The sequence below is a fragment of the Cyprinodon tularosa genome, unplaced genomic scaffold (genome assembly GCF_016077235.1).
Source record: "Cyprinodon tularosa strain WSP-4 unplaced genomic scaffold, ASM1607723v1 ctg66, whole genome shotgun sequence".
Taxonomy (NCBI): Eukaryota; Metazoa; Chordata; class Actinopteri; order Cyprinodontiformes; family Cyprinodontidae; genus Cyprinodon; species Cyprinodon tularosa.
In genome coordinates this window covers 5,545,584-5,685,777 of record NW_024039407.1, presented here as the reverse complement: position 1 = coordinate 5,685,777, position 140,194 = coordinate 5,545,584, and the positions used below count along the sequence as shown (strand labels likewise).

General features: G+C 39.5%; 3 protein-coding genes across 4 annotated transcripts in view; 1 reads left to right on the top strand and 2 right to left on the bottom strand.

Moving 5' to 3' along the window:
• Positions 1-48,403: 48,403 nt before the first annotated feature.
• Positions 48,404-111,807, bottom strand: c1qtnf12 (C1q and TNF related 12). Its single transcript, XM_038309412.1, has 8 exons — positions 110,723-111,807; positions 70,423-70,527; positions 70,206-70,317; positions 64,423-64,607; positions 61,743-61,851; positions 55,672-55,765; positions 49,824-49,902; positions 48,404-49,729 (listed from the first exon to the last, which is right to left on the bottom strand). Exons 1-8 carry the CDS (start codon positions 110,900-110,902, stop codon positions 49,631-49,633), a joined length of 963 nt encoding a protein of 320 aa, XP_038165340.1. The 5' UTR covers positions 110,903-111,807; the 3' UTR covers positions 48,404-49,630.
• Positions 111,808-114,508: 2,701 nt separating this feature from the next.
• sdf4 (stromal cell derived factor 4) lies at positions 114,509-135,204 on the top strand. Of its 2 annotated transcripts, XM_038309386.1 has the most exons (7): positions 114,509-114,726; positions 118,849-119,164; positions 125,792-125,928; positions 126,001-126,114; positions 126,196-126,354; positions 130,914-131,089; positions 134,088-134,264. In XM_038309386.1, the coding sequence occupies exons 2-7, from the start codon at positions 118,857-118,859 to the stop codon at positions 134,262-134,264; spliced, it is 1,071 nt and encodes a 356-aa protein (XP_038165314.1). In that variant the 5' UTR covers positions 114,509-114,726; positions 118,849-118,856. The 2 variants fall into 2 exon arrangements, with proteins under 2 accessions (XP_038165314.1, XP_038165315.1); XM_038309387.1 differs by lacking the exon at positions 114,509-114,726 and having other exon boundaries at positions 118,857-119,164; positions 134,088-135,204.
• Positions 135,205-138,309: 3,105 nt separating this feature from the next.
• Positions 138,310-140,194, bottom strand: part of hipk1a (homeodomain interacting protein kinase 1a) — a 23,918-nt gene continuing 22,033 nt past the window's right edge. Inside the window, exon 16 of the mRNA XM_038309314.1 lies at positions 138,310-139,463. Coding sequence (XP_038165242.1) covers positions 139,095-139,463 — 369 coding nt within the window. The 3' untranslated portion in view covers positions 138,310-139,094. The remainder of the gene's footprint in view (positions 139,464-140,194) is intronic.

The following is a 140,194-nucleotide window of genomic DNA, read 5'->3' as shown; positions in this document are numbered from 1 at the left end:
TCCCTGATTCTGTTGTTTCTGTGCAGGAGTCTGCTACAAGTGGGGAGGGAGACCAGGTGGGTTTGCAAGTAAAAACCGAGCAGAGGAATAAGGCCAAAATAAAAGCACAGATGCTGTATTTAATTTCCATAATTTCCAGGAGGATTTAATCCAATAAAAACACCAAAGTCATACTTCTTTAAAGTCGATGCAACAGAGAAAGTAGCTTTAATATGCACCATCTTAGCCTAAACCTCTCATGCCTTTTGATTTCTGGCAGTTAAAGATGGAAAAGATGTAAATTAGCCGTGGTGGTTCTAGACCAAATTTTCTAGGGTGGGTCCATCATCATTCATGGGGGGCAAAGAAAAAGTTTGAAGCAAAAAATTGGGCAATAGTTTAGAATTCAAAATATATTTAAAGAGCTGCAGAACAAAAGAGCTACAGCACTGAGAGACGTGAAATTTCCATGTCATTTAGTGTAATTAAAAGGAAATGTTTTTCCAATTGCAGAGTAATATCACTGGCTTAAAAAAATTATTTTCTTTACCTAAAATAAAAACAAAAATCCATTTCTATGAAAAAAGCTGATGAAATAATTTAATTAATAAATATCTGCTTAAGGTATAAAGGTTATAAACTTGCATGAGCACATGATGTCACCCCCATTTGTTAGTAAATGGGACTTTATAGGCTGATCATTTCATGATGGGTGTGGCCAATGATGTAACACCATGATGAAAATTAATGTTACAAAACATAATGTTTTCTACTTATTGTTAAACAGTCAAATGACTGCAAAACGTCTGAGCAACCTAATGAAAGCAAAACGTGAAAACCATAAAGCCTCATAGAAAAGTCCTGTCTCTATAGTCAAAAAATAAAGTCAGAAAGAAACATTGGAAATTCAAAATTACCTCTAAAAACTTACAAAACCTTTGATTATACTGTACTTTTTGGCTGGAGCATTTTTTCAATGAGAAATGGTTCAGTGTTTCTCCACAGCTCCATGTCTTCACATACTGGTACTGTTTTTGCGTCGGTGGGATGAGGCTAAACAGAAGTTCTCCTTAAGTGATTTAGCTCCTTAGCTAACAGGAGCTCCCGTCCACGTGAGTCAGTTTTGTATACGTTATGAGCATGCTGAAGCATGGCAACATACGTTAAGGACAGCTGTCAATCTTGAGAATGGACAAGTCTGCTCTGATGCATGCTTGGAAAAGAGGGATCGGTGAGGACAACTCAAACATTTTGTCCATTCTCAGTCTTGTGTTCTTGTGAATTGGAACAGTGCTGGGACTGAGGCTGATGACGTTTACATGAGAATGCACAAGTACACATATTGAGAAACGGCCAGAGATTTTTGTCCCCTCCATCCAGAAATGGTAGAATGTCGCCCGAAGGCTTCCGTCATAGGTCTCACATACTTGTTGGGGGGCACCAGTCTTTTGTAATTCATTTAGTGCACCACTAGATGGCAGTAAATCTTATATACTGCCGCTTTAATGGCTGCAGCAGTGCTTTTAAAATTATTTTCCATATGCTGTTCTTAAGTGTTTCTAAAATGTTACAAAATGAACAGCTAATGTTCTTTCATTAGGATACAAGACAACTTTTAAGGTACGCAACTGATTTATGTTTTTCTCTCAATCTGCAGGTTTACTAGTGGTTCCTAGCATTTCTAAGAGTAGAAAGGGAGGCAGATCTTTTAGTTATCAGGCTCCTCTCCTGTGGAACCAACTACCAGTTTTAGTTCGTGAGGCAGACACCTTGTCTACTTTTAAGGCTAGGCTTAAAACTTTCCTTTTTGATAAAGCTTATAGTTAGAGTGGCTCAGGTTATCCTGAGCTATCTGTATAGTTATGCTGCTATAGGCTTAGACTGCTGGAGGACATAGGGACCCCCATTTCATCATTCTGCTTCATTCTCTCTCTTTTCTCCTATTCTGCAGAATCTGTTAGTTCAATCTCTAACCTTCTGCTCTCTCTGCTTTTCCTCAGAGTAGCTTTGCCTCGTCTGTTCCTGTTTGGCTGTGACGCCATCCTGGAGAGAAATATCAGCTGTGCTGCTTCCATCAACACCTTTGTTTATAGATGCTGGAGATCGGCCTGTTTTCCAGTGTAGTCCTGTTTCTCTGACCGTGACTAACTGGATGTGCTCTCTTCGTCCTCTGGCATGGGAGCTGGCTCGGAGCTCGTCTGCCTGGCTGTGTGTTTCCTGGGAGGTGCCGCCTTTTGCAGCTGCTTTTTGTATCTCTGCTTCTGTCTCCTTGAACCCCAGTCGGCCTCAGCAGATGGCCGCTCACACTGAGCCTGGTTCTGCTGGAGGTTTCTTCTTGTTAAGAGGGAGTTTTTCCTCTCCACTTTCGCTACAATCATGCTTAGTGTGAGGGATCGTATTTGAGTCAATGAGTCAATGCAATCAACTGGTTTTCCTTAGATAGAAAACTTTGAATCAATTTGACTGGATGATCTGGTGAACTGTAAAGTGCTTTGAGATGACTTGTGTTGTGAATTTGGCGCTATAGAAATAAACTGAATTGAATTGAATTATGACTTTTTTTTGCACAATAAAAGAGGGTTTGTCAATTAGAAAAACTTAGAAAGACCTAAATGTACATGAAAATTATCGTACTTTGAAGGCTTTTAAAAATGGGCGTTTAGTTTTTTGTTTATTTTAACATCCATGACGTGAAGTCAGTCCCTTTACAGCAGAGTGCCATGTGGTAGTGCGACCATATTGCCTACACGCCCTTTCAACCTGAGCTTTTCTACATGACATTTTTCAGCATTGTTCTAGTTGTTTCTGTCTCTGCAAGTGAAAGGGAAAACTTAGCAGGAGGTGGGCTTGTGCATACCATTTTATTACAAAGTACTAATTACGGGAGTGTCTCCCAGAACCTCTACAGCAGCAGAACATGTCACCTCATGCTGCCCGACCCATTGTAAAGACCACAGCACTCAAACCCAACACTTCTTTGGCAATAAGCTTCTCTCAATCCATGACTCACTTGGGTGAAATGCCTCAAACATTACAGCTGCCAAATCTGAAGGGAACAGAAATGCATGCATGGGGTTGAGCTGCCTTTTCCTGCAATGTGGGAAGAGGGTTTGTGGTATTGCATGGAGGCACTTACACACCTGCAAGGCTGTTTTTCGTCAAGAATTGTTTTGCAACCATACATAATAACGACATGCAGTCAGTTTACTGAAAACACCAGAGGAAGGATAATGAGGAACAAAAGCAACTCTTCATGGTGAATGTAATTGGTCAGGTTAATTACATAGGCTTTGTGAAATATATTTTCACACCAATTAGTGCTTAAAATTCATTCCCAAGCAGTCATTATGCTGAAAATCCCTTCTTATGTCCTTTTTTGTTTAGTCTAGTAAAAAAAAAAAAAAAATGACACTTTTACAAAAATAAAATGCAGATTTAAAATTAACTTCACTCATACATTTTCTATCATTTGCATCAAACATATAAGCAAAAGCACTAACAACTATGGTGGAGGTTTTTAGTAATAGGTAACGGTTACAGCACAGAGTTGACTCTGGATGTTGGAATTGATTGAGTTCAGATGACAGAGAAAGAAATTCCTTTACCTTTAGGGGAAACTGTCATTTTCCCTGAAAGTAAAGGTTTGAACAGCCTCTGAGCAGGATGTGTGGGATCAGTAGAGATGTTATATGCTCTTTTTTGGTCAATGTCTTGTACAGTTTGTGGATGGAGGGAAAGTCACCCGATTATCCTTTTAGCAGACCTCATAAATCTTTGCAGTTTGGACCTGCCCTGTTTTTGGAGATAAGATTAATCACAAAGAGATAAATGAGGACCAAACAGACTGAGAGATGTACAGTAGCAGCTCCAATGAAAAGTTGTGGTTTCTGAGATGCTGCAGGATGTAGAATCATTGCTAGGTCATCTTCTGTACACTTCCTATAAATATGGACCATCTTAGGTTACTATAGAGTGTAACTGGAAGTGGTCCTGAGTCTGCAGAACATCCAAATGACCAATTGACCAGCCAGTCCACTTCATCGCTGATTGCTGGCTCACCATCATCATGGATCAGTCCAATGACAGTGGTATCATCTGCAAACTTCAGGAGGAGATGCAATCATTTGTGAGGAGAGGAGTCCAAGAACCCTTCTTCTTGGATGGAGTATGTATGGGTTGACGGTATTAAAGACCTAGCTTAAGTCTACAGACAACATCTTGGCTTATGTCCCTGAGTGGTCGAAGTGTAAGCCCTGGTTGACTACATGCTCTACTGACTTGTCTGAACAGTACACACATTGCAGTGGTCCTGTAGGGTCCCTCGATGATTTTTCAGATGCTTGAAATGCTCAAATCATTTCATGACCACAAACATCATAGCGAGAGCCCTGTAGTCATTGGTCCTGCAATGAGAATTTCTTAGGAACTAAGATGATGGTTAAATGGTAAATGGCCTGTACTTTTATAGCGCCTTTATTCAAGTCAGGAGACTTGAATAAAGCACTTTACAGTACATTCATTCACCCATTCACGCACACACTGATGGTGGCAAGCTACATTGTAGCCACAGCTGCCCTGGGGCTCACTGACAGAAGCAGGGCTGCCGTACACTGGCGCCACCGGGTCCTCTGACCACCATTATTAGACAATGCAGGTGAAGTGTCCTGCCCAAGGACACTACACTGAAAGTCGGGGCTTGAACCGTCAATCCTTCGATTTCAGGGCAAACTCCTACATCCAACGCCACTGTCACCCTGATGGTGGACCATTCAATATATAGGGAACCTCATACTGCTCCAGAGACGTGGATTATGTGGATGATGATGGGTGTTAGTTTGTCAGCACAGGTCTTCAGGCAAAGAGGAGAGACACAATCAGGTCAATGTGGTTTTTTTTTTCCTTTTAGATGCTGAATGGTCCGATTAACATCTTTCTCTTCTATCTTTTAGAAAGGAAGATGGGTGATGGTGTTTGGGAATCCTCACAGCATTGAGGTGGCTATGCTTGCTAATGGTTTTCAAATACTTCCACAGTTATGTGGTGTCCTCTTGTGAAAGGTTGTTTTTTATTCTTCTTTGCAAGTAAGTTTAAGAATGTTCCTGTTTGGATGAGCAAATGTATGTCATTTACTTTTAACTACAGTGCAGCATATGAAATAACTCCCATACCTGTACATCTAACAAGACATGCATATCATACATTTGCAGCGCCGCAATCATACTGATAAGTTGCAAAAATCTGTCAAAATGAATGGCTGCAAGACATAGAAAATTTCAGGCCTTTATGGTAATAAATTAGAATTTTTATAGACACATTTGGAATTTTGTTTACACAAAGCTTAGAGGAATTTAGTCCTGAGTATTTCTTGGAGAAGCTCTATCACAATCAGTGCTTCCCAGCAGAGCAGAGCAGGACTGTGGAAAGGTGGGCTTTTCAGCAGCTGTTTCAGGCTGTCACTTGGTGAAGAAATGCTCTGTCATTGCCTAAATAATGATAATCGTTTGGAGCGATGACGATCCAACTGTCCTGTCTGCAGGCTGATATCTCAGGGGTTAGTAGTGGGTGTGTGAATGATAGCTTGGGTATTTCTGTTGAGGAATGTCTCTTTAAGATTCTACATCTGGTGTTTGGAACATCATTGTGGTCAGAGGTTTGCTTATTATCATTTTTAGCCTAAATGTAATTTTGAAGCAACAAATGGAAACAACTTTGAAGACATCAACTGGTATCCTCATTAAATTTAACTTTATGGCTTGAAGGCAGTTATCCTTCTTGTGATAATTAATTGAAATAACTTGGGTCTTTTTTTTTTCAAAATGGTGACATATCTAAATAATTTGGACTTCAGCAGATTATTCAAGTTGGTATTTTGGAGCCTGCATCTGTTTTATAAATGGTTCTAAAAAACTTAATAAGCTTCAGTTTCTTAGACCCATCACTTTCTCCATGATCCAAAGACTCGCAAAATTTGGTAAAATTTGTTTAATCTGCATTATTATTCATGTTGTGAGTCCAGGTTATCGTTAAAGACCTATAATATGGTGCTTTGCAACCAAAAACCACAAAATTCATTGTGTTTATAAGTAACTGTGAGTTTAACAGTGTGCATTATATTGGAAATTGTTTTGCTTTTTCTTGTTAAATAAAAAGCTGAAAAGACAGCCTTGGGATAAAGTTTAAAGACGTTAAAGCCGGCTTAGGTTTAACAAAGCCCTGTTCAAACCATACACACCGATGGAACAGCTGCAAACCTACCAATCCATGGTGCTCCACCTAAATTGAGGAGCTGACAAGATCTGCAGTTCATGTAGGGGGGAATTTGCCAACATAACATTTATCTGTCAAGCTCTTCATGAGTCACCCCTAAATGGAATAGCAAGAGAAAAGCTTTTACTGAATGGAAGAAATGACAAGTTCCCATTGCATCTGGCTGTAATTTCAGCTCAGATAGCTGCTGTAATGCTAGACTTTAACAGAAAATATTTTGTCAACATGCAAAAGCAATGTCTCAAAGCAATTAGCAATCAAAAACAACACCAAAAGGGATCATGGAGGTAGCAGCATCAAGATTTGGTGACACCTACAAGGCCTCAGTGTTTGCGATTTACTCCCATATAGTGGTAAGTTAAATGAATTATAAAGGACCGAGTAGTCTTAAGAACGTAATAATGTTATAGCTTTGAAGTGTCATGCATGTGAGAATGTCAACATCTTTCAGGATTTTTAAAGTGTTCAATCAAGTGATGAGATCCAAAATGAAAATATCTTACCCGTAGATATTTTCTAGTGTTAGAAGGCTTGCCACTGAAGTGATTAAACCATGGCGAGAACTTGATGACTTTGGTCTGTTCTTTCTGAAAATAGAAGATGTCAACCCCCTTCACCCCTGACATATCAGCTAAAATAAATTATGAAACACAAAGAAAGTTTCTCAGCTGAAAGAAGCTTACGGCCGCCTGCTGGTGTGACTTCTGCAGAAAATAAGACCAACTGATAATATTTGCAACAGCACTCATCCAGTGTAGGCTAACAAACATTCTAGCCCTTTTTTTGCACAGATGAGAGTAGTGGTTGGACTACACTGCAAAAATTATCTCAAAATAAGTAAAAATGTCTTAAATTAAGGGTATTTACCCTTAATTTGAGCAGGTAAATAAGATGATTTGCCAATGGAATTAGTATTTTTACTCTTAAAATAAGGTATCTAGATAAAACACACTTGAAATAAGACAATGCAATTGTCTTTTTTTCCCCTCAAAATGTGCGGCGCGCCCTATGTGTGTTGTTACTGCGGACGTTGTTGAGACCACCATGAGAACGTTAAAGAGGGAAGTGTAGGCGTGGACTGGCTGCCACGCAAATGGACAGAAACTGCCGCCTATGGTGATTTTTAAGAGAAAGACTTTGCCTAAAGAGACTTTTCCAGCTGGAGTCGTTATTAAGGCAAATGAAAAGGGCTGGATGGATGAGGAGATGATGAAAGACTGGCTGAGAAAAAAAAACCATGTAAGGAGACCATGTTTTTTTTTTCACGCATCACCATCGCTGTTAATCTATGACTCCATGCGTGCCCATCTCACAGCCGATGTGAAAAACATGGTGAAACAAATGAACGCTGTGCTTGCTGTTATTCCGGGAGGTCTGACAAAGGAACTTCAACCGCCCGACATCGGTGTGAACTGGCCGTTCAAAGTAAGGCTGCGAGCGGCGTGGGAGTGATGGATGACCGACGGAGACCACAGTTTCACGAAAAGTGGAAGGCAGCGCCGGGCAAGTTATGCCACAGTTTGCGGATGGATTGTTGATGCTTGGGCTAACGTGTCTGCTGGCACTGTTGTTCAAGCTTTCGCAAAAGCCGGCATCATTCCCGAGGAGCCGCACGGCAGTGGTAGGTTTTTACTTTACAGTTCACAAAAAGTTTTGCAAGTTGCTGGCATAATCTGTCATGTACCCCACACGTCAATAAATGATGAGAAGAGTATCCCCATTGTGGCAGTGTTTGACGCTCAGGGAACTTGAGCAGGCGTCAATACAGACAATAGAGACTGTATTGCATTGTCAGGGTTATCCTCATTGATGATGTGTGAGTCTGTTACACCCTAAAAATACCTGCCTGTTGCGTGTCAGAACTAATGTTTTTCCAAGCAGTTTATCAAATTGGGAAGGTTCCTCTGTCCAGCTATGCAGTTATCTTCATTATACCTGTGGCAAAGATTTAGTAATAGGATGAGAGCAGTGTCCTTATCTAAGAACAAAGTGTAATATTCTGATATGGCTGGAGCCATGGATGTCTCTCATCTTCACACTTGTATGATGTAATGATCTAGATGGGAGATACTGGAGTTATATAAAATGCTTCTCTAACTGTGAATTGTGGCCACTTCATGAGATGTGAGCCCGGTTGGTAAGCGCTGCCTTCTGTAACTCTAAGCAACTTCTCTGATCTGAGTAAGAAATTACAATTTCTGTCAAAATCTGTTGTCATGTCTAATGGTTATTAAACTGATATACATTATAAAGTGTTATTTAACTTTTTTCCTGAGTGATCTATTTTCAGGAAAAAGAAACGGAAAGAGAATGTTTCAAGGTGTAAACACAGAGTAATGACTGCAAACAGAGGGACCCAGTAATTAGGAAAGACAGACAGTGGGATAACATAAAAAGTGTGTATTTAAGCAGCAAAGGGCTGCGGATCTGTGGTAGTAACAGCTAGGGCATCCAAGGCAGGGCCTTTACAGGAGAGAAACACAGGTTAGTGACCACGATAATCTGATGGAAGGCAATTATTAAAGTATGAGTCACTAACCTGGTTTGACAAGTTAGTCTGTGCCCAGAGAATGAGGATTCCAGCCGGTCAGCTGACAAGAAGCAGCAGATGCTGTAAATGAGTTCCAGACACTGAAGCCTAGAATGCTGCAGAACTGGCAGGAGATCAGATCAGCGGAGATGACGGAGGAATGCAGGATAATCCAGAGGGTGAAGTCAAGAGGCATGTCCAGGTTTAGTCCATAGTAGAATCCAATAGAATCAGAAGACAGGTCAGGCAAACTGATCAGACTGGGGCAGGCACGCTCAAAGTTTCAAATACAGAAGTGGGTCAGGATCAGGCAATCAGAACACTATTAGAAATGCTATAAATCTCTCAAACAAAAGGCAAAAGAATAATCTTGGACTGATGGCTTAGATATTCTTGGTTAAACAAAGTAAAAAATAAAATAAAAGGGTGACATAACATGGTGTTTTTCATTTATAAATATTCAAAAACATAAGTATATATAAAAAAAACAAATTCTTAACTATAGGAATGCCTTTTTTTATGGTATTGTTAGAAGTTGTCTGAAATGTATTTTTAAAGGCAATACTTGATTCTTGCTAATAAAAGCCAACAAGGAAAGTTGATATAAAATGTAGTCCTTTATGCTAGTTTTTTTTGAATCAGTTCAAACACATGGCTTCTATCTTGATCACAGAATGCAACCTGCTTTAGCTCCGACCTTATTTATAGGGGTGATTGAATTGATAGGAATGATTATATAGGGTATTTGGTGCTGGCCCTTAAGGTCTCTGAATAGGGTGTGTAACACTGGTTGGACTGAAAGTGACATATTTGCTGTTCTATGAGCCCTAATGCAAGCCTGATTAAAGCTCTAGAATGAAATGACAGGTTTTCTTCCTTTCCGCTCCGTGCCCGGGTGGCTCCCTGCACGCATCCGCCGGGATTCCCGGACCAGCCCCGGAGCTGATGGCTCGGTTCGAATGCCCGGTCAAGTCCAGTCAGCCACCTATGATCACCGTAGATAAGCTAGCATTGCTATCAAAAGCTTAGTGACAGAATAATATTTACAGCTTGCGGTTGCGATGGCCATTGTTGAACAGCCCCTCGTTTCAGTAAAAGAAGTTTAGCAGATCCTGATTTAAACTGTCCAAGATTTTGAAAGCTGTCTTCGGTATAATGCTTAGAGCAAATAAACAGCTGTGCATCAAACTTTGCAGGGATCTTCTGAAAGACAAAAATAATCCATGCCTGGGGCGTGCAGGTGGAATAGTGGTTTGTATGCACAGCCCATGTACGGAGGCCTTACAGTAGTCCTCGATGCCACCAATCCAGGTTCAAATCTGCGTGTCTCTCCCCCTCTCTCAAACCCCCTTTGCTATCAGCCTACTCTTGAAAAAACGAGCCACTAGTGCCTTAAAAACAAAACAAAAAATGATAATTATAATCCATGCCTGTCAAGTCTTTGGGTCCTTGGGAAGACTGGTTTGTATGTCAACAGTACAGACCAGAACCAAATAAGGCAACATCCCCGACTTGACGTCAACTCGGTTCCTTGTTTGATTTTGCCCGTTTTATGATGGAAGTTTAGAATTGTAAGATTTGCAGAGAAAGGAGGTGTTGATGGGGTTTGAACTTCTCTATACGTCCATTTCACCCAATGAGATATTGTTATTCATCTATGACAATGTAAACTCGGTTTTGCATTCTATGACCCCCTTAAAGCTGGCTAAGGAAGGCAGCTTCTTCTAAACACTCAATGCGGTCTATAACCAACTCAGCAGGAGAAACTACGTTTTTTTTTTTTTTGTTAACTACCAAATCAAGACAGGATTTTAAAGCAAAAAAAAAACAAAACAAAAAAAAAGACAAAAACAACTAATAAAAAAGCACCAAATTTTTTTTTCTTGTACCTACTGGGATTCTAACTCAACTAAATCTTCCAAAATCTACCATATCAAACATAAAAACTGTGTAACGAAATAGTAAGTGGTTTGAGGTTTTCAGTCGGATAAACAGAAAACATTAGTTTACTTTCACACAGTTCACAGTCTGCAAACTGTAATCTTCCAAATCCCATCAAAATCCCATGGACGTGTGTTTCACAATTAAAACACACTTGTGAAACATTCTTTTTGGTGTGATTACACCCAGAGAAGCATTGTAATGAAAAAAGAAAACAGTGTTTTGGCAGGCTGATACAGCCTTTAAAGAAAGTTAAAGAAAGTCATACTCGTGCACGTAAGTCTTCTTCCTTGAGACAAGTTTACTGTCTGGCACTGGCAGGATGAACTCCTGAAATAAACTTCCCAGGCCAGGGGAGTGAAAACAGCTCCATCTCTTTTGTGAGGAAGACGAGGCTCGGCTCGATATTCATCAGTGGGGATAACCTCTGACCCCAGAATCATATGACGCTGAGTGCTGGAGATCCTGCTGCAGCCAGACAGTCTGTCTGAGATGCCATTGCTTTCTCCTCCTGACAATTTTTCTCTCTTGACTCGACTCCCATTCTTCCTTTTTTCTATACATCTGCTGTCAGAACGTCTGTGTAATTTGGTTTAGATTTGGACTTATTGCTAAACCTGAATTTAAACTTTAAAAACTCCCTTGAGGAATTCATACTCCTGTTATATCAGAATCCACAAATCAGGTCAACAGTATCAAACTAATTCAAATGTCTCTGTCACCCCTTAAATAATTCCTTGCACTCAGGAATGTATACTTAATTCTTTGTTGTCAAAGCTTGCCTAGGAAAAGTCTTTTGCCAATTTAACTTTGACATTTTGTCATGTAATAAGAGTTCATGGAAAAAAAGGATGCTGCATAATGTGAAGTAGAACTGAAAATTAAAAAAGAACAGAGAAAAGACTTAAGACTCAGGCAGAGGTTGAGCTTTCAGCTGATAAGCATTGGTTACATTGCATAAGCAATAGTGGCTAGAGTATATTTATCCTTTTCAACAGTTACATATATTTTTGATTGATTGATCGATTGACTGACTTTATTGATCTCACAGTGGAGAAATGTACTCGTTACATCAGCTCAAATCATTAAAGGAAAAGAAGAAGGTGCCAAAGGAAGAAAAAGGTGCATGGGATATATATACAGGATATTTTTAGGACTCCTGTCTGTGTGGTTTGTGTTCTGTGTGTTTGTCTTCCTTCCTCCACCAGGCGGCGCCTGGTCCTGAGTCACCTCCTCACACACCTGCAAAGGGTTACCCCATTAACGGAGTGCTCTTAACCTGCAGACTGCCACTCGACGCCAGTGTGTTTGCCAGTTTTGGGTACTCTAGCCAAGCTGAGTTTTGCTGAGTCAACCTGAGTTTTTGTCAACCTGAGTTTTAATCTTGCTATTTTTGTCTCTGCCTCTCGGCAGGAAGTCATCCTGCAAACTGGACGATTCGGACCTTCTCTCCCTGGAAGGATCAACCGAGCCTCAAACTGAGCTGGGGATTCAAACTGGAGGTTTAGATCCACTTATCTCCAAGGGATTGTTTGAGTTTCACACTGAGCAAGGGATTTATCTGCACCACAGTCCGTTCAAGTACGGCAGGAAATCTGAGTGGCAGTGAGTTTCTCCGCTCTCCTACAAACAACCGCATTCTGGGTAAACCCTGTCCGCCCTCCACCGAATGAGACAAACACTGGAACACCCCACACCGACTGGAGTCAAAGAGTCAACCACTTTTCTGGAAACGTGAGTCTGCAAACCTTTTCTCCTCTTCAAGTTCAAGAATCAATTTTCCCACTGAACCTGAACTAACCGCAGTGTCTTCCCCTCACCTTTCAGTTCTGGTTGAGCAGTGTTCAGAGCAACACTGGAATCTCCACAAGCTTCTCAATAAACCTGTTAAACCTTTTCCCTGGTCTCTTTTTAGGTTATAAAAAAAGCTGTCACAAGTGCAATAAAATGAACTTGCATTTAACCCATCCCATTGGGGAGCAGTGGGCTGCCATTGTGTGACACCCGGGGAGCAGTGTGGGGTTAAGGGTCTTTGCTCAGGGGACCCAGAGTGTCAGTCAGTGGGAGTGGGGCTTAAACTCAGAACCTCAGGATTCCAAGCACAACGCCCCAACCACTTGGCTGCTACTACCCTGCTCCACCCTGTTAATTAAAGTGAGCAGGTACAGCTATCTCTCTTATTATCACCCTCATTACTCCAAGCTCTTTTAATCCCTATTACTCCCTGCCTCTCTGTCAATATCCACCAGACTGTCTTTTGCCTGCATCTATTTCATTCTGCTGCACCTTACATCGTGTGTTCCTGTGCTCACCCTGCCCTCACTGGATTCTCATCGGCTTTAGACTCTAGTCAATGATTTGCCTGCCTCTTCCTGTCCAATGTTTATTTATCATAAGTCTGATCAGCCATCATCCAGCTGCTCAACACTGCAAAGAATGTAAATCTAATTAAGTCACTTTTTTTCTTAAAATAAGTGCACTTTCTCTTGAATTGAGATTGATTAAGTGAGACATTTTGCCAATGAAACAAGACAATTTACACTTAAAATAAGAAAAAAAAGATCTATATTCTCTTATTTTAAGTGCATATTATCTAATTAACTTATTCTAAGAGTAAAAATACCGATTCCATCGGCAATTCCCACTCAAATTAAGAGTAAATAATTTAAGACATTTTAACTTATTGCTAGATCGTTTTTACAGTGAAAGCCAACCACCTGTCTGTTCAATCATCATCCACTTCCTCAAGCTTGCCATCAGCCTTTTTAACCTGTTATCAGTTGGTTTAGGTGTCATCTGCTTTCTCAAGCCTGCCACCAGCCAATAACCTGACTCCGCGGAAACCTTCGGTTGAAGTAATTTTGGGAAGGGGCGAAAATACTGGCTGATTGGTCTATGTTGGTGATAGACGGGCCACATAAACCAATCAGATCAACGAAGCATATGACGTACTAACAGCCAGGCTGCTCTTGCCGAAACCAGTCTGGAGAAGAGCAAAAACATCTTTTCCTCTGAGAAAAGCCTCCAGAGCAGTGTTTTGCTCTTCTTTCAGTGAAGAAATACTCTGTAATTCCGATAAAACTTGCTCGATAGCCACGCTAACGCTAGTTTCATCGGCCGAAGCCGCCATGTTCTTTAGACTGAACTGTTGCGCTTCTCGTTTCGTCACACCTCAACCCGCCTCAAAGCCAACGCTGATTGGACATTCATTTGGTGAACGGCTCCAAATTTTCTTCAACGGAGAGTCTCCAGATTGATTAGCGAGTGAAATCTTGAAAGCTCGTGAGATCAGGATGGTCTCACGAGGCTAACCAGCCAAACCCTTAATAATGTTTTGAATCCAACACCATGTATGGCTGAATATCAAGTTCTTTGAAGCCTCTTGTTATAGTTTTGAAATCTTGCTAATGATTGTCTCTTGTATATCTGTCTGGACTTAAAGCTACAGTGTGTAATTTTCAGCGACATCTAGCGGTCAGACTGCAGACTGCAGCAACATGAACGTCTCCCCCCCACCGCTTCTCCCCCCCAACAGTACGGCGAGCGTTACGGGACAAAATGTCTTCCACGACGTCCGCATCACCTACCTTCTCAAGTGATGAGGTTTGTTTACATAGATAATTTTACAGATAGTATTTCATTAGTCTGTGTAGGGTATAGATTTCATGTAGACTTAAGATAATAAATATACCCGTTATTTTTTCTACGTCGTTGTGACGTTTTGGTGAGCTGCTTTACATGGTGATATAAACAGACGAAGTAATTGTAGTCATTAGTTTAACAGCGAGATTGTGTTCGCTGGAAGAATATATATTCCCCGTTTACAGAGTCCAAGTCTTGTTTGTGGCACGGGGGTTACAAGGCAAGGAAGAGGGAAAGGAAGAGGGCAGAGAGGCCGGGGTGAGCGTGCAGCTGGGGCCAGGCGAGAGAGGGGAGCCAGCGGGGTGAGAGCGGAGGAGGAAAGGCTTGAAGATCTCCAAAGGAGCCGGAGAGAAGTAACCGAGGTATATATCCAGAAAATTATTTTACAGAAAATTACTGAATCATTACCTGTGAAACGTCAGGGACGTTGCTGAATAAGTATACTGGAGAGTAACAGCATCATCACGCAGCATGTTATTGTTTTAGACAGGTCTGAGCATCCTGTACTCCAAAAACTGCAGTGATATTAGACAATTGTGTGTATAGGATTAATTACCTGTCCAAGAGAAAACTGGCAACTTGAGCGTCACTTTGAAAACCTTTTTCCTCCATCAGTGACTTCCATCGTGTAAATGCCGTGCCAATGTTGATCCGTGTTTTTTGTCGTTTCTTGTCACTCTTGCGTTTATTCTCGTCGTGTTTCCGCTTCTTAGATGACGGGGGTTCGGTGTCCGCCGCTTTTCGTTGTGATACAGAGTAGGCATGATCCTCCATTCGTCTGATGTTTGGCCACACAGTGCCAAACAGTTTGCAAAGTCACTCACGCCTGCCGCCTTGTTTACCTTTCTTGTTACCGAGGCGCAGTATACCTGCTTCTTCTTCTTCTTTGGTTTCAGGCAGACTAAACGCTTCTCAGGCATAATACTGCCATCTACTGTTCAGTACCGTCTCAGTTCATCTCTCTCAACTTGCCGTAGTTATTTTCGAGCGTAATGGGAGATCTCGCAATCGCTAGTTTGTTGCCTCTGCGCTGCCGTAGCGCAAAGATGTCAGCCTCCATGGCTGCGAGACCCGCTCCTATGTAATTATAAATAACGAATTCTAAGGCAACGCAAATGTTATGGTTAAAAGGCTGAGCTCATAGGTGATGATAAATAACATAGTTATGTATAATATATTAAATTTCTGAATTTATATGCCTGTAATTATTACACACTGTAGCTTTAACTGGACTGTTGCAATGCATAAATATACTCTAACCTCACTCTAGCTTATGCTCTGAGAAAAATGTTTATCAGCTTAAAGACTGAGCAAACTAAGATTCAAGAATAAGTTTTATTTCTCAACTTTGCATCAGATCAAACTCAAAGACTTGTATAAAATAAGAGGTGTTTTTTGCTTTTGTATGGCATTGTTCTTGTAACAGCTCTGTAAACGCTGGAGTCATGTATGTTTAAATTTTTTTGTGAGCAAATGGAACAACCTCTGGTCAGAGAGCTAGTTACTTACAAGTTTTTGGTGAATTCCTTCTGCGAAAGATCCTGTGGTTGCAAAACTAGGCAGAATCGTCAGGCCTCCACCACAGTGCCTGATAATCGGTGGGAGGTTTGACGTACAGATGTTGTTTGGTTTCTTCTAGTTAAAGGACATTGATCAATAAATCTGCTATTTTCCTTTTAAAAATTAATTTCTTTTTTACCATTCAGCTTTCCAAATAAAGCAACTGTAACGTACAGGATATTGGACCCAGGAAACAGCTCAGACAGGTCAGTGAAATGCAACAGATTTTATTAATAATGGGAGGCGCAGGGAGCGTGCAGGTGGCTCTCAGTCAGGAAATACCCTGTGGCGGAGACAACAGGTTAGTGATCAGCAATAATAGAACTAGTGAGGGACTGAGGCTGATTCACTAACCTGTTACTGGGTCTCAGAGTTGGCGACTGGCACCGTTTGGGGTCCGGGGCAGGAGTCTGTACGATGAAGGGGCTTGTGGAAGCGGTGGCCGTTGAGCGGCGGATGGTTAGCTGAGGACTGACGCCGATGAGCTCCAGAGACAGTTCGTTTAGAGATTCAGAGATGGGGTCCAAGCGAAAGTGCAGAGGGGCAATCCAGAAGAGAGGTCCAAGTCCGTTCGAAGGTCCGTTTACTGGCAGGTTGAGAGAAGCAAAAGAGTTAGGCAGACTCGGTTACTCACTGACTTAGTGGGGTTCAGGCTCAGAGGCAGGCAATCCAAGGCAGAACTGATGCAAGGGTTCAGAGGCGGATTTGGTTTGGATTCAGGGCAGGCAGTCAGGATAAGATAAGGGGTCAGGCAGGCTCGGTGAAAAAAGGCAAAAACAGGTCAGGTAACAGGTAGGCAAGCAAAATATAGAAAAGCTGGAAGCTACTCAATAGTTGGTTTGAGACGATCTGGCACTGGGAACAGATCCAAATGAGCTATATATAGAGGTGGGACCAATTAGGGATAATCGCAGGCAGGGTGGAGTGAGCAGGTGTGAGGAGTTGGAGATTAAGCCAGCACCAGTGCCGAGATCGTCACAGCAACAGTTAAAATTGACTTTTGACTATTGAATTTTAACTTAAACTCTTTCCATCTGGAACATTCCTTTGAAAAGTTGCCCGTTTTTGGAACCCTGATACTAAAACCCACTATTTTAAACATTTAAGTATAATTACATATTTTCATACTAAATTTAAACACAAAAATCTGTTCTGATGAAGGCTTCAGGATTGTTTTATCCATTAATTGGAAACCATCATAGAGCTGCTCTCGATCAAAGTATGCACTCTCACGAATATAGATGTTTATACCTCTACATTTTAGTTGCTTTTATTTTAACAATCTAAATCTTTTTTGTCATTTTTTTTTTACCAACAGCACTGTCTTTGTAACTGAAAGAAAAGGGTTAATTACTTGTATGTCTACAATTACACACAACCAGCCTCGTCCTTCATCAGGTTGCACATCAGTCTCCAGACTCTCTTATCAGGGCTCAGATTCAACTTATCCCCTCTATCATTATCAGACTGGCCACACCCTTAGACATGAGCCACTGGTCCAGGATAAGCCCAGCAGCTCGGCTGAAGTCTTCTTCCATCAGAACGATCACACAGGGAAAAACATAATGAGGGATATTTGCCCTTATTAGTGCCAATAGGTCCAATTATGTGTTATAGAGATAGGTCTGGCATGTTTTAATGGAATCTATGTTTGTTGCTGAGGTTGCACATGAAAGTCTAAGTTTGATTTCTTATTTCTGATGGCATGATTGCAGACATTATACCCATCTGACATAATAAAAAAAATGTATTATAGAAACACAATGTGGAAAAGTAGAATGTCTCTTAAAATGCATTTAAAACTTAACTGGAACTTACTCAATATTTATTTAATCCAACTTAATCACAGATATTAATGTCATAGAGATCACGTCTTTTATTCTATTGTTCTTGGCAAATGTAGTGATATCCCTTAACGCTTTCTTTCCAAGTTACAAACATAAAGTATTATCCATCCCATCCATCCATTTTCTGACACGCTTAATCCCAAGTGGGGTCTGGAGGGGTGCTGGTGCTTATCTCTGGCTGTCTGCGGGCGAGAGGCGGGGTACACCCTGGACAGGTTGCCACTCCATCGCAGGGCAACACAGAGACAAACAGGACAAACAACCATTCACGCACACACTCACACCAAATTAGAATCTAGAGAAGCCAATTAACCTAACAGTCATGTTTTTGGACTGTGGGAGGAAGCCGGAGTAACCAGAGAGAACCCACGCATCCTCAGGGAGAACATGCAAACTCCATGCAGACAGACCATGGGAATCGAACCTGCAAGCGTCTTGCAGCAGTGCTACCCACTGCGCCACTGAGCAGCTCACATAAAGTGTTCTTTTATTTTTATTATATTTTTGTTTTTTTAACCTCTGAATAGTTTATAAAACATCACACTGGAAAAACGATCTAGAAATAAGTAAAAATGTATTAAATTAAGTGTATTTGTCCTTAATTTGAGTAAGTAAATGAGATGGTTTCGAAATGGAATGAGTATTTTTACTCTTAAAATAAGATAATTAGATAATATGGACTTTAAAAAAGACAATGAATTTGTGTTTTCTTATTTTAAGCGTAAATTGTCTTGTTCCATTGGCAAAATGTCTCTTTTACCTCCTCAATCTAAGAAACAAATGCACTTATTTAAGAAAAAAAATTACTTGTATAGATTTCGATTTTTTTACAGTGCATCACCAAGCTTTAGATAGATAGATAGATAGATAGATAGATAGATAGATAGATAGATAGATAGATAGATAGATAGATAGATAGATAGATAGATAGATAGATAGATAGATAGATAGATAGATAGATAGATAGATAGATAGATAGATAGATAGATAGATAGATAGATAGATAGATAGATAGATAGATAGATAGATAAACTGACTGAACTACTTTTAGTCACCTACTCCACCAAAAAAAGATTTTCTTGTCAGAACAGATCAAATTAAACTTTGTCTACATGTAAATAAAATGTATGCATGACAGAAAAACAAACTTGCATATCAAAGTTAGCTGTTGCAGCACCATTCTGTGGGTACTAGCACTTTCTAAAACATAAAGTTTTATGCTGATGGAAAACTATACATTTGTTGGGAAAACAAACACCTTAACATATCACCCCTACAGTAAAACATGGGGGTGGCATTGTCATACTGTGGGAAATAAACAAAGGAAAGTTCTGGAAAACAACCTGCTAAAGACTGAAAATGACTTGAGAGTCCAACTGAGCTATAGCAGGGCAAAGATCCCAGTCTATAGATATTCTAAGCTGGTAGAGACATATCCCAAAGGACTGCAGTTGGCTTTAAACTGTTTACGTGTTTGTATATTTCATACTGATCAGATTTTTGTTTAGTTTTTTTACCTAAAAGGATTCCCTTTGCACTGCAAAAAATATCTAAAAATTAGTAAAAATGTCTTAAATTAAGTGTATTTACCCTTAATTTGAGCAGGTAAATAAGATAATCTGAAAATGGAATAAACATTTTTACTTATGCACTTGAAATAAGAGACTGTAGTTGTTTTTTCTTATTTTAAATGTAAATTGCCTTATTCCATTGGCAAAGTGTATCACTTAACTGCTTGATTCAAGAAAAAATGCTCCTATTTTAAGAATAATAAACTTACTTAGATTTAAATTTTTTGCAGTGTGGTTCACAATTGTGCACCATTTTGTATTTGTCATATAATCCAAATCAAATTTGGAAGGGGTGTTAATATTTTTGGCTTCTTTAAATTATGCAGAAAATGCTTCCTAAATTCCTACAATGTCAAACCATCCCTCTGTCTCATACAAACATAAAACCAGCAGCGAACCGAAGCCTGAGAAAAGTCAGAGCACAAATCGTCCAAATGAGCACAACAGGTCCACAGTATGTCGGCTCAATTGTCCCTAATTATGACAATGATTCAAGGGAGCTCCACATTCCAGTGCCTCTTATGGTTTTGCTGCTATGTTTCTTGGAGCCTGTGGAGCCATTAATATGATACTAATCTTACCAGTGGCTCCAGTTTGGGTCTCTCCTGAACACAACCTGTCCAGCTCAGGGGAATCCAACAACCAGTCTGCTAACCCCAGTGTGCAATCACACATTTTTATGGTCATGAAGGTGGGCATCAAATCAAACAATCAATGTTAACGACAGATTCATGTCAGACAGAAGACAATTATGGGTGTCATTAGGTCCCATCATCTCCACTCCAGCTACAACAGATTCCTTTCCTGCTGCCTGTTTATGCAGTAAAACGTCTGTGTGAATATCATCCATGACCAGCATTTATAATGGGCTGTGTGTCCTCATATAACCATGTCAGTAAATTGCTCCGGAGGTTGTTGAGTATGCCTGCAGAAAAACAAAATAAAGACGAGACATTATTTCAGGGACCATGGGCTGAAGGTTGACAGTAAATGAACACGACAGCTGCAATTTAACATATAAATTGCTGAAAATACCTGTCAGACATCCAGACTGTTTTAAATGAAAAGCTGTTATTGTGGAAGGGAAATGTGACATATTCAATTGTGTCTGGTTTGCAGGTGAAATTTTCGAGCAATGATTTACAGCAGGTGGATTATGAAAACCATTCTGCACTTAAGGAGAGGGAGAAGATGTGTTTTATTTACTTTGGAAAGCTGAAAGCCACTGGCGTCCCTGGGTCCAGCAGATCCTTCACAAAGGCTCCCAGCCCAGGGATTCCATGAGATACAGCTGGATCACAGCTTTCTACAGAGTCTAGGACAGATCACCCATGTAATAGAGGTAAGATTTGGATAATGTTTATACAGTAGTTGTTTTGTACAGCTTTAATGACATTTCCATTTATGGAAATGTGCAGTAGTGATCAAATATTAACAGTGTGGGAGAAAAAAATAAAACGATGCCAAAAAAAAATGCATTGATTTGGATGTTCAGAGCATGAACTTCCATATCAATGCATGGGTGAGAGGGTGTTCTCGAACTCAGACAGGACCGGTGGGAAGTGAGAGCAAGGAGCCTGGCAGAGAGAGCAGCAGAACTCAGGAGGGCTGCAAGTTGAACACTTTTTTGGTCATTGCAATAAAAATGAAAGTATGGCTAGTAACTGTTACATTTTTCATTTTCAAAATCAGGTGCACAATTCAAATATTTTCATTAGCCTGACTTTAAGTTAAGTTTTTGCAGTGCACACATTTAGTTAACTTTATTTGTCAGGTTGTTTTTTTTTGTCAAGATGCAATTGATTAATTTCTTTCTTCTTTGAGTTGCCAGTTTCCTTGGGATCTGCTGGTGGAGGGCTGCAATGAGCTCCAGCTTTCCTCAATTTGTTGCAGGCTAATCAGCGGATCAAACCATTTGTAATGAAAAGGGAAATTTGTTTATCATTTGTTTATATATTCTTAGTTTGGGTAATTTTGTTAATTAGTTAAATTTAAAAAGTATTTAGTTTCTGGTCAGTATTTATCTGTTTAATTAAGTTTATTTGTTTATTAGTTTGTTAGTCAGTTACCCCCCTTGTGTGTCAACAGTGGTCTGATCAGCCACTATTTAAGTTTCCCTCATGTCCTGTTTGTTAGGTCAGTTTGTGCTTGAGTTCTTTATGTTAAAGCCTGCATTGAATTCTGTTTTGTCGACCTCTTTTTGGACCCAGTTTATCATTTTGTGAACATTTTTGGAATAAATTAAGACTTTTTTGAAAAATTTCTGTGGTTTTTCTGGCTGGTTTGTGCAAATCCCTAACAGGCTGCAACTGTGAAGGCTGCAGATAGAATCAAAGTCAATGTTTTTTTTTGGCTTTTTTTGCTTTCCAGTTAAGTGAATCAGATTATTTAAAGGATTCATCACCCAGAAATTTTAATGTTCTTTTTGTCACAAAGTGTATGTTGATTATGCGTTTCAATTAATACCTACCAACATTTCCAGGCTTTTAAAGTGTCTTTTTTCCTATTTCTATTTACTCATTTACTGCATTATGTGAAATGCCTATAAGAGCAAGCTCTCCACAAAACACAACGGTCCTCCTACTGTGTAGGTGGCTTTCAGTCAGGTGACTTTTGTTTATGCTCAATTTCAGATGGAGGGCATGAAGGCAACTGTTGCAGAGAGAGACAGTATCGCAGGGATTTAGATTCTGTTTCGAGACAAAGATACACAGAAATTACAAATATGTTAGATTTGATAAGCATCTCATAAAACCTAAAGATTTACTGACAATGACAATCAAAGTCATAGATATTACAAACTGTCGGGATCTTCATCCTGCTACCCCAAACAGCAAATCAAAATCAGATAGAAATCCAGAGGAGTATACATTTTCAGTCAACAGGTGGGTTCATAATCTTGCCACCACACAACCCACAATAATTAGTGTTAGTTCATATATTCATAGGATGTTGACCATTGGAGCCCAGTCAACCAACTTAACATTACCTACAGGTAGAGGGCTCAGACAGCCTGAAAACTCCTGGTTAAGTTCCTGTTAGAGTTACAGTAGCTTAACAGTCTGTATTTTATTTTAACTACTTATAGTAATTGAGATATCATTTGTAAGCAGGCACCCGACATTAGTAGCAGTTCCTGCAGGTACCCTTGATTTTCAACAACTTGTAATGTATAAAGGAAATCTGTAAGGTAACAGGTCTATGCGCGATTTTTTCTGACATAACTTTTCTTGTTACCCACAACTTTTAGCAGAAAACTGAACAATCATTTATGCATGAGGCCCCCGGTCGAATATTGGATTACGATTGTGTCCCCCTTGTGGTCTGGAGCATTTCCATTATGCCACATGAGTTTGCAGCTTTTCTCAACTTGCAGCAGATTTTGCTACTTGCAGCATTTTCCCTCTGCATGTTTTTTTGTGTTTGTGTCTTAGAAACGGCCCTTATGTCATTTGAGTTGCTTAGTCTTATTTTTGAGCTTTCAAATTTGCTGTGAAGTCATGCATTTACACAACTCTATAAAGCCTTGAACTCACATCTATTTCTGACATTTTGAATTAAAAAAGCTTCCTGGATGGGAAGCGAAACGTCTTCAAACTTGGAAACTAAGTCCAGTGGATTGTTTTTTTTTAAAGACTATGATCTGGATGACAGAGAATCTTCAGCAACATATTTCTGGACTTTATCATTTCAGAGTGCTTCACAGCAGGTATTTTCAACCGTTATATAGATGTGTTTTATGTGTTTCAACATCTGTTAATGCAATATGTGATGTTTAGATTTAATTAACATCATTTAGCCTCTGCATGTTTCAGAGAGCAGCAGCTGCCACCGTTTAGTTCCTTTCCAGATGGAGGATTGCGAGTGTAAATATCCTCACCTTGTGGTTAAATTGTCTCCTTCCTGAAAGCATTAAGATTGACTACTTTATTAACTGTATATGCAATATGTTGCATAGTCTATAAGCAGAACAACTGATATTGTAGGTAAATAGAATAACTAGTTGAACCTGAGTAATCTACTGTACAGCAACAGCACTGGAGAAGAGAAGTAGAATGAAACAAATGATTTATAATTTCTTGAGCTCAGAGTGATATTGTCCTGATAAAGGCCCCCTGAATATCTTAATGCTTCTATCACAGGGGTGTAAATTACTTTCTCCAAGGCCACTGACCCCTGGCCTTTGAACTGATAACTGTCTGGATCCTTCTTTTCATCTGTAACCTAAGGAGCCTGATGTAGATTTCTTTGCAAAAAGATCTGCAGTGCATAAAAGCCGGCTTGTGCAGAAAATATTTTGGACTTTTAAGATGTTTTTTGAAGTTTTTTGCCACAACCGTTTTAACCCTAACCTCAATAAAAGCAACATGCATTTTCACAAACTGTATTTTTTTTTAAAGACATATCTAAACCAGCAATATTATAACTGAATACATATGCAAAAAGTGTTATCTTTTATTACAATAGGATAATCTCACACTCAGAGATTTAAAATTTAGCAGTGGGAAGAATACTAAAATATGAAAATATTACCTACAGCAAATGTACCGTTAACATAAATCTGAACAGCTCATAAAAAATGTTAAAAACTTACAAAAGCTGAAGAATTTAATTTCTATTACCGTTCTTTAAGATTGTTTAATAATAATGATTTAACTTTTTTCATCGCACATTGGAGAAATTAGGTCTGCATTTTAACCCATCCTCTTGGGAAGCAGTGGGCTGTCATTGTGCGGCGCCCGGGGAGCAGTGTGGGGTTAAGGGTTTTGCTCAGGAACCCAGAGTGCAGGCTGTTGGGATCAGACCAGGTACTTGCATCCCTCTCAGAACACAAGCGCACTGCTCTAACCCCCTAGACCAACACTGCCCCTCAAAAAGAGAGTGGAAAAAATCAAAATCTAGATAAGTTATTTTTTCTTAAAATAAGTGCATTTCTTCTTAATTTTAGGAGATTAAAGAGGCATTTTGCCAATGGAACAAGACAATTTAGATTTAAAATAAGAAAACACAACTGCATCTTCTTATTTCAAGTGCATTTCATCTAATTATCTTATTTTAAGGGTAAAAATACTCATTCCATTTGCATATTATCAAATTTACCTATTCAAATAGGTAAAGGGTAAATACACTTAATTTAAGAAATGTTTACTTATTTATAGATGATTTTTGCAGTGCATAAAGTTTTATTTCACTGTTTTCTATTTTCCAGGGTTATAGAAATGTTGTGACATCAATTATCTGATCAACTTATGAAAAGCAACTTGATTTTTCCTTACCGACCAGTTTTAGCAGAAAACTGAAAATTCTTTTATGCATGAGGCCGCCTTGTCCACTATGGGATGATTGTTTCCCCCTAGTGGTCTGGAGCACTTTCAATATACTATGCTAGTCTGCAGCTTAATCTTAACTTGCTGCATTTTTTTGCTACTTGGTGCATTTCTCCTTTTCTTGCGTGTTTATGTGTTAGAATCATGTATGTCTTTGCAGAGTGTTTGTGTTTGCAGCACTACTCTCTATTTTCTATCTCTATTGAAGCTTTTTTTGTTTAGTGATTAATAATAATAATACATTTTATTTCAAGCGCCTTTCAAAACACTCAAGGTCACTGTACATATAAAAACAATAAATGGTAGAAAGCAGTCGTCATAATTAAAAGAAACAACACAAATTACACAGAGGAAAGTAATATAAAATCATAATAAAAAGGCAATCTTGAACATGTGGGTTTTGAGTTTGGATTTGAATACGGGTAAAGACTCGGTTTTGCAGATGTCAGAGGGGAGAGAGTTCCAGAGTGTGGGCGCAGAACGTGAAAAAGCTCTGCTCCCCATGGTTTTAAGACGGGCTGAAGGAACAACTAAGTGAGTGGTAGAAGAAGATCTAAGAGTGCGGGAGGGAGTAGAAATTTGAAGTAAATCAGAAAGGTATGGAGGGGAGAGATTGTGAATAACTTTAAAAGTAAGTAGGAGGATTTTGAACTGAATTCTATACTTCACAGGTAGCCAGTGGAGCTGCTGCAGGACTGGGGTGATGTGATGAAAAGAAGGGGTTCTAGAAATGATGCGAGCTGCTGAGTTTTGTACTGACTGAAGCCTGTGAATGGATTTTTGAGGAAGACCAAAAAGAAGAGAATTACAGTAATCAATGCGGGAAGTGACCAGACTATGAACAAGAGTGCAGGTGGAGCTAGTGGAGAGAGAGGGGCGAAGGCGATTGATATTGCGTAAGTGAAAGTAAGCGGAACGGGTAAGGTTGTTAATGTGAGAGGAGAAGGACAAGGTACTATCAAGGATTGTCTGTTTACCACAAATTGTGTATTAACACAGCATTGCACGCCTCAGCACTCGTATGAAATGATCGCATAGCCTAAAACTGCTGTTACTGTTAAAACACACATTCTGTTAATCATAGGTGTTTTAGAGATTACAATAGTTGGAGACCAATTAAGAAACAGAACACTGTGAGCAGTCAGCAATATGTTCAACCCCAGCCTTTCTGTCTTTCTTCTCTGTTTGTCAGCACTTCCAAACATGGCTACCTGCAGGGAGCCTCAGACACTGAGGCTCTCTCTTAAGGATGCCAGGCTCCTGTGTATTATGTTTTTAGCATGCCTTGGATTTTTTCTCAGCAGCCTGAGATACACCAAACAGAGTGCAAAAACCTAAGTCCTGTTAATACCAAGGCTCATGATTACAAACCTGTTGCTATCAACCCATCTTCCCAAGTTGATGGGGCTGATATAACGATAAAAAATGCAGCACTGAAATGGAGGTCTCAATCGCTTTACCAACAAGCGATATCTAAAATAGAAACAGAAGCATCAAAAAGCCATTCAGACATGCAGAAGCAGCTGAATGCAAAGATGTAGATGGGCATATGGGAATAAAAAGTGGCTGGTGCAGTCTGGCTTGTTTATAAGTCCAAGTTCTCATAAGGTGCCGTTGTTTCACTGATGAAAAATAAAATAGGAGACTTGTGGAGACTTTATTAGCTGAGATGGGGGCAGGTGGGTGAAGGTCCAGACTGTTTGCACATGGGCAAAATGAGGTATGTGGCGTTGGGCAGGGCTGGGAGACTGTTAAGCTTTCTCACAGCCTGTTTTTGTAGCCTAACTCAGCCTGATGGCAGCAGGCTGACGTTTTTTTTTTTTTTTTTTTATTATCAATCCATCAGACTGTACGGGAACACAGGTGCTGTAGAGATCCAGCATGGATGGGAAACAGACACACCAATGATACACCTTTATTTTACCACGGCCCAAAGATTATTCAAAGACAAACCCAAGAACTGAGCACAGATGTTTGAATTTATTGTCTTTCACCAATACACTAAACCAGGGGTCACCAACTTTTTTAAGGCTGAGTGCTACTTATTGGGTACTGAGTCATAGGACGGGCTACCAATACTGACCTATGAACTAGAGGAGTCGGCGTTCACCTGAACTTCATAGATAATAAACATATTTCTATTGTTTCTTTTCATTTTTTTATTTGCTTTTAGATATTCTGATTATGAAATCCATATAAATCCTCAAATGTTCTAATTTATTGATATGATAAAATGCTTCATAAATGCTTCAAAATAAGAGCTTCAGTTAAAAAATAACATTTCAGATTTAGTCCACTAGTGAATTGTTCTGTTTTCAAAAGATGCTGAGAGCACCCCATGTTGTCCTTGAGGGCCCCTTGGTGCCCACGGGTGACCCCTGCACTAAACTATACAAACTGTTACAGTAACTGGAAGAGATATCACACACTGTCTGCTGACTTCAACCGGTTTCTGGCATAATGAGAAAAAAAACAACCTATTTATTTGGTTTGCTAGCATTTTCCAAAAGGATGAGAAATTACCTTCCATAAGCTTAATGTTAGCCTGCTTTATTCAGTTTTTTATCTGCAGGTAGGCTGCAGTTTTTCCTCTTGATCTTGAACATTTTTCTTTTGACTTAAGGATGAAATTTTTTCAAAAGTTATAATTTTTTTGTCTTCTTTTCGAAGTTGTTTTTTTTTTTATAGATCTTTTTTGTATTCTGTAGTTTCTTGTGCACCTGTATGCTTTCATTGCCAATTAGGATTTTCCCGTTACACACCTTAAAATCCTAAAAATCCTGATCTAATTTATTTTATTAAAGGTATTGGCTTGGGCCAGACATTTTAAACTCTTACATAATATTCTTGTTATGGTTCTCATTTGTTGTGACTCTGACCCCCAGATTCCACATACTCCGTCAGCGCTCCGCTCCGCTCCGCCCCGCTGACGTACGTCGTGCGGAGCGCTTGTTTTTCATGGAAATCAATGAGAGCTGTTCCACATCCACCGCTACTCCTCCGCACGTCTCCGTCCACGTACGTCTTCTCCGTCCGTCACCGACAAATTACGGAGCCGAGCTATTTTTTGCTCCGCTCCGGTCCGGCCAGGTCAAGATCCGCAATTGCAATCGCACCAAACAGGAAAAAGAACATCGACAAATTCCGGTTCGACAAATTAAAATATAGCAGCAACAGATCGGTGACTAGAAATTATAGCACAATTTATATATATATATATATATATATAAAAAAAACTAACACCGTTTATTTAAATGATTGGATCCAAACTATTGGTAATTCACCAACCAGGAAGCAGATTTCTCATCTCCATCAAAATATTTATTTTATACCGAGGGACTTAAAGTTTAATCAAATCCATTTAAAAGAAACTTCTTATTACAGGAATGAAAAGAGATGCTGAGTTTGGGAGTAGAGAACAAGTTCATTCAAAAAAAGCAGTTTTGAATTATCCTTATCCCCGTTACAAAAATCTACAAATATATATTTATATATTTGGGCAGAAAACTGAACATATGCTGGATGATGGTGGGATTTTTTTTAATATGTCATATTAAATTAAGCGCTCACAGGGTTCATACAGGAATGAGTGACTCTAATTTAATGCTATTTTAATGCTATTAGAAATGATTTTAATGCCATCAACAAGAACCATGTACACAAGTTATTAGTGTACATGAAATATGAAGGAACTGTAAGCACAGATCCATGACTCCTGTATGTATGTAAGCACACACACACACATATATATATACGTATATATACACTATATTGCCAAAAGTATTTGCTCACCCATCCAAATTATTGGAATCAGGTGTTCCAATCACTTCCATGGCCACAGGTGTATAAATTCAAGCACCTAGGCATGCAGACTGTTTTTACAAACATTTGTGAAAGAATGGGTCGCTCTCAGGAGCTCAGTGAATTCCAGCGTGGAACTGTGATAGGATGCCACCTGTGCAACAAATCCAGTCGTGAAATTTCCTCGCTCCTAAATATTCCACAGTCAACTGTCAGCTGTATTATAAGAAAATGGAAGTGTTTGGGAACGACAGCAACTCAGCCACGAAGTGGTAGGCCACGTAAACTGACGGAGCGGGGTCAGCGGATGCTGACGCGCATAGTGCGAAGAGGTCGCCAACTTTCTGCAGAGTCAATCACTACAGACCTCCAAACTTCATGTGGCCTTCAGATTAGCTCAAGAACAGTGCGCAGAGAGCTTCATGGAATGGGTTTCCATGGTCGAGCAGCTGCATCCAAGCCATACATCACCAAGTGCAATGCAAAGCGTCGGATGCGGTGGTGTAAAGCACGCCGCCACTGGACTCTAGAGCAGTGGAGACGCGTTCTCTGGAGTGACGAATCGCGCTTCTCCATCTGGCAATCTGATGGACGGGTCTGGGTTTGGCGGTTGCCAGGAGAACGGTACTTGTCTGACTGCATTGTGCCAAGTGTAAAGTTTGGTGGAGGGGGGATTATGGTGTGGGGTTGTTTTTCAGGAGCTGGGCTTGGCCCCTTAGTTCCAGTGAAAGGAACTCTGAATGCTTCAGCATACCAAGACATTTTGGACAATTCCATGCTCCCAACTTTGTGGGAACAGTTTGGAGCTGGCCCCTTCCTCTTCCAACATGACTGTGCACCAGTGCACAAAGCAAGGTCCATAAAGACATGGATGACAGAGTCTGGTGTGGATGAACTTGACTGGCCTGCACAGAGTCCTGACCTCAACCCGATAGAACACCTTTGGGATGAATTAGAGCGGAGACTGAGAGCCAGGCCTTCTCGTCCAACATCAGTGTGCGACCTCACAAATGCGCTTCTGGAAGAATGGTCAAAAATTCCCATAAACACACTCCTAAACCTTGTGGACAGCCTTCCCAGAAGAGTTGAAGCTGTTCTAGCTGCAAAGGGTGGACCGACGTCATATTGAACCCTATGGATTAGGAACGGGATGTCAATTAAGCTCATATGTGAGTCAAGGCAGGTGAGCAAATACTTTTGGCAATATAGTGTATATCCTCTAGCTTTTTCTCCGCCTCGAGCTTCCTTTCCGAACATACGGCTTTATGATCAGTTCCACGCAAATTAATAGCGATATAATATATCTGACGAAATTTTTTATAAGCATTTTTTATTAAAGAATTATAAATACTTCGATAAACATATTTAAATAATTTTTGTGCCAATTAAGGCCTTGATTTAAAGAAAAAATGAATGAATTGTAATTATTTTTAATGATCCGCGGAAACCCTGGTTCATCTGCCCTCTACGATCTCCAAGAAACTCAGAGCGGAGCGGAGGGGACCACAGCGGTGGCTGTAGGCTTTGATTTGCGCAGGCGGTCTGGAGCGTAGAGGGGCGGAGCGGAGCGGAGTATGTGGGATTTCAGGGTGAGTTTTCAGTTTTCTGTTATCAGTTGTTTTTATTTTCCATGATATTCTAGCATTCTTTGGTTACTCTCTGTTGCCCCCTTGTGATTGTTTTCTTTCCCCTTGGATTCCCTCTTGCCAGTTTCACCCACACCTGCTCCTCATTCAGCTCGTTAGTCCATCCTTTGTTTTGTTCTCCTTAAATACTCCACCTCTGCAGTCACTCAGTGCTAGTTCCTTCTCATTGGTGTATTGTCTACTCCGCTCGTCTCTCCCCGGCTCCTCAGACTCGTTTTTCCCCTGATGTCTCCATGGTTTTAGTTTGTTTAATATTTTAAGTTGGATTTCTGGATTTCTGCCTCTGCTACCTTTGGTGTGCAATTAAACCTCTCAGAACTCATCTCTGCTTTACTCGTCTCTGCATCTGGGTCCTCGAGCAACCTCACCACCCATTGTTGACAATTCTAGCTCATCAGTGATACCAAGCACACAACAAAGCTGGTTTTGGACTGAATAAAAAAGGGCTCTAACTTTAAACCAATTTAATTTATTAAGTCTAAACAAATAAAGCAGAATATTAAAACCTTTAGCTAGTATTTAGCAAGAAGCGTTTTGACAATCAGTTACAGGTAACTAAGGTTAGTTAGGGGCATTTAACCAGATATTGACTGGGTGGGGTGTGTATTTTTTAGTATTTACATAAACATTGAGGAAAAGTTTCAATACTTTCAAACATATCAATTCAATTTTTGTGGTAAAATAATTTAAAGCCAATCAATGGCCACCCCTTGTTCCCACCCGTTTAAGGTGACTGGTTGTTCCAATGTAGACTTAATTTACAACACCTGGAAAAACCTGTTCTCCTCCAAACCAGAGGGTGGCAGTAGTGGCATCATCATTTAGAATTCCCTACTTTTACATTTTAGAGTTAGAATATTAACCCAAAACTTATAAATATACATCAATTATTTATATACAGCTAATACCGTATTCAGTCGTGCAGTGCGCTTGTGTTTTGAGAAGGTTGCAGGTGTTGGGATCCTCAGGCTTGCCCACCAGAGGGCGCCGAGGATCCTCTTCTGCTTTCTTTGTTTTTTCCCTTAGGGCTGGAGTCACTGTCAGGTTCTGGAGATTACCCTCTGCCTCCAGTAGAGTGCCACAGTATTTAAACTGCCTTCAAACCTTGATTCCACGCCGCAGTGTTGATCTTAGTTGGTTAGCTTCCTGAGCCTCAGCTACTGAAGAATCTTGTTATCTCCAGTGTGAGATTAGATTCTAATTCTTCCTTGTCTCTGTCTCACAGGAATCCTGTCTCTTCGTGAAAGCTCTGGATGAGCTTAACCTCCTGTCTCCTCGTGAAGCTCTGGATGAGCTCCACCTCCTGTCTCTTCGTGAAGCTCTGGAAGAGCTGTCTCTCTGGCAACCTGTCTCTGGCCTGCAGCTCTGGGAGAGTTGCATCACTGGAAATCAGTTTCAAGCCTGAAGCTCAAAGGAGAACTAACCAGCTAATCTGCCCTGGTGAGCCAACCCTAGATTCCTACGTGGTGAAACCTGAAGACTCCTATGTGGAGTTTCCCTGGAGGTTCCTACGAAGAATCAGTTTCTAGAGTCCTTCGTGTATCCCCTTGTTCTCTGCAGTGAGCTGGAAGCTCAAATCAAGGACTGCCACGCTAGCCTGAAGCTAGAGGCTTAGCCCCTCGTGATCTCTGTTATCCAGCCATTTCCCGTTCCCTGCACAGACCCCAGTGAATCAGCCTCCTGCCTGAACTGTTCCCTTCCCACTACTCATGTTTGTGCCACAATAAACTCTTTTGGACTTTTACCCAGTTTCTCCGTGTGTGTTTCTGCATCTTGGGCTAGCACTAATACCCATCATGACAGAACACTGCGGCCAACAAGCTAGCCCTGCGGAAACATCCTCAGACTCCTTCAATCGAGTTCTCCTTTTCTTCAAGCAGTCCATAGATGACCTTTCCACCATTACTCCACCCCGTGAACGGATATCATCAGCTGACATCATTATCTCCGAGCTCAAGAAATATCCAGACCTCTACAATAACCTTCTACTAGCCGGATATATAGATCACATTTATTGGAATATAGAGGACGCTTTTTCTAAATTATCATTCAAACAATCTCCACCTACCACCAAATCCAAATCTTCATCTTCTGCTGCTGCCGGTTCGCCTCTGCCTTCTGCCTCGTCCAGGCGTAGGAACCTCCGCCGGGACAAGAAAGCCACTCCTTCTCCTGCGGTTCTGCCTGACGCCTCCACTCCTTCTCCGGTGGGTCAGTCCGACGCCTCCATCCTCCCTGTTGTCCAGTCAGCAGCAGTAATCAGTTCATCTACTCGCCAGGTCAGTTCCATCCGTCTCATCAGCCACCTTTCAGATCAACAGTTAGCACCCTCAGTCAATAGACTCAAGTTTGGTACATTAATCAAACCCCAAATATCTAGACCTCCACGTCACTCAGATCCAGGATCAGAACTTGGTAGTAAATCTGTTTCTCTAGTCTCTGAACTTACCTGCTCTCCATTTTCTCCAGCTCCTGTACACGTTAGCCATCCAGTTTCCTTAGCCTCTGAGTCCGTTAGCATACCGTTTCCTGTAGCCTCAGAATCCGTCAATCCTCTAGATTCAGCTGACACCTCTGTTCCTTTAGTTTCCGAACCTGGTTTTGTTTCAGTACCCCTAGCTTCAGAACCAGAAATCATTTCAGGAACTCTAGTTTTTCAGCCCGTTAGCTATTCAGATTCCCCAGCGACAGAACCCGGAAGTAATACCGTGCTTCCGGTTTCGGAAGCAATTAGTTTTTCTACGTCTCCGGCCTCAGAATCCTTGCCAGTTAATGCTCCCAACATTCAAGAGTCAGATCTCTGGGAATTTTATTATGGGGACAGAGAAGATTTTTTCCCTTTCAGCTCACCTCATTTCTCTCTTAGCTAGCCAGATCTAGCGTCCGAATCCATTTCTAAACCTGTTAGCAATCCAGTTAGCCTAGAACCTGAACCCTCTTGCACATCAGACAGCTTGTTACCAGAATCTATCTGTGAACCTGTTAGCCCCGCTGCTAAGACACCCCGATGTAAGAGACGGCGTCGCCGTAAGCACGCTCTGTGCCGTCCAGAGACCCCTGAGTTAGCTTTGTGCCGTCCAGAGACCCCTGAGTTAGCTTTGTGCCGTCCAGAGACCCCTGAGTTAGCCCCGTGCCGTCCAGAGACCCCTGAGTTAGCCCCGTGCCGTCCAGAAACCCCTGAGTTAGCCCTGTGCCGTCCAGAGACCCCTGAGTTAGCCCCGTGCCGTCCAGAGACCCCTGAGTTAGCCCTGTGCCATCCAGAGACCCCTGAGTTAGCCCTGTGCCGTCTTGAGACCCCTGAGCTAAAAGTTAGAAGGGCTTCAGAATTTAGTGTTGGTGAAAATGTGCCTCCAAGAGTCCCTCAGCGGAGGCCACTAATCACCAAGAACCCTCCACCGACGCCTCAAGCCACCTCAGGGACTGAACTTGAGCCTCCATGGGTGGTCCCTCCGTTTCCAGAGGTGGAACCACAGTCGGTGGTCCCACCTGCTCCTGAGGCTGAACCACAGTAGGTGGTGTCGCCTGCTCCTGAGACGGAACCACAGTCGGTGGTCCCGCATGTTCCTGTGGTGGAGCCACTGTCGGTGGTCTCCCCTGTTCCAGACCCAGAGCCGCAATCGGCGGGCTCTCCTGCTCCTGAGCCGCTATTGGAGGGCTCCCCAGCTCCAAAGCCGCTATCGGTGGGCTCTCCAGACCCGGAGCCGCAGTCGGCGGGCTCCCCAGCTCCAAACCCGGAGCCGCAATCGGCGAGCTCCCCTGTTCCTGATCGGGAGCTGCAATCGGCGGGCTCCCCTGTTCCTGATCGGGTGCCGCAATCGGCGGGCTCCCCTGTTCCTGATCGGGAGGCACTATCAGCGGGCTCCCCTGTTCCTGACCCAGAGCCGCAATCGGCGGGCCCCCCTGTTCCAGACCCGGAGCCGCAGTCGGCGGACTCCCCAGTTCCAGACCCAGGGCAGCAGTCGGCGGTCTCCCCAGAGCCTCCTCCTGAGCCGCAGTCGGCGGTCTCCTCTGAGCCTCCTCCAGAGCCGCAGTCGGCGGTCTCCTCAGAGCCTCCTCCTGAGCCGCAGTCGGCGGCTGTTCCTGAGACTGTGTCCTGCTGCCGGCCCCACGGCAGGTCACCTGAGACTGTGTCCTGCTGCCGGCCCCTCGGCAGCCCACCTGGGACTGTGTCCTGCTGCCGGTCCCTCGGCCGGTCACCTGAGAATCTGTCCCGCTGCCGGTCCCTCGGCCGGCCACCAGAGACTGTGCCCAAGAAAGTTTTTGGGTTTTCTTTTGCTGTCGTCCACCATAAGTGGATCGTTTTTTGTTCTGGACTCTGTTTTTGTTTTCTGCCCTCCTGGCCTGTTTCCCCCTTCGCCCACCCTGGGTGGGTTGTTTTTTGTTTGTTGGATCTTTTTTTCTGTTGGTTCTGGCCCTCCTCGCCCTAGTGCCCCCGCCGCCCACCCTGGGTGGGTTGTTTTTGTTTTCTGGACTCTGTTTTTTGTTGTTTCTGGCCCTCCTCACCCTAGTGCCCCCTCCGCCCGCCCTGGGTGGGTTGTTTTTTGGACCTTTTTTTTTTCAGGGGGCGTCTGGAATCCGCCCTTGAGGGGGGGGCTCTGTTGGGATCCTCAGGCTTGCCCACCAGAGGGCGCCGAGGATCCTCTTCTGCTTTCTTTGTTTTTTCCCTTAGGGCTGGAGTCACTGTCAGGTTCTGGAGATTACCCTCTGCCTCCAGCAGAGTGCGCCGTGGGTCCTCCTGAGCTGAGCCTCCCACACACCTGTGGCTGATCTACTAATCAGGAGGACCACAGTATTTAAGCTGCCTTCAAACCTTGATTCCACGCTGCAGTGTTGATCTTAGTTGGTTAGCTTCCTGAGCCTCAGCTACTGAAGAATCTTGTTATCTCTAGTGTGAGATTAGATTCTAATTCTTCCTTGTCTCTGTCTCACAGGAATCCTGTCTCTTCGTGAAAGCTCTGGATGAGCTTAACCTCCTGTCTCCTCGTGAAGCTCTGGATGAGCTCCACCTCCTGTCTCTTCGTGAAGCTCTGGAAGAGCTGTCTCTCTGGCAACCTGTCTCTGGCCTGCAGCTCTGGGAGAGTTGCATCACTGGAGATCAGTTTCAAGCCTGAAGCTCAAAGGAGAACTAACCAGCTAATCTGCCCTGGTGAGCCAACCCTAGATTCCTACGTGGTGAAACCTGAAGACTCCTATGTGGAGTTTCCCTGGAGGTTCCTACGAAGAATCAGTTTCTAGAGTCCTTCGTGTATCCCCTTGTTCTCTGCAGTGAGCTGGGAGCTCAAATCAAGGACTGCCACGCTAGCCTGAAGCTAGAGGCTTAGCCCCTCGTGATCTCTGTTATCCAGCCATTTCCCGTTCCCTGCACAGACCCCAGTGAATCAGCCTCCTGCCTGAACTGTTCCCTTCCCACTACTCATGTTTGTGCCACAATAAACTCTTTTGGACTTTTACCCAGTTTCTCCGTGTCTGTTTCTGCATCTTGGGCTAGCACTAATACCCATCATGACAGCAGGTACCCGGTTTGATCCCCACTTCCTGCACTCTGGGTCCCTGACCAAGAATTTTAATGAAATCATCTAGGAGTCTTATATGTAATTAAAGATAAAGAACAACTGCCCATCTAATTTCAAATATTTATTATGTAGAGCCATAAATCTATTTAAACAGCAGCGATTTATGAATATGTAGATAGCTTTATCACCAAGGGCCTCATAAAAATCTGGCCTGTGGATGTTTTACACTTTGATTCCCTTGTAGCTTCATTGCCACCAGGTTAGATTGAGCTAGAAATATTTGCAGCACTATAAGTTGTTAGCCAGCTGTATGAAAAAGTTATTTAGAACCGCAACTGCTGTTCTCGATAGACTTAAAAATTCTGAAGAAAAGCTTTTTTGAACAATCTACAGTTTAGGGCTTTTTTCTGATGATGCGGTAAATGTACAGTTCCCCTTTAAATATATACTTCAGAAGTTTAACATGTCTCTGTTTGGTATACATGGGCCCTGGTTCTACTTGCTTAGATACTTAGAGATTCACTTCCAAACAGAAAGCCCATATTCTTATCTTCAGCTACCATAGTTTACATGTCAGATTAAATAATACTGCTTCTACCTCAGCGATAGTATCAAGGCTTTACTTTATTGTATCTCTTATACTATATCCATTGGTTGCACTGTTGTTTTTACATCTCTTTGCAGGTGATGAAGCAGACTGAAGATGTTTTATCGTTATCTGCCCTTTTATCTCCTCTTTCTTTCATCTTTTCTCCTTTTTTCTGTTTTTCCTTTCTTGTTCTACTTACATTGCAGTGTCCATAAAATATGTAATACACCCTGCATAATTATAATAAAGCTATTTATATGCATAAATCAAGCGGAACACTATAGCGATAGCCGTACTGCTCCACTTTTGAAAGTAAAATCTGTTGGGCTCTTTTTGGCATCAAGACAATCATTCTGATTGCCACCAACCAGACAGGACACTGCTAAAAAAAAAATAAAAAAATATTTTAAAAAGTCATGGGCCCTGATTCTACTTGCTTGAATCTACACACAGAAGGATTTGGGTATAGCCGTCACCCATTCAGCCAGTCGCTAAGGAAGAGGAATCTCATAATTAAAGCCTCATTAGAGCCATACCGTCTAAATATGTTGTTATATGGGGAAAACAAGAACCTCAAAGATTCACAATGGGGCCTTTCATTACACCTCACTTCTCTAAGGGGGAAAAAAGGAAAGAGCAGTTGCTCTTAGCATTCAGGCAGATGTAATTGCAATCACTCAGCTTGTCTGATACTGATAATAGGGCAATGGGAAATTCCTGTCAAATTCATGGTGCAGGGTGGTTTTGCAAGCACTTTGGCAGACTCCACGTTCCACTGCAGGGCAGCGAATGCGTTACGGCATGCTCACATAGCTGTCATCAAGCACATTTAGGAAAAAAAAAACTTAAGACAATCAAAACACACAAGTGTGTGTCACTTTCCTACTTCTTGAGCAGTGAAAAGGCAAATATTATATCATCTATCATCTCCGCTCAGTTAAAGATGTTGACAGATACAGCTTACGAAAAAATGCAAAGTGGCCACGCTTCAACAATCCTGCTCGGATAATATGGTGTAGATCTTAAATATGTTATTCAACATCAATATATATATTCCTGTCACTGTTTTACTTCTTGGTATATGTGGAAAATAAGCATAGTTTAAGTGGCGCCTCCAAATCTTCGGTTAGTCCATTTATAAGGAATAAAAATGTGATGTTTTCTTAACAAATTATGGCTGCACTATTTAGCAAACAGACCATTTCTGCCAGAAAAATACTCTACAGTAGGTGGCTGAAACAACACGGGGGTGTGGCGCTCTTGTGGTTGGACCTCGGGTTTGAATGTGACACTTGGCATCGTATCCTTGCCTTGCAGAGAAGCTTCCAAGGGAATTCACGCAATGATGCTAACAGCTCATTTTACTGCCCTGCTAAATGTTAAAGCCATAAAGTCTAAGAACCTATTAGGGCTTTTTGAGACCACCCACAAAAATCTGATCTTATGTAAAAAAGCCAATGAGAACAGCAATACAAACCAGAATTGTAATAGCTTCTGAATGACAGCAGCAGTTAAAATTTGCTCGATTTTGGTCAAGATGAAAACAATGGGAAATTGTCAAAATTTATTTAATAGATCCAACTTGTTTTGGGATTGTTTGACACATTATATTAAGCATAATTAAGCAACCCCTCGTAGAACAAATATCGGTAAAATATGTTGGGACAAGAACTTCTACATCATCATCCTAACACCAGATTGAGAAAATGACCTAAAGACAGCTGATTCAGCTGATTCAGAAGGAAAGTAGTAGAAATATACTTTATTATTTTTTTTATTTTGGCTTTCAAATCACTTAAAACTCATTAATTGTGTATTTACTAGGTTTAAGTGATAGATTTTTGATGTTGAGATTTTGGGCATGTATAGGGAAGGCAGAAGGTTATAGCATATTTATTTTAATAAAACAATCAACAAAGCAAATTTGGAGTAAGTTCAACTTCTAGAGGAAATTGAAATACTTAATAGTTTAAATGAAACAATTATCAGGGTTAAATTGATCTAACACTGGTGTATATCCTCAAAAGTTAACACCATACAGTACTGAAATTACATCAGAATTGATGGACAAATATAGCTGACTATCATCAGCATAATAGTGGTAATTAATCCCATGCTGTCTGATACCTTGTAGCCACAGCTGCCCTGGGGCCCGCTGACAGCAACGAGGCTGTCATAAACTGGCACTACTGTTAAAATAAGAAGCAGCAATTTGTTCAATGGTTATGAATGGAAAGGCTGTTATGCTGCCATCTACTGTGTCTACTGTGTACTGCAGTTTTTTTTTTTTTTTTGTACCGCTGTTCTAAGAAAGAAAGTAAAAGAATACACGTTGAAACGCCTGTTCTCTTCAGGTTATGGGCCCAGAGCGTCGCTAAAAAGTTCAGTAAGTGAAGTTTTTTGAGTCAGATAAACGGAATTGTGGGAAACACAATGGATGATAAGACGTTTATCGACAAGCTGAGCGGACCAGAGAACTGGGCAACGTGGAAGTTTCAGATGGAGCATTTGCTAAAAGCTAAAGGACTATGGGGCATGCTAACGGAGACGGATATGCTAACTCCAGATGCTAGCGCACAAGCGCAGGTGGAATTCGAGAGACGGAGAGAAAGAGCATTTTCCATGTTAGTGCTAAATGTGAGTACACCCCAGTTATATTTAATAACAAGCTGTCAAACTCCAAAAGAGGCTTGGGACATGCTAAAAGGACATTTTGAGAGAGACACTTTAGCAAATAAACTGTTCTTGAAGAAGAAATATTTCAGATGTGAAATGAAAGAAAGGGACAGCTTAAATGACCATTTAAAACGAATGAAGGAACTGACCGATCAGCTAAGAGCAATAGGTGCAATAATTGAAGAGGAAGATCAGATTGTAACACTCCTGGGTAGCTTACCACCAAGCTATGCTACGATTGTCACTGCTCTCGAAACTAAGATGGACAATTTGACATTGCAGTTTGTTCAGCAAGCATTAATCAATGAAGAGCAAAAAAGAGTCAATGTTAATGATGACTACAGAGCTGCTACATCAGGTGGTGCATCAGCCATGTCAACACAAATTCACAGAGAAATGCAGGACCATTCAAAAGTAGTGGGAGCTGAAAGACAGAGTTCATGGAGATGTTACAAGTGTGGCAAAGAAGGACACATAAAGCGTAACTGTCCAAGCTGGAAAAAACGAATCAAAAATCACAAAGCCAAAAATGCAGTTTGTGAAAATGAAGAAGATCCCTCTGATAGTGCTTTTGTTGCAGAAAATGCAAATCTAACTGAAGGACCAGGACAAGATGTGTGGTTGATTGATTCTGGAGCATCAAAACACATGACCTGTAACAAAGAAATTCTTCAAAACTATCAGCAGTTTTCAAAAACACAGTCTGTAAAACTGGGTGATGGCAGGGTGGTGGAAGCTCAAGGATTTGGCATTGTTAAATTGAACATGACCTTCAAAATAAGTGATGCTAAACCTGCCACAATGTTTGATGTGTTGTTCGTTCCAAAGTTGTCAGGAAATCTCTTTTCAGTGGGAGCTGCTACAAGAAAAGGAAATACAGTGCACTTCAAAAAATCTCGGTGCTACATACGTGGCAAGGATGGAACTCTTCAAGGAATGGGAACACAAAGATCTGATGGATTGTATCAGTTGGATATTAAAGGATCTTCGCAGGTCTATCATAGTGCATCAACTGCATCAGTAACAGCTAATCTGTGGCATCAGCGATTAGGTCACACTACCAAACTAAAGAAACTAGAAGATCTGGTGAATGGAGTGAAATTCTCTGCAGACAAAGAACTTCCTTTCTGTGAAGCCTGTGTGGAAGGAAAGCTCACAAGACAGCCATGTAAGGCAGTGGGAAAAATTCGTTCCAAACGTAAGCTGCAACTGATCCATAGTGATGTCTGTGGACCCATGCAGACTGAATCCATCGGTGGGTCAAAATACTTTGTAACATTCATTGATGATTTTTCTCGCTGTTGTAAGGTTTACTTCATGAAGAAAAAAAGTGAAGTCTTAAGCAAATTCAAGGAATTTGAGAGAACATTCTCCAATGAGTGTGGACACAAAGTTGCAAGACTGAGATCAGATAATGGTGGGGAGTACATTTCAAGTGAATTTCAAGAATATTTGAAGGCTCAAGGTATCCACCATGAGATGTCTGTACCTCATACACCTCAGCAAAATGGAGTTGCAGAAAGAAAAAACAGGACATTGGTTGAAGCAGCTAGAAGTATGTTGTCACATGCTAAGCTACCAAAGATGTACTGGGCTGAAGCAGTAGCAACAGCAGCCTACATACAAAACAGATTGCCAACATCTGTTCTGAAGCAAGAGACACCCTACCAACGATGGTCTGGTAAAAAACCTGACATGAGTCATGTGAAAGTGTTTGGTTGTGTTGCTTATGCACATGTTCCAGACACTGAAAGACGAAAACTTGACAAGAAAGCTGTAAAGCTCAGGTTTGTGGGATATGCAAACAATGCAAAAGGATATTGTCTGTTTGATGAAGAAAAAAGAAGAATTCTGATTCGAAAGGATGTCATCTTTAATGAGTCGGACTTTGACTGGAAACAGAAGGAGGAAGTTTCCTGTCCAGAGAAAGAGGTGATTACCGTAACAGAAGAAAAGGAAACAACTGATGATGACGTCACTGTTGATGAAACTATTAAAAGAGAAAGCAGAATCAGAAAGGCTCCAAAGAGATATGGATATGACGAGTTCGCAGATATGGTGACTGTTGATCATTGTGCTAATGTGTGTTCTGTCACAGAACCAATCACACTGAAAGAAGCATTAGAGGGTCCAAATGCAAAAGAATGGCAAGAAGCGGCTGATTTGGAATACCAGTCACTGGAAGAAAATGAAACATGGGATCTGGTGGAACTACCAAAGGACAAAGAGGTCATTGGGTCAAGATGGGTGTTCAAAGTCAAGCATCAAAGTGATGGAGAAGTGGAGCGATACAAGTGCAGACTTGTTGCCAAAGGTTACTCACAGCTCTATGGTGCTGACTACTATGAAACTTTTTCGCCTGTTGTACGTTTTAGCTCAATTCGTACGTTATTGTCCTTTGCCATCCAGAATAACTTACATGTACATCAAATGGATGTTGTCACTGCATTCTTAAATGGACACCTGGAGGAAGAAATATACATGAAACAACCTGAGGGATACATCAAACCAGGTCAGGAGCATCTTGTATGCAAACTAAAAAAATCAATCTACGGATTAAAACAGTCTCCTCGTTGTTGGAATAAAGAGTTCACAAAATTCATGATGGATCTTGGATTTAAGCAGAGCACCTCAGATCCATGTGTGTTTGTGAGGTCATCACAAGAGCTGGAGATAATTGCAGTTTATGTAGATGATCTGATGCTGATTACAGAGTCAACTGAAAGCATGGATGTGTTAAAACTGACTCTCCAAGAGCGCTACAAAATGAAGGACTTGGGTGAACTGTCCTACATACTCGGCATCTCAGTTATTCAAGACAAAGCAAACAACTGCATCTTTCTTCACCAGAAACAGTACATTGAAAACATTCTTCAGAAATATGGGATGGATAAAGCAAATCCTGTTGCAACCCCTGCTGACATCAGTGTAAAACTGAAAAAGGATGATTCTGTCAGTAATCCTGTCAATCCAAGCACATATCAGTCTATGGTTGGAAGTCTACTGTATGCAGCAATGACAACAAGACCAGACATAGCACAAGCAGTGAGTGCAGTGTCAAAGTTCAATGCAAATCCAAATACTGCACATCTGACTGCTGTGAAGAGGATTCTTCGATACCTAAAGGGAACTGTTAACCTTGCTCTGAAATATGACCGTTCAGGGAACAAAGATTTGACTGGTTTCTCTGATGCTGACTGGGCTGGAGATCAGGATGACCGCCGTTCAACAACAGGCAACATATTTCTACTCAGTGGAGGAGCAGTGAGCTGGCTAAGCAAAAAACAAGCAACGGTTGCACTTTCAACAGCAGAAGCTGAGTATGTTGCTCTCAGTCAAGCAGCTCAAGAAGGTACCTGGCTGAGAAGATTACTGAATGATCTTGGAATGATCACAAAGCCTACAGTGATTCTGGAGGACAACCAAGGAGCCATTGCAATAGCAAAGAATCCGGTGGACCATTCAAGAACCAAGCACATAGACATTCGTTACCATTACATTCGTGAATGTGTGCAGAATGGTGAAGTCAAGTTAGAATATTGTCCAACCGACGATATGAAGGCAGATATCTTGACAAAACCTCTTGCAAGACAGAAGTTTGAGTTTTTTAGAAGAAAGATTGGACTTTTTCCAATTTAAATCTGTGATAGAATGTCTTGCTTTGTTTTTTTTTATTATAAAGTAAACAATATTTTTTGTTGAGTATGGCAAGACAAAAAGAGTTAAATATAAACAGAAAAGGAATAATAAGTTAGTCTCGCAAGTTGAGTTAAAAGTTATTTCAGCACTATGTTGTGTCTTAATACCATTGTAAAAATTAAGTGGGAGTGTTAAAATAAGAAGCAGTAATTTGTTCAATGGTTATGAATGGAAAGGCTGTTATGCTGCCATCTACTGTGTCTACTGTGTACTGCAGTTTTTTTTGTACCGCTGTTCTAAGAAAGAAAGTAAAAGAATACACGTTGAAACGCCTGTTCTCTTCAACTACTAGGGCCTCTGAACACCATAAACATTTCACCAATGAGAGTCAGGTGTCCTTGGTCAAGACACAATGACTGAGCAGGGATTTGAACCAGCAGCTCTTCAGTTGCAGGAAAACCTGCATTCCATGCCACAAGTTCCACACAACATGTCACATCAGCACTGGAAATATAAAACATTTGATTTTGCTGCAAAGGATCTGATTCCACGAACCTTAAACTTTACCTGGTCTACTCTCATCTGCACTTTAAGCATTTCAGAAGCTACACTTCTTCATTGGTGGTCGAGAATTGGGGTAAAGATTGTCATTCGTCTCTTTTTTATTTTTGGAAAACACTTAGATTGTTTATGGCAGTGTTGTGGTCAAGATCACCTAACCCGAGACCAAGACAAGACCAAGACTTTTAGGGTCCAAGACCAAGTCAAGACCAAGACCGAGGGAAGTTGAGACCGAGTCAAGACCAAGACCAGCGCCAGTATGTGACAATAAAATGTGAAACATGATCAAAATCACTAAAATTGATCTAAAAGACCCACATTCACATAAAAACACCTAGATAATTAACACACAGAACTGGAATAAACAAAAACATCTTTTAAGTTTAAGGTTGGACGTAGTCCCTACCGTCTCTGATAGTGAAGTACAGTCCTGCAATGGGTCGGGTACCCGCGGGTCCCCGACGGGTGACCTGCTAAAATGCTCTTTTGCGGGTGAAAAATACATAAATAAAATAAACGGGTACGCGAGGTCGGGTGGATATTTTTTTAGTGCGGCGGGTAGTTGGTGATTTTTTTTTTTATGCATGTGTGTTGTTATGGACATCAGAAATGTTATATTAATCAGGCACTGGGGTCACCCTTGTTGTAGCTTAAAGCCCTGCCGGCAGTGTGGGCTTCCCTCCAAAAAGGCCACAGTCACGTCTGCTGCAGTGTTAATGGCGCTGCTCTGCAGCGCAGCGTACTATAGCCTATTACTTGGTGTGTTAACGGGTCGGGTTGCGGGTTAAATATCAACGGGTCGGGTCGGGTTCGGATTTGAATTGAAGATATCTGCGGGTGACGGGTCAGGTTCGGTAGTCATCCTAACTGGTTCTGGCGGGTGCGGGTTGGCAAACTCGACCCGTGCAGGACTCTATAGTGAAGCACTGCAGAATTTACATTGCGCTGTATGCTTTTTTCTCAATATTGCTTTACAAATATATTCTTTGTGATTTAAATAGCCGAATTTTATCACCAATGATTTGGCCGACATCTTATCCCGTTCTCAGACAACCACTTGTGACTTTCAATCGAAGTGCTGCAGGTGACAGCAGTAAAAAAATAAAAAAAAAATAAAATAAAAAAAAAAGTACATGCATTTACCAATGAGACAGGTTATTATTGGATTTGAATTCAGGCATCCAATAAAAACAAGGATCTTAAAGAAACTGATAATATTCTGATGATTAGCGTTATTTCCACAGTTGTGGTCTTGACCGGTCTTGAAATAAAATGCAGAGTCCTCAGCACCCAAGACCAAACGCGGTCAAGTCCGAGACGAGACCGAGACCATCAAAAAATGGTCTCGAGACCAAGACCGATCTCGAGTACTACAACACTGGTTTGTGGTTGCTTAAAACTTTAGATTGAGGAGGATTTAATCAAGAAAACAAAATTAAACATGGCACTTTTTTTTCAGAACCCTGTTGATGAGAATTCCTCCTGCCTCAATTGGAGGATCTTGGGGTCCTGTTAATGAGTGACGGGAAAATGCAGAAGGAGATGCATTGTCATGGTAAAGAGAGAGCTGAAAGAAAAGGGAAATTTCTCAATTTACTAGTCGTTTTATTTTCCTAACCTCCCCTATGGTCAAGAAATCTGGATCATGACTGAATTAACGAGATCCCAGATACAAGCGGCTGAAATGAGCGTCCTCTACAGGGTGGCTGGGTACTCCCTTAGAGATGAGGAGCTCAATCCTTTTGGAGAGGCTCGGAGTAGAACTGATTCTCCGCCACATCCAGAGAAGTTAGCTGAGGTGACTCGGACATCTTCTTCGGATGACCCATGAATGCCTCCCATGGCAGGTGTTCCAGGCACGCCCCACTGGGAGGAGGCCCAGGGGAGAACCCAGGACACGTTGAAGGGGCTATGTCTCTTTGCTGGCCAGGAAGCACCTAGGGCTTACCCCAGCAGAGCTGGAGGAGGTGTCTTTGGAGAGGACAGTCTGTGAATCTCTGCTTAGACTGCTGCGCCTGCGACCCGGATGAAGTGAAAGACGATGAGAAGAGTTGTGGACGATTCCAAAACACTCAGTTGGTTCAAAACACTGTGCATCACCCTAAAAACCACAACTCATGCAATAAAACTTGGTTGCCATTGAAACATGGGTCTTTCTTTTTGTCTTATGGAAGAAGGTTTTATCTAAATTTTAAAGAAATTAATTGCATTTCGAAACTTCTACCTATTTTGACATAACGTCCTCTGATGTCTTTTTGAAAGCTATAGCGGACGAGGGGTTTTAAGTTTCAGCTTTATTTTAAAAACTGCCCAAAATAGTTTTTTTTCACCCACCTTTAAACAATAAACACATCCTTATTATATAAATAAATAAAAAATTAGCTTACATTTAAATTTGAATGATGGAAAAGTTGACTAGTTTAAGGGACAGAGGGATCTACTGCAGCTATTTTCTTCTTTTTTCCTTGTAAGACAGACTTAAAATGGAGGCTCCTCATGGTTTTGCTGACTCAACAGTAGAGTAATTTTATTGAGTTCCTGAAGCTTGTAAACCGTTTTTTAGAGGGGATTTGATTACTTTCAGAAAAAATTGTCTAAATTAAATCCATACACTCGGGTACCCTTTCCATTTTGTTGGCACAAGTGTGTTACTGGCGTACAACTTTGTTTAATTTCACCAATACTTTAATAGATGACAAAAAAGTTGTGTGAAAAAATAGAAGAATTGTAGAAGAACGAGAGCAGCTTTATTTGTAATTGTAGTGTATTAAGATAGTACATATATGAAAAGGTAATAACTGAGATCCAAGCAAATAAGAAAATATAAAATGTTGATGTAATTGATATTCTCATTAGAGTCCATATCAACAATAAATAGGATACAGGTATTTGCTGGCAAGTTCTTGCTGCTTTTTATTGTAAATAGTTAGCAACACATTTGTTGCTAACAGAACATAAACCATGATCAGTAACCACAGCTTCTCGGAATCAAATTTTGTTGAAAGATCAATCGATTGCTCTTCAAAACGATAGTATATGCCAGCTTTTATTTTGCATTAATTGACATTGAATCAAAGTAAAAAGTCGATGTTATCTGAATTGTACATCAACAGAATATGCAGAGGGCAAAAATTACCCATACATATACATACATATTTTGGAATGGGAACTATTAAAAAAAAAAACGTTGAAACTTTACTGGGGGATTTTTTCAGAATATCGCAAACTCCCACCTACCAATCCATATCACCGTCTGTCTCATTGGCTAGCCTTAGAGGCATTCTGTATCCTCAACAATGCCATTACTAGCTAGCAGATAAAGAAAGGGGTTTTAAAGCAAGTCTTAATCTAAAATGGAGCCTAAAGCAAAAGAGTAATTTAAAGTGCATGCTATTGGTAGCACGCTAAGCGCTGCATCACCTCCCACCCGGTAACAAAGGTCCAAAAACTGAAAGCTGAAATAAATCGGCCTTACTAATCAGCTGCTCACAAACTTTTTATAGTGCTGAAAGTTCAGCTGAGACACAGTTGCATCCTGTGTCTCAGCTGCAGGGCACAAGAAACGACTTGGCATGATTGGTGAAAACGACAAGGGTTTGTTGTCCTCCACAGGACTTTGTTCATGCAGTACAAGTTAAAGAGGAGCCACTATTGCTACGGATCCCAACTTGGCGAATGCACTGCTTATCCCACTTCTATCAGGAAAACCAATCAGGAACATTAGAGCAAATACAAAGAGACTCAGGAACTCAGTGAAGCCAATCACTGCATCAGCACAAACTGCACAATATGGAATTACATAATCTGGGGCTTTTATTTAAGTGCGTAAGAGGTAGGTAATAACTATTTGCATTTACTCAGCAACTAGTAACAAGTCACATGAACTCAGTAACAAAATGTACTTTTAGGAATGGTTGTAATCATGTCATCGATTTGTATTCATTTTTATCTAAATTCATATTTTAAAATACCAGATTTCCCCCCAAACTCTTTGTCTGATTACAGAATGTTGAACATTAAATCATAAAACACAAGCCAGTTATTTCTAAGTGCTTGAGTAGTAGTTTTACTTTTATATTCTTACTATACTAGTTTGTCGAAGGAGTACCTTCTACTTACCTGAGTAAAAATATATATTCAAGTAATGCTACTCTTACTTGAGTGAAACCTTCTTCTCTACCTACATTTAATCACTACATACCAAATTCCTTCTATATTTGTTTTCTTGTTTTTATGAGAGTCTTTTCAAGGTTCCAGGTTCTATCCCCTGCCTGAGGTCTTTCTGCATGTTCTCCCAGTGCATGCTTGGGCCAGGTACTCCGGCTTCCTCCCACAGTCCAACATGGCTGTTAGGTTGATTGGCTTCTCTAAATTCTCCTTAGGTGTGAGTGTGTGGATGAATGGTTGTTTGTCCTGTTTGTCTCCATCTTGCCCATTGACAGCTGGAGATAGGCACCAGCACCCCTCATGACCAAGGCAGGGATAATGCATGACAGAAAGATTGATATAAATATAAAGTCATGACTGATACAAGTATAGCTTGATAAGTATCAGCTAAGTGGGAAGAGAACAAGAAAATGGCTCTGTTACATGTGTTACATTATATTCTATGACCCATCATTAAGTAACTCCAGTTGATGCAATCATGGATTCGCTTCATTAATCTGCTATCTACTAACCCTAATGTCACAGGATTTATGGTCATAGTCAATATATTTTCATCTTTGAGTAGCTGGCTTGTAGCCTCGTAAGACCAAGTTTTATCGGAATTACAGAGTATTTCTTCACTGAAAGAAGAGCAAAACACTGCTCTGGAGGCTTTTCTCAGAGGAAAAGATGTTTTTGCTCTTCTCCCGACTGGTTTCGGCAAGAGTTTGATCTATCAATTGGCTCCTCTTTGTCGTCGCTCTTAGTACGTCATATGCTTCGTTGATCTGATTGGTTTATTTGGCCCGTCTATCACCAACATAGGCCAATCAGCTAACCAGTATTTTCGCCCCTTCCCAAAAAAAGGTTTCCAGATGGATATGCGGAGTAAATCCATCTGGCGGAGTCAGGTTAGCTGGCTTGCCCTGACAGAAAAAAACCTTTCAATTTAAACCCACAGCTCGTTTATTTATTAATGCCAATCATGCTCAAACAAAACATAAATCTGACAGTTAAAGTACTGTTTCTATTTTATTTTTGCTAATTTGTTTTCAAGAGTCTTTTTTTTTTCCCACAAAGGTTAAATTCTGGAAGAAATATTGTTTGCTTCATACTTCAACCTAGCATAAGCACCAACCTGGTGATCTCCAAAAAGCAAAAACAAAAGGTTACTCCAGTAAATGTGACTAGTTACTACCCACCACTAGTTATGGAAATGCTAATTAAAGCGGTCTGAATGGATAAAGCTGTTTTTAGGTCCAACATCAACATTTTATAAAAAAAAAATATTGTTTACAAGTTAGAAAGACTGATGAATTTCTAATCTCTCTAGCAATAAAATGCTAGTTTTTGAAAGATTTTAAGTTATCGTGCCCTGGAACAGCCTATGTTTGGCCAAACCAAACACAATGTATCTGTACAAACAAAATGTTAAAGCACAGTATTGGAGGTGTGTTGGTTTGGGCTTGTTGCATAAATACACGGAGAGAATTTGCCTAACCCATCAAGATGCAAATTATGTAAACACAGCAGCAATTCAACTAAAAAAAGGCATAGAAAGAAATGGCCCACCCGATTGCTGACCCCTGCTTGATTGAAATCCTATGGTGCAGCTCGATAGATACGCTTGCCAATAAAACTCAATGAACTTCAGTAATGTTGTAAAGAGAAAAGACCAAAGGTATTCCTCTGCCGTATAGAAGAAAACTGACACTTATTACTAATAAAAGTGTTGGAATTACAGGAATTGGTGGTGGGGGAGATTCAACCTATTGAATCCAAGGATTTACTTAGTTTTTCCGATGACTGTATGTTGCCAACTAATGAGGCCTATTTAGCATCAAACATCCAGTGTACTCACAGTCTATGCACCATATAATATACATATATTTATACATATATTTGTGATTTTAAAATTCAAAAATACCATCTCAAAGTTGTGTAAATGACAAACACTGTAGAAAAAACCAATACATACCAATATATATTATAAGGATGACTGTGAAATAGAATTTTCTTTAGCTTTTCCAAGGTTTACAGTGAACAAGAATAATGTTTGGTTTACTGCACACGTCTTAAAAAGCCATATAATATACTGATGCAAACATAATCTCCTTGTAATGTTCAGGTTATTTTATACGTGAGGCAGCATGCATCCAAGTTTCCCATGAAGTGGCAGTGCATTGTGAAAAACAAACAGCCTTGAAGTTCTTCAAAGTGTCCTCTCACCATTTGAGGGGCAGTATTGTCAATATTTTAGCCGTTCATCTTTCCTTCAAAAATCCCATGTGGTTTCTGTCTTGTGTCATGGTTTTGAGATGCAATTCATTCAAAGATACAAAGAACCATGTGACACCAGTGGATGGTGTGGAGGAGGCTCTTCTTCAGAGGTAGGCTATTCACCAAGCAGTATACCCATGAAATCGGAGCCACTTTGTATTGTAATAGAAGCACCTGCTGCATTATCCACATATATGGAAGTGTATTCGCCAACCTGCAGAGAAACACACATAGAGTATCGTCAAGGTCGACTGTTAATGAAAAATAAATTGACCATTTTATCCTGGTATTGTTGGATTTTCTCTCACCTGTAGCTCAAGCAGTCCCTGAACATTGACGGTGAATATTTTGCTGTTGCTTTCTAATCCGACAATCATTTCAAGAGAACTGTAAAGAAAATATGACAAAAGTCGCTTAAATATATCAGTTTCCATGGTCAGTTAAAGTATATTCAACAAAAAAAATGACATCTTAACCTATTAACTTGCCGCACCAAAATCATAAAAAAAAAAAGCCTGAAAAATCACAAATTAAATCAGCCGCTATTCTTCAACCTGTGGGAGGGTCTAGCCTACCATAAATAACAATGTACTGGCAGACAGTAGCCTTATTGTGCTTTATGAGGCTGCAAATCTGGAACTAAGTAAGTAAGTAAACTTTATTTATATAGCACTTTTCACAGACAATGTCACAAAGTGCTTCACATGATAACATATAAATAACACAAGTAAAAACAGATAAAATGCAGTAAAAGCTAAAATAAGTAATTGAATAAAGATTTTTAAAGATAGTCCATAGAGCGCAGGGACAGGGGAAGTTCATTCCAGAGACGGGGTGCCACCGCTTTAAAGGACCAGTCTCCTCGGGTTTTAAAACGGGTCCGAGGAACCATAAGCAGGTTTTGACCTGAAGACCTTAGGCTACGGACCGAAGTATACGGCTGGATCAGACCTGTCATGTAGCCCGGCGCGTGTCCATGAAGGGCCCTGAAAGTAAGGACCAGGATTTTAAACTTTATCCTGGAGGCAACAGGAAGCCAATGTAGGGACTTCAGGAGAGGTAACAGATAAAATGTATAAAATAGGTGTGTCATGGTCTTGTTTCTATTGTGCTTTACTTTGCTCCATGTTTCATAGTTTTATTGGTTTAATTCCTTTTTTGTTGTAATTTCTAGATTTATGTTACTTCTCATGTTTTTCTGTTGTCCTCTGTTGCCCTCTTGTGTGTGTGTGTTCCTTTCCCCTTGGCTCCCTCGTTGTCTCCTCTCACACCTGCTCCTTGTCAGCTCGTTAGCCCTGCCTTTATCTCTGTCAGCTACATATGCTCTCCCTCTGCTCTCACTCTTTGTTGGTTCCTTGTCTTTGCTGTCCTCCCATGCTGTTGTCTACCTACCACGTCTTTCCCTGGCTCCTCGTGTTTGGTTTCCCCAGATATCTCCATAGTTCTGGTTTGCTTTTCATTATTGGTTGGATTTTTTTATTCCTGCCTTTGTTTACTGTTTTTGCCCCATTAAAACTCCTAGAAATCTCCTCAGTCTCTCTGCCTCTGCATTTGGGTCCTCCAAACCACAACCAAACCTTGACGAGGTGTCATTCTTATTCAATGTTCCCCATGAAATTGTGAATGAGCACCTTTTACAGGGCCATCCCCTTGTTCCCGCTTTACCACATCCCTACCAAACCTCCTCACCCACAGCAGAGACTGCCATGAATGTACAGGCTTGCAGCAGGGCTACCAATGATGGTAGATAAACAGCTATGGCACATTCACTGGTAGGGAGAAAACTTCAACAATATGTTTTACATTGACGCACATCTGCAGCACACCAACAGGATGTGAGCAACTTGTACATGTGCATGGGTCAGTTTTCTGTACCAGTTTGCCCCTCACCCAATCTGACATGATCTGATGGCTGCTTGTAGAACCTAAATACTCAAGAATTATATGGTGAGTTGATGATGGTTAAAATACCCTAAAAGCAAATGAGCTGCTCTTTGAACCACCAACTTAATGTGGTGAAGGGGTCTCAGTGCTCAGATTATCGCAGAGACAATGTTCTCAGGTTTCCCAAGATAGACAGGCTTGGGATGATGAGCCAGACAGTGCGGATCACAAGTCCACACAAAGACCAAGAATCCGATGCTATTGATATTGCCTGGCAAGGTGGAATCCGGACCTCATCCTGGCGCCAGATCTTTGTTTCAGATTTTTAGGCAAGCACCTGGTGGTGTTGTTACTCCTTGAGGGACCTGCCTGGGCAAAGCCCAAAGAAGTGACATAAAGCGAAAACCCCAGTGGCTTGTCTCCACCTAGATTAGCTGTCTTGTGTCTGGTTTCACCCTGATGGATCTAACATTTGGCTTGATTGGGGAGGGGGGTCTGACTGTTGTCTTGGCCTATGGGCCAAGGGGGGCATATCTCCTAGTCCGGGCATCCCCAAACTCGGTCCTCAAGGCCCCCTGTCCTGCAGGGTTTAGAGGTTTCTCTGCTTCAGCACAGCTGGTTATAATGATTGCAGTAGACCAAAAGCCTGTTAATCAGCTTTCAATTAAAATCAGCTGTGCTGGAGCAAGGAAACCTCTAAAACCTGCAGGACAGGGGGCCTTGAGGACCGAGTTTGGGGATGCCTGTCCTAGTTGGAGAATTCAATGCAACTGTTAGAAGTGACAGTGATGCCTGAGGAGTGTAATCAGTAGGAATGGTCTTTCATTATTGGACTTAAGTTCAGGTCATGGATTGACCATAATGAACACCATGTTCAAGCATAAGATACAAGCATCATTACACTTTGCATGCGGACACTCAAGGTTGAAATCAAATGTTCCACTTACAAGCAGTATCTTCTGACTTTTGGCCATGTGTCTTGGACACTCAGATAAAGAGGTAAAGAGAGGGGCTGAAGAGATAGCCATCCACAAATCTCAAAGTGGTGGTGAGCTGGATAAACTGGAAGAGGAGGAAGATGGACAGACTCAGCAGTCCAAATCAAGTCTGTTGTGAATGTCAGGCAGGGTCCTTGGTCAGGGAAGTAATAAACTTCCCCATCTGGGGGTGTTTTTCTTAAGAGGCTCGGGACATGGTGTCTAAGTGGACCGTTTTTTGTTTAGCAGTCACTTGTAACTTTTGTGCCTGAAATCCCCAAATCCCATGGTGGACACTGGCATTAAGGCTGCTGTCAAGCTACAGAAGGACTCCCGATAGGCTTAGTTAGTCTGTTGGGTTCCTGTGTCAGCTAAGAGGTGCTGTAAGGACAAATGCCTGGAAGCAGTTTAGTGAGGCCAAGTAGAAGGACTATCAATTACCTCAAAGTGATTCCTGCAAACTCTGAGGTCTCAAGAGGGGGAAGCAGGAAACAATGTTAACAGTCAGGGGTGGGGGAGCTGCTCATCCTGATTGAGAACATTGTCATACTGTGGAATGACTCCATTGAGTATCTAGTCAACCTTTGCTTCATGCCTTCCCTGGTGGAAGCAGAGACTGGGTGCTCAAAATAGAACTTGCTCGTCATCCAGGCTAAAGTAATTGAGAAGGACAAAAAGCTCTTTGCAAGGCTTAAGGGACTGAGAATGGAGTTGGGCCCCCTTTTCTAAAGACCATTCAGTCTCTGTGCAAGAGGATCAGGCCTCCAGTCCCCATTGCAGGCAGTAGGGAAACATGAAGCAAATGGAAGAATCCAACACATTCAGAAGAAAAAAGGGAGCTTATATGGATAAGACGTGTGAAAGAAGTCAGTCCAGGCACATTTGAGCAATCAGAATAAGTATCAGCTGAGACCAATGAAGGAAGAGAGAGCTGAGGGAGGAGAGACAGAGGATGAACACAAGGAAGAAATCAAACATAAAATTATTGGAAAATATGCACCAAATGCAAAAATTTGCAAAAAGAACTGATCCATAAATTAGGAAATTGCAGCAGAACAATGTGACTTAGACTTAGACGACATTTATTTTTATTTTGGATGCAAAGAGTGCATACAAAACGAAATTTTGTTTACTACAGCTTTTCAGACAGGAAATGAACATTTCCATTCCATGAAGTCCAGCAGTGATCAAATGTAAACTGTCTGAGGGAAAAAACATGGTGCAAAAAACGCATTGATATGGAAGATTGAGATTACTAATAGATATTGTGCAAATATGCAGCATTTGCACCATATATTGTTAGAGTTCTTGTTCTGTTATGTTTTTCTTTTGGATGTTTAGTTTTGCTTTGCTCCTTGTTTTCCAGTTTTTTTATGGTTTTAGTCTTATTTTGTTTTGCTCTTTGGTTTTTTTTCTCAGTTACTGTCTTAGTGTCGGTTCTGTTATGTTTTCTTTTGAGTGTTCAGTTTTGCTTTACTCCTTGTTTTATAGTCCTAGTGGTTTACATTTTTATGTTGTTGTGTTTCTGGTTATTTTCAGTTTTCTAGGTTTTTATTTGTAGCCCTCTGCTCCCCTCTTGTGTTCTCCTTTTTCCCTAGCTCCTTTTCTGTTCTGCTCTATGCACACCTGTTCCCAATCTGTTCGTTAGCTCTCTCTTTGTTTCAGTCTCCCTTAAATACACTCTCTGTTCAGTTCTTCTTTTCTGGGTCCTCGTCAAACTTCCTCCAACTCCATCTCTCTGAGCCTTCTTCCTTGTGATTGTGATTTCCCTGATGTCTCCACGGTTTCTGGTTCGTTTGACTTGTTTTCTTGTTTTGATTATTGCATTTTTGGACTCCTGGTTTCCTGTTAGTTTGGACTTTGTTTTCATTTTTGGATTTTTGATTCCTGTTTGTTTGGACTTTGTTTTTGTATTTGGTCTTTGGATTACCCGCCTCATCATTAAATCCACAAGAAATTCACCTCTGCCTCCCTGCCTTTGCTTTTGGATCAACTAACCATTACCAAATCATGACATATATATATCATAAACAACAAAGAAAAAACAGACATATAAATGAAGCAAAATATTAAAAACCTAAGGACGATGATACAATGAAGAAATTGTTTTTTTCTGTCTGTTGATATTCACTAAAAATACATTTTAAAATTATCTTACCACTACATGGAATTGAACATAAATATATATTTTACGTGACCTTCCTGTGTGCTTGTATGTAAAAGCGGAGCATTATATAATATGTCGATTTTTTCAAATCCTGTGGCTTCAAAAATAGAAAACGAGTAAATCAAAGCTACATTAGATTGACAAGAGCTTCCTACAACAAACAGGCCTGTTTTTTGACAGTTTCTCTTTAACTGATTCAGTTTTGTGTTGCATAGATAGCTAAAATCTATCCTCAGCCAGTGGGAAAACTGGCTTGTGTTAAGTGGAAACATTTTTATTACGAATTAATTACATTTGTCTTTGCTCCAATTGCCATCCCAATGAACCTCATATTACATTTTCCTCATTTTCATGTGTGGGAGTTGGAGACAGACTGGGGTCTTGGCTCAAAAAGCAAAAGCTAAGTATTCTTTTGGGTTAAGCAACCCATCATAATAGTATTATTTATACTTCTCCCTTATTGTACCACACTAGAAGAGTGTCGGTAGAACTCTAGGGAGACTTCGGGGAGTAGTTCATTTCAACCTTTTTCTACAACTTTGTATAAACAGCGATTTTGAAATACGGGAAAGAACAAAGACTTGCACTGCTTATTTTTGCTCCATGCAGACCAACCATAATTTGTTCTTCATTATCTGACTCCAAAATCCCAAATAAGGGCATTCTACTCTGACTGTTTTATGTAACAGGCTGCCTATAGTGTCAAAGGTGAGTCTATAAAGATTAGTTTGGCGACAGGGACAACTTCTTTAAATGAGGGGACATTTCCTTTAAAAAAGTGTGCTGCTTCTATACAGGAAATACCACACTGATCCCATACAAAGTGTAACAGACAACACCTTTAACAGCTCATAAATTCCAGTGAAAGTCTAGGCAGCATTAAACACCATTTAAATTTCACAGTTACAAGGCAATAATAAACAAACTGTCTACATAGGAATGTCAGGCATGCAAAGTGCAGTTTCTCTGCAGATTTCTTACATTTTATTCATGGAATTTACGGCTTTACTTACCTTCATACCATACCAAATGAAAACACTATACCCATACACTGGCAATTCACATTCGATTTAGTTTTAGACATGAGGTAAATCATCATCGGGTTTATCTGCTTTTTTAAACACTTACGTGTATCTGTGGCAGAGGGATTCAATGCAGATCAACACACGGATGTTGTCTCTGGCTTTAAGCTGGCTTTTGCTCCTCTTCACCTCATTGTGATCTGCAAAGAAGCGAAACGTTAACATCAAACAGTTCAACATATTTATCCACACATATTGACACGACTGTTCCAGGTGTGTTATACATCTGGATCCTTAACGAATTAAATAATAATAAGGTATATAAAGGGTTATAATGTATTTATCTAAAAAGTAATGTAAAACTGCAAAAAAAAAAAAAACCCATGCAGATTAATTACACACAGTGAAATACGAATAACCTTTTTTTCTCTAAATTTGGATGATTATGGCTGATATGAATCTGAAATGAATTTTCTAATAAAACTTAACTTATGTCCTGACAGATGCACACAAGATAATGATAAATAAGCTGATTGTTCAGTGATCTATGCAAACAATATATATTTATTAGAAGTCACATAAAAGTGTGGTTAAAAAAGAGTTTGCCATTAACATTGAAAACTGCAGCTTTGAATGGATTATCAAGCAAATTCCATACATACAAAGGCTGGCGTCAGCACAGAAAGAGCTATGAGGTACATAAAAATCCTACCACACGCTAAAAATCTCTCTTTCCTCGTAACAAACTACTCAGAGGTTGATATTTCGAGGCCAGAAAGTAAAAGTCCTGTACAGAAATCAGTTCGAACCATTTTCATTTCCAGCTCCACAACACAGAATAATGAGCTGAGGACCTAATCACCTGGTTAAGTGAACAGGATGAAGGAAAAAAAGGCAGGATTTTTACTTTCTTACATGATCCAAACCCATTTGCATAATCAAGTTTATTTATTTGAAATAAATAATAATCAGTTTTATGTCTTTAGAATAATAAAGTATACTTACTCAGTATTAATACTAACAAGCATTTATATTTTAAATACATAAGGTTTAATGTTTGAATTGAATTAAGATAACCTGTTTATTATTCACTAAAAGAATAAACTTTGTGTTTGAAATAAATATGATCATAGTATAGTTTATTGATTCTAAATACATAAAGTTTGACAGTTATGTACTTTAAATAATTATGTAAGGTTTTTTTTTTTAAATAGGTTTGTGTTAAAATCAACTAAGACCAAATGAATGGGAATTGGTTGTCATAGAATTACAGAATTCTTGAAATTTGGGTGAAATATTTTTATGAGTTCATTGTTGGATTATGAAGAGGCTAATGTTTTCACAAACCCTATGAAACCGATCCATGCCGAGTTCGGACCGAGCTTGGATCAGTTAACCATCCCGAGCTTGGCTTTTACGTTCATTTACACATTACGCTAGCACGGTTCCTCGCCTCCTATCAGCGGTCTGATACTACAGCTCTCAAAGAGGGAATTATGCAAACAAAAATGGTGGCGCCCTTAACATTCATGAACTAATGTGCCTGGATAGTATCCTCTTTCCAAATCTCAATGAAAACCTCAGTCTCTGCATCATCCCAGGTCGCATCACGCTCTTTTGATACCATTTATTGTAAATAGACTGAGAAGAAGTTCGTGATGGGAACAGTTGCAGAGATCTGTGAATTGCAAAGCCAGAAACGCCGGAAAACCTGCGGAAGGAGTCAGCTGAGTGAAATAGGAAATTACACAATCTGCTCATCTGTCTTTGTCAGCAGAGAACCGAGCCACAGATTAACTGTGCTGAGCCCTAATGTTGAACTGGAACTATATTTAGCGCAGTTTGATTGTGTCTGGCAAGGTCCAGTTCAGTTGCATTCCAGTTACACTCAACAGTTATCTCAGGGTAGTGTAAATGGGGTATAAGATCTCTGATGATTTTCTTTGGTCTTTAGATCATCCAGATCCATGGGTCACATCCTAGGCTTCCTCTTAAGCAAATCCAACAGGTTACCTATGTCAGGGATGATTTGACCTAATTTCTAATGATACTACCTCACAGGCAGTGATAGGAGTAACGGCGTTACTAACGGCGTTACCTTTTTTTAGTAACGAGTAATCAAAATTATTACCGTATTTTCACGACTATAAGGCGCACTTAAACGTCTTTTTTTTCCCTCAAAATGTGCGGTGCTCCCTTTGGTGCGGTGCGCCCTATGTGTGTTGTAACTGCGACTTTTGAGACCACCTCATTGAGGAGATGATGAAAGAGTGGCTGAATGTAAGGAGACCAGGTGTTTTTTTTCCACTCATCACCATCGCTGTTAATATGTAACTCCATGCGTGCCCATCTCACAGCTGATGTGAAAAACATGGGGAAACAAATTAACGCTGTGCTCGCTGTTCAACCGCTCGACATCGGTGTGAACCGGACCCAGCAGGAGCAGCAGAAGCAGCGAGTTTACATGCAAAGTCAATAGTTGACGCGCGTATAGGTGCAGCAAAAGGTCCCGCAGCGCGTTTTGAGCAGCAGGTGCAGCACGTCGGGAGCGTTTAAGCATCTGACGCACCGCCAACGCGCTGCTGCTGCTCGAGATGGAAAAATTGAAGTTTTGCTGCTGGACGCGCCGCATCAACCAATCAGAGAAGCTGATCTGGGAGCTGACAGCGAGACAGACACAGCGCTCTGATGACATGATATTAACGCAAATGGAAAAGGCTGGATGGATGAGGAGATGATGAAAGCGTGGCTGAGGCAGGTGTATGTGAGGAGACCAGGTGGTTTTTTCCACGGATCACCATCGCTGCGTGCCCATCTCACAGCCGATGTGAAAAAAAAGGTGAATCAAATGAACGCTGTGCTCGCCGTTATCCCGGGGGGTCTTACAAAGAAACTTCAACCGCTCGACATCGGTGTGAAGCGGCCGTTCAAAGTAAGGCTGCGAGCGGCTTGGGAGCGATGGATGACCGACAGAGACCACAGTTTCAGGATAAGTGGAAGGCAGCGCCGGGCAAGTTACGCCACCGTTTGCGGATGGATTGTAGATGCTTGGACTAACGTGTCTGCTGGCTCTGTTGTTCAAGCTTTCGCAAAAGCCGGCATTATTTCTGAGGAGCCGCGCTGCACGGAAAGTGACTCTGACAGCGAAGAAGGGGAAATTGGCATGTCTGATTTAGCGCAGCTGTTTTATTCAGAAACAGAGGATGATGACTTTGATGGGTTTGATTAATACTTTGTAATAGATACATGAATAAAGCACAATCATACTCAGTTTTGCTCCCGCTCTATTTTTCTACCTGAAAACTTAATTCAACAGCAGCCTCTGGGCCGGGTCTCCTCCGCGTATACCGCGGTGGCTGGCAGGTGTTTTTTCATCTAAATAATCTAAATCTTGCAGCTATATTTGCTGTGATCAGTGGGAATAAAGTAGTTTTAATATGTTTTTAAGTGAGAAAGTCCACCTGAAAACTTAATAATTGCAGTCAGTTCATCCAGATTATTATCCTGCCTATACTATTTCTGTCGGAGGCGCTCAGACCCCCACATACCAGCGGTACACCGACAGTAGAAATCCCTTCATCAGCAGCCTCTGGGCCTGGTCGGTCGGCCACCGCGGTGGCTGGCAGGTGTTTTTCATCTAAATAATTTAAACTGAAGGCACCAGGATACCGGTAATAAAAGCGAACATATTCCGTCGGCAGGTTTCATGATTTTAAGTTAATTTAGGAGTAATCACAGCGCTGTGTCATCTGCGATGTGTCTGTCTCACGGTCAGCTCCCAGGTTTTATTAATACTTTGTAATAAATACATGAATAGAGCACAATCATACTCAGTTTTGCCCCCGCTGTATTTTTAAATACGCAGTAGAGGTATTTAAACGTAGTAGAGGACATGTACCTGTATATAAAAAACGCGCCCTATAGTCCGGTGCGCCTTATGTGTGTGTTAAATACAGAAATGGGACACATAACTGAGAGTGCGCCTTTTAGTACGGTGCGCCTTATGGTCGTTAAAATACGGTACACTTAAAGTAACTATAACGCAGTTACAATTGCCGACACCCCGTTACTGCACGTTACTCAGGTCGCACAATTAACCTTTTTTCATGATAGGACTCGTGCGCGCGTCATGAGAGAGGGGAGGATGAGATTGGCTGTTACGGGCAGTGTTGTGCCTGAACGCGTTCATTGAACGAAAGTTCATGAACTCGTTCATATTTTGGGCGAACGTTATTGTGAACTCGTTCATTCTGGTGTCTGTGAACGGCACGCTCTCTCAGTTCAACTTCGTTCAATAGGTTGCCAGATTTCTATAGAGCCCTCCAGGCGAAACCCCGGCTAAATCACACCGTAAACAGGCCTTAATATGTAGCGGAAAAAACCCAATCTGGCAACACCAGCTACCAGTGTCGTAGCCTACAGCCGCGTGCGTCATCAAAACAAAATGAAGTGTGAAAGCCACAGCAGCATGGAGACGACCGTGGATGCGACAAAGCAGCAGTATGATCACTTAAAACAGTTTTATGACCAGGTGGTCGGTGAGGATGATGGCAACAATCTTACATTTCTCTGCAAACTTTGCCCGCCGGCTTTCAGTAAAAAAATCCGCACTTAAATCTGCCTGGTATAATTTTCCAGGATTCCAGTATTCCTTTTTAGTATGTACTGAAATGAAATTTCAAATGGAAAAAATAATAGAAAAAAATAAAAAAAACATTTGCTCCTTAAAGACTACTTTCCTGTTTTTCTTTTAATAATTTCTCATAAAAAAGACCATTCAAGCAGCACATTTTTCCTGATGTTTTTGAATATATACTGTAGGGGTGAAAGCTGCTGCTGCTACTGTGAAGTGAATGGACAGCAACAAAGCATTAAAGCAACAATGGGGAAATGCTGTTCCCTCAATGCTAATGTAAACCCTGGTTGGATAAGGATTCAAAACTGGATATAAAGATGAAATCTGACACACAGTTTCAGTGTTACAACTGATAAAACAATTGCTGTCTGTGGTTCTACAGTAGGCTATGGTGTAATTAAGCAATATATGAAAAAAAAAAAAAAGAACTATGAACTAGTTCATTTTTTGGAACTGTAGAAAGAGAACTTTCCCAACACTGGTTACGGGTGTTAACGAAAAGAGAGATGGAGAGTGATGAGGACTCCAGCGAGCTGCGTTTCCCCATCAGATAGTTTCCCCTGCATCTCCGCACAGCGCAGGCGGCACGATTCACCGCGCAAGCGACAGGAAATGCGCATGCTCGCTAAAGGCGCGTAACAGCCGCGCTGTGCTTGCGCCACAGGGGAACTATGGAGAGCGTGAACGATCAAATGATGGATGGATGGATGGAACACATGGCGAGAAGGTGGGGTCCGGGTGGTGAGGGTTACGGGGGCGAGAAACACAAAAGTAACTCAATAGTTACTTTTACTAGTAACTAGTTACTTTTATTGTGGAGTAACTCAGTTAGTAACTCAGTTACTTTTTGTGAGAAGTAACTAGTAACTATAACTAATTACTTTTTCAAAGTAACGTGCCCAACACTGCTCACAGGACGAATAAATAACCCTTCAATTTTAGTTTTTGGGCAGATGGAACTAATTTATATTTCCATTGATCTCATGTCACATAACTTTATCTCTACAACATTTGGTAAAGATGTCTTATTCGAATTCGAAAAAAGCAGGCGCATCAGTGGCCAGGGTTTAAGGGTTTGACCAACGTTCAGAGGCTTTGCTCCTTGAGGTTACAGTGCCAGGTTTGAGTCCTGATCTTGTAACTTTTGCCACTGCCTTCTTACTTTCCAAAAATCCCAAGATTAAAGGCCTCTAGAGCCTAAAAAATTATCTAAAAGAAATGAAAAAAAAATTGTGTTTTCTCCATTATGCGCTGCATATCGACACGGTGAACAGGTATAATATATGCTAGGCTTTCCTCACTTTGAAAACGGAATCAAAGCCATTCCTTGGCTGTTTTCAACATGTGTGGATAAGGATGATGATGATGTTTTAACATTTTTAACAGAATCCACATAAGTGCGAGGGTGAGGTCAATGTAAACACTCTCTGTCTCCTTATAATTTGCTTGCAAGAGTCTGAACACGTATGTGGGTGTATTGGGGGATTTAAGGCTTTACTGTGCAAAAAAGAAATACATAAAGGAAAGTTACTGTGACTCACCGATGTGGACGTTTGCAGAAAACTGGTAGATCCCAGTTATTTGGGCTGTGAACCTCCCTGTTGACTGATCCATCCCTTTTCCTCTGAGGAAAGCTCCTTTAGCAGGTGGCTGAAAGCAAAGAAAGAGCTCAAATATTACAGGGAAACATGGGTCTCTGTGGGACAACAACGGCTTCACTAAGTTGTTTTCTCTCTTCATTAACAATGAAGCTGAAAATAAACTATATATTAAAGGTTTCAAAGATTAGTTGATTAAAAGTAGTTTGGGAAATGGAACATGGTTATTAATTAGTGGAGATGCGCGGCATAAACTTAACAAGACTTTAGATTTGTCGAAGCAAAACTATATTGAAAGTAGGGGGAGAGCTGTGAGTTTTGACCTCTAGGGGGATCCATGACATGACATTCCCTGCACAGTGCAAGAACATGAATGTCAGCTTATTTGGAGAGTCTAAATGTGTGCAACTGAAGAGGCTCTGAACACAGGGAGGGATTTAACATTAGGCAAGTTCCTGGGGGCCCCATAAAACTCTGTTTACATGTATGGTTAATACAACTATTCCTTATTTGTGCTAATTAATTATGTTTTTGATCAAAATTCTTTCTCTAAAATGCCATCAGAACGCTTATAATATTAAGTGTGTCTCAGCTTGCAAACTTAGTGCTTTTGTTGCTATATTTAGTGAATTTTCAGACCCCTCTAGCATTTTTATTTTAAAAAAACTTGCGCCAAATCTAGCAACTTTTTTCTACTACTGGAGACTTTGGCGACATCATATAAAAGCACCAAACTCTGCTCTCCAGAGCAAGTAGATTGGTAACCCCGCCTCCTGCTCTCCTCTATCTTGTCTGCTGTCATGATTCATGCAGCTATTATTTCATCCAAATGAAAAATGGAGAACAGATAAGCAGATCATGGCTTGTCCACAGTGGAAAGTAGGACTGGGTTATTTATTTTTGCCGTCGCCTTTTTGGAAACACAGGAAGGAGCAATCGGCTAAGTGAGCTTAGTGCTTGGAAAAAAACTTTCATTCCTTTTGAGACAGAATGAAAACTCAGAGTACAAAACATAGAAGAGAGGGACAAAACCTAGAACAAATAATGGATGTCTATTCTAATCAAATTTCTGTATCAGTTAAGAGGGCCCCCTGCCTGTCTTTGCCTAGGGCCACAAATTTCCTAAATCTGCCCCTGCCAGTATATTTAAGGCCCAGTTTTTCCATACTTTCATCTTCCACATGTCAACAAGCACTTGCATTACACTAGGCCATTCCTAGGGCGCGCACCCACCACTTTCAAAACCTTTGCTTTAGGGAATCCTCACATAAACGGCTATATAAGGTTACTAAAGCAAAACCATGATAATTAAGCTAATTACAATAAAAGATACTCTTTCTTTCTTTCATGGTTGACATGATTACAGTCATTACAATATATCTTAATCATAATTTTATCATTATACACCACAAACGAAAAAGGAAGAAGATAGAAGAAGTTAGACCTTCTTCCCTGGTCTGTGCAAATATTCATATTAGGTACCAGGAACATATAAACAAAAGTGCACCAAATCACTACCATAGAAGAAAAGAGAAAAAACAAAAAATATAACTATAAATCATCAATTCCTTTTCTCACGGAAGAGTGACAGGCAGAATCGACACGTTGGGGTTCTAAGATCAGAATCTAATCTGGACTCTGCATTAGAAAAAGGAGCTTCACTGCAAAAACGATCTAGAAATAAGTCAAAATGTCTTAAATTAAGTGTATTTACCCTTGATTTGAGTAGGTTGATAAGATGTTTTGCCAATGGATTGAGAATTTTTACTCTTAAAATAAGGTAATTAGATAATATACACTTGAAATAAGACAATGAAATAGTTTTTTTCTTATTTTAAATGTAAATTCTCCCGTTCCATTGGCAAAGTGTCTTACTTACCTCCTTAATTCAAGAAAAAACGCACTTATTTTAAGAAAAAATGACTTATCTAGATATCGAATTTTCCCAGTGTTCATTATTTTAAACTTCAAGTTTTCAACCATAGTTCTACATCACAGAGACAGAATTGCTTTTAAATGATGTTTCACTGGAAGGAGTTTTTTCTGGCAGAGCTCAAATCAATTGCTTCTGTGTTTTATTTCAAGTGTCTCCTATTCTTTCTTACTTTTGACTCCTGAGGAAACCTAAGCCATAACTGTCTAAGGCTGTGGTAACATGTTATTATAAAACTATATTAAAAAGATTGGCATATAATTGTCCCTCCTCCAGCCACAGCATGTCCGCCCATCCTAACAGGCCATAGTTCTTCTACTGAAGCATGCCTCTTCTAACAGACTCTATTTCTGTCCCCTACACACATTATTCCAATTCAGAGACAGAGTGCCCTTTGTGTGCTGCCCTGGGAGTGATGTGTAGCATTGAAAAGGGGGAATATTTTTGACCAAAGAGGCAGTCTGAGTCTTAGAATGGCACTCCATGCTTTGCCAATGCCATTTACCGTGTGGGGGGTGGAGAGGAGGGGGGCATCCAAAACAAGCAATGACCAAATACTCCCTCTTTCACAGTTAGGACAGAAAAACAAAGCAAATAACAGCGTGGAGAAGGATTACAACATTACTTCTACAAGTCGGGTAGCAAAGCTGGACTGATTCAAAAACATTTGTTGGTTTTAAACAAACTCACTGTCTGAAAGTTCTGGAGTTCCACCAAAGTCTTCTTGTCCACCACCACAGGTCCCTTGAGCTTGCAGTGGAAAGCTTCTTGTATTCGGCGGTGGGGGGCCATTCCCTCCAGCGTTAGGAGGGCTGTAGGTTGCTGGCTAGGACTCGTTTGCCTGTCGAGTGCTGCTGCCCTCCTCTCTGTTGCCTCTGGGAGGAAAACAGCCAAAGTCCCTTCACTATAAACCTTTCACTTTTCTTTCATAATGTTCTAAGAGAATAATTATAAAAAATGTAACTATTTTTTATCTTGTTATTTTTAAAAGGCAGAGCAAGTGGCTACTTAACCCTGTAATGCACTGGAAAAACAATCTATAAATAAGTTAAAAATTCTTAAATTAAGTGTATTAACCTTAATTTGAGTAGGTAAATGAGATGATTTGCCAATGGAATGAGTATTTTTACTCTTAAAATAATATATTTAGATAAAATGCACTTGAAATAAGACAATGCAATTGTGTTTTCTTATTTTAAATGTAAATTTTCTTGTTCCATAGGCAAAATGTCTCTTTTACCTCCTCAATCCAAGAACAAATGCACTTATTTTAAGAAAAAAATTACTGATCTAGATTTAGATTTTTTCCAGTGTGCCAAATGTATCGTATTTGATACATATGGTTTCTGAAATTTATTGCGTCTGACACCTTTTGCATAATTTAATGGTAAAAACTTTCAAAATCCTATTGTACACAATCAGATATACCTGATAACAGAGGGCAGAAGACTAGACAAAAAAAATATTGACTTATCGCATAGTAATAAATTATTAATATCAAAAATTTATTTCTGTTCTTTCTTTTTACATATTTTGTTAAAAGGCCAAATAAGGACTTCAAACCAAAAAAAGTAATTTTCTGTTTTGTTTTATTCTTGGATCAGGCTTTTAAAGGGTTAAATCAAAAATAAAGCTAAAAAATGTACTTTCATGAGAAAAAGAATCCATCTAACTATATATTATTGTTGCAAGCACAGACTATTTTTTAAAGGGACACTATGCAACATTTTTCAGTTAATTAATGTGTTCCATAACGTTATGGATGACTAAATGAGTCATTTCAGGTTGAACAAAGGTATTCTCGGCCGCCCTGGTGGTCTGTGGGGGAAATACTGCACTTGCAACTGCAGGAGCACCGACCCGCACCCACAGGCTCAGAAGTCTCGTGAGAGTCAGTCTTGCTTTACGGCGAGAACTGCTACACGCCCCCAGTTAAAAGCATTCTCGTTGCTAGCACAGTGGCAATCTTTGTGCAGTTATGCTACATTCACGCAGCAAAAGCAGCAAAATCGCGTCTGCAGCTTCCTTTTTGCTGCTTGTACCAGTTAGTTCTGACGCGTGGCTGAAGCAGCTTTGCTGCTCTGGCTGTGTCTGAGGCGCGTTGGGTGGAGCTTCACTATCCTTTCTCTGCCTTGGAGCTATATTTGCTGTGATCAGTGGGAATAAAGTAGTTTTAATATGTGTTTAAGTGAGAAAATACACCTGAAAACGTAATCAGTGCAGTCAGTTCATTCAGATTATTATCCTGCCTTCAATATTTTTTCTGTCGGAGCCGCTCAGACCCCCACATACCAGCGGGGCGCTGACAGTATGGATCCCTTCATCAGCAGCGGTTCACCGCGGCAGCTGGTAGGTATTTTTCATCTAAATAATCCAAACTGCATATTCTGCCGGCAGATTTCTGCATTTTAAGTTAATTTAGGCGTCAAACTGTTTAAGAGGAGTGATCATCAGCGCTGTGTCTCTCTCCGCTGCGTTAAACGCACCCGACGCGCTGCTTCAGCTGCTCAGACGTGCTGCGCATGGTGCTCAAAACGCGCCGCGGGACCTTTTGCTGCGCCTTGACGCGCGTCAACCATTGACTTTGCATGTAAACTCGCTGCTTCTGTCGCGCCAGCTACGTCCAGTGTGAACGCAGCTGCTAAGCTCAAAACAACCGCGCCTGGCTTGACGGAGAAACCAGGAGAACAGCTGTGCATATTTACGACAGTGCACTTTTACTTTCGCCCTCTGGAGGGAGCCTCACTGGAAAATCAACACCGGTTGCATAGTGTACCTTTAAGCAAAATTTTGAATAAAACTGTATTCCAGAAATAACAATAATGGAATAAAATTCCCTCCATATCAATTATTGTCAATACAGCTTGGTAAAAAAATCAAAACACCCCATAATTCAACAGTGGAACCACCTTTAGGAGCAATAAGTTTCACTCATCGTGAAAATGCTGGTTCAGTTTATTCATTTACAGTAGGTACAGCTTTCTTATGGTCCCACCACATTATTATAATTGATGTGATGTTTGAACTCTTGCCATCACAGCATGATTTGAAGAAAAAAAAGCAAATTTTCTTTCAGGAGAGAAAATCTGCCAAAAACTGTTTTTTACAGATCAGCAACCTCAATTTCAAAACAAAGAAACACGCAAAGAACGTTTCATTTTTCATTCAGTAAAGATGTCTGCAAATTTGTGTGAAAGTTTAAGCAAACAACATGACTAAGTGGCTTGTAGTTTCCTTTGCCTGTTCTCTGCTTAATGTTCCTCCACAGCATTTCCATCATGTGGAGCTCTGGCCTTTGTCTTGCCTTAATCCTTTTTCCCTTCAGTCACTCTATTGTAGATTTGTTGCTATGACTGGGATGATTGTCCTCTGGATGAACTAATGATAGTCAAGTTCAAGATGTTGGCCAGGTGGCTTCATATTAGAATCTAAAATAACTTGCCTATAGAGAGGATTCAGGCTTACAGTGGCTGAAGAAAAAGCCCACATCAACATGCCTCCTCCACCATGCTCCATAGCAGAAATTAAATACTCATTTTTAGGTTTATTTTTTGTTTGTTTTTAACCATTCTGATCAAAACACACTATTTTTGGTCTGGCTTGGCTGCATAATGAACCACCAGTAGTAAATATTACAATTACTTGAGTAACATTTAGTGGATACATATACTCTCAGGGGACTTTACTGTGCTTTTTACTTTTAATTATGTAACAGTCTTGTAAGAGTATCAATATTCTTACTTGAGTATATTCTGGTTACTCTACCAACCATGAGTAGCTTAAGCTATTTAAAGATCAGGTTAAAATACAGATAATGATAGATGATAGGGCTGCTCAGTGACACAGTGGGTAGCACTGCTGACTTTATCAAGAAGGTTCCAAGTTCGTGTCTCGGCTTGGGGCATGGAGTTTGCATGTTCTCCCTGTGCATGCGTGGGTACTCTCCGGGTACTCCGGCTTGCAGTCCAAAAAACATGACTGTTAGGTTACTTGGCTTCTCTAAATTCTCCTCAGGTGTGAATGATTGTTTGTCCTGTTTGTCTCTGTGCTGCCCTGCGGTGGACTGGCGACCTGTCCAGAATGGACCCCGCCTTTCGCCCGTAGACAGCTGGAGATAGGCACCAGCATGACGGAAAATTGATGGATAGCACATAAATGCTGGAAATTCTTCATCCTTTCCAAGCATATGGGCATTACATACTGTGAAGATTAAATTTATAAGTTAAAAACTTTACCTGAAAAGTGTTTCTTCTGCACAAATTTATTAATGTGTAATCAGGCTATTTATACACTATATTGCCAAAAGTATTTGCTCACCTGCCTTGACTCACATATGAGCTTAAGTGACATCCCGTTCCTAATCCATAGGGTTCAATATGACGTCGGTCCACCCTTTGCAGCTAGAACAGCTTCAACTCTTCTGGGAAGGCTGTCCACAAGGTTTAGGAGTGTGTTTATGGGAATTTTTGACCATTCTTCCAGAAGCGCATTTGTGAGGTCGCACACTGATGTTGGACGAGAAGGCCTGGCTCTCAGTCTCCGCTCTAATTCATCCCAAAGGTGTTCTATCGGGTTGAGGTCAGGACTCTGTGCAGGCCAGTCAAGTTCATCCACACCAGACTCTGTCATCCATGTCTTTATGGACCTTGCTTTGTGCACTGGTGCACAGTCATGTTGGAAGAGGAAGGGGCCAGCTCCAAACTGTTCCCACAAAGTTGGGAGCATGGAATTGTCCAAAATGTCTTGGTATGCTGAAGCATTCAGAGTTCCTTTCACTGGAACTAAGGGGCCAAGCCCAGCTCCTGAAAAACAACCCCACACCATAATCCCCCCTCCACCAAACTTTACACTTGGCACAATGCAGTCAGACAAGTACCGTTCTCCTGGCAACCGCCAAACCCAGACCCGTCCATCAGATTGCCAGATGGAGAAGCGCGATTCGTCACTCCAGAGAACGCGTCTCCACTGCTCTAGAGTCCAGTGGCGGCGTGCTTTACACCACCGCATCCGACGCTTTGCATTGCACTTGGTGATGTATGGCTTGGATGCAGCTGCTCGACCATGGAAACCCATTCCATGAAGCTCTCTGCGCACTGTTCTTGAGCTAATCTGAAGGCCACATGAAGTTTGGAGGTCTGTAGTGATTGACTCTGCAGAAAGTTGGCGACCTCTTCGCACTATGCGCGTCAGCATCCGCTGACCCCGCTCCGTCAGTTTACGTGGCCTACCACTTCGTGGCTGAGTTGCTGTCGTTCCCAAACACTTCCATTTTCTTATAATACAGCTGACAGTTGACTGTGGAATATTTAGGAGCGAGGAAATTTCACGACTGGATTTGTTGCACAGGTGGCATCCTATCACAGTTCCACGCTGGAATTCACTGAGCTCCTGAGAGCGACCCATTCTTTCACAAATGTTTGTAAAAACAGTCTGCATGCCTAGGTGCTTGAATTTATACACCTGTGGCCATGGAAGTGATTGGAACACCTGATTCCAATAATTTGGATGGGTGAGCAAATACTTTTGGCAATATAGTGTATGTCTGTATTTTATTTTACAATTTGAAATACCAGAGTTTTCACGTAACTTGCTGTCTGACTGCACCATTTAAAACATTCCTTCATATTTAAGGAGCAAACAGTAACTCAATAATTGATTAACAATTTAACTTTTTTTTTACTTTTTTGTCTCTTAAATTATTAATTTATTCACTGACTGCTTTTACTTGTGATAAAAAAGAAATGTTAAAGTAGCGTTATTCTGTCTTGACGCACTTTTTTGGGTACTCTACCCACCTCTGAAACCTAACCTGTGCAACAAACCTTTGCCAGACTTTTCAAACTATGATTTTACATTAAACATGCTACCTGAAAACTATATAGTCTGATATTGAGCTCTTGGGTTTTCTGCTATTTTTCAGAGTATTGTTCAGACAAGAAAGATGGTGGGTGTTCTAATGTCTTGATTTTTCCTTCGCCGTTAGAATTATGCCTTCTAATAGTTAAAAGTTGTTTCTGTTGGGTCATAGCTTATATACCTCAATAGATATTTTATTGAATAACGTCCTGCAAATTCATTAAGGCCATCAGTCAAAAGCAGCACCTTATCACTGGTAAAAATCAAAATCTAGATGAGCCATTTTTTCTTAAAATAAGTGCATTTGTTCTTGGATTGAGGAGGTAAAAGAGACACTTTGCCAATGGAACAAGACGATTTACGCTTAAAATAAGAAATCACAATTGCATCGTCTTATTTCAAGTGCATTTTATGTAAATATATTATTTTAAGAGTAGAAATACTCATTCCATTGGCAAACTATCTCATTTACCTACTCAAATTAAGGGTAAATACACTTGATTTAAGGAATTTTGACTTATTTTTAGATGGTTTTTCCAGTGCTACCTTTCCTCTTAAATCCTACAGAGTCAGGATGGTTGCACCTTTTTTTTGTATATTACGGTAGTTGTGTTTACCTTTAATCATCTCTTTGAATTCCTGCAAAAGAACATTCTGGGTCACTTCAGCTCCTGGGGAGCCAGGAGGTCCTCGAGGGCCCGGAGGACCAGGGGGCCCCGGTGGTCCTGGCTGGTGGAAGAGAAAATAATTTATATAAATTATTGTTATGTGCATCAAATCAGTGAGATGAAATATATATTTTTTTAAGGAACTAATAAAGCTGATTTTGTTTACCAGAGGTCGTTTGCGTTTGCGACACTTTCCCGGGAAGTTTCCAACAGGTCTTTTGACAAAATCCATCCATGACCCCAGTGGATCCACTCTTTGGTGATCAGAAGTCTGCAGAAAGGAAGAAGACTGTGTTACACACAGGTAGACAGATCCACATCTTTTCTTAACAGTTTCTTTTTATAGGTGTACCGTGTAGGAGAGATTTTCAGAGTGCGTCAGTCTGTTAGAGACGAGGCTCACCCAGTCCATTGTAGCAGCACCACAAACACACGCAGGAAGGACAATCTTACACCCTCACACAGGAGACATTCAGAGAGAATACTGACCATGCATGCAATGGAGAAGCCAGAGGAACAAGAAAAAAAACATGCATGTACGGGGTGAACATGTGAGCTCCGCACAGAAAGACTCTACTTCCTGGCTGTGGGACAGTGGTACTCACAACTAAAAAACAATACAGCTCCAATACGGACATAATTAAGTTAAATGTTAGGATTCAAAAGAAATAACCACAGTCTTTATATTCTGTTTTTCAATAACAAAAGAGTATTTGAAACATATTTTTCTTTAAGGAAAATGGTTCAATTATTGAAAGGATTCTGTTAACAAACTAATCATTTATTTGACATTAAAGTCAGTCAGCACTGCAGGATTTAATGCAGAAAGAGCCACAAAGATTAGAACAAAGAGACATTATTGTTTCTTTTAAAACCACTTTTGGAAAAGCTCATGCTAAGACACAATTAAATGGTGCCAGACGGCAGGGAATGCTCAAATAGAGAAACCTCCTTCTCTCTTTCTTTCCTAACTTGTCAGCATTAAGGCTTTTCCCACTGGCATTGGTGACCATCCTCATCATGTGTTTCTTTTTTTTTTTCCTTAATAATTCACACAGGGGCCTTATTATGTTTTACAATGTCCCACAAAGTGTCTCTTACAGCTCAAACTTTTACATATTTTGTCCAATTATGGCAGCAAACTTTAATGTAGCCAAAATCATTTTACATAAGATGCAAAACATAGTTTTTCAAAGCAGTGAAGAGAAATGGAAAAAAGATATATATGCTGTTTTTAACTCAGGCTCCCTTTCTGAATTACACAGAGCACCCTGCGAAAATCTATTTAATTTCTAAACAGTCTATCTTTGTGTTGTTTTTTTTTTAACAGTTGATACCAATATAGCTAAACTCCCACAGCAGTGTGCTGCAATTTATTTGCTCTTATCATCCCATTTATGCCTTTACTAAGGATCTGATCCCATATAAGTTAATGATCGTCATCATCTATCAACATATTCTCATTATCAGTGCGTATAAAATCGTACGAAAAGTTATGCACAGTATTTCGTACGTTTTGGACGTTTTTCGTCAAAAAAACACATCAGTGCGCATGCGCTGGCAGACAGAAAAAAAAAAGCAGATCTGCGGACGGACGTAAAACAAGTGGCACGGGAAGGGGGGTGCTGCGGGGGCTTCAGCCTCCCTCGTCATAGCATCAGCCCCCCATGGTGGGGGGCTGTGGAGTAACATAATATTGTACTTAAAAACATGACATTATTTATGTATTTATTTTTTAAAAGACTGTGTTTGATATGGGATTAAAATGATGGGCTGTGTATAAGATATAAACTAATGATTCATAATTTTAATATTTCATAAAAAACTAGGCTACTCCCCCGGAAGCTTCCGCCACCTCACATTCGTTAAGGCATGGCTAGCAATAGGCAGCAGAAACGTATTTCTGACTATTTCGAGGTAAGAAGTGGTTTTAATTCCCCTATACTACCGCCGAGCATTTATTTAGCGTTAATTTCTTATTTATTTCTATATGCTGTGCCTATTCGTCGTAGTCCTGTGGCTTAAGAAGTCTACGCTAGAATAAGGCTGCATATCACTAAATATTATGTCTGTATTAAGCTATTTAGTGATAAAATTTGAAATTAGTTAATTTTTTTTTTGTGTGTATTTTGTTTCAGATATGAAATCATTCCCCATATCCATAGTCGAATGGACTTTCAAGACGTTCAATGCTCAGTTTAGGCTATATTTAGGCCATGTTTTATTCAAGTATTACTGATCCTGTTGATTGGGAGCTGTTGTTTGTTTTGAATGATTAAAAGAGAAGAAATAAAGTTTAAAATGCTCATGCTTTGTTCCGATGCATTTTAAATGGGAGTTTTTGGCGACAAATGTAGGCCTACAATATTATGTTAAAAACGTCAGCCACAGCCCTCAACATAATGACGTCATGTGTTTTCCAACCCAGCCATCAGCCCCCCTCGCTTGAAACAGCTTCCAGCGCACCTGCGTAAAACTGGGAAAAACAGTGCAATCATCACTTATTCATGTCTCTAACTACGTTGTGTCTACGTTATGTCTCTAACTACGCTGTTTTATATTTTAGGGTTAGGGTCAGGGTTAGGGCTAATTGTAATTTATATTCTATATTCGTGAATGGTGCGTCAGATGCGCATACAACGAAAATAACGTCCAAAACGTACGAAATTACGTTGCATAACTTTTCGTACGATTTCATACGCACTCATAATGAGAATAGGTTGCCTCTATTGGTCTGGAGAACTTCTATTATGCGTCACGAATTGTCAGCTTCTCAGATTTGCTTATTACACATGTTAGCCCTGGAGGAGCAGTAGAGATCTGGAGCTCAGGTAGGAGGATCTGTTGACATGGATATACACACTCTTTATCAAATCCGCAAGGAAATCCAAAAGACACGTAACAGAAGATAGCGACGAGAAAATTAAACGCAAAAACATCACAATCCCTTATGTTGCTTGAGTGTCTGAAAAGTTCAAGAGGATTTTCTCCAAACACAAAATCCCAGTACATTTCAAGCCAAATCAAACCCTTAAACAGAGGCTAGTGCATCCTAAATATAAAACCCCCAGACCGAATATGAGCGGAGTGGTATGGAGAGATATTTGTGCCATCGGTTTGAGCGCGCAGGAACCAATCCGAGCGCGCAGTGAGACAACACGCGCGCGCGCAAAACCGGTCTGGCGCGCGCTCAACTCTGAAAAACCCTCTCAACACACTGTTCTCGCGCTCAGTTTCATCTCTGCGCGTGCTCGAATCCGTCTCTGCTCGCGCTCGCTCGACCTGCTCTCTCTCCGCGCTCAACACCAGCTGTGCGCTCGGCTGTTTCTCCGCTCGCTCGACTCTCTGCGCTCGCAACTTCAGCAATGTATGTAAATGAACCATACCATCAGCCAATCACACTCAGCTTCTTTTCATCCAATGAAAGCATTCCTTCCTTCTTCTTCTTCTTTTCTATCATGGCGGATCGCAAGCAACTTTAAGGTGCATACCGCCACCTACTGTTCATGAGTGTGTAGCAACATTGTTTTACATCTATTAAATTCTATTTTTTAATTTTGCATTCTGAAGATAACTAAATAATGCTTTCCTTAATCTATAAACATCCTTTATATTTCCTTTATTTCCCAATAATCCTTTAAGACTCCATTCTTGGCCTGTCATTTCAACTACTCTTCTCAATTTTTCCCTTTCAGGTTCATATGTTTTACAGTTCATTAATATGTAAGCATTCGTTCCAAATACTACATCCGGTTAGATGAAAAAAAATACATAAATAAATAAAAACACAATCAGGAAAATCAAACAACTCTTACAGTTATTTTGTCAACATTCCTAAGATAGTACTATAAAATATCTTGAATTATCTCAAATAAACTTCAGTAAAACAGTTATTAGATCATTGCCTCATCCATCTCTTTTACCTGCTATTGACATGGATTTAAATTTGATGTTTTAAAAGAAAAATAAGGAGGATATTTCAGGTTCCAGTATGGTTCAACAATGAACTGTAAAACATATGAACCTGAAAGGGAAAAATTGAGAAGAGTAGTTGAAATGACAGGCCAAGAATGGAGTCTTAAAGGATTATTGGGAAATAAAGGAAATATAAAGGATGTTTATAGATTAAGGAAAGCATTATTTAGTTATCTTCAGAATGCAAAATTAAAAAATAGAATTTAATAGATGTAAAACAATGTTGCTACACACTCATGAACAGTAGGTGGCGGTATGCACCTTGAAGTTGCTTGCGAACCGCCATGATAGAAAAGAAGAAGAAGGAAGGAATGCTTTCATTGGATGAAAAGAAGCTGGGTGTGATTGGCTGATGGTATGGTTCATTTACATACATTGCTGAAGTTGCGAGCGCAGAGAGTCGAGCGAGCGGAGAAACAGCCGAGCGCACAGCTGGTGTTGAGCGCAGAGAGATAGCAGGAGAGCAAGCGCGAGCAGAGACGGATTCGAGCACGCGCAGAGATGAAACTGAGCGCGAGAACAGTGTGTTGAGAGGGTTTTTCAGAGTTGAGCGCGCGCCAGACCGGTTTTGCGCGCGCGCGTGTTGTCTCACTGCGCGCTCGGATTGGTTCCTGCGCGCTCAAACCGATGGCACAAATATCTCTCCATAGAGTGGTATATGCTGTTCAGTGCAGCGAGGAATGCTCTGATCTTTATATTGGAGAAACCAAACAACCTCTCCAAAGATGAATGGCCCAACACAGAAGAGCGGCCTCCTCTGGACAAGACTCCGCAGTACACCTACACCTTGTGGACAAAGGACATTCTTTTGAGCACCAGAACGTTGGCAAAACGTCTTCAAATCTTGGAAACCAAGTCCAGTGGATATTTTTTGAACTTTTACGGAATACACACTCAACAAATCTGTCCTTTATGCAGAAGTAGCAATAGGAGAACTTGGAGGAGTCCCCTTTAAAGTTTGCCACAGCAAACACATGGCCTTCTCAGAGGAGACAAGAGCAGAACTTTTGGCTTATTTGGAAAAAAAACTAATACATCACACCACACTGCATTCAGTGTTCATCCAGTGAAATGCATTTTACATTTCACTGGATGCTTCATGGTGTGGGAATACTTTTCACTAGGGATCCAGCGCTGCACATTGCCATCTTGGAAGGAAAGAGATTTTGACCTTGGTTCAACTTCACCCACTGAACCACACTAATCCCACAGCCAGAACTAGAGTGGAACAGTTTGGGTTAAATTACATTGATATCACATCTAATAAAATGGCCCATTCAAAGTCTAGAAGTGAGGTCTGCAACCTTTCAAAGAGCCATTTTTACATTCAGTGCAGGTAAACCAAACTTTTTTGGGGGGCCACGGCTGATATATGGCCTTTTTGTAAAAAAGAAAACTAATGACTACTTTTAAAAAATTACTTCTGTCAATTTTAAATAACAAGAATGTTATGTCTACTTCAAGTTTTAAAAATGAAGGAAAAACTAACATTACAAAAAAAAAAGATGTATTTTCTTCTGTAAGACATTTGAAAATTTTGGACAGTTACGTTTTTAAAGACCTGCATCTAACCTAATGACAAGGAGAACTGATCTAAAAATGTAGGGTAGGTACCTTTAGTATTATTCTTCTGGGCAATGTAATGCAACTATTCCATTAAAAACCTGATAAAACCTTCATTTGTTACAACTATTTTACATTTAAATCTATTGGTAAAGTTTTTTTTTTTTCTTGCCAAAGTCGTTAAGGTCCAGAGACCTAACCTGACTAGGCCAGATGGATTTGCTCTGTTGAATTTGCTTCCGTTGAAGTAATTTTGGGAAGGGGTTTTGTTTGAGCATGATTGGCATTAATAAATAAACGAGCTGTGGGTTTAAATTGAAAGGTTTTTTTCTGTCAGGGCAAGCCAGCTAACCTGACTCCGCCAGATGGATTTACTCCGCATATCCATCTGGAAACCTTCCGTAGAATTTTGGGAAGGGGCGAAAATACTGGTTAGCTGATTGGCCTATGTTGGTGATAGACGGGCCAAATAAACCAATCAGATCAACGAAGCATATGACGTACTAACAGAGCGACGATGAAAACACAACCACAAGCCAGGCTACTCTTGCCGAAACCAGTCGGGAGAAGAGCAAAAACATCTTTTCCTCTGAGAAAAGCCTCCAGAGCAGAAGAAATACTCTGTAATTCCGATAAAATTTATTTTATTCTTTAGACTCAGTCTAAAGAATGGGAATTCTTTAGACTGAACTGTCGCGCTTCTCGTTGCGTCACACCTCAACCCGCCTCAAAGCCAACGCTGATTGGACGTTCGTTTGGTGAACGGCTCCAAATTTTCTTTAACGGAGAGTCTCCAGACTGATTAGAGAGTGAAACCTTGAAAGCTTGCGAGATCAGGATGGTCTCACGAGGCTACCAGAGAGCCACTTATGGCTTAGGAGCTGCACATTGAAGAACCCTGGTCTAGACCAATATCCACATAAAATGTGTTGCAGTAAAGTCCACGGATTCCACTTTACTCTAAACTCTCCGCAATCGGGGAAGGGTAAATATTTTTGTCTCAAGATGTTTATATAAAACCCCACCCTAAAGGGAAGGGTAACTACACATGCATGCCCTCCTTTAAAGATTCTTACCTAAAACAAGTGAAAAAATATATATATTTCTTTTTTCATTTTCCTGTTTTTAGGAGCTTGTTTCTATCAAATTAAATCTTTGGAAAAGATTATTAAATATGCCCATCTACCAAGTCTTATTATGAAATCTAGCCTAAAGTCCTTTTGATCTTCTTTTGATGATAATATATTAAGCATTAGATAGATTATTAATCTTCTTTTGAGATGATTCTACTAAAAATGAGTGCAGTCAGACAACTGCACTTGGTAGCACTTCTTATATTGAGAATATATTTCATGATTTCAGCAAATCTTATGATCTTAGTGGCTCAATATCAGCTTTAAAATAAGATCAAACATACGTTTAGGCTGGATATAAGATTGGAAGAGGGGAAAAATTGTTTTTTTTTTATGCTAGTTTAGGTTCAACTTAATAAAAGCTCTATGAGGAAGACGGCTGATATATAAATTATGGAGAAATATATATTAATAAGATAATCAGTAACTGTTTTCATTGTAAAATACCTCATTTTTAATAAATGTTTACAGGAAAGAGACTGTGATCTATTAGAGAGATAAAGAAGCAGGAAGAGCAGGAAGCTACATTCTTTTCATCCAGTCCTGAAACTGGTTTGTTTTCATTTAAGTAAAATAAGAAGCTGAATAAATTCCAATTAAATAGAGCTCAAATAATAACCCCTCAATTCCCACCCTTTCTGAATGTCCTGGAGCCGTCAGCTGAGATAGAGGAGGAGATACAGACAGGCCATGGAGGTGAGCTGTCTGAAATGGAATTTGTTTAGGTTTGGCAGCAGAACACGGATCACTTATCTACTAAACCAACATGCTTCTTTCTGCTCCACTGAAGACATGCCTCTTGTTATGAAACACAGCAGTGAAAGTCTGGTTGCTGTTTTTTCTTTGTTGTTTTCTTTTTTTTTAGGTTTTGCTGCACTTGCTCCCCGTCTCTCACTGACAAAATAAACAGATGCTGCGCTCCTCTGCGCGTCGGGTCGTTCTGGCTGTTTTTGTTGTTATTTTCAGGCTTGGAACCAGATAAAAAGTAAAGCTGACTGGGTCAAGAATATTTCTAAACCTATAATTCTTTCTGTACTGGAGGCATGAAAGATTCTTCCAATGCTGAGACATTTTTAGTGCTTTTCTTATTTTAGGAGATTGATCTTTATGAAAAGTTATAATTCAGCTGCTTTATTATCTGCCTTAATATCAGAGGTGATGACTCCAGTAACAGGACTTTCACTCAAGTCACCAAATAAGACTTTAGATTTGCCTTGATAAATGCTTAAATACTGTTACGGGATTTTACTTACACCAAATCCTCAGGATTTTAATTGGACATGAAATTTTTTATTTGAAAAGACTTTAAATTTTACCCACTGGAAAAAATCAAAATCTAGACAAGTCATTTTTTCTTTAAATAAGTGCATTTGTTCTTGAATTGAGAAGGTTAAATAAACATTTTGCCAACGGAACAAGACAATTTACATTTAAAATAAGAAAACACAATTGCATTGTCTTATTTCAAGTGCATTTTATCTAAATATCTTATTTTAAGAGTAAAAATACTAATTCTATTGGAAATCATCTCATTTACCTACTCAAATTAAGGGTAAATACACTTAATCTAAGACATTTTGACTTATTTATAGATCATTTTTCCAATTAATTTCACTAATCCCATACTAAGACAGGCTGTCTTTGTCTTTCCACACTCTGTATATATTATGTGTCCGTGAGCTTTAGCACAGCGAATCAAATTAGGAAGATATCCAAAATGATATGCAAATATTCTCCTAACATTAGTTTATTTTAGGAACATGAACTTCAAAGTTCTCTACAGAACATGAAATTTAATACGCAGAACATGTAAGAAGAGAATCCCAGAAGGAAACGATAAAACTTCACATATATCCAAAATTTGAAGTAATAATAAACTATTTTATCTTACTTTGTTTAATTAGCAAATGCATAAATGCTCTTAAACATGTGCTAAAATACATTCAGTTTTAAAATGAAGAAATGTTCAATTATTATATTTAACATATCATTTAACTGGGCTGTATGGTGTATTAGGGGGTAGCAGTGCTGCCTTGCAGCAAACGGGTTCTGGGTTCGGTTCCTTGCTCACGGTCTTTCTGCATGGAGTTTGCATGTTCTCCCCGTGCATGATTTGGTTCTCTCTGGGTACTCTGACTTCCTCCCACAGCCCAAAAACAGGATTGTTACCTTAATTAGCTTCCCTACGATCTCCTTAGGTGTGAGTGTGTGCGTGCATGAGTGTTTCCACTGTACTTATAAGTCCCCATATTGTTAATTTCAGCATTTTGATCTTAGGGTGTTAGTGAACATAAAACTCTATTTATCTGATTAATATACAGTTAAGGTCCCAGGATTATTTAAAGAAAACTGAACAGATGTAGATGAGGGCAAAAAAAAAGGAATTTTCTGGCATTCCTCCTTAACCTGGATGCAGGTGCATCCAATGTTTCTTATATTTTTTTAAAAACAACTCTTTAGCCAGTCTTTACTTCCCTTTTCTTGTTGACAGCTTTGAAGATTTTTATAGCTCCATTTACCATCCCACTCTCTGTATGTGGTTGGAAGATACATTTTTGGTTTTCATCCGGCGTGGTTTGCAACAGTTACAGCTGTTTTGAATGTTTAATTATCGCTCTGACTGTAGAAATGGGAAACATCAGTGAATCATCTTTTTACTTGAAGCAGTTACCAGGCTTAGGGAGATCAGTACAAATCTGCTTTTGCTTCATTTTGAAGAGAGATATAGAGACATTTTCTATAGTCAGGGTTTCTTCTAGTTTGCACCAATGACATTTTTTGGCAACTTGGATGTAAAATAATTGCCATCATGTCTTTGTCAAGCTCCTGCCTACAAGCAGGAAAAATACTAATACAAAGTGAATCCAACTTTTTATTGCCTACCTGGAATGGGTGACAATAGTTGAATAAACTTTTGTTTCTCAAAATGGTATCGTGCCCTATTTGTCTGTACTTGCCGATACCAATACCACCATTATAGTGCTGGATGGGGGCCCTGCCCGATACTGGTATCGGTATCAGTGCAACACTAGTTTCTTCTCGTATTCATTTAAACCATGGTGGCGGGCTTAGTGTGGTGCTGTGGCTGAAAGGTCATGCGTATCTGAAATAGAACTTTAATAATTAACTTTGTCATTGTCGTTAACCTTACTTTGATTTTTTTTTTTAACCGCTGTCAAAATTCACCATGGACAAATCAAGTTTTACCAAAAAAGAAAGTAATCAGGCACACGCATTATGAGGTGAATAAGTAATTCAAGCTGTGTAGTGATCAGGTAATTATTTTAGGGCAACAGTTTCCAGGGGAAAAAAAGGAAAAACTTTTATATACATTGTATTAATATCCTGCTTAGTAATCCAGTTCAGAATCATTGGCAGTTTTGCGCATGCATTATAAATTAGCCGTGGAAAAACAGCAGGTATCCTCCCTGTTCTCTTTGTTCTGACTGTATGGCTTTCAGGAAGAGGCACCTGCCTGTGAGACAGCACTGAGGGAACAGGGACAGACTTCCAAGCCTCTAGCAGCTATTGTGAGACACTAACAGTAAAATGATTGCTTTTTTCACCTGAAGCCACTTAACTCAACAAAAACACAAAGAAAAGTCACAAATTTGACTCTGATCACTTTTTGTAAAGAATAAAAAAAAATGTTAAAAGTCTTCAAATATAACCAAATAGTCGCTAAGTTAGCAACACTAGCCGGTCGGCTCCAGTGTTCCCTCACTACAAAGAGCAGTGCATTGCTGTGCAGCTGCCAGAAAGCTACACTATCCAGTTTTGCAGCAGGGCACAGAGTACCTGACTTTCTGTGGGTCCTTGAAATCATTGAAAGTTTCTCTTTTTTACAAAAAAGTTCAAGGCCCTGGACTTAGTTTAAGAAAAGTATTAAAAAGACACCAATCCTTAAAAGTCCTTGAAGGTTTTTCATGGCTCTGCAATTCACAGAAATGAAGACCCCTGACAACATGTTCACTGTTTGATTGTTTATCGCTGCGTTCTTGTGTTCTTTAATTAGTCAGCCAAGTGAACATGTGAGCAGCAGCGTGCATCATTGCTTGCAGTTTTCCCTCTCAAATGGGAGGGAATTTGTGAATCCTCAGTAAAGTTGAATCAGTCATCTGGTTAGCAAGACAGCAGGACCCAAAAAAAACAAACGATGGCTGTGTCCTAACGCCTGCCCTAATTACCATATAGGGCACTATATAGTGGCTAAGGCAATTTAGATGAGTGTACGAACATGCAGTGGTTGAAAAAGTAGTGGACACGAAATTTCCCACAATGCATCTTGAAAAGTAATGATCATCCAGGGTCACTAGACAAACATATATATCCCAGATGGCTTTGAGGGAGCTCTCTCTTTGTTGTGGCGGCGACAAAGATGGCGCAGGCACCGTGTGGAGATGTGGGGTTATGTGACCAAATGTGAGCTAAAAGTAGTGATCATCTGTCTGAACGGTCAGTTAACTGAGTTCACTATAAAGCCCACTATATAGTCCCTGCTCTATAAAGTGATGGAGGGATTTAGAGGTTAGGGCCTATCTGTTTTATCTCAGTAGGTATTAAGCAGAGATGGAGGACGGGGAGTGTTACGCCCACCAAGGACACAACATATTTGAGGACACGAGACAAAAATGAGGGTTCAAAAAAAGATGTTTTATTAATAAATTCTCTCCGTTTTAGTTGTTCTTGGTTCGGCTTCTTCAGATGTTCTGCGAAGAGAAAAATAGTTAACGGCCCTCAAATCCCGTGCCCCAAAAAAATAAAAAAATAAACCCAAAGTAACAACAGAAAGTTGGACCTGGCAGGCCGATCAAACAGAATAAAACGGTACAGCAGGGGGCCAACCCTATACAGGGCCGTCGAAGCCCCTACTGGTACCGGACTAAAGGCAAAAAATAACCTAAGCGAAAGAAAAATCGAAAACAGGACTACCGGTCCCGCCAGGCCAAAAACCTCAAGAAAAAAGTAAGAAAAAGATAACAAAAATACCACATGGCAGGCTGGAACGTCCGCTGCAGGCCGCAGCGACAAGACAAGTGCGCACCGCGCACGATGGAGCAAATGAAGCAGGTGGGAAGTGGCGTCCAAAGGAGGTTGGAAAGGAACGCGCTAACGTGCTGAAGGCCAGCCTATTTATAGGCGGACGACAGCACCACAAATTAACATAATTAACTTGCTAAAAGAATCCCAAAATATATTAACAAAAGATCCTTCAACTAAAGTTTATAAGAAACAAGAAAAGAAATGGACAAAAATCATAATGTGCCCGAAGCACATAACACCCCCACCCAAAGACTCTGAATGGGGTCTGAAGTAAAAAAAAACCCCAACCCATTCAGAGAAAAAAACAAACGGGACTAGAGACGCGAGAGTGCGTCGGCCACTACGTTGTCTTTACCACATAATAAAAACACGTTAAAAGGAAAGCGGGACTAGAGTCAGGAGAGTGCGTCAGCCACTACGTTGTCCCCTCTTCCTACAAGAAAAAACGCGTTAAAAGCTGTCACATCAAGACATAATCCAATGCGCTCTCAATGCCACCGAGCGCGCAAACACAGCCGATCCACCAACTCCAGTCTGCGTTCTTCCAAAAACAGCTCCTTTTCCATCAAAGCCAGCTGTCCTAATTCGATCTGAAGTTCCTCTAAACGACACGGATCAGCTGCAAGTGAGGTTTTATTCGGCGATTCATCAAGACTCTGTGCTAAAACTGCAGCAGGAAAAATATCCTTCGTGCACTCACTAAAGACATCTAATGTGGCTCCTCGAGCACTCATCCAGGTCAGACTCCATGTCCACCCCTGGAATCTAGCCACACTAAACAGGAACACTCCATCCAATGTAGGCTCTCGAGCAAACTCATCCAGGTCAGACTCCATGTCCACCCCTGGAATCTAGCCACACAAACTGTCAAGCACACACACAAAGCCACAAAAACACCAGAGTCAAATCGTCCAATCCACAATAACCTCAAAATGCTCGGCTTCCCGTGCATCTGCAGCTGCCCCGACACCTGCGTCATCTCGTTCACTGGAAACAACCAATAGATTTATGCAGAGCGGGCGCACGTTCATTACCAGCAACAGATCCTTTGTGCATTTATGCAAAGTGTCCAATGTGGGCCCTCGAACAAACTCATCCAGGTCAAACTCCATGTCTACCCCTGGAATCAAGCCACACCAAATCAGGAACACCTCTGCACAAATGAAGCTACAGCACCACCAGAACCGAATGCTCTAACTAATCAGCGCAACGCGCGTCAGCTGCGCAAAAATACATACAAACCCAGCACAACCGCCAACAAACAAGAACCAACCGTAGGTCACGACCTGTCTCTAAAAGGCACACTTTGTTTAAACAAGCCCCCAAAAATATGTTACGTCCACCAAGGACACAACATATCGGAGGGCACTAAAGGCAAACATTGTTTTGACAAGCCCCCAAAAATATGTTACGTCCACCAAGGACACAACATATCGGAGGGCACTAAAGGCAAACTTTGTTTTGACAAGCCCCCAAAAATATGTTACGTCCACCAAGGACACAACATATCGGAGGGCACTAAAGGCAAACTTTGTTTTGACAAGCCCCCAAAAATATGTTACGTCCACCAAGGACACAACATATCGGAGGGCACTAAAGGCAAACTTTGTTTTGACAAGCCCCCAAAAATATGTTACGCCCACCAAGGACACAACATATTTGAGGACACGAGACAAAAATGAGGGTTCAAAAAAAGATGTTTTATTAATAAATTCTCTCCGTTTTAGTTGTTCTTGGTTCGGCTTCTTCAGATGTTCTGCGAAGAGAAAAATAGTTAACGGCCCTCAAATCCCGTGCCCCAAAAAAATAAAAAAAGAAACCCAAAGTAACAACAGAAAGTTGGACCTGGCAGGCCGATCAAACAGAATAAAACGGTACAGCAGGGGGCCAACCCTATACAGGGCCGTCGAAGCCCCTACTGGTACCGGACTAAAGGCAAAAAATAACCTAAGCGAAAGAAAAATCGAAAACAGGACTACCGGTCCCGCCAGGCCAAAAACCTCAAGAAAAAAGTAAGAAAAAGGTAACAAAAATACCACATGGCAGGCTGGAACGTCCGCTGCAGGCCGCAGCGACAAGACAAGTGCGCACCGCGCACGATGGAGCAAATGAAGCAGGTGGGAAGTGGCGTCCAAACGAGGTTGGAAAGGAACGCGCTAACGTGCTGAAGGCCAGCCTATTTATAGGCGGACGACAGCACCACAAATTAACATAATTAACTTGCTAAAAGAATCCCAAAATATATTAACAAAAGATCCTTCAACTAAAGTTTATAAGAAACAAGAAAAGAAATGGACAAAAATCATAATGTGCCCGAAGCACATAACAGGGAGTCAAGAAATCATGTCCACTACGATATATTTGTTCTTTCCGTGTTGGATTCGCCTGGTTCAGTGTCTGAAAAGAAGAAATAAATGGTATGGAGAAGACTTGTTGATTCCACATGTCCCATCTCTCGTATCTCTCGAGTTTTAGAGTAGAATTGTCTTTCTGTGGACTGGAAGTTGTCCATTGTTCTAACAGACGTGTTAAGATGGGGAAATTCTGCCTTTTCAGGAGAATGTTGTGGAAACATTTCCCACAATAAGGTGCTTATCCAAATGAGACCTAGTTACAAAAGCCCTGTAGGTTATTACAACTTTAATTTTATCAATTAGGACTACCTTCACATGCAGGGTGAAATAATTTGATGTGTTTAGATTATCTTTTGTCATTTTATTTTATAGAATTATACTGTCCAAACTTGTTTATTCACCAATAGATGGCCTCAGTGAGCATGGGACGCTTATAAAGAAATGAAAGATTTTTTGTTTACAACACATTTCTTTCTTTCTTTCTTTCTTTCTTTCCGATCAAAAGACTTCTATGACATTCAGTTTTTTATTTATTTATTTTTATTAAATGTGTATTACAATCATTTATTTATATCCTTTACAGCAACAGTAGCTTATTTCCGCTGCGTTTGAAACTGGAATTTAAGGAAATTGGTCCAGGAAAGTCCTTAAAAGGTCTTTGGATTTGATTGTAACCACTGTGGAAACCGTGTAGTTTTTTTCAAAATAAACTACATTCTAAAATTGTAAGATATTATAATTTTTGTTATTTAATCTTGGTTATTATTATTATTATTAGAATAAATGTGCAAATGCCCCATACCCTATATCATTTCCATTGTTTTACCAGATTATTTTTTTCAAGTCATTCTGAAGGTGTGGCAGCTTTTATTTTGCAGGGGCAGAGCGAGGCAATAAATTACAGCAGAAACCCTGATCCTGCAGCATAACACATAAGAACAGAATTTCTGTGCATTACTAACTTAATTTGTGTAATTTCCTCAATTTTCTTGTCTTATAATTATAGTTTGCTGATAAATAGCTGAAGCGGAATTAAAGGTTTAACTTTTCTTAAGCATTTCTGTCTGTTTTTTACTCTACTGCAATGAAAGTTAGATTTATTTTAAGGTTATTGTTATTAGTACTTTCCTTCGAGTTTAATCGCCGTAAACAAGTGTGTTTTATGCACGCTTGTAGTCGTAATTGTAAAAAGAATTATGTTAAATGCTTTTTTTCAATAAATGTGGCACACTCTGACTGATTGTTGCTTTTTTCCAGTTGTATCATGAGGCAACTCAGTCGCCATGTGTTTGTAACGGCCTGTAGACATTAAAAATAAACTGCGAGCTCCCAGACTAAATCGTCGGTGAACATTTTTCTGCCAATCTAAGGCTAAAAGTAGAAGCCAATTTACTGACAACTAACTCTGAAACGAACCTTGAGAAAGCTTATGTTAACAGTTCAAATGATCATTTACCCCAGAGCTCTTCAACTCTGGCTTAATTCAGCCATGTTGGCGACCAGAGCTCAGCAGGATTTTGTTTATTAAAGCCCCATGAAAGCTCACGGTCCTCTTTATTAAAGTTTCAACACATTGAGAGTTGGCCCACACATGCTATATTAGAAAAAGGTGAAAGCTTGCCAATATATCAGTCATTTTCTTCAGATGTATGTAACACAACATTGTAATTAAACCATTAAAATATTCCCCTCAGGGATTTTTTGTGCTCGGCGAAGAAAAGCTATAACTAGGGTAATTATTACCTTCATCTCTGGGCTATGGAATAACAGCAAATCAGTGCATAAATAATTGAATCATCAGCTGAAGGAATGCTTCGCTTTTTCCGTTAAACACGCCGTGTTCCTGTCTCGTCTCTACGCACTATCAGAGAAATACAAGCATCAGGGATGGCTGGGATCACACTTTCAGCTTGCCAAAAAATCTCCTGATTTATTGTAAGCAGGTGGGAGCGAGCACTTCAAAGGGCGCGTGCAGAAGTAGAAGAAGTAGAAACCTCTGCTGCTCGCTGTCAGAGGCTTTCAATCTCTGACTGGTTCCCTTTAACTGCAGTGTAAAGTGAGCTATGGATTCCCTGACATTTCTTTGCATCGACCCGAACAAACTGTGAACAAATGAGGGGAATGCAGGTTTGAGGGCTCAGAGTTGATGAAGAACAGAGAGGGCTCTGGCTTTGATCACCGCTGACGTGTGAGGGCCTTAAACTTGTCTCATCTGTCCACAGTTTGGAGCGCACGTCCTTCCCGCACAGCCCACGAGAAAGTGTTGGTTATTATGAGCGTAAAGGTGAGAAATGTTAAGTCCTCCAGACAGTTTTTATCTTCGATGAGATGGTTCCAAAGAATGGGCAGCACTGTGTTCTCTGGCTGGAAAACAAACCATAAAAAACTACTGTCAACGCCTCAGTCCAACAATACTCATGAAATCCTCTTTTATTTAGAAAGCCTAGCAAGAGATCCTGACGTTATAACTTTAGGATCTTTTTTTCAGGCTTCCTATATAATGAAAAGTTAAATACCAGCAAGTATTTCGCTAAAGATAAAGACTAAGTAGGTCTTTCTTGAAAATATGTCAAGCTCAATTTATGAAACGGCAAACTGTGTAAATAGAATGAAGAATATATTAGCTTCAAATAAAAAGGTTTTACGGGCGGCGCAATGATAACACTGCTGCCTTGCAGCAAGAAGGTTCCAGGTTCGATTCTCGGCACGTGGGCTTTCTGCATGGAGTTTACATGTTCTCCCTGAGCATGCATGAGTTCTCTCCGGGTACTCCGGCTTCCTCCCACAGTCCAAAAACATGACTGTTTATTGGCTTCTCTAAACTTTCCTAAGGTATGAGTGTGTGCATGAATGGTTGTTTGTCCTGTTTGTCTCTGTGTTGCCCTGCGATGGACTGGTGACAGCTGCAGATAGGCACCAGAACCCCTCGTGACCCCGTTTGGGATAAGCGTGATGGAAAATGGATAGATGGATAGAAAGGTTTTACAATAGAAAGAATATCATTTGATCTAAAGAAAATAAAGACTTGGTTATATATAGGCTATAAATGTATAAATATGGATACATTTAAAAATATATATACATATATATATTAACATATTCAGCTTAATGAAAGTTGTTTTATAGTCTTTGATCCTTGTCAAATTGTTTCTGCTTTTTTTTCACAAAGTGACTTTTAAGTGACTTTTTTAAACATTCCCTACACATTTTACAGGCTGGAGGATTGTTGGGAATGCTAATGCTAGCTTGTTTTATCCATGATCCCAGAACCAACTCTGTCCAGCTGTTGGTTTGAGAGAGATCTTTGAAGGTGCAAACTCGCATTGTTTGACATTTTTTAAATGTATAGACCAGTAGCTTACTCTGGTTGCATACAAAGATTATCATGTTCTGCTGGGGATTATATGATATTTTTGTTTTTTACCTTTTGTCTTTGCACAGTTTGTTAGTGAATAATGCCCTCCTTCTATAATTACAATCATAAAGGAGGTACAATACAACAAGTAAGTAGCCTACTACTTGATTGATTGATTGATTGATTGATTGATTGATTGATTGATTCTTACCTTGATGCTGTGCCCCTGTTTGCATTTCTTAGGAATGGGAATTTTATATATTTTTTCTAATATGAGGCTCTAGAATTCAGTTTTTTTATTAGTATCGGATCATCTTTGACCACGCCAAACTGTCGTTTTACCATGAGGGATTGGAGGACAGTTGGGCTCTATTAAAGGTATGGTGGAGGATGTTCTTTTTCCGGGTGGATCATCAAAATAAATCGTCCTCCTAATTGTCAATCATTCTGATATCATCATCATTCAGATATGTTTACGTAAGGTCGTCCTACGTGCTCGTGCACATTTTCACTTACTGGTCGTGAGTCTGACAAAGTGGAAAAATTGCTAATCTTTTTTGGAAAGTAAGCTTGTATGAGTGATGCTAACAGCAACGTTTAAACAGAATGTGCATGAGCAGAAATGGGTTTGTGCATGCTCTCGCACGTGTTCCCTCTCGGGAGCAGGTACAGGGTTGTTTTTTTTTTTTTGTTTTTTTTTAAGTGGGGAGGATGGGTCTTTTCTAAAAAATTTAACTAATCATATAACTTGTGTCATATTGCCAGGAGATGCTTCATTTGTTACTGTCTGCTTACTGTCTGAATTCTATTTAGTCTCAAAAGGATCTAAACAGTGTCATGAGGAATGTCTGGTGTATATAACTATATTTTAAATGTTTTCTGGTCTTTTTTTGTGTAGGCATATAACATGACTATTCACCTTTATAAATGGGATAAAAGGCCGTGTTCCAACATTTACTTTTCACCTGATGTTATATCATATGTTTTATGTTTAGGCAAGAAACTGATGATGCAGAAGTTTCCCTTTCATCGGGTTACATCGGAGACATCTTTATCTGTTCCGACCTTCATCCCTTGAGGAGAGGAATCCCCTTCAGATGAAACTCTGATCGCATAAACCAATGATCTTGAATAAAGCTGAATCTCATAATCACACACAGAGCTGCAGGGCTTACACATAAAACTGGATCTCAATCACACTCAGAGCTACGGGGCTTAAGCACAGTCCAAGAGGAAAAGAGCTGCATGGATCCATGTTGTAACATGGAGCCACAAAGTGAGCAAAGATAATATGCTTACTTTACTTAGCAAAACAGAGAAAAATGAGAGGAGAGTTGAGTATATTTAGGTTCCATTATTATTGTAAGCAAAGAACACGTTTTGGTAAAGGAAATTTAACAAAAAAAGAACAGAAAATGAAAATTTCCTCTGGAGTGAGGAGCAAAGATGCATTTCTGTTGATTAGCATGGACATTAAAAATGTTTTTATTGGTCAAGAGCAAACAAAATCTGTTAAAACAGTAAAGTTAATCCCAAAACATTTTTATTGATTTACAAGTTTTTTAAATTTTCATTTCTGGGTTGCATGTTTTTCAAATTTCCATTTACCAAACGTGCTCCTTTTTGACAATATAATGGAGCAAATTTCACTCCATAGCGGACTCCCTTTGGGATTACAACCAATAACTTAAAGAAATGTCACGATTTTTTTATTGCGGTCAAAAGAAGCGGAAGGAAAATCATTTCGATCTAATAAGTTGGTAAGATTCACTGATTCAAAACAAACCCCACAGAGTATCCAGTGAAGAACCATTTATTATACAAAGAGCAACTTTGCTTTGCCTCATCTCATCTTAAAACAGATGATACATTTTCAGTCCCATATAAATAAAGCCATTAAGGTGGTAAAACACAACATTAGCAACATAAACCCTTAGATAACAGCTTTAAAGAGAGCTTTTTCTCTCTCTGCCTCTACAGATGCTTTATTAACCCGAATTTATATCAATTTATTCATGTATTGGAATGTAAACACCTTAAAACACTGTAATTTTCAACTAAAATATTAAAAAGCGTTGTGGTATAAATTAAAGTAGGAATAATAAGGATTTTGAATTTGAAGATGACTGAAATAAAAAGTCCACATTGTTTAATCTGATAGATTTGTTGCATTGCAAAATACTCTCATAGCTAAAGATCTACCCCCCTACATGGCCTCCTTTCTGCTGTGGAGATGATGTGGCTAGAAAATGGTCCCAGGAAACTATCCTGGTTCCTGGAAAAGGCTCCTGTGGTTGAAACACACTTTTAAGAGGAAACACAACCGTATAGAGGATGATGAAAGCAGCAACCTCTCAGAATTGGTCATTAAAGGCTGATAACAATGTTATTAAAAGATATGAATGCTCCTAAAAATGTTTCTTTTCTTTTTTTTTTTTTTTAGTTTTTATCATATCAAAGTAAACCAGACGAAATGCAAATTCTTTATGGCGACAAATTAAATCGGGCTTTAGCAAAATCTGGCAGGAAATTCTTGCCAGAAATTTGACTCACTCCTAATTGCAGATTTCCTAAGTGCTTAAGTAGAAGGCAACTCATCTTCTGATTTTTTTTTTAACTGAAGATGTTTCCACTCAGAACTGGGACTGAGTCTGTATTTGCAGATTTTATTTTTTCAGTCTCCAATGAGTGTTTTTTTTATAAACAGTATGTCTGAAGCCATGTCTTTAGGTGACTTGACAGCAGAGATGGGAAGTAACGAAGTACAAATACTTCGTTACTGTACTCAAGTAGATTTTTCTGATATTTTTACTTTACTTTACTACTTATTTTTATGGTGACTTTTTACTTCTACTCCTTACATTTTTACACAAATATCTGTACTTTCTACTCCTTACATTTAAAAAAATTGGCTCGTTACTTTAGTTTTGAATCATTTCAATGGAGTTACCGTTATTATTTTTCACGTCATCAATACCAAATTCAAATCTAATTGGATGGGAATCTACGTTGCATTTGACGCACCACTACAAGATGAATCGACAGATTCGGCGGTATTCATTTGCGGCAAATCATTGCAGCTTGGTGGCGGTGGCGTTAGCATAGTAGTATGGACGACGAGATGATTGAAAATGAACACAACGGAGATCTAGTCCTATTGGCAGACATCCATTTAAAATGTAGGCAACGGCATGAAAAAAGTGGTTTCTACTTTTACTTTTATACTTTAAGTACATTTACAAGCCTGTACTTTGTTACTTTTACTTGAGTAAAGAAGTTTAATCAGTACTTCCACTTTTACCAGAGTATTTTTTAACACAAGTATCTGTACTTTTACTCAAGTACGGAAAGTGAGTACTTTTGCCATCTCTGCTTGACGGCCGTCTTAAAGCTCCATCTCCAGCTGCAGGGTTGGACATCATGTTCTCTATAACAGTGGGGTTCCAGAACCCAGACCAGTTTCCCGTCCTAAATTAGGGGAATGGTTGCTATAAATGACATCCATGGTTTGCAGCTGATTGTAGCAGTCAGACCAAGCCTTTAGCCAATCGGCAAACAGCAGTCTTTTCATGTCACATTTCTACTCTGCTGGGCCCCAGTGGGACCTTCTGCTAAACAACTACTAGATACCTTTTTTTATCGCCATCTTGTTTCACCAGCATATCCATTACTGTTTTCCTCTAGCAGGGTGCAAACTTTTATTGGTACCCGCTAAATGGAGCAAGAACAACGTGTGACAAACCTCCAATAATTGATTGGCTATAAGTGAGGAGAAGTTAGGCCCTTTACAGATCGCCGGCTTTTACAGATCTCACTTTGTAATTATACATATCTTATTTTTTTAACTTAACTTGGCAAATATTGATGTTTTGTGCATTAATAGGTCAATTCATATTCAATGTTTTCATATGTGCCCAATTTAATGTATTTGTTATGATACTAATGAGATATTTTTACTTTTTTCTATATATTTTATTCTTATTTTTTTAAATTTTATATAACAGAATTACAAATTAACAATAAACCTAGCAAACTGCACCATAACAGAAACAGAGTCTTTCAAAACACAGAAGAGCTCGGCGGTACATCTGAACCTTATGGACGAAGGGCATTCTTTCGAGGAGCAGAATATTTGCATTTTGGACAAAGAAGACAGGTGGTTTGATAGGGGCATGAAGGGAGCCATCTTTGTTAAGAAAAACCAACCTTAAACAGAGGGGGTGTACTCAGATTTCAGCAATTCAGTGATTGAGTTGATTCCTTCCCACTATCATGGTAACCCCCACCCTCTTAAAGGGGAACAGAAGACCTCACCTGTTCAGCCAGGCCAACAATTCCCTTTAACAACCCCCTTTCAGAGACATAGAAAGGTATCGGGTATTATAGGCCAGAAAAGAAACCAAATGCCCCCGTTCCAAAGGAGCGGACCTGTTCGTACGGTTCGATTTGCACATTTTCTAAGCCAAAACAACGCTTTGTTTTTGGTCTACTCTATAACGCTATTTCTGAGATTTTGAATTGAAAAAGCTTCCTGGATGGGAAGCGAAACGTCTTCAAACTTTGAAACAAAATCCAGTGGTTTGTTTTCAACTTTTTTGGAACAGAAACAGAAGCACAACTCCGCCTGGCTCTCTCATCCATTCACATTCGATTGGCCACACGGCGACCAAGCTGTCAGTAGATACAAAGTTCTGCCAGCTGGGTGTAGTTTTACCAAATGAGTGAGAATTGAGCAGCGAAAGAAAAAAAATGGGGAGCCAGTGACTAAAAGACGTCATGCACCACAGATGCTGGAACTGGTTAAATGGAAAGCAGTTACAGCAGTTCGAAAATCCCTCTTAGAGGACATCATGTGTAGCTGAGAGCGTTTATTCTACCTTGCATGTTTGTACTTGAAACTTATCTCATGTTGGGTACGTTTGGCTCACACCAAACCATAGAACAGTGAGTTAACAACACCACAGCTCACGGTAGAGATATGGCTTGAAGCCTCACCTCCAGTCGTCAGTGTCAGTGGAAACATAGGCCTTGGTAATCGGTAAAAAAAATAATAAAGAGTAGATTTTGTTTCATTGTTGTAGCAGGCAAAGAACTCCTGTTGTAAATAGTAATTTAAGAAAACACACACATTTTATGACCTGTCCAAGGTATACTCCGGCTCTCGTCCTTAGACTGCCGGAGATAGGCACCGGCCCACCCCGAACCTGATGAAGACTAAGCGGGAAAATAATGGATGAATGGACAGATGATCGACATTTATTTTGCAAATTTGAAATTTTGAAAAAAGGGCAATCAGGAAATTAATCTTTGACAAACTTTACCTTAAATAGTTAAAAAAATCTGTTTCCTCTGATTTCCTTTTGATATTCCTTTCTTCGAAGAAAAAAGATATATATATTTTTAATTTCTCTTTTCTATATATATATCTACATGTGTATATATATATATATATATATATATATATATATATATATATATATATATATATATATAGATATATATATATATATATAGATATATGTGTTTTTTTTTTTTTTTAGAATTTTGTGCTTTTGAAAACGCCTTGTAGAGATCACATGCTCTTCACTTCTGGAGGCAAATAAAATGGAACAAAATTCACTCCGTAACAGCGGAGAGTAGAGCCCATCTAAGTAGAAAAGGAGCTTTTGTTTGATTTTTTAATCAACATAAACCAAATAATAAAAAGCTAAAACCATGTTCTTTAGTTGCTTTTGCTTTTGTTAGTGTGGTCCCTTTTAAAGCCGTGTAAATTATTTTATACTGTGATTATCATGAGTTTTGCATCAAAATTTGAGTTTAAACTTTGCATAATTTGAACCAAGTCAGTTCAATAAAATTTCCTTTGTCGGATTAAATATCACAAGATTTGTTATGCATGACAGTGTTTTTCTGTTTCCACAGGAAATTCAAAACAACTGCTGTACTTTATGAAATTTTGGGTTTTATTTGCGAAATGTTAATGATAGATCATTCTGGCAGGACAATAAATCAAGACAATGCAACAATAGTGCATCTGTGAAGTCTTCAAGTAAACATGTTTTGTCTTTCCACTGATGACTTCTGCGGTAATCATAGCGAACAATATAATATACATTTATTGTTTTAATTTTCATGCTTTATGCAGGCCAGGGAGTTTAGAGGTTTGGGATTATTTGGTGAAACAGTTGTAATCATGATAGATTGTACACATTGGGGCCATGTGATTTTATTACCCGGAGAAAAAGAGCTCTTCTGTGTTCACCGCTTTTAATGTGTTTTTCATGTAGTTTGGAGAAAATTTGGTAGAATTTATATGAAGCAATAAAACTGGGAAATATTTCCCTGGGGCAGCGTGCCACTGAAAACACAAACACAACTGTTAAAACATGTCTCTGGGGCTGCAACCAGATACTGAAACTCTACTCCTCTGCAGGAAGCTTCTGAATTCCTCTCGCTTAACTTATCTTGTTTTAACGTCAGCGTTATGTGTTTTCCTACCTGTATGCAAACACGAGATGGCATGAAACATTTAGCTGCTGATAAAGAATGCTACACACAGAGGTTTAAGGTTGACCAGGATGATGGAAAGTCCTTTTATAATCCCTTGTTTTTACATGGCAGTGCTGCTCCCTGTGCAACCATCCATGCATGAGTTGAAAGGGCCTAACCTGGGGGCTGATGCCGCCCCTGGGAGGCAGGAATCCCCAGGCTTTGCTGGATGAGGGGATCCTGTCAACCTGCGTGCATCCCAGCGATCATGCATCCACATCCTTGTTCCCCATCACTGCTCTTCAAAGACACAGATTATCTTGCGGATTTATTGCAGGCAAACTAAATACAGTTAGGCATGCAATGTTGACTCTGGACTATTTTCACCATTCGGTTACACAATATGAAAGCATTCTCTTTAAAACATAATCACTCTGAGACACACCGTCTGTCATGCTGTCACTAGCTCCATAAAGGTTTGGGGAAAACGATAAAATGTTTGAGCAAAACATGGTCTGACAATACCACTTTTGATGTTAATTATACACAGTACTCGAGTTAAGGGGGGATGGCGTCCCTCTTCTGAAAGAAAATCTTAAAAATCATCCCCCTGCTTAAATGACCAACCCCCCATACCATCCCCTGTGACACGTTATTACTGAATGTGTAAAATTTCTACTATATAATTTTATATTTTTTATTTATTGACTGTGCAATATCCTGTGCAATATGCTGAATGTGCAATATTTCTCCCCTGTATATAAGCCATCCGGATTGTACATATTTTTTTTCTCATTTTTTTATTTCTTATTTTTATTTTGTTTTTCATTGTGTGCGATACATGTACACTTGCACCTTAATCCTATATCCTTGATATACTGTATATACCTGGATATACTGTATATATATTGCTTATTCTTAATGCACCTTTTTCCTCCCTGTTTGCACCTTTTGTAACTTCTATGCCAATATGTGACGAGTGAATTTCTCCGCTGTGAGATCAATAAAGCTCATCTAATCTAATCTATCTAATCTAATATTAACAGTAATGGCAATAATATTGCCCTTTCAACATTCGCCGGGCTGTAATAAATAAAATCAGTGTCCTACCATGACTATGAAGCTTATCCCAGTGGGAAATTAGTCCCTTACTATGTAGGGGCAGTGACAGCCATGCCAGTTCACGGATTGACTGCTGTTCTACTCTAAGGTGCCTCAAGGTCAATGTCCGACATACCTGACATGTAACAACCATACCATGCACACTGCTTTAGGTTAATACACTATCCCCCTTCCTTTTCTTTACAACCAGACTACTGATTATATAGGAATTGTTTCTAAGCCATTCTTTTTTATAGCTTGTGTACGTCCAGACTACATTTGGAAACCTTGGCCGGAGGAATGGTAAATGGTAAATGGCATGTACTTTTATAGCACCTTTATTCAAGTCAGGAGACTTGACCAAAGCGCTTTAAACTACATTCATTCACCCATTCACACACACTGATGGTGGCAAGCTACATTGTAGCCACAGCTGCCCTGGGGCTCACTGACAGAAGCCGGGCTGCCGTACACTGGCGCCACCGGGCCCTCTGACCACCATCAGTAGACAATGCAGGTCAAGTGTCTTGCCCAAGGACACAACGAGACTGAAAGTCCGAGTTGGGGCTTGAACCGTCAACCCTTCGATTTCAGGGCAAACTCCTACATCCAACGCCCCTGTCGAATTAACAAAATGTTTAGTTTGAAAGTATAACCCCTTTCCGTCCCGGAAAGTAGCTGATTGAGAGGTGACACCTGTAAGCTAATCAGACCACGTCCTGCTTAAGCTTAATACTAACGTTAGATTGTGCGAGCTGGGTTAAAAACGGAGAAAAATTTCTCCAATGAGAGATCAATAAAGTTCAATTATTATAATTATTGTTATAACAATACCGTATTACCTAGTTTATCACATGATTTCAATGGCTCATGCATTGGCGGCGCCATCTCAGTAAAACCAAGCAGCTCTGTTTCAGCTTGGAAAAACAAAAGCAGAACATTTTTTTTTTATGCAAATTTTCAATATGTATATGTTGAAAGTTAAGAGCAAAAAATTTAAAATATATATATTTGATTGGCTATAGATCCTTTAAAGGCTGGAAAAGACTTGAAACAGCCTGTTTCTGAAAGTTCCCTATGGCCCTAAACATAAGGCTACAATTCAAAATGGTCTAGTTAAAGTAATAATCTAAATCCAAATGAAAATCTGTGGAAACTTTTTACTTGAACTCCATTGAATCTGTCTGGAATAATATGAAGAATGAGCCCTAATTTTTTATCTCAGACTGGCTAAGGATAGAGACATATCCAGAAAGATGCACCCATGGATGATTTGCAAAAGTTTTCAGTCAGAGGATAAATGCAAATGCAAAAGATATTTTTTAGATTCTAAAAAATGTGAATGATTTTCCCTCCACTACAAAAATGTGCTCTGCTTTCTTTTAGTCTAGCAAATGAAAATCCAAACATAATCCACTAAAGTCTGCGAGTGAAACATGACAAAATCTGATAAAATGCAAGTGGCATGAATATTATGGGAAGCGTGTAAGTTTGTGGAATCACCAGAGAAAATCTTGGCTTTCATTTCCTATGAAAAGGCAATGTAAGATTAAACGATATGTGATTGCCAGCAAACATCTGTTGTCTGAACAAATTACAGCTCTAGGGCTGGAGTGAGTGCCCATTTTCCCTGTGGTAGGTAAAAAAGCAGGAGGATCCTGATCCTTCATAGAGAAAGAGTTTATCCTGTGGTTTCACTATAGGCAGAACATCCATCTAAGCTCATCAGGGGCTCTGAAAACATTTCACTCTTTACTCTCTTTGCAGCTTTCTGTGATGGACAGGATAGTAGCTAAATGCTTGACTGTTTCAAAAAGGAGTTTCTATCAAAATTATTACGTTTTTAAAATCATATATCCACAGAACGTCTAGAGTGGTGCAGAATAAAAGTATTAATTTGACTGGAAACGTGTTAATAGTATATAAGATGTTAATTTTGACGTGTCCAATATATATAAATATTAACTCCAGATTTCAATGCCAACTTTGACATGAGTTGATTTAGCACCAATAGGAATAATAGGTGGAATTCATGTGAGATGGATTTCAAGCTTTGCCACATCCTAGTAGGTCTGTGATAGAGCGGAAAAGTCACCAAAGTTTAGCTTTAGCATTAGCATTAACACACCTGGTGGCAGCTGGCTGGTAAATGTATGGAACGAGAACAGGAAGACACCAGTGCGCCATTTACCGGCTGGGCGTCGCTCATTGTCTTTATTTCTCAATTTTTGTAATTAAACTTAAACTGGAAAACAAATGGAGATCATTGACAACAGGACTTTATGTTTTTTCCTCTGTTTTTTCTTTGTTAAAGCATCTAAGAACAAAATATTACAGTTTTGCTTTCTTCCCTATTGCTAATTAGCCTGGGTGCCATTCCGAACTTAGTCCCGCCCACAACGTTTGAGGTCGGGAAGTTCGGTCTGGAATTGCTTAGTAGTAGCGCGAGTATGCTCGCACAATATCTGGCGGACCAATCAAATTGTCAGGGCGGGCTATATACGATGATGGACAGATGATCAACAGTAACGTAATCAACCATGTCACCAAAGCGCACTTGGGTGACAACAACAATGGCTGCCGCTGGAGAGTTGAGGTGAGTAGATTCTGCTATTAGGTCTGTTCTAGAAGATATCGACAGCAAATTAATTTTAAAAGAGGAACAGAGAAACGCGATCAAGGCTCATCTTCTTATTCTAGGCGTGCAACTGCACGCTTTGATTTTTGTGGACAACAACTATGCCTCGCTTAACATACGTCACGCACTCCGTTGATCTTATTGGTTGTAGGTCTATCCAATTGAGTGAGAGGCTTTTTTTTCCCTGGTTCGTTCGAAACACGCCCCATAATCACAGCTCTATGGAGCAGTATCAGACTCATATTCTGACTAGAATTGAGTAGGACTACGTCAGGCTAAATGCTAATTGCCAGAGCTAAAATTATTTTGTTCATTTTTTTTTTTAAGGTGAAAGGAGTTCAAGTATTACTTTTGTCTTACAAGGATGCTTGGCTGATAAAGTGCCCTGCTTAATTTAAATGAAATATGTAATATTGCAAAATTATACAAATAAATCTGGCATTTAAAAAGTGAGTGGGAACAGTAATTTTTTTTACAGTTCCCTTTTTTGACATGTCTCCAACATATTTCTTCTTTAAGCAATCATTCTGACCAGTAGTTGCTGACCATAACTTGTATAATAAACCACAGAAAAACATTTCTAAAGACTTCTCAGTTTTTCTCATGCATAATCCCAAATCAATAAGCATTGTTAATGCATTCTTCTTGTGTTTTTTTTTCTCCCCTATTTGACTAGAAACCGTTTCTTATGTGTTACACCCAATAGCGCCTCCTTAGGACAATACCTGATTGAGTCCTGAGTCAATATTTTCTGGTCAGCAAATTTCTGAATGCATATTAAATATATATGCATGTTAAAGTTTAAAAATAGTTCCATCATTTACCAAAAATACAAATCTGTAAAACAAAAACAAAAAATGTTAAAACTGTGACTGATATATGAGCAGAACCAGGAAAGATTAAGGGATTTCTAGAAACCTGACGTCAATCCAAATAAAACGACTGCTCTGAGTCTGCGGGGTGAAAGGACAACCTTTTGGTTTATTTAACCTGCAAATCCCAGATGGGATGACAAAAAGATGTTTATGACTTGTTTCTTTTTACCCTGTTTTGCAGATGACTTCGTGATATCATTTTACGGCGTCAAACGATCTTAACCTTTGTTGTTTCTGACACGCTTGATATGCAGTTCAGCGTATTGCCAGACAGACTATGGTAAGTTTGCATTATTTGTAGTTTATGAGCAGCGCATGCACTCATAGTGGCCCTGCTTCCTGTGGGACATAGCCCCCATCTCGCATTCGCAGTCTGATCGTCTGGTCCCACACACCGTAGCATTAATCATCACCAGGGATAAGAGATAGGAAACAAAAACGTTTGCTTCAGGCTAAACCCCTCTATTACTCAACGCACTGGGTGTGATGTTTGACTTGACTCTCTCCATTACAGCCATCATAGATCCCTCACTGCACTGAAGCAATGACAGATTCCTCTCATCTTAAGAGTCGGTAGGTATAAAGCCTAAAAGTTTGACATTGTGCTTTAAAAACCGTGGAATATGATGGGTTATAGAGGTCAGGTTTGTTTGAAATGTTCCTTTTTCTCCATGACAAGAAATTCCTCTTGTCACAAAGCTGACTCTTGGGATCTGTTTCAAATGGAAAATCTCCAGAAGAATGCAGCATCCAACTGGACGCTGCTAGCAGCCCACACACGGGATTGGTCAGATAGACATGCCATCATTAGAGCTGTTTCCACAGCCCACAAAGGGGAAAAAATGTAAATGTGGAGCGTAAATGTTTGGCTGGTTGGAGAACACAAAATACTTGCCAAAGGAGCCACAACTGGACGGATTGCTGTCTCTGGAACCTAACAGAAGTGTGAGAGGATAATAAGAAAAGCAAGTTGACCACTTTTTATGGGGTGTATGTGGGAGGACTTATCTTGTTTTCTAATGACATCCAGCTTGATTGTGCCAAGATAATGCAAGGAATGGAACTCCTTGTCAATCTTAACTTTTTAGATTGTTATATAAGCAACATTTTCAATTCCTAACATTTTGCAACAATAAAGTCATAAACCTCCCTTCAGTTTATAAGGATTTTACATGACAGACCAACACAAAGTACTCCATAGTTGTGAACAGGGAAGGAACCTATAAATGGTTTTTATGACGGTTTACATATAAAAAAATTACCATGGAAACTCTGGAGGAGCTGCAGAGATCCATAGCTCAGGTGGGAGAACGAGTTGGCAGAATAGTTTCTGTAGCTGTAACCAGAAACCATGTCGCAATATAGCAAACATGCGGGAGAAGGTAATCGCTCAGACTTAAGCTAACTTCAAAATACTAAGAGCCCAGACTTCAGAAGGCTTGAACGTCTTAAAACAGGTGGAAACAAGTTTCTACGTGTGGAACAGAACCTCAAAAAAGATCTGCGTTTTCCACTTAGCAGACAGTTTGTGCAAACCGTATGCCTGTCTTCCTTTATCAATATGCAGACTCAAATGAACAAACCAAGCAAATTCATGGTAGGAGGATAAGCAAATGTAAACATTTATCATGAGCAAATCAATTTTCTAAATCTGAAGTTGCAGCAACAGTTTTTCGATCTTTTTTTAGTACTTCTGAGAGTCAGGAACAAACAAGTCAGGATGGAGATAAATTCTGTTCGCAGGTAAACATATTTGAACCATAGTAGATTAATATTGATAAATAAAAAACAGGTGGACACAAAATAATGCAATTGGGGATAACAGGCAATTTTTATACAATTACATCAAAACAAAGAAAATTATTTAAATGAAAAATGGCCAAAACTCGCACTTTGACCCAAAATGGCCGACTTCCTGGTGGTTTTAGGGCATACCTCCAAGAGACTTTTTTTCATGATTTGAGGAGATCTACCTGTGTGCCAAATTTCAAATCTCTGTGACTTACAGTTTCCCCCAACTCACGTTAGGGGGCGCTGTGGCGTAATTTGGGGCAGCCATTTTGGAATCCATTATAGACCGGCTATTTCACGCGGGGGACAATTTACTGCCATGTTTTTGTGAGTTTATGAATATGCAAAGTCCCCGTAAAATGCGTTCAAAGTGCCAAAAGAACCGTAATAATAAGAGAAAACTTTCAAAATACAATAGGCCTTTGCAGTGCTGTCGCTGCTCGAGCCTAATTAAAGACAATAATATCAGAAAAGCCTGAAGCAATGCATGGAAAGGTGCATTTCTACTCACAACAGGGATGTTTTTCTACCTCAAAATAATAAAGTACAGTTTTGTTTTATACGTTTGCACCTGTCTTAAGACAGGAAAACCACCTCCTGTTTAATAATATGTCCATTTTTATATTTGTCTTTAGTTATTTTCATATTTTTTATTTTTAACTTTTGTTCACTACTGTTTTTTAGCATAATAATCACAATTTTTAAAATACTTAATCTCAGAATTTTATTGTGGCGGACCCAAACCAGTTTGCACGCTTTAACATTTGTGCAACAATCTTTGTAGATCACCTACAACACACTAACTTATTGCAGATACTGAAAAAAATGCAATTTAAAATTTAAAGCCCCTTATTTGATATCTTTGATGATTTGGTCCTATGTGTGGTGAAACAGTAAGTGAGACAAAACACACCACCCAAAGGGTCAAACATTGAGGCGGAATGACGCCGTGGGGATGCTTTTACACTAAACGAAAGGCAAAAAATAGGGCTGATGTGTTAAACACAAAGCAACCTAAGGGGGGAAAAAAGGAGGTTCACCTTTTTAACAAGCCAAAAAACTGAAATATAAGCCAGAGCTGCAGTTGAAGTCCTGAATAAAAGAAATGATCATTAGAAGATTCTTTGTGAGAAAGGGTTTATGCTGAGGAAGTAATTCAGTCATTTAAATCGTATTTGTTGGGCAATAATAAACTGAAAATCTCAACGGTGCCTTTCAAATTGGACGCCCCTGTTTTAAATTAAGAGATAATGCTTTTACAATGACCCACTCAAAGGCAAAACCTCCATTTGCATCTGTAGACTCTAAAATAACACAAATGGGGTAAGACAACTGGCATTAAAAAAAACTATATGTGTGTCTGAGTTTCTAAATGAAAGTCAATAAACATCTACAGGTTTAAAGGTTTGTATTTGTTCCTTGTTGTCAACTCATACAGGCATGTGACAAATGTTTCATTTGTTTAGAGGTTAAAACTTTGCAAAACCCCAAGTATAAATCAGCAATTCACAGGGAAGAATTACAGAATTTATTTGTATATTTTTTTTCATACCCTTAAATTTGTGTGTGTGTAGTTATCATATGTACTATATATGATTTGTGATTTGTTTTAATAAAATATGTAATTTCTACATGCTAATTTTTTATTCATTTGCTAAATTTTTCACTTTTACTTGTAAATTTGGGATTTATACTTTTAAAAACTGTTTTGTCTTTGTAAGTTGTAGTAGTAAACTTTTGCTTCAAACTCTCTAATTTGTTGTCCGTACTTAAATTTGGGTAACACTTTACAGTAACCATCGTAAAAATAATTTGTAAATTGTAAAGAGACCATTTATAAATGATAAACAGATCATTTATTAGTGTTTGATAATCATTTCGAAACTGCATCTAACCCCTTTATAAGAGGTAAATAGATCATATTGCCCTCCCATGTTAGTTTACCCCTCACCCTACCATCAGTGGGCTTAATAAATGATCTACTTACCTTTTATAAATGGTTTAGATGCAGGTTCTAAATGATTAACGGACATTAATAAACTCTTTTAATCATTAGTAAAAGAGAGGATCATCAAGGCTCCTGTTCCCTCCATTAAAGACATTTCATCCAATCGCTGCGTGTCCTAATCCCATGACATCATCAATGACCCCTCACATCCCCACTATGGACTGTTCTCCCTGCTGCCCTCTGGGAAGAGACTTCACAGCATTCCATGCACGTCGAGCAGATTCTGCAACAGCTTTTTCCCCACCGCCATCAGACAATTGATCTGTTTAAAAAACTCTAAATGAAGCCACAGACTCTGCATCACTCTGATAACACCAAACCGAAAAGAACTCAACTAAAAAAAAACTAAATGTTTTTGTACTGCAAACTTGCACCATATATATTTGTCTTGCAATGCTCTGAACTTCCATATCAGTAAATTTTGCACCATGTTTTTTCTCCCACACAGTTTACATTTGCAGTGTATTCTCATTATCAGTTCGTATGAAATCGTACGAAAAGTTATTCACAGTATTTCGTACGTTTTTGACGTCTTTTTTGTTGTATTTCGTCGTATTTTTACGTCTTGCCTCGAGACAAGATATCCATGCGCGTGCGCATCTTACGCATACAATTTAACATACAATTAACCCTAACATACAAAACAGCAAGCAACCTATTGAGAGACATCATGAAGTAATTATTGCACTGTCCGTCCCAGTTTTACGTCCGTCCGCCGATCTGCTTTTTTCCTCTGTCTGGCTGCGCATGCGCACTGATATGTTTTTTCGAGGAAAAACTTCAAAAACTTACGAAATACTGTGCATAACTTTTCGTACGATTTCATACGAACTGATAATGAGAATATGTTGACATTTGATCACTGCTGCACTTGAATGGAATGGAAATGTTCATTTCACTGCTAAGCTGCTGCTCATTTATTGCCTGAAAGCTGCACAAAACAAAACCTCGTTTTGTATACACTATGTGTACAACATGACAATAAAAGTTGTCCATTTATAAATTACGGTTTGATGGTTATTTTAAAGTGTAAGCAACATTTTTTTATATCTTTTTATGCCTGAAAACTATTTCATAGTGCTGACATTTTGCCCAGAGAGTGATTATGTCATTAATGTCTGACTGTGGAAAAAAGATGAAAAGAAAAAAGGGGGGGGCACCCAGGCTTAATCCTCACTGAGGTGTTCCCTTTCAGGGTTCTCTCTACGGGGCTTTGTCAGGGGCTTACATGGCACGCTGCCCCAGTTTTCAGGGCCATGCTGCCCCTATCAGATGTCCCAGACACAGTGGAGGCAGACTGGGCCCACGCATGACAGAATCAATGTGCTGAGAACAACATCGCCACAGGACTTTTAATATCTCCCCACCTGAGGTCTCAAACCTTCCAAGGAGTTACATCACAGCCTGGGAGCCAGTATGGTGAGTTCGGGGCAGCGGGGGACTGGTTTGGGTCTGCAGAGACACTGAGCAGGATGTAGCACGGAGGTGATACAACGCAGAGACCCAATCTTCACCAGGCTGCAGGGGCTGACATAAGGTCATCCTTCATAGCTGCTGCTTTTACAGGGCAAACCAAGTCAAATAAACACAGGCAGGCCACAGCCACCTACAAAGTGTTCTTAAAGATACAAAGGAGACCTCACTGTGTGGTTTCAGCGTGGGAGGGGGGTTACCACGAGACGTGACGACTAGTATACTGGGCAGCGAGAGTCACATGAGAATGCCAACATAATGGGTGGGCTAAAAGCTAAATAAATACCACACTGGAAACCATCAGAAATGTGCAACACCAACAAAAATAACAATAATACAGTCAGGGGGCAACTGTTGCTCCTCTTTTTTAACTGGAGCATAGACAGTCCCCTGGAGAAGTATTGATTTCATTTGTGTTTCTCTAATGTTCTAACCACTAATTTTTATGTATTTTGTGGGATTTAGACCAACAAAACATAACACATAATTTCAAAGTGGAGGGAAAATTATACGTCTGTAAAGTAAGGTTTGCTTTCGCGTGGAGTCCACCTGAAACAATACCTTAAAACCATCTATCACAGACTTAAGTGGTGTTTTAGGGTGTATCTTTACTAATTTACAGCATTTCAAAACAATTCTTTACTCTTTTTTTTTCCTTTGTAGAGCAGCCTGAGCTCAGTCACATTAGTGGAGAGTGTCTGTGAAAATTACTTTTCAATATTTGGGCAGATTTTCAAGTGGTTTTAGGTCTAGACATTCCAAAAGCTCTGTCTGCATGTTTAGATCCAGATTGATGCTATAAGGTGAACCCCTGCTCAGAGTCTCAGGTCTATGGCAACATATAACAGGATTTAGTCTAGCACTGTCTGCCATTAAACCATGATCTTCCCACTGATCCTGATGAACTTTTCTGTTCCTACTGTAGAGAAGCATCTCCACACCATAATGCCACCACCACCATGTTCACCATAGTACATACTGTATTGAGAATCAGTCATATTCATTTGCATAAAACTATTAGTGGTTTGGCAGTTGTGCCAAAGTCTTTCTCTCTTTTGGATTGATGACGGAATAGATTATCTGACGATATTACCTCATTTGAATATTCGTTCACAACCAAAACTAGCTTTAAGCCTATCCATGGCTTTATCCTCTTACCTCTGTTTGAAGGACAGGGTGGTTTATATGTCATTAGTAGCTTTACATCAGAAGCCACGAAAATCACATACAGGTGCTGGTCATAAAATTAGAATATCATGAAAAAGTAGATTGATTTCAGTAATTCCATTTAAAAAGTGAAACTTGTATATTATATTCATACATTACATACAAACTCATATATTTCAGATGTTTATTTTGTTTAATTTTGATGATTACAAATGACAACAAATGAAAATCTCAAATTCATCATATCAGAAAATTAGAATATTGTGAAAAGGTTCAAAATTGATGGCCCCTGGTGCCACACTCTAATCAGCTAATTAACTCAAACCACCTGCAAAAGCCTTTAAATGGTCTTTCAGTCTAGTTCTATAGGCTACACAATCATGGGGAAGACTGCTGACTTGACAGTTGTCCAAAAGACGACCATCGACACCTTGCACAAGGAGGGCAAGACACAAAAGGTCATCGCTAAAGAGGCTGGCTGTTCACAGAGCTCAGTGTCCAAGCACATTAATAGAGAGGCGAAGGGAAGGAAAAGATGTGGTCGAAAAAAGTGTACAAGCAAGAGAGATAACCGCACCCTGGAGAGGATTGTGAAACAAAACCCATTCAAAAATGTGGGGGAGATTCACAAAGAGTGGACTGCAGCTGGAGTGAGTGCTTCAAGAACCACCACACACAGACGTATGAAAGACATGGGTTTCTGCTGTCGCATTCCTTGTGTCAAGCCACTCTTGAACCACAGACAGCGTCAGAAGCGTCTTGCCTGGGCTAAAGAGAAACAGGACTGGACTGCTGGTGAGTGGTCCAAAGTCATGTTCTCTGATGAAAGTAAATTTTGCATTTCCTTTGGAAATCAAGGTCCCAGAGTCTGGAGGAAAAGAAGAGAGGCACTTCATCCACGTTGCTTGAAGTCCAGTGTAAAGTTTCCACAGTCAGTGATGGTTTGGGGTGCCATGTCATCTGCTGGTGTTGGTCCATTGTGTTTTCTGAGGTCCAGGGTCAACGCAGCCACATACCAGGAAGTTTTAGAGCACTTCATGCTTCCTGCAGCTGACCAACTTTTTGGAGATGCAGATTTCATTTTCCAACAGGACTTGGCACCTGCACACAGTGCCAAAGCTACCAGTACCTGGTTGAAGGACCATGGTATCCCTGTTCTTAATTGGCCAGCAAACTCTCCTGACCTTAACCCCATAGAAAATCTATGGGGTATTGTGAAGAAGAAGATGCAATACACCAGACCCAACAATTCAGAAGAGCTAAAAGCCACTATTAGAGCAACCTGGGCTATCATAACACCTGAGCAGTGCCACAGACTTATCGACTCCATGCCACGCCGCATTGCTGCAGTAATACAGGCCAAAGGAGGCCCAACTAAATACTGAGTGCTGTACATGCTCATACTTTTCATGTTCATACTTTTCAGTTGGCCAACATTTCTATAAATCCTTTGTATTTATTGGTCTTCAGTAATATTCTAATTTTCTGATATGATGAATTTGGGATTTTCATTTGTTGTCATTTGTAATCATCAAAATTAAACAAAATAAACATCTGAAATATATGAGTTTGTATGTAATGTATGAATATAATATACAAGTTTCACTTTTTAAATGGAATTACTGAAATCAATCTACTTTTTCATGATATTCTAATTTTATGACCAGCACCTGTATGGCATTCCTCAAGGGTCCATCTTAGGGCCCCTTCTGTTCAATATCTACACTCTTCCCCTAACTCAGATTATAATAAACAACATAAGTTACCATTACTATTCAGACGACTCCAGAGATGGCAAAAGTACTCACTTTCCGTACTTGATAAAAAGTACAGATACTTGTGTTAAAAAATACTCTGGTAAAAGTGGAAGTACTGATTAAACTTCTTTACTCAAGTAAAAGTAACAAAGTACAGGCTTGTAAATGTACTTAAAGTATAAAAGTAAAAGTAGAAACCACTTTTTTCATGCCGTTGCCTACATTTTAAATGGATGTCTGCCAATAGGCCTAGATCTCCGTTGTGTTCATTTTCAATCATCTCGTCGTCCATGCTACTATGCTAACGCCACCGCCACCAAGCTGCAATGATTTGCCGCGAATGAATACCGCCGAATCTGTCGATTCATCTTGTAGTGGTGCGTCAAATGCAACGTAGATTCCCATCCAATTAGATTGAATTAGGTATTGATGACGTGAAAAATAATAGCGGTAACTCCATTGAAATGATTCAAAACTAAAGTAACGAGCCAATTTTTTTTAAATGTAAGGAGTAGAAAGTACAGATATTTGTGTAAAAATGTAAGGAGTAGAAGTAAAAAGTCGCCATAAAAATAAGTAGTAAAGTAAAGTAAAAATATCAGAAAAATCTACTTGAGTACAGTAACGAAGTATTTGTACTTCGTTACTTCCCATCTCTGGATGACTCACAGCTGGACATTATAACATCAATTCAATTTAATTCAGTTTATTTATATAGCGCCAAATTCACAACACAAGTCATCTTAAGGCACTTTACAGTTCAACCAGATCATACAGTCAAATTGAGTCAAAGTTTTCTATCTAAGGAAAACCAGTTGATTGCATTGACTCATTGACTCAAATACAATCCCTCACACTAAGCATGCTTGTAGCGACAGTGGAGAGGAAAAACTCCCTTTTAACAGGAAGAAACCTCCAGCAGAACCAGGCTCAGTGTGAGCGGCCATCTGCTAAGGCCGACTGGGGTTCAAGGAGACAGAAGCAGAGATAGAAAAAGCAGCTGTAAAAGGCGGCCCCGTCCAGGAAACACACAGCCAGGCAGACGAGCACCGAGCCAGCTGCCATGCAAGAGGATGAAGAGAGCACATCCAGCCAGTCACGGTCAGAGAAACAGGACTACACTGGAAAACAGGCCGATCTCCAGCATCTGGGGTAGTCACCAGGTGACTATGAACCCATTCCAGCTCTGGGTAAATACACAGAAGAAATCAACACACCGATAGAACCAAAAATTTTTTAGACGAATCTAAGCAAAACAAAATTTTTAATTTTTCACCAAAAGCAGAGAGTTTAAAAGTTAGCACTCACTGCTTTACCTAACACAGAATAAACCACCAACCAGGCTCTGAGTCTGGGTGTAGTGATGGAGTCTGACCTGAACCTGCAAAGGCTCATAAAGACAGGAACAAAGTTGGCGTTCTATCCTCTAAAGAACATCTCCAGGAATAAAGGACTAATGTCTCAGCAGGACCTTGATAAACTAATTCCTGCCTCGTTCATTGATCACCGCATCAATGTCTTCACAGGTCTGCCTAGAAAGTGGATCAGACAGCTGCAGCTAATCCAGTGTGCTGCTGCCTGCATCCTCACTAGAACTAAGAAAGTGGAGAACATCAGCCCAGTTCTAGAGTCCTTCCACTGACTCCCCGTATCTCAGAGAATAGACTTTAAAATCCTTCTGTTAGTCTATAAACCACTGAATGCCTTAGCTCAAAAATACATTACAGTCTGGTTGGCAGTGGATCAACAGCCAGACCCCTCAGGTTACTGGATCAGATCTACGCTGGAGAACCAGAACCAAATATGGAGAAGCAGATTTTAGTCCTTGTGCTTCACTTATTTAAAACATCCATCCATATCCTCCCCCTTGTTCCGTTAGGGGTGCCTTGGGGTCGGTGCTTATCTAAGGGCAAGAGGCAGGGTACACCCTGGACATACAACCATGCACACACACTAAACCCTAAGGACAATTAAGAAAAGCCAATTAACCTAACACTCATGTTTTTGGACCATGGGAGGAAGTTGTAGTACACATGGAGAACCCATGTATTCACAGAGAGAACATGCAAACTCCATGCAGACCCCGGGTCGGCTGCAAGGCAACAGTGCTACAAACTGCCGCCCTACAGGCTTATTCGAAACAAATTTCCTTAAATTTGTAAAAGACCTGAAAAGCTACGCAACTTTAAATCAAGATTTAAAACGTGCTTGTTTGGAGCTGGGCTGCTTTGACTGTGCTATCTAAACATTTCTTGATTAACTTTTAAAATCATTTATATATATATTTTCTTTCTTTAATCAATAATTTTATCTTTTTGAAGTAATCCTCTTATTTGCAATTTGAATTATCTTGAGACTGAGATGTTCTATAGAAATAAACTTCCCTGTCTTTACTGTTGTCCCATCGCCTGCGCTACACTTTCTGTTCATATATGATCGCTGACAAACAGCAAATTTAATTACCAAGTAAAAACTTGTCAGAAACTGAGAGCCATAATTATTTTTTCCCACTTTATTTTGCGTTTGTTTATTACTTAAAATCCCGATGAGCAAATTAAGTTTCTGAATTTCCCTTTTTTTCTCAATGCAATGAGCTCATTTTATAACCTTGTTCAATTTTGTCAGTGTCATCCATTATCTTGCCAGCAACCATATCTTAACTTGGCCACAGGGGCTTGGGAATTGGTGGAAGACACCCGCAGTGTTCACTTATTGATGTACTGATCAGCCTCTGGATGTCCACATTCCTGACATGCCTGCAGTGGTCTTCCATTCAAACATTTACACCTTTTTTTGGGAGCTTTCACAATCTCAAGCTGGATCTGGAGGGGCACACTTGTCCTGTCATAAGCACTTTTTAAAATCTTTTTTTCTTTTGTTTTTGTGAAGTTGCAACCATAAATATTCCATTATTTTTCATAACATTTTATGTCATTAACCAACATAAACCTGTGCATAGTTAGAAGGATGATGGAAATGATGAGAGGTTTCAAACAGTTTTTAATGACAAAAATCTGAAATGTATGACAAATGGTTTTTTTTTTATTTAAAGTTTTCCTGATATATCTCCACCAGCTTTTAACATTTAGAGACGAACATTCTTGCTTTTCCATTTCAAGTTTCACATTATTTGCTTCCTAAAACAGGTTCCCTTGGCATTTTTTAATAGCTGCTAATGAAACATATGACCACAGTCTAATACTGCCGTCACCATGCTTCAAAGAGAGCTAATGTATTTGAGAAAATGTGCATTTTTTTCTTGCGTGTGCACGGAGTCCAATAAGTATGCTGTAGTTCTGCACAGAGTATGCCTTTCCATGTTTGCTGCGTCGCCTCCATGGTTTGCAGAACTGCAAGCCGGACTTTTTGCGGTCTTGGCTTTCTTCTTAGTCAATGAGTCGATGCAATCAGCTGGTTTCCCTTAGATAGAAAACTTTGAACCAGTCTGACTATGATCTAGTTGAATTGTCTCTGCAAAGTGCCTTGAGATGACATGTGCTGTGAATTGATGCTATATAAGTGATCTGAACTGAATTGGATTGATTCTTGGTTGTATTTGACTTTATTTTGGAGGTGGCAATAAAAAGTTAGCAAAATTACAATTACAAACACAAACAAAACTCTTTTTTTTTTGTTTTATTTGTTTAACAAAAATGACAACCACATCTTTTTCACTTTGCAATCATGTGTTACTATGTTTTATAGTAATGAATAACACAATAAAAGCATTTAAGGAGGTCTTACCTTGATGACTCTCCCGACCTCCTCGCTGTTGGAGATGGTTATATTGTATGCCTCTGTGTGTTGCGGCGTAGCCTCCTTTGGCCTCTTTCTCTCCTTCTTGGCTTCCACTCCGTCCAGAAGGATGCACTGAGTCCAAAACACTGCAGCCACCACTGCCAGGCAGCCAGCTCCACACCTCATTTTCACACTTTAAATCAGCACCAAGGGGCCTGAGAAAAAGTTTGCAGGGTGCTTTAGGACCAGTAACGTTTTTTTTGTTTTTTCACAGAAGATGAAGACGCGCACAAGGCCAACAAACACCAAAAATAACTGAGTTTCAGGATGTCCTTGTCCACAAAGTTCTCAGACTGAATGCCACTGTTGTGTTCCTCCCCTCTTGATGAGGTCCCAGCCAGCACAGCCTTGCAAGGGCACTTTGTAGCCAGACAGCAGAGGAGGCTTACTCAACTATGAAATGTGTGAAGCAGAATGGTCCAAGGGAATGACAGAGCTGTGCAGAACTGACAGCAAATAAAGCCATTAGTGAGATTGTTCACGCTTTCTGCTCTGTTGGGGGGGAGGTGAGGTGTTTTAGGGAGGGCACAGGGGGCAAAAGAGGAGAGTGAGGGAGCAAGAGAGAGAGGGGGGGTGTCCAAAGCAGAGGGTGGGAGGTAAGAACTGCTGGGAATGGATGATTTACTTCTCTTTTTTTCCCCCTTCACGCTGGTTTTTACACTGGGAAGACGTTCCTGTTTGTTCCAAAGTTAAACAGAGGTCTGCTGGGTGGGAAGGATGCAGGATCCAATGAAATTAAGTTTCCCAAAAATAAAAGAAAAACTGCAGGTTCAGCATTTAAATCAATGAGTTTAAGGTCCAGAATTACTCGTTTGAAGCTTCTTTTTCTTCTCCTTGAAGAGCTAGTCCCTCCTGTCTGACTCCACAATAAACTCAACAGGTAGCAGATGCCTGACGCCGTGCAGGTACTGCTTGCTGCTCCAACAAGTCAAGGTGCAGACAGCCTCAGAGTCTTTCTGCCTGCTCCACTGCACTCCCTGTGCTTTTTTTTTTTTACAATCTGGTCTGAGTCGCTCCTTTGCTCTGAGCCTACAGGAGGGCTCCCATTGGCGTTTTATCATCTCCCATCCTCCCTCCCCCGTCCCCTTCTCTCTCTCTCTCTTTGGTTTGCCTCTCTGCTGGCAACCCTACAAGCTTATTCAGCTCTGTTTTATCTCATAGAGGAAAAGTTCTCTGGCAGACAATAAAGTTGTGTGTTGCTTGTATAAATTATTGTATCTGTCATTTGTACTCAGTATTAGCTTACTCTTCCAACTCTTGTTTAGATCTGGGATAAAAATAGAAACAGACTCTTTTTAGTTGCCTTAAGAAGCAAACATTTGGATTTTGTTGTTTGGAAGAACTGTCTAAAGGTTGAAGATGGAAGCATATTCAATATGCTTTTCACCATGCATAGTTACTGTTTTTAATCCCTAAGAATAGCTATGCGAACTTTAAATGTGAAAAAGGCCAAATTTTCATGAAATTGAAAGCATATCATCTCTAATCTTGAAAAATGTTATATTGTTCAATATATTATAAAATTTGTTATATTGTTTTTTATATATATAAAAGTATATATATATATATATATATATATATATATATATATATATATATATATATATATATATATATATATATATATATATATATATATATATATATATATATATATGTATGTATTGAACATTTCTTATATGCATTGGTTTAGAGTTATAAACTTTTAGGCAGCCTTTCCTGTTTGCTAATGTGGTGTTAAATTTGAAAACAGTGACATCTAGAGGAGGCCAGTGGAAGTACCGTTCCGACGCTGCGTCTTTACTTCCTGCATCTGCTGGCACAGCTGTGAGAGACGCAGGAAGCTGTACAAAATGCCAAGTTTTAACCCAATATAACTCCGGAAGTAGTTTATATTTATAAATAAATAGCGCACCAAATAATAATTAAAAAAAAAATAATCCAATCAGCTAGTTCATGAAGATACTCTATACCTTATAGTAATTAGTTTTTTTCAGTTAATTCCTTCTTATTATTTAATAATTACACTTTAATAACAATAACTACTGTGACAAATCATAGGACTTTTTTCTTCCTCTTGTGTAAATCAATAAACATAATCATGATTTAATTTCCTCCATGTTTATCTTCTTCATAGAAGCTGTAATAAAATTATTTGCTTTAATGCAATCCCTGAAATGGAGGAAGCATTAAGCGAGAGAAATTAGGCTTTTAATAGAAAGAAACATGCAGCGTCTCATGTGACCAGCTTGGTGAGGCAAAACACAAGAAATGGCAGTGATGGCTCAGTTAGAGGAGCTGCTGATGAAAGACACAGTAAACAAGAAAAAAAAAAAAAGCATACTCTGGTGTCTATAGCAAGGCTCTTCAACCTGCAGCTCTGGGGCCACATGTGGCTTTTTGTCCTCTTCACCAAAACTGAATAATAAATTAGTTTAATAAACAAGGAAATTGTGTTTATCATGCAATGTCTGCATATATTATCATTCAATGCACATCAGCAGTGGAAAGAAAAGTCTTAAAACATATTGACATTTTTTTTAGCTTTAACTATCTGTCTTATATTTTAGGTGGGCTGAGTTTCATTTTTTTGGTTTTCATATTTAGGGTGCCTCTAAAGCTTGACCTATTCTATATATAAAATTTATTTAAAAAATCATATTTTCTCACCCCTCGTGGGGTGGTATGTGTCATCCTCAAGTCCGGGTCCCTGCCCAGTATCTTAGCTGTTCCTAGGACTGCGCTCTTCTGGACAGAGACCTCTCATGTTTTACCTGCAATCTGCTGTAGCCACTCTCCCAGTTTGGGGGTCACAGTAATTTTTCTTGTAAATTCTAAAAATAGAAAAGTTTAGTTTGATTTCCTTGGCTGTCAACATTTGTGAAATCTTTATCATGGCTCATTTTATTATGAGATCTTGTGGCAAAGGTGTATCTAAATTTAAAAGGTTACAGACCCCTGCTATTGAGAAAGAACAGAGAAAAAATATTTAGTGATCTAAGATCCTCATATTTTATATATAGATATTTACATACATTTATCGGTATCTCAAACTGAGCAGCTTTAAGAAATCTATCCACACTTTGCCTGCCTTACCAGTTGGTTCCTAAGAAAATAATATTGTTTAAATATTATTATAATATTATTTTATTTATATATATATATATATATATATATATATATATATATATATATATATATATATATATATATATATATTTTTTTTTTTTTTTTTTTTGACTTATTTATTGGTATCTCAAACTGAGCAGCTTTAAGAAATCTATCCAAGCTTTGCCTGCCTTACCAGTTGGTTCCTAAGAAAATGATATTGTTTAAATATTATTATAATATTATTTTATATGTATATATATATATATATATATATATATATATATATATATATATATATATATATATATATATATATATATATATATATATATATATATTTTTTTTTTTTTTTTTTTTTTTTTTTTTTTTTTTTTTTACTTATTTATTGGTATCTCAAACTGAGTAGCTTTATGAAATCTATCCAAGCTTTGCCTGCCTTACCAGTTGATTATTAACAAAAAATAATACTATTTTAAGAATGTTTAAAAATAATTTTTAATGTACCCATATTGGTTTTATAAGATGTGTATCATAGAAACTAAACAACTGCTCGTTGAAAGCTCTAAACTGTATTTTATTTTGAAAGATGATTCCGGAAGTGATGACTCCGACTACGAGTGGTTATATAATTCATTAGAACAGCGTTAGCGGCTAACCAGGCAGTACAACTAATCGACCGGGGGGAATTATCAGGAAATTAACACCAGTTGTTTCAATCCGCTTCTTGTGTGTCTTTCCTGTTGCTGTACATAGACTTATTTTAGACTTTTTAACGGGATTCTGTGGGCGGACCACTTTACATTTGGAGAATTGATTCAGCACTACTGGAACCACCACAGGTCTGTAACTATCAAACCGACGCTAGCTAGCTTGGGATGTGCTTTCAGTTTCACACATAGTCGTTGAAATTCACCTACTTTATTATTACTATTATAATTCCAGTAGCAGGTGGACATTTGACTTGATTTAAGGCGACCACGATCAAACCAGCCTCTACTTCGGGATCGACAGTCTATTCAGCTCTCACGCGATTCTTTAGGTCGCGCGAACATTAATAATTACGGTAGTAAGTTACGCCTGCGCTTTTTTACTCTTTTGGCCTTAGTTGATTAATAATTTCTTCGCCTATATGTTATTTTTTATTGTGTTCTGACAGTAAATATATTATAATCTAATATTAGAAATGTTTTTTTCACCTGACTTCTTTAACTTTAAGGTAACAGATGTGATTGAACCTTGTTGATGTGGAATCGATGTGAATTTTCAAAATTAAAGCCCCTAATATCTCCACACTCACTCACTTCAAACGAAGTTGCCATCAGTTAAGCTGCTAAACTATACGTTTTCAGTGAATGCTTCAATTTTACTATTACAGTAGAACCACCTCCAGATGTGAGTCTCATCTGGAGGTGAGGTGCATCCACATCTGATGTGGAATTTCAAAATTAAAGCCCCACAAACTCTCTACACCGAGTCAATTTGACATAAGTTGACGTCATTATTGCTGTAAAAGTACTTGTTTTCAGTTAATACTTTAAAAAAGAAGAAAAAAAATTATAGATACGTGAAAAGTAATGTTCTTATTTTGAAACATAAGCTCAGACGTTACTACCGTAATTATTAGTGTTCGCGCGACCTGAAACACTGGCCTGACTGTCCATTGCGAAGGGGGGTGGGGGGGTTATTACGATCTAGTGTACTTTACTTGTTTATGCAATGTTAAACTACGTGTTACAAATATTCCCAAATTGCATCCAAACTCTGACCTGCTGCCTTCTTTGTTTTCCTTTAATATTATGTTAAACAATATGGACACCAGCTTAAGTTTTGACCTTTTACTTTTCATTGAAAACACGTCATATCTCCAATGTTCAGATTAAACTGTCACTAGTAAAGTGGGCAGTAAATCAAGACTTTAATGGCGACTTTGCTTGTTTAATTTTTCCTTTAAAGCTTATTTTAAACATTTAGGCTCAGTATTTTACATTTTAATTTTAGGATTCCTGGGACTTTTCTTGTCACATAGACTCCAAAGTTCCTTTTCGAGACGTAATAGATTTTTCTGGTGGGTGTGTTGAAGTACAGAAAAGCAAGTTACTGTTTAAACAATGAGTGTGCTAAACGACCTGAATACCTGAATATTCTGGCTTTGTATTGCACTCCAGTAAAGGTTCTAAGACATTACCTGGACATTGATGTAAACATAAATGATTTAACAAGAATAGAAATACAGAAACATTAACAAAACAACAAACAAAATAAAACAAATTGATCTTTTTGCACCATTTGAAGTCAATTTCTTTGCTAATAGAAAAAAAAAATCTATTTTCATTAAAATCTATATTTTAATAAACTTTTATCCTTCTTTTCCATCATTAGGTCCCCAACACTCACTTTGAGATTTATTAGCTTGGTCATTAAGTTTAAATTCAGCTTTCCACAAAAAGAGGAGAGTGCATGAATCAATTTAAAGTTGGCAAAATTTGAAAAGAAAGCGCAGAAAAAGTTATATGAAACAAGTATTGCACCTAGATAGTCATTTTCAATAGTAAATAACTGCACATATGGAGATCCTGATGAGTGAACGCAGTAAACTGTAGCAGATCTTGTTTCAATATTTCTAAAAAGGAGCAGATGAATCTATTTTACAGGATGGAGCTTTGTCGTGAACTATAGTCCATTTTTTTCAACGCCTTAATAAATTTTTAGTTGAAATTTTTATGAACTAGGGCGTCGTCTGGATCTGCCTTTTCAGAGGGAAAAATTGAGAGGTGTAGAATTGCTTTATGATTTAATGATTATCAAACCTACTTTAAATTGATGGAATGGAGGAGACGATATATATCATCTCATCAGCTATAAATAGATAAAGACCTCAGAGGTGATGCTCTATCCTCATCTACTACTGGAGATATGCCTTTTTTGTCCAGGCAGACCCCCTTTTAGGTTTCTTATGGGATACAAAAAGCGCATCTTTCCTTCATCATCACCTTGGACAGCAGTGATCCACCTTATCGCCTTTTTTTTGCCCACTTGTATGGAGTGAATTTTGTTCCATTATTACTGTAAGAAAAGGATACATTTTGTAAATGGAAATTTTGGGGAAAAAATTGAACTTTGAAATGAAACTTTGAAAACCTCTTAATAATAAAAAAATGGTTTTGAAATTAACATTTTAATTTTTTTTCTCTGTCATTTGCTAATAAAAATGTTGCTGCTAACATCCATCTATACAGACAATTAGAAATGCCTCTTCATTTTAACCAATTAAAAATCAGCAGGGTCCGATCAAGCAAATCAACAACCAGTAAAGTTTCAGAGACATTTTTAATTATAATCTGTTACTTTAAGCAGAATTTAACATTGAAATAAAATGAGGTGTTTATGCATCCATGTTATACATTGACTTTGTAAATAAAAAAATAATTTTTTTTCCCATTTTTAAATCTAAAGTGTTTTTTGAAGTAGAGAACAACCATCGATCAGTTTGGTATATAGACAATTTTCTAATTCACATATTTTATAAAACATCTGAATTGACCGTTTTTTTAATGGTTTAATGTTCGCAGTTTAATGAAGACTAAGCCATTCTCAAGCACATATCAAGGTGCTCATTTTGAGCCTGGATCTTTATTATATTTATTTTTGATTCTGTTCATGGTGGAGAATCCTGCTTCACAGCAGCAGGTTGAGCCAAACATCCTCTAAATGTGCAGGGTCATCTTTGAGCACCATTTCACTTTTTCTTTCACCAGCAGTCCACACTTAATCTGCTCTCTTTTTCTAATCGTCTTCTCCTTATTTCCCTTCGCCCGGCTTGCTGCAGGTTTGCCTGCTGTGTCTAAAAGTAGCAGCAGCAGCAACCCAGACTGACAGCAGCTTATTGGCTAATTTATATTATGTGTTGCCTGGTCCTCGATGCTCCAGAGGGCTTTATTATATTAAAAGGAGAAACGGCGCAATTGAAGTTAGACACTACCGTCTAGGGGTGGGTATTGCCAAAGGAGTCACGATTCGATTCGAATAATGATTCACAGGCCACGATGCGATTCTATCACGATGCATCACGATACTTGAATTATTGCGATGCATTCCTCCATGTTTTGTTTTTGAATGACTCGGCGCAGTAGAAATGCTTGTGACACAAGGCAGCGTGCGTCAACATATCCACAGCGACATCTACTGGACTGGAAGTTGTATTACACTTGTTTTTGGCTGATGTTCGCCAACCATTCATGCAATTTTATTTACTCATTTTTTAAAATGAATAATCGATACTTGGCGTCAAGAATCGATGCAGTAGATCATGAAAATTAGAATCACGATGCATCATCATGACGATTATTTTGCACACCCCTACTACCGTCAGAGAACATGCAGTAATTTATAAATGACTTAAATCAGGTTGGATCCAGATTAGCCAGCTGTTGGTTCCGGCTCCGCACTGCTAATCAGTGACATCTGCTCTAAAAGAAAGCATATTTAAAGAAAAAGAAAAAGAGATTGAAAAACTTGTTCTGAAAGATACATTTAGTAAGAAAATGAATAAATAAAGAATATTTTTTTAATTAAATAACATAAACAAATAAAATCTGTGTAATTGGCAGAGAAATTATAAGAACTTGGTTATTATGATTTTTCAAAGTTTCACTTCTGGATTTTTTTTTATTTTTATTTCCATTTATAAAACTTTATCTATGCTTGCAACAATAACGTACACATTTCACTCCATACAGTGAAGCTTGGCTTTCCTCTGCTCTTTTAAAGATATTGTTTCAAAAATGTAGTAAAATATTCTTAGGGCTTTTTTTTTTTTAGAGCTGTTGCGTAATGTTATTAATTTATTTAGTATCTATGCCACAAAATGCTCCAAGCACAGATTTAGATTAGATGAATAGAAGCTGATCTGGTTGATCTTTTGCTTTCATGACTTTTCTGATGTTTTTTTGTTTTTTTTCTAGAGGTGCTCATGGCTGATTTGAGAGAACTTCGATCCAGGAACCTCCTGGCTCTCTCTTTGTTCTCCTACATCCTGCTCACCCTGGATGTCCACGCACGTCCGGCCAACATGTCGTCCTCCAAGGATAAGTCTGCGGCCACTAAGGACGAGAACGAGATCCTTCCACCAGACCACCTGAACGGATTAAAGATGGAGATGGACGGCCACCTGAACAAGGACTTCCACCAGGAGGTGTTCCTGGGGAAGGAGATGGATGAGTTTGATGAGGATTCAGAACCAAGGAGGAACCGGAGGAAGCTTATAGAGATTTTTACAAAGTAAGAAACCTTTTCTTTTTGTTTTTCCAGCCTCTAGATAGTCTGGAGTCTCTGCATGTCAGAGCTGGGTGTGATAAGATAGCCAGATGTCATCAGGAACTGAAGGTCCTAGATAATTTTTACACTAGAATATAATATTAGATTACAGTGATCCACTATCATCCCTAAATGAAGGAAATCAGCAGCCAGCTGCAGATGGAAGCATACATATATGCAAACAGATAAACAAAGGTAAAAGTAGGATAAAGGACTAGCAAGGCCGGTTATACAACATTAGTACCTGCAGTACATCTACAGAGAGCTGAACGAACAATTTCCTTTTTATGGGGTAAAGAGTTTATTTTTAATTCTGTAAACCTGAAAAACCATGTGCTAAATATGGGGGCATAATTTATATCAGTTCACAAAAACAAAGTAGTTTTATTCTTCGAGTGAGTCATCAGTACTTGTTTACCTTTTAAGCTGTAGGTTATTTTGTTGGATGAAAGTTTTGCTACATTTCCTATTTAATTACATATTCATAGTTAACTTACAAGTAAGGCTGTTTGATATGACTTTTAAATGTAATCTGGGTTTGTTTTGTTTTTTCTACCAAATATGATTTCATAATTTTTTTTCACCCTTGAAGTTGTCAAAAAGCTTTATTTCAATTCTCCCTTCTGGGAGGTGACCTTAATTCAAAGGGCAACAAAAATTAAACCGTGCAACATGCTTGTAAAATAATCATGTTTAGCAACAAACAATTAAAATATAAACACTAAATGTTTGCTGCTGGTGGCTCCTTAATCAGTTATAAGCACACATCTAAGAACATCAAGTGAAGTACTGAACTGATGTCAGTCTGAGCCTTAAAGTCGTAGGGATGTCATATTTAAATTTTAAATCATTCTGGCTTAAACGTGTATATAAATGTACTCTTTATTAGACCATATTGTCCCAAAAGTTTGAAAATGTCTATTTAAAAAAAAAAAAATCCTGTCTTAACATCTGTGTTTTTTTTGTTAGTTTTTTTCCGTTATCTTATGCAGGCCAGTTAGTTATACGTCAGCTTGTACACCTAAATTCGGCCAATCATATATCAACGGTCATCTGTCAATCAAATTTTGTAGGTCATAGCATCTTGACTCATATGTCGCAGCTAATATACGCAACTGTTGAAATAAGAAATCAGAATCCTTTCCTTTCCCATTGAGTTGCGTCCCAGTGTTCACGGGGATGGACGTCTGTGTCTTCGGCAGGCGTAGAGCTAACAGAACTGGCAGCGTTGCGAGGCAAGGGCTCAAACATGTACGGCTGGAAGCCTTCTACACCAAACCAAGCTTCTGCCGCCCTGGCGTCCTCTTCCACAACATCTTCATCCCGCTTTCCTCCTCTAAATAAAAAATGGATGACGGAGGAGACTCATCCACGACCTCCGACACTAAACTCTCCTCCTCTTGCATGTTTCCTCTGTCCATAGCGTTCTTTGACAGTGTCGTTGCTAAGTGCTGCTTCGTCCCAATGTAATTTCCCATTGGGGACCTACTAGCACTAAGTTGCTAACTGGTTAGCAAGATGCTTCCGAGACACCGACCACAACCAAACATACTTGTGAACCTTCCTCCACAACAATCCCACCCCCTTGATAAACGACCAATCACATTCACTTTATTCACTTGTGTAAAGTGGTTCACCAATCGGGAGAATTCGGAAATGCAACGGTTGGACAAGCTGCTTCCCTACAACTGTAAGATGTGTTCACACTGAAAGCGATTTGAGCGTAAAAAGCTCTTAAACGCTGGTCAATTTGTTTGAGGTTTCGATTCTCGGCATTCTGGTTGTTTATCCGCTCTGTTCTGTAGCTTCAACCTAGACAGCAGCTTGGCTTTACTTACTTTGAGTTGGAAAATTTTAACATATTTTTAGGCGAGAAAGTCCACTTTCAAACATCATCAGTTCCTCAGGATTATCTAGTTCTTGTTCGTAGCTCCAGACCTCCAGCATACCGCAGGCCGGCAGCACTGGGAATCCCCAATTCTCAAAAAGATAACTTTACATTTTAGTGGCATCATAATCCTGATGAACTGACTGAACTGAGGTTGCTTTGAGGTGGACTTTCTTGCCTAGAAATGTGTTAAAACTATTTTTCCAACTCATCAAAGTAAATAAAGCCTGTACACCTTTCTTTATAGATGTTTGAGATCAGCCGGTTTTTCAGTGTAGTCCTGTTTCTCTCATTGTGACTGGCTGGATGTGCTCTCTTCATCCTCTGACATGGGAGCTGGCTCGGAGCTCATCTGCCTTCCTGTGTGTTTCCTGGAGGGTGGCGTCTGTGGAGCTGGTTGACAGTTGCCCTTTGTATCTATGCTTCTTTTTCTATGTCTGCTTCTGTCTCGTTGAACCCCAGTCGGCCTCAGCAGATGGCAGAACCAGGCACTGAGCCTGGTTCTGCTGGAGGTTTCTTCCAGTTAAAAGGCAGTTTTTCCTCTCCACTGTCACTACAAGCATGCTTAGTGTGAGGGATTGCTTTCGAGTTAATGAGTCGATGCAATCAACTGGTTTTTCTTAGATAGAAAACTGAATCAATTTCACTGTATGATCCTGGTGAACTTTAAAGTGCCTTGAGATGATATGTGTTGTGAATTGGTGCTATAGAAATAAACTGAACTGAAATTAAAACCTCAACCTAATCTAAATACAGGGTAAAGTAAATACTCAGGTTGTTTTGCTCCCAGTTTAAATATCTTCCCTAATCTAAACAGAAAAATATCTCTCATGTAACCCATCTGTAGGACATGCACATGATTAGCATGATTAGCTGCCCTCTAATACATGTGGTGTATTTTCTCCTTTTGGTAAAATTGTGGATGACCAATGATAAAGTTATTTTTAAGTTGAAAACTCAAATATTCACAGTTTGTTCCTTTCATTTCATTTCTTTCAACATTTAAGAAAACATGGATTTCAAATTACAGTAACACATAATTCAACATTTGTCAAACTCTAAAATAAAAACTGGACTGGTTGAGCTGGAGCCTAAACTCTTTATTTTACAGAAGTTTGTTTCCTTATAATTTTGACTTCTGTCGACTTTTGTTTTTTGAGTGAAGGAATCAAGATGTTAGGAGCGGGTCACAACTTGGAGCGCTGCAGAAACGGAAGTAGTTTGGTGTTGTTTACAACTTTAAGTTGCAGGCAAGACGAGCAGAAAAATGGCGAGATGAGTAATGTAACACGTGTACGTCTGCTTTCCTGGAAAACCTGCTTGGTTGATTCACTTTAAGCACCATGACAGTGCGATAACATTAATTTATTCTCTCACTGGTGATGTATTAGATTTGTAAAATCATCAAACAAATGTGTTAAGAGCTCATTATCAATCACTAAGAAGATTCAGAAGAAATGAAAACATTTAGACTTATTTTTCAGGTCAAGGCATTTTATGAAATTTAAAAGAATTTGGTTAAATAAAAGGTTCAAGGTTTTGAAGCACGACGACATCTTCATGCTGAATATTCGGTTGTTACTTTTTATAACCGGTTTTTTGTGTGTTAGTTGAGGTCTTAAGAAAAAAAAAGGAACAGTTGCTGAAAAAGCCTGTAGAGCAAGAAGAAAAAAAAATGTTTTTTTAACTATAATAACCTCTGGAGTGAGTTTTTTTTTCTTTTTTTTAGGTGTTACAGCTCAGCAGGTTTTGTCATGGTTTCAAAATCACTTCCTCTTCAACAGAAAACTTTATCTGTTTGGAAACAAATAACGACATTTAATGAAGAGTTTGCTGCCAATGTGATGGACAGGGGTTGACGTTAAAGATTTTTAACACTTGCCCTTTGGGCAAGTGACTTTCACATTTCATTTGCCCAGAAACAATTTTTACTTGCCCAGTATAATGTTAAATAAATATAGTTCCTAATATTAATTTTTGTATATACATCAATGAAACATGTTTGTTTTTTTATGTTTTTTGTAATTCAGTATTTTTTAAGTTTACAGGTTCCTGGTGTGTATCTGCATGCGTCAGATAACGAACTCAAGCCTACATTACCGTGTTAACATGCTTTCAATCCTTCCTGCACATTCTTTTCAAACTAAACTTTGCTTTAAAATGTTGTGTGTTGGAAAAAATATAAATTGTAATGTTAAAAATCTAAAAAAAAACTTGACAGGTTAAAAACTTAAGATAAATCACAAGACAGAAGTCAATGTCACAAATGAATAACTTTTATTTTAGAGTCACGGTATGTTTATACAAGATAATACTATTAATATAATGTGACTTTTCTAGAGAATCATTATACATAGTTATTTTATTCAGGGTTTCCACAGTCTGACATCATTTCAGAATTCACTTTTAACTGACTCAGGATTAGTTTTCCCTGACAAAATAAATGCAGCAACAAGACAATAATAACAGGTCACCAATTTAACATGTTTAGCTCTATAACATTTAAATGCACCTCTCCAATGTCTAAGAGGAAATTTTAATGAACATTTTTAATGTATGACCTGCATCACTGTACAGAAGACTGGCATATGATATGATATTTACACTGTGCGCATGGCATACAATTATGCCAATTTTCCTAATCCCTGACAAATAATTTTTATTCTAGGGTTATCTGGGTGGAGGGTAAAACAGCCTTGTTGTTTTTTAGCCTGCCAAGTCGAAAAAAAAAATGTGTCTGATTCGCGCCGGACAAAAATCACACCATCTGGCGGAAAATCACGCAGCTTTTTGAAATCACGCGACGGCAACGCTTGTGGGTCGTTTTCAGCGAATGTCGGTGATTTTAATGTAATTTTGAGTGATAAAAAATTTTTTTTTTTGCGAAATTTGTACTCTCCCGACAATAAAAACTACTTGCGATCGGGCGATGGTTAACATCGAGCTCTGATGGAGGCATTTTTTTTTTTTTTTTTAATGATGAAGCCTTTTTAAAGATTGCTGACATCTCACCAAACATTTCTTTGTTTTTTTTGTTGTCTTTTTTTACATACTGAGAATTTAAATGTGACCATTTGAATAAGGAAATTTGCTTTCCATGTTTTTTTTTCCCTCTGGGATGCAGCAGCTACTCTTTCACAGAGGAACCAAATATGTCTTAACGCTTAATGCCCCTCCCCCCCAGCCCAATCCACACACATTCAGATTTCAGTTATAAATCAGACTGTGAGATATTATGGCACCAATGTCATGTTTCTGCTATCGGCATTAAAAAAACCTGGTTTGGTTTATTTATTGAGTCGCATAAAGAAAAAAGAAAAAATCCTTAGCATGTGTGGGAATGGAGGAGATAATCACCTCTCTGTTCCTTAAATCTAAGAATGTTTTAACACTCTGGCGCCTTTCTGTCTCTTTCAGAGGACAAACACGTCTCATGGTCAAACGATGCAAACACGGGACACGTCCTGTAATCAGTCCCACTATCACAGCCAGCTGTTTATTTAATACACTTAACCTTACTTTCTATCCTTGAAACGCTTTATTTTTTCATAATTTTCTGGAGCTTAGAAACAGAAATACAAAAGGCCTCAGTGTATTTTACCACCATTGGTTATTGGTTCCCCCTGTACTATTGATTAAACTATGTATTTGAGGCTAGCTGCTGAGCTAAGCAATTCAATTTAGTTTATTTCTATAGCGCCAATTCACAACACGTCATCTCAATGCCACAAGATCATACAGTCAAATTGATTAAAGTTTTCTATCTAAGGAAAAACAGTTGATTGCATCGACTCATTGACTCTGATGCAATTCCTCACACTAAGCATGCTTGTAGCGACAGTGGAGAGGAAAAACTCCTTTTTAACAGGAAGAACCCTCCAGCAGAACCAGGCTCAGTGTGAGCGGCCATCTGCTGAGGCCCACTGGGGTTCAAGGAGACAGAAACAGAGACACAAAGGATGTCTAACTAATTACTCTAGGTAATTAAGGCAGCAGTTTAGGAATCCTCTAATACAGGAACAAATGTTTAGCTGAGCTTTCAGATCTAATGCAGGTATTAGACTACAAGATGGCGGCGTCAGGAGTGCAGTGATGTTCTAACACGCAGTGGCTGGAGCATCACAAGGTCATTGGACAGAGCTGAGAATAAGGAAAGGAAACCTAAGTAAGTTATCCACTCCCCTGAGGGATTACCCTAGTCCTAATCCTAACATTGTGGGAGGAAACCTAAACCTAAGGTGAGGGTTTAACTTCTTGTGATTGGGACCAACTTCCTGTGGTTTCTTTAGACTTAGGATTTATACTTCTTACATCGATTATAGGGTGGCGGGGCCCTGCCCCTGCAGTACGGTGCTCTTGTACCATAAAATAGACTTTTAAAAAACAAACAAAAAAACACTTTTCTAAAGGTTGGCTGCTGTCCGCGTTGTTCCATGTTATCATCTGCCATGGTTGCGTTTCTTCGCGCTTCTGCGTAGCAGGACGCAGAATAGTGACATTTGTCGAGTTTTAATGAGGTAGAGATGAGAGACCTGGCCGTACAGACACAGGTCACATTAGAAAAGATCAGATCTGTGCTGTTAGACCGTCATGAAAACATCCAATAGCAGTCACATTTGAACAAGAAAGTCATATATTTGTCACTTCCAGCTGCAGTGCAAACATAACCTAAACGCTGTTTTTATTTTGCTACTTCTCTCCAGAGTCGACGTCAACAAAGATCGGAGTGTGAGTGCTAAGGAGATGCAACAATGGATCATGGAGAAGACGAAGGAGCACTTCAACGAGGCCATGAAGGAGAACAAAAACAGTTTCCAGGCCGTTGATCCAGACGGAGACGGTAAGAGTCGAGCCGTTTCTCTGATGAATACTTCAAACTTATTCCAGAGCTAAAGTGTATTTTGCCGTCCAGGTTTTGTTACATGGGATGAATACAAAATCAAGTTTCTGGCCAGCAAAGGTTTTGATGAAAAAGAGATTGCTGATAAAATAAACAACAAGGAGGAGCTAAAACTGGACGAGGAGAGTAAGTGAAAAGCTTTGTTTTTATGCTTTATTGTTGGAAAGCTTTTAACTAATGTTTTTTTTTCTAATCTTTATCCTGCAGCTCAGGAGGTGTTGGAGAGCCTGAAGGACCGCTGGTTCCAGGCCGATAATCCGCCTGCTGATCAGCGGCTGGATGAGGAAGAGTTCCTGTCCTTCCTCCACCCTGAACACAGCAAAGGGATGCTCAGATACATGGTGAAGGAAATAGTGCGAGACTTGGGTAAATTTAAACCTTCTAAATCTGCACAGCCTAAACCTGCTAGAAGCCATCATTGGACTTAATCCTGATGAGTTCAATGAATTACAAACATTTTACACTGAGAGGAAATCACATTTTACATGATTAGTTTCACCTTGAAAAGATGTAAATGTGTTTTTTCAAAAGTTTACCATAAATGTTTTTCTTAAGTTACGAGGAATCCATCTTTCTGCTCTCTGAAAGGGATGTTTCATCTTCTGTCAGTCTTTCTGAATATCTTTAAGTTTCTTTTTTTTTGTGCTTTAGCTGATTTCTTATCTTCTCTGCTATCCTGTTTTCAGCCAATGACAACATAGTTGCGGCAACCGGCATCTTAAATTATGAGAAGTGGTCGATTAGGAAACGATTACATCCCTATTTTTAGCCATAAACCGTTTCAAAGTCCTGCCTTGATGTGGCAAGAAGTTAAAAGTAAAAAAAAAAACGACTGAGAGATGCATCATCCTTTAACTGATCAACTCTTTCATACGATTTTCCTTTAACACCTCTGAAGAATCTATGTTTGTGGAAAAACACTTTATTTTTTTAAACCCGTTTTTCTGAGATTTTCTTGAGTAATTTTTTTTGTTAAAGAAGGGAAATCAAGACTCTTAAATGCTGTGTTTTCTGTAGATTTATTCTGATGAGTTGTTTCCTCATCATTTGGGAAATTGAAAAAAATTCTCCAATTCCCGCCATACCTTTCTTATGTTGGTCTCCGTAGGGAAAACACTTAATCCCCGTGAAACTACTGATTAGATGTGGAAATGTGTAAAAGTGCAACTGAGTCAGATAAAAGCATCAAAGTTCAGTCTGTTCGCCTTCTCCCTGTATAATGATCCATTAAACTGCAACCTAACCTGTCTTAGTTAATAAGCCTTTAGGTTAACTTGTCTTATCCAATTTACTATTGATATTATTTTCTTAAGTTATACTTTTTAAATCTCATTTAAACACAGCTGGGCAATGAATTGCATTTTTCAATTTAATTGCAATTTAACAAAATGCTAATTTCAAATCCAAGAGGTCCTGAATTTTGGTCACATTACCTTTAACAATAGTAAGACGCCAACATTCTATCTGCAGCCCTTTAGGTGGCAGTAATGAGCTAAAAGTGGCTTTGCTGCATCACAGAAAAAAACAGATTTGTAGCTAGCACACAGATCTATGCGTGTAAGTAGAAGAAAACGCATTCCTATATGGTTGTAGTTGAGATTTATTTATTTATTTTGAGAATAAAGTTGTATTATTACAAGAATAAAGTTGTAATATTACGAGAATTAAATTGTAATATTACAAGAAAAAAGTCATCATACAACCCATTTCAGAAAGAAAGCTTCAAGCTCTGACCAGCATATGGCGGCCGACCAGCTCCACCAATCAGCAACCTGAGTCCACTTTAACATCCTGCTGATGCTGGTGCTAAAACATTTCCTTATTTGTGAAACTGATGCCAAAGTATAACTTGACATGATGCTCCACATTCCTTATTTTAGTGAAGAAAGTGCTTCTTGTAAAAGTTGTCATAAAATACAACTTTATCCTCATAATTTTAGGACTTTATTCTCTTAATGTTATGACTTTATTCTCATAAACTTATGACTTTATTCTGATAATTTTATGACTTTATTCTGGTAATGTTACTACTTTATTCTCGAAAGTTACTACTTTATTTTTGTAATGTTCCGACTTTATTCTCATAATTTTTATACTTCTCATAAATTTATGACTATTCTCGATTATGACTTTATTCTTGTAAATTTATTAATTTGTTCTCGTAATGTTACCACTTTATTGTCGTAATGTTACGACTTTGTTCTTGTAATGTTACTTCTTTATTCTCCTAATGTTCCGACTTTATTCACTTAATGTTCCGACTTTATTCGCTTAATGTTCCGACTTTATTCGCTTAATGTTCCGAATTTAATCTCCTAATTTTCCGACTTTGTTCTCGTAATGTTCCGACTTTGTTTGCGTAATGTTCCGACTTTGTTCTCGTAATGTTCCGACTTTGTTCTCGTAATGTTCCGACTTTATTCTCCTAATGTTCCGACTTTATTCTCCTAATGTTCCGACTTTGTTCACTTAATGTTCCGACTTTGTTCGCGTAATGTTCCGACTTTGTTCGCGTAATGTTCCGACTTTGTTCGCGTAATGTTCCGACTTTGTTCGCGTAATGTTCCGACTTTGTTCTTGTAATGTTCCGACTTTGTTCTCGTAGTGTTCCGACTTTGTTCGCGTAATGTTCCGACTTTGTTCTCGTAATATTCCGACTTTGTTCTCGTAATATTCCGTCTTTGTTCGCGTAATGTTCCGACTTTGTTCGCGTAATGTTCCGACTTTGTTCGCGTAATGTTCCGACTTTGTTCGCGTAATGTTCCGACTTTGTTCGCGTAATGTTCCGACTTTGTTCGCGTAATGTTACGACTTTAATCTCATCATGTTACGACTTTATTCTCAAAATAGAAAAAGAAAATCTCTAGCCTGGCCCTAATACTCCTACGTATTGTAAGACATTGGACTTTGGATATGGAGTGAATTTTCTTTCATTATTGTTGCAAGCAAGGATGATGTTTTATAGATGGAAATTTGTTTTAAAAAAGAGATCCAGAAATATAATTTTGATAAAAACCTTTTCAGGGTAACTTTGATGTTTTAACATATTTCATTTTTCCATACTACAGGTGCTGGTCATAAAATTAGAATATCATGAAAAAGTAGATTGATTTCAGTAATTCCATTTAAAAAGTGAAACTTGTATATTATATTCATACATTACATACAAACTCATATATTTCAGATGTTTATTTTGTTTAATTTTGATGATTACAAATGACAACAAATGAAAATCTCAAATTCATCATATCAGAAAATTAGAATATTACTGAAGACCAATAAAAACAAAGGATTTATAGAAATGTTGGCCAACTGAAAAGTATGAACATGAAAAGTATGAGCATGTACAGCACTCAGTATTTAGTTGGGCCTCCTTTGGCCTGTATTACTGCAGCAATGCGGCGTGGCATGGAATCGATCAGTCTGTGGCACTGCTCAGGTGTTATGATAGCCCAGGTTGCTCTAATAGTGGCTTTTAGCTCTTCTGAATTGTTGGGTCTGGTGTATTGCATCTTCTTCTTCACAATACCCCATAGATTTTCTATGGGGTTAAGGTCAGGAGAGTTTGCTGGCCAATTAAGAACAGGGATACCATGGTCCTTCAACCAGGTACTGGTAGCGTTGGCACTGTGTGCAGGTGCCAAGTCCTGTTGGAAAATGAAATCTGCATCTCCAAAAAGTTGGTCAGCTGCAGGAAGCATGAAGTGCTCTAAAACTTCCTGGTATGTGGCTGCGTTGACCCTGGACCTCAGAAAACACAATGGACCAACACCAGCAGATGACATGGCACCCCAAACCATCACTGACTGTGGAAACTTTACACTGGACTTCAAGCAACGTGGATGAAGTGCCTCTCTTCTTTTCCTCCAGACTCTGGGACCTTGATTTCCAAAGGAAATGCAAAATTTACTTTCATCAGAGAACATGACTTTGGACCACTCACCAGCAGTCCAGTCCTGTTTCTCTTTAGCCCAGGCAAGACGCTTCTGACGCTGTCTGTGGTTCAAGAGTGGCTTGACACAAGGAATGCGACAGCAGAAACCCATGTCTTTCATACGTCTGTGTGTGGTGGTTCTTGAAGCACTCACTCCAGCTGCAGTCCACTCTTTGTGAATCTCCCCCACATTTTTGAAGGGGTTTTGTTTCACAATCCTCTCCAGGGTGCGGTTATCTCTCTTGCTTGTACACTTTTTTCGACCACATCTTTTCCTTCCCTTCGCCTCTCTATTAATGTGCTTGGACACTGAGCTCTGTGAACAGCCAGCCTCTTTAGCGATGACCTTTTGTGTCTTGCCCTGCTTGTGCAAGGTGTCGATGGTCGTCTTTTGGACAACTGTCAAGTCAGCAGTCTTCCCCATGATTGTGTAGCCTATAGAACTAGACTGAAAGACCATTTAAAGGCTTTTGCAGGTGGTTTGAGTTAATTAGCTGATTAGAGTGTGGCACCAGGGGCCATCAATTTTGAACCTTTTCACAATATTCTAATTTTCTGATATGATGAATTTGAGATTTTCATTTGTTGTCATTTGTAATCATCAAAATTAAACAAAATAAACATCTGAAATATATGAGTTTGTATGTAATGTATGAATATAATATACAAGTTTCACTTTTTAAATGGAATTACTGAAATCAATCTACTTTTTCATGATATTCTAATTTTATGACCAGCACCTGTATATATTTTTTTCTAATTTTATTTTTATGTATCTTTTCCAGAGGTAGTTTTATGAATTACATTCTTTTAAAACTGTATTTATCAGACCATATTGTCTTCACTTCTGGTGACGAGTTTTCCTCTGCAGTAAAGTGTAAAGACGCATCTGAAAAAACCCTGTGAATGAAACCAGATTTTAAGCGCTGCTGCTGATTTAATGTTACTGGATAAAACTATGCTGAGGGGAAAGTTTCCTGTTTCCCTGCAGACCAGGACAGCGACTGGAAACTGACCCTGTCAGAGTTCATCTCTCTACCCGTGGGCACAGTGGAGAACCAGCAGGGCCAGGACATCGACGACGACTGGGTCAAAGAGAGGAAGAAGGAGTTTGAGGAAGTCATCGACTCGAACCACGATGGGATCGTGACCATGAACGAACTGGAGGTGAGTCACAGCGAGGCGACATAGAGTCGCTGTCTGGAACATTTCTGCAGATAAAATGCTTCAAATAGCTTCTGTTCTAATGATTTTTTTTCATCAGAAATTTGAAAACAACCAGCCTCCTGCCTTTTTACCATGGGCACAGAGAAAACAACAAATTTTTAATTGAGCAAATTGATCAAACGACTGGAATAATGAAGAAATCACATTTCCTCATTCATATTTGTTCAGTTCTCAGATCTCTCTGTGATGCTCACACATTTTTTTCGTGTTTTTTTGTTTTAAATCCTTTTTGTTGTAGATTTAGTTTTTCCAACTGTTAAAATGCAGCAGTCAGCTTCCACAGATGTGTCAGACTGCTTTCTTTTGTTTTTAAGAAACGTAAACAAGCAATCAGTTGTGACACAATATTTAGACACTAGAAGGCCCTAGATGATTAACCTGACTCCGCCAGATGGATTTGCTCCGCATAGCCATCTAAAATCCTTCCGTTGAAGTAATTTTTGGAAAGGGGCGAAAATACTGGTTAGCTGATTGGCCTATGTTGGTGATAGACGGGCCAAATAAACCAATCAGATCAACGAAGCATATGACGTACTAACAGAGCGACGACGAAGAGGAGCCAATTGATAGATCAAACTCTTGCCGAAACCAGTCGGGAGAAGAGCAAAAACATCTTTTCCTCTGAGAAAAGCCTCCAGAGCAGTGTTTTGCTCTTCTTTCAGTGAAGAAATACTCTGTAATTCCGATAAAACTTGCTCGATAGCCACGCTAACGCTAGTTTCATCGGCTGAAGCCGCCATGTTCTTTAGACTGAACTGTTGCGCTTCTCGTTGCGTCACACCTCAACCCGCCTCAAAGCCAACGCTGATTGGACGTTCGTTTGGTGAACGGCTCCAAATTTTCTTTAACGGAGAGTCTCCAGACTGATCTGCGAGTGAAACCTTGAAAGCTCGCGAGATCAGGATGGTCTCACGCGGCTACTAGATGATGTCATCACCTGTCAGATTAGGCATTCCAAAACGGAAACATGAATCAATCCAGAGTCTGGTCCAGTATTATTTACATTGTTTAATGAACTTTATAAGTTTCTGTTTGTATATATAAACACTTTCTTAACTTTATAAGTTATCACCTAAATATCTCCCTTTCAACTACCTGTTTAAAGGTAGGTTTAAAATCTCTCATAGTGCTCAATGATGGATAAGGCTTAAAACAGAGCTACACATGGTCAGACAGTATGTCACAGCGACTGTTAATCTATTAATGATTAATGTTTTACATTTCTGTACACTGGAAATCATCTTTTTTCATTCAGTAACCTAATGGGTTTCTGTTATGTTACAACTTATTATTCTTCACATCTAGTTTAAAAAAAACATTATTTGTTCATTTAGTGACTGATTAACTCAGCGTGTACAAAAAACTGTTGAAATGTTTTTTTGTTTTTTTTTCACCATACTGTTAAGAAAACAAAAAAAAACACAAAACATTAAAGGTATTGTGGAGGATTTTCAGGAATCTTTTAAAAGACCCTCCCTCTCCACCAAGCACCTGCACAACTGTGCAACCGAACCTCTGCGCTAAATCCCTCAGTTATTATATAGAGCGAGGACTTTATAGCGAACTCGGTTAACTGACCGTCCAGACAGATCATCATTGCTTATTGCTCCCCGTTAGTAACTTCCACTGCACGGTGCCTGCGCCATATTTGTTATTAGTCGCTGTGTCAGCAAATCCCATAATGCTTTGTAAGGAGAGCTCTCCATGCAAAGCATTCTGGGATATATCTGCTTCTTCTGAGGCCTTTCTTTTCTTCTCATACACTTCGTAGACACTTTTTCTCTTACGACCCTCGGCCATTCTCAAATAACCGCGGTGAGAAAGGTGAGCTTCAATGACTGTCGGAAACCGTAGCTCACCACAAATATACGCCTGAAAGTACTCAGAAAAAGATAGCTAACGGGACGAGTACAAACGGCCTTACGTAAACATAGCAGAATGATTGACAGTTAAGAGAACCACTTATTTAGATGATCCACCTGGAAGTAAAAGATCCTCCTCTATACATTTAAGGCCTGTTTTAAAAAAGAAAATGGCACCTAATCAATCAATCCTCATTTGATTGATAAGATTTCTAAACTTAAGATTATTTAATTATCGTTAATAACTTGCCTCCTTAGTTTTTATGCGTTCAAGCTTTTTGTTATTAGAACTACACTACCGTTCAAAAGTTTGGGGTCACATTGAAATTTTATTATTTTTGAAGGAAAAGCACTGTACTTTTCAATGAAGATAACTTTAAACTAGTCTTAACTTTAAAGAAATACACTCTATACATTGCTAATGTGGTAAATGACTATTCTAGCTGCAAATGTCTGGTTTTTGGTGGAATATCTACATCGGTGTATAGAGGCCCATTTCCAGCAACTATCACTCCAGTGTTCTAATGGTACAATGTGTTTGCTCATTGGCTCAGAAGGCTGATTGATGATTAGAAAACCCTTGTGCAATCATGTTCACACATCTAAAAACAGTTTAGCTCGTTACAGAAGCTACAAAACTGACCTTCCTTTGAGCAGATTGAGTTTCTGGAGCATGACATTTGTGGGGTCAATTAAACGCTCAAAATGGCCAGAAAAAGAGAACTTTCCTCTGAAACTCGACAGTCTATTCTTGTTCTTAGAAATGAAGGCTATTCCACGCGAGAAATTGCTAAGAAATTGAAGATTTCCTACAACGGTGTATACTGCTCCCTTCAGAGAAAAGCACAAACAGGCTCTAACCAGAGTAGAAAAAGAAGTGGGAGGCCGTGTTGCACAACTGAGCAAGAAGATAAGAACATTGGAGTCTCTAGATTGAGAAACAAACGCCTCACAGGTCCCTAACTGGCATCTTCATCAAATAGTACCCGCAGTAGCCTGTTTTTACTCTCCTCTGAAGGGAGTAGTCAGGTCACTTCGCCTGCTGACAGCTAATCCTCGTTTGTTTGTTTCTCCAGGAATACATGGACCCAATGAACGAGCACAACGCCCTGAACGAGGCCAAGCAGATGATCGCCGTGGCGGATGAGAACCAGAACCGCCACCTGGAGCTGGAAGAAATCCTCAGGTACAGCGAATACTTCACCGGCAGCAAGCTCATGGATTACGCCAGAAACGTGCACGAAGAATTCTGAACACTGAAAAGACTTCTCCACACGCGCCACCTCCGAGATCTGCTTCAGGGACGTGGTGACGTGGCGTTCTACTGTCCGGTTTCCTGTTAAGTCCATCAGCTCCCCCTCCCAACATGAAAGCTAACGCGGCCTACAAATCATTCACAAACAGAAGAGGATTTTTGGGTATTACTCTCCAGAATTGTGAAATGTGTGTATATGATGAAGTTTAGCTCAGACGATCCGGTTTGTTTTGGCTGGTGCAGCCATTTAACCAGCCTGTCTGTATTCACTGTAAATATCTATATTTGTTCTATAGAGATACAGCGGTGCTGGGTAAGCTTTAGATAGCCAGTCTCATTAATTAGTCATTCCTCAATCCAGCTTATCATTTTCTAAAATAAATTTGATTGCAGCAATATTCAGATTGATTTGAAATGTTAATATTCCCAGAAGCTGTGTGATGTTCATTACATAGATCCTCATTCAAAGCTCATTGGCTTGGACTAGTTATTTGCACAAAGAAATTAATATATGAGTGGTTCGATGAACATAAAGTAACGGGTTTCACTGATGACCGAACCGCACCTGAATGCAACACGGCTGTTCCCTTTGGACAGCAAGCAGCTCGTCGTCTGTGTTTTTATTCATGTGGATGAAGATGGATTTTATTTATTGACCTGTTTCAACTTTGAATGTTCAAATGCCTTGCACATATCTACTGCAGGTGTCCTTGTGTTGGTTTCTAATAATTATTTCGGTTCGTGTGGATTTTATTTGGTAGTTCTGTTTCTTGTTTTTACATGCATGGAGAAAAGAAAAATCAAAGGTATTTGTGGAACATCTGGGATCCGACTGCTTTCTTTGCTTTTCTCGGTCTGATTGTAAAATAATATTTCTAAAACAGAATGTGACGGCTTTATAAAATGTTCTACAGGTAAACAGGAGAACAATAAATGTTAACAACAACAATGTGGATGGCTTTATACGTTGATTTGTTTTGTAAAAGAAATACTTTGAAATGGTCTGAAATAAGTTTTTTTTCAGGAAGAACGTGTGTTCTTATGTTCTTTAATCCAGGGCTTTTAATTTGTTTAAAAAATCTTAAATCTATTAAATATTGCTTGAAACTGAACTTTCAAGATTAATTCATATACATTGGTACCTAAGATACACAAAATAATTTATCCAAGGTATTAATTTACAGTTAATTAGCGTTGATGTTTAATGTTAGGATTTTCTACCCTCCCTTGTTTTTTCTCCAGGATAATTTAAGCTAAATTGGTTACGATGATGATCTATCTGGTTTTGCCTCTTTATTTTTATATGAAGCTATAGATCATAATCAAGGAGTAGTTTTTACTCTAGGTATGTTTTTATTTAACTCTTGGGGCCTTAAATGTGTTATTTGTTCTTATACATCAATGTGTTGCATATATTCTGACTTTTCCGTCTAATCTGATCTTAATCCTACAGAATCAAAATCCTTGGATTAGTAAGAATTGTCACTTTTGTCAAATTATGTCAAGCCATAATTCTGAGATTAAAGTCAGCATTTTGACATTTTCCCCACAGATTTATCTGATTAAAAATAATGTTTTTCTGATTAAAGCTAAAAGTTCAGGGGCTTGGTGCAGGGGATTAGCGCGTTACCCATGTAGAGAGGCTTTAGCCAACGCGGTTGTAGCAGGTTGGAGTCGCTGCATGTCTTCCCCCTTCCCTCCATTCCTGTTTCATATCTGCCTAATTTCCTGAGGCCACTAATGCCTGAAAATTATTATTTTTTTTCACCTTTCATTTTCATTCACCTTTTTGCCATCCAGAATCCTGTAAAAAAGTGAGAATTCTGATTATTTTTTTTTCTTCTGACTTCTAAGATTAAAAGCGTGATTTTAAATAACAATTTTGGACATCGGTCAGAATTCTGAGAGTAAATTTGGAATTCTGTATTTTTTTTCTCGATCCTATAATTGGTTAACCTGACTCTGCCAGATGGATTTGCTCCGCATATCCATCTAAAATCCTTCCGTTGAAGTAATTTTTGGAAAGGGGCGAAAATACTGGTTAGCTGATTGGCCTATGTTGGTGATAGACGGGCCAAATAAACCAATCAGATCAACGAAGCATATGACGTACTAACAGAGCGACGACGAAGTGGAGCAAATTGATAGATCAAACTCTTGCCGAAACCAGTCAGGAGAAGAGCAAAAACATCTTTTCCTCTGAGAAAAGCCTCCAGAGCGGTGTTTTGCTCTTCTTTCAGTGAAGAAATACTCTGTAATTCCGATAAAACTTGCTGGATAGCCACGCTAACGCTAGTTTCATCGGCTGAAGCCGCCATGTTCTTTAGACTGAAATGTCGCGCTTCTCGTTGCGTCACACCGCAACCCGCCTCAAAGCCAACGCTGATTGGACGTTCGTTTGGTGAACGGCTCCAAATTTTCTTTACGAGGCTAATAATTGGTAGGAATTCTCACTTTTTTCTTAGATTTCTAAGATTAAAGTCAGAATTCTGACTTTTCTCCAAAACCAAAGGATTTATCTTTTCTCAGAATCATACGATTAGTAAGAATTTGGTCTTATTTTCCCCCCTCAGACTGAAGATAATTATTAGAATTCATAGATTTGGGAAAAAAGTCAGAATGTTAAGATTTTATACATTATTCCAAGATTAAAGTGAGAGTTCTGAGAATTAAATCAGAATTCCAGAACACGGCACAGTGGTTCTAGTGCGCGATCCAAGTACAGAGGCCTTATTCGTCGACACAGACGACCTGGGATTCAATCCAACCTGTTGTCCTTCGCCACACGTCTCTACCCCTCATGCGTACCCGTTTTCCTGTCATCCCACCTTACACAAAAACAAGCTACTAGTACTATAAAAAAAAAGTCAGAATTCTGAGCTACCTCCAAACCTGGCTTATTTTGGTCCCTACAAACATGGGATGGTTGGTAACATTCCTCAGCCCCCTCCCCAGAGAGAACCGAGAATGTGTCCTTTGATTTTTATGAATTTAGATTAGAGGAGATTTATTGATCTCACAGAGGAGAAATTCACTGGTCACATATTGGCATAGTAATTAAAGAAGGTGCAAACAAGGAGGAAAAAGGTGCATTAAGAATAAACTATATACAGTATATCATGGTATCAAGGTATATACAGTATATATTTTTATAGAATATATATAATAGGGATGCACGATATTGGGATTTTGGCCGATATCCGATATGCCGATATTTTAAAACTCATGTAGCCGATAACCGATATCGATGTTAAAGCTGGACAAAAATAAGTAGTCATTGAAAATAGCAGTTTTGTTATCCATTTCTGACACTTTGAAAGATAATATACTCAAATATATTTTCATATGCTGATATCAAATCGATTTTTAAAAACGCTATATCGATCCATTTTACTTTCAAAATCTCGTAAAATTTCATTGTTCTTTTACAAACTCTCGTGATATTTTGCAAATTCTTGTGAGATTTTGTTAGTAAAATAGATCGATACCGTGTCAATATATCAGCATATAAAAATATGGCAACATTTCATGAATTTTCAGGGGATTTCGTAGCATAACGATGACATATAGCAATATTTCATTAGTAAAAGAGATTGATGAAGTCTGTAAAAAAGAAGTTTTTGAGGAAGAAGAAGTAGTATTTTAATTTTTTAGACTTTAGAAACTCAGAAGCTGATCAAATATCGGGTTAAATATCGGTGGGTTTTAAGGCCGATACCGATAGGGGGCCGATTATATCGTGCATCCCTAGTATATATATATATATATATATATATATATATATATATATATATAATTTACCCCTTTTTAAAGAAGCCGAGGTGCCAAAGCTGACATTGTGAACACAGACAGGCTTAGTATTAATTAGTCTGGCAATTCCACTCAGATATTTAATCTTCACCTGCTTGTAGAACCACTGAAATACTTAGAATGTGTTTAAGTTCAGATCTAGTAGGTGACCCTTTGGTTAAGATGACAGGAAATTTGTCCAGAACACTAAAGATAGTTACTATTAAGTAGAGAATCACTGCGACACAGATGGATTCACTTCTTTTTAAGACTTTATTGCATACATACAGGTTCGGCATCCTTGTGTTTCCTCTAATGTTGCATCTAACACAGCAAGATGTACAGACAGCATCACATGAACAGACACAAGGAACATTACTTTAGATTAATTATTTGTCGGGTTTACCTCATATTTAACGCAGATCTGTTCCCTACATGGACCTAATTTGACATTTGGTGGAAGTTTTACTTCACTGACGCCACCAAGACAAAAAACTTTTACATTTTTTTTCCCATAAAATAAACAATGCTCTTGTATTTCTAAGCTGTTTGAGAAACCGGTTACAACCTTTTGCTACATGGCAGAGATATTTAGTCTTTCTTGATGTTTGAAACTGTAAAATAAAAAACTCCCTGAAAGCATCCTTCAACGACACAATCGGTACAGAGCACGGCACGTTAATGTTCTTATGTTTGAGAATAAAGTTAAAATACAAACACCACATCCATTACTCCAATGTATTAATCCAACTTACCACAATGTGCAGACGTTACATATTTAAATAAAGGAAGCTGCCCTTATAAGGCAGTGGATTTATAAATGTAAAAGAAATAAGAGTCAGTCCAAATTAAAACTAAATGAAAAGCAGCACAGAGCCTACACCTAGTTTTAATTTAGGATGTAGGTCGACTCTCCCCAAACGGCTGCGCTGCTCGTCACAGTGATGCAGCAGATTTAAATGACCTAGAGCCCAGTTTAAAATAACGGCACGCTCTGGGAAGGGCTTGGTTCCCGATGACGGTGTCGCTAAGCCAGCTGTCACAGGTAAGGGGGATACTGGTTGAGTTTTCTCTGGTACGCAGCACTGGATCGTTGGAAGGGCTGTTGGTTGCTGTACTGTCCGGCTGCAGAGCCTCCGAGGGCCAAGCTGGCGTTCTTCTGGAGCAGAGCCAGAGAGGAGAACCCTCCGCTTGGCCTGCCGCCCTGCATCTGATCCACGGCCTGCGACACGGAGGCCAGGGCGGCCGAGGCTGGGTAGGTGTACAGGTTCGGGGTCGAACTGAAGAGGGCGCTGTCTTGAAGGCGGTAAGACGACTGGGAGGAAACGGGCGGGGGGTACGTGGGCTGACGGCGTAAGGAGCCACTACTTCCTGTATGACCGTGCGATGGCATCAAAGACTGCTGCACCTGAAACGGAAGGAAGTCACAACGTCACTAAACCAAATGTTCTGAGGGAAATAACGCTGATCTCAGGTCTGTTTATCCTGCTGCAGCCCAAAGACCACCGCTTAGGAACAAAAAGAAATTCAATCTTGTTTAAGGATGCTACATTTTGCTTCTCTGAACATTTAACTCTCTTAATCATCCACTTTTTTCTTCCATCATGCTTTATCCCTCCAACTGTCTATGGGCGAGAGGCGGGGCCAACCCTGGACAGGTCTCCAGTCTATCGCAGGGCAACACAGAGACAAACAGGATAAACAACCATTCATGCACACACTGTCAGTAGAATTTAGAGAATTCAATAAAACAGTCATGTTTTTGGATTGTGGGAAGAGGGTAGAGTACCCGGATAGAACCCACACATGCTCAGGGAAAACATGCAACCTTCTTGCTACAAGCAGCAGTGCTACCCTCAACGCCACTGAGCAACGCGCTATTATCCAAGTCATCTCAAAAACATTCTTCTTCCAAATTTTGGCTACATATTACGTGTTTTTTATCTGGCCAGAACTTTGATGGAAAATCCTCCCTCTTCAAGTTGGCAATCCAAAGACGAACCCGTCCGTGGAGGATCAGGAATCAGAAAGGTGAAATAAATCTTTTTTTTTTTCAGCTTTACCCGCTGTATTCCAACATTCAACTACCATGCACGTAGGCATCGTCAGTTTAACTATGGCTCTGGTGAATTTCAATGG

Bases quoted from the DNA above. Each gene is read 5' to 3' on its own strand.
- c1qtnf12 (XM_038309412.1), bottom strand. From the start codon at position 110,902: ATGAGGTGTGGAGCTGGCTGCCTGGCAGTGGTGGCTGCAGTGTTTTGG. The intron at 64,608-70,205 runs GTAAACACAACT...TTTTCCTCCCAG, and splicing joins ATTCAAAGAGATGATTAAAG to AGGCAACAGAGAGGAGGGCA. The intron at 61,852-64,422 runs GTGAGTTTGTTT...CTTTGCTTTCAG, and splicing joins AACTCCAGAACTTTCAGACA to CCACCTGCTAAAGGAGCTTT.
- sdf4 (XM_038309387.1), top strand. From the start codon at position 118,857: ATGGCTGATTTGAGAGAACTTCGATCCAGGAACCTCCTGGCTCTCTCT. The intron at 125,929-126,000 runs GTAAGAGTCGAG...TTTGCCGTCCAG, and splicing joins CGTTGATCCAGACGGAGACG to GTTTTGTTACATGGGATGAA. The intron at 126,355-130,913 runs GTAAATTTAAAC...GTTTCCCTGCAG, and splicing joins GGAAATAGTGCGAGACTTGG to ACCAGGACAGCGACTGGAAA.